Below are 124,718 nucleotides of genomic sequence, written 5' to 3' on the forward strand. Positions count from 1 at the left end.
AGGCAGGCAGAAAGAATGAACGAACTTGACACAATTAATTCCATATTTCCTTAAAACAGTGGGTAACATGCACTGGGTAACATTATTGTACCACCTATGTATGAAGATTAAGGGCCCTGAAAAACCAGAAACCGTCACCGTGGAGCAACAAAGGGAAACTCTTATTCTCTGCCAGCGGTCGTCCGAGTGCATTGAGACTGCCTTCTTCTGGCTTTTATGTGTGACAGACACTCAGGTTGTCCCAGGGAAAAAGGACGAAGGAGTCGATACCGTGATGTGCCAGCAACACCTAGACGACCCAAGACAAGCCAATCTGGGAAAGTACGTTGTGCGCGGTCCGCTTTAGCAAGGAAAACAGGTGGTTTAGGGACGTCTCAGAGAACAATTCAGACTCCAGAGAACTTGAAGCTGGGGGCTTGCACCTCTTGGTGTAGGGGCTGCAAAACTGATGTCAACCCTTCACAGGCCACAAAGAGGCCAAACCCGAGCACAGGCCTCCAGAGGTGGAGCTGGGGTCGGCACTCCCGGGCTCGCTCCCAAAGCGACACCCGTCTGAGCCCGCCCCTCCCGCTGGGCTTTGTCCTTGAAGCCCCAGGCTAGGGTCGCCTCCAGGGACGTCAGCGGTTTCCGCTTCTGCGAGCCCAGCGTTGAGCCTCGGGGCCGCCTGGGCGCAGGCCGGGGTCCCAGGGCCCCGAGCGCAGGACGCCCAGCCAGGCGACTCCCCACCTCAGGCGCACCGGCCCCCGAAAGCGCGGGCGCGCCCGCGGGACTCCGTTTCCCAGCGCGCTGCGCGGAGCCGCCTGGCCGTTGCCACGGATGTCGGAAAGGGCTCCGCCCGCTCGGCCGCAGAGCGGGCGGGAACTACGCTTCCCAGAAGGCGCCGCGCGTGCGTCCGCGGCGCGCACTGGGCCAATGAGGGCTCGCGGGGGCTGGACTTCCGGCGTCCGGGACTGTCACTTTGCTGCGGGGCGTGGGGCCACACCGGTGTTGGGGACTGGAGCGCGGCGGGTCCGGGTCGGCCTTCCAGGAGCCTTGGAGACCCGAGGCGAGGGCCGCGACGAGGGCACGAGCGGAGGGCCGCTAGGCGCACGCCGTGGTCGCGGGCGACGGTCGCGCCCCCCGAGCCTCGGTTTCTCCGGGTGTAGCCTGGGCCGCCCTGCGGGCTGTGGGGCGGTGCCCCGCGTCACGTGCTCTCCGACCCCCGGGCGGCAGGGGAGACGGCGTCCTGGGCGTCTGTGCCCTAGTCGGACGGAGAGACTGAGGCCCGGAGCCGGGACGTCCGCGTATCCGTCGCTTTCTGCGCGTCCCCAAGTACAGGTTCTGATGGCGACCGCGGCGCTGACGGACCCGGCGCAGGTGAGAGAGGAAGCGTAAGACCCCCTCCCCCGCCAGCCACCTAGATCCCTCCGGGAGGGACCCGAATCTCGGCTCAGGGAGCGGCTTGACCCGAACGTCTTGTCTCCCCTCTCGGTTCGTCCTAGGCCCCGGGGTTCACGCCAGTGGAGCGTGCACGTGTGAGATCCCCGCTTCGGGCAGCCAAGGGAGTGAGGTGTAGAAGGAAGTTCCAAGCGGAGGGTCCCGCACGTGCAAAAGCTGGGAGGGGAGACGGAGCCTAGGTGCTTCGGGAACCGAGCTTCCGCACGTGAGCACGGGAGAGGAGTTGTGTCGGGAGCCGTGGGAGGATTCGAACAGAGACTGGACGTGCTTTAAGTTAGGGTTTTTAAAAGTATCCCACGGTTTGCTTGGCGGAGAAATGACGCAGAGCGGGGGTGGCCGTGTGCAGGGGCCGGGCGCTGCCACAGCCCGGGTGGCCGAAGACGGCACCTGCGGCACACTGGGACTGGGCCAGTGGAGATGGGGAAAGTGGTTGGATTCTGGAGAGATCTGATGTCTCAGGTGCGGCGTGGGAGCGAGTGGCCCGAGTGGAGCACAGTCCCAAGGTGTTTGGCCTGAGCACCCAGAAGAACAGAACTGCTGAATTTGAAGGGAAAGCAGGCTTCAGAGTAAGATCAGGGAATCTGTGCTGTCCCGGAGTGGAGGTATCACGTGGACCTGGACTTGCAGATGTCCAAGGACACAGTCCTGATACTCTGAGCCAGCAGGGCCTGGGAATCACATTGAGGAGGAAGGAATCTTATGGACTCAGCCAGGGATGGGTAGCACTCCAGGGATGTGAAGACAGGCTGGTAGCCCCTGGGGCTCTGGGAGTAAGTCAGGTGGCCTAAGGGAAGGTTTTGGCCAGGGAAATGGGGGGAGGGGTGGGCGTGGTTATGGAGGGAGGAGGAAATTGGCTGCCTGTGTGCTCACCAGATCCTTGGGCCCCCTCCTGTAGTGATGGAGGGGATCAGCCAGCCAGTCCTTCATGCTGGAGGAGCAGCCTTGGGATGTCAGGCAAGTTCAGCAGAAGGGGGCGTCCCTCCAGGCCTGGGCAGGTCCTGGTGGGTCCACAGCTGGGACTTGTACAACTGCTCGTTACAGGAACAGTTAAGGGCGTGTCTGGGGAGGGTCAGTTTGTGCAGAACGTGTGGGCACCTGGGCCTGCCCTTGGGGTGGCGGCCATCTGAAGGCCATGAGCTTGCTCTGGCTGCCTTGTGTGAGTGGCCAGTGGGGAGCCCAAGGAGGCATCTGTGCCCTGGACAGGTAGGGTGTAGGGGAGAGGAGGGAAGTTTCGTCTGCAGAGTTGCAGAGCCTGGGGGAGGACGGGGTGAGGGGGAGGAAGGTAAGCCTCTGAGGGACATGGAGAAGGGTAGCCTTTGGGACAGGGAGGGGGGTCCTGGGTCGTAGAGCCATAGCTCAGATCGTGTCCATCTTCCCCTGCCCGCTGTTGTAGGGCCTGATGGCCTTCGAGGATGTGGCCGTGTACTTCTCCCACGAGGAGTGGGAGCTCCTGGACACAGCCCAGAGGGCCTTGTACTGCCACGTGATGCTGGAGAACTTCGCACTTGTGGCCTCGCTGGGTAAGGCCCTGGGTTTTCCACGGGAAGCTCAGCTGTTGCCAGCACTAACCCCGTATCTCCTGTTGGCCTATGAGCAGCCTCACACCAGCTGGCTGGTGTCCCTGTGCCGCTGTGGTGCCTCTGTGTTCAGCCTGGGCCCCTTTCATCTGCTGCTGCCAACACGGTTCTCCTCACAGGGATTCTCCTCACAGGGGCCATTGCACTTTTCCTGTGAGTCCTGCCCTGTGGTGTGGTCTTCTTGGGTGCACGGATGACACCATCTGTGTCCCATAAAGTCCTGACTCCTGCCCTCTGTTGTGCTGGGCCTGGGCCCTCACTTGCTTGTCTTTTCTCACAGGGCTCTCTGCCTCACGACCCCGGGTAGTCGTCCAGCTTGAGCGTGGAGAGGAGCCCTGGGTTCTCGGTGGGACAGTTGCAACACCAGCCAGGACTGCTCACAGGAAGCCCAGCCCTGGTGAGTGGGGACTCAGAGGGTGTGAGCTTGGGCCCACCAGTGGCCAGGCTTCTGTCCCCCGTTCCCTGCCTTCCTGGACACTGTCATCTCCTGCCTCCCACCTGACTCCTTCCCGTTCTCCTTCTATCATCAGCGCCTCCTGGAGGCTCTGGCCTTGGCTTGCCCACCAAGGGGGAGCTCCCGTGGGACCCCATTCCAGGCACCGGGCACAGCCTTTACCAGGACGCTCCTGGTCCTGCTTTCATGGAGGTGACCATGCTAGGGGAGAGGCAGCAGGGAAGCAGAGTTCGTGAGTAAAGCCTGTAGCGGCAGGTAGCCATCGTGTAAGGAGCAAAAGCAGGCTGGAGGAGTCCCCCGAGACAGAAGTGAATGACATACACTGGTCTGGCTGCTGCTTTTCTCCCCAGCTCGCACACCCAGTCCTTGGCATCCCCTTTGTCTGACCACTAGGCCTGCCCTGGCCATCCCCTCTTGGCCAGCATGACCCAGGGTCTACCATTTCTGTGCCTACAGGTTCCCGTCATCTGGCATACGACAGGGTTGTTCCAGGAGAAGCAGAACTGCCAGGGGCCTTCCATGATGGCTCCCCTCCAGCACCTCCGAGGGTCCTCCCCTTCGCTGGCATCTGTGAGCGTGGGAAAAGCCTGGATGGCTGGTGGGGCACCTCCCCCTCTCAGGAGAAAAAACCCACAGGGGTGTCTGTAATCTACTGGGAACGGCTCCTGCTAGGTCCTGGCAGTGGGGAGGCCAGTGCCAGTCTGCGGCTGACCTCCCCACCGAGGACTCACCAGGATGGCCAAGCCAGGGAGTTGGCCATAATAGAAGGTTGCAAGCCAGCTAAACACCGGAGGGCATCCCAGAGGCAGAAGCCATACTCGTGGGCAGCCCCCCACAGAGTCTTCCCAAGCATCTCAGTACTTGAGGTTAGTCACGTTAGTGGGGAGGGAAGAAAGGGTTTGGCTCCCGAGGTGCCTCAGAGACTCCCTGATACCCACAAGTCCCCAGCCTGGGATCAGCTGGGCAAGGCCCTCCGCACAGGCCCTGGCCTCCTTCCCGGGGAGAAGCCCTTCGAATGCAGGGCGTGCAACAAAGTGTTCGTGAAGAGCTCGGACCTGCTCAAGCACCTGCGCACGCACACCGGAGAGCGGCCGTATGAATGCCCGCAGTGCGGCAAGGCCTTCAGCCAGACGTCGCACCTGACGCAGCACCAGCGCATCCACAGCGGTGAGACGCCCTACGCGTGCCCGGCCTGTGGCAAGGCCTTCCGGCATAGCTCCTCGCTGGTGAGGCACCAGCGCATACACACAGCCGAGAAGTCCTTCCGCTGCAGTGAGTGTGGCAAGGCCTTCAGCCACGGCTCCAACCTCAGCCAGCACCGCAAGATCCACGCAGGCGGGCGGCCCTACGCGTGTGCCCAGTGTGGCCGCCGTTTCTGCCGCAACTCACACCTCATTCAGCATGAGCGCATGCACACGGGTGAGAAGCCTTATACTTGTGCCCTTTGTGGTGCCGCCTTCAGCCAGGGTTCCTCACTCTCCAATCACCAGCGTGTGCACACAGGCGAGAAGCCGTTCGCCTGCGCACAGTGTGGCCGCGCCTTCAGCCACAGCTCTAACCTCACGCAGCATCAGCTGCTGCACACGGGCGAGCGGCCCTTCCGCTGCGGGGACTGCGGGAAGGCTTTTGCCAAGGGCGCGGTGTTGCTCAGCCACCGACGCATCCACACCGGTGAGAAGCCCTTTGCGTGCGCACATTGTGGCCGTGCCTTCCGCGAGCGCCCGGCCCTCTTCCACCACCAGAGCATCCACACGGGAGAGAAACCTGTGCGCAGACCCCGGCGTGGGGCAGGCCTGACCCCCCAGGCCAGGCCTTCTTCGGTGGGGTCATCAGAGGGCTCACTGGGGAGGGAAGCGGGGTCCACTCCTGCCTCAGGTCCAGCCGCAGTTTCGAAGCCTGCTGAAGCCTGAGTTCACAGCTCCAGCCTTCCCCGGCTTGTCGTAAAACACCCGCGTTCCCTGCATATCCACGTTTTGGAGAAGACCCGTGTGTGCACTGTGGTTCCATCTGCACATGGTGACGATATTTGCCATTTCAGCCACGGCTCACTCCAACCCTAAGTGGTCAGGCTGCAGAAGTAGCAGGGGGATATTCTCCCCATTTGGATGCTGGGACTTTGGCAGGGCAGAGACTTGGCAATAGAGTGCCGTTTCATGCCTATGATGACTGTGGGTGCTCAGGTGAGGAGGGGAACTGCTGGAATGCTGGAGAGGCAGTCCTAGAAGTTTCCCCTGTCCATGCACAAACTGGCCGCCAGGCCGACCCTCAGGATATTCTTCCAAGACCTCACTTCCTCCAAGGCCTCCTGGGAGCGGACCCAGTGGGTAGGAGGTCATGTGGGGGTCTGGTGTTGACCTTGGGCTCTGTCTTAGCATCCACCTCTGGGGAAAAGAACAGACGAGAGAGGGAGAGAGATCCAGGCCTACAGAGGGATTCTGACAGGCAGGATCTTGCCAAGGGCCAACATGTGCCAGTTGCCAGCCCTGTGAGGCGGCCGCTGTGACTGCTATCCCCACTTCTCAGATGAGGAAACGGAGGCAGAGAGAGGCGATGTGAGTTGTACACAGCAGAGCCAGGACTCGAATCCAGGCCACAGGCCCAGCATCCAGACAGCTCACCAGTCTGCCCCCAGGCTCTGGCAGCTGTGCTCGGGTCTGCCAGTGTGAGAGCTGGGTGATGCCAGGCCTGGCCGCCCGCACATGGCAGTCCCACAGTGGGTGGGCCAAGTAGAGGTGGAGGTCCCTGGGGTGGGGAGAGGGAGACAGACATCAAGAATGATGGCTCTTGAGCCGTGCTCTTTCATTTGGTTTCTCACCCAAGCCTCAGCATTGGCCACGTCCCGTTGTTACCAAAGGTACCGCTGCAGGAGCCTTTATATCCCCCCTGCCCTGACGAGAGGTGATCATAACAACAGGTTTGGAGGAGACCACATGGGGCTCCTTGGTTCTCCCTGTGGCCCTCAGCAGACCAGGGCCCATCCTGACCTTAGTCCTCACACCCAGGGATGTTAGTGGTCTCTTTACTTGGGAACAAAAAAGAAAGAGCAAAAATTAGAAGTTGGAATGGATGCACATTGTGTAAATCCTTGCACAGCACTGGGAAGTCCACAGCCTCAGCCTCCCCTTCCAGCCTCCAGGTCATGGTTCAGAAGGGTTTAATGGCACAGTTCTAAGTGTCATCATCACAGAGCTTTGAAGCCTTGGCTTCAATGCAGGTCCTTCAAAGTAGGGTAGAGTTGCTGCTTGCCTGTTCCCCAATGAGGGGCCGGGACACCTATGTCTTCATGGCAGCCAGAGGTTTGTGGGAGTCTGCTAGGAGACTTCAGCACTGTAGACATCGTGAGGCCACCCCAAGTCTCAGCTCTACCGTGAGATGAATCTTGGTAGATCCAGGCTGGGGAGCCTGAGACAAGGGGTTGCTCCCGTCCCATCACCTCCAAGGTCTGGTAGCCATCTGTCATACAGAATGAGCAAAGACATGTCTCCCCCACTCTCCACCTGCTAGCAGGTTCAGACCTATCTTCTACGTCTGGAACCTCACAAGTCCTACAAAGAGGGGAGATGGGGCAGTGAGAGGTGTCTTGCTGGAGCTGGCTCCCCATGATCCTTGGAGTATAGGTCCACTGAACCGGAATTCCTGGTACCCTGCAGGCCCCTGAGCCACTGTCCACCCCTCCTGGACTCCCCTCTCTCTGCTCTGGTCCACACTCTGGCCTTATCCCCATCCCACCTTCCCCCAGATTCCCCTCCATGAGGGTGCCTTGAGTAGGTCACAGCCTTAGTCCCTACAGCTGTGAAATGCAGACAAACCCCCACTCTAAGTGATAGAGACCTGTTCTGGGAAATTCGGGGATTCAGGATCAAGGGCATCTGTCAAACACCAAGTGGGTACTCAACAAGTCATATTCAACCTTTTCTGCATCTTGTACTGAAGCTCCTGGAGCCCAGTTTCCAACCTGAGTCCTCCTGACCCCTTGAGCTGAGACTGATGCCCTCTCCCATTTCCCCACCAGTCTCCTTCCCACCTGTGTGGTTGGCTCCTGCTATCCTTCACTTCCTCCACCCTCCTTAAGTCCACCTCTCCCAGGACTGGTCAGTGGCTCTCAGCTTGATTCCATGGAAACAGCAACTATGATACCTGCCTTTCCCCATGTCTTGGCCTTGCACTGCCCTCCTCCAAACTTAGGTGGTCATGTTGGGCTCTTTCCTGCTAGGCTGACCGCTCTGCTCTTAACCCTGAGCAGGCTGTGAGTGTAAAAGTTTCCCTGGCTTTCTAGGTCAAGATGGACTAAACACACATCTCACTTAGTTCAGAAACCCACTGAAACAACAGGGAAGAGTATGTTTAGAACAGAAATCCATAAGTATGAGGATGGAGTAGGAGGTGTCAGGCAATGGCATTCTGAAGCTAGGATTGGATGGGAATGGGTGGACTTGAACTGATCTGGTGAGAGCCACATACAGAGTCGGCACTGGGGCAAGTGGAGGGTGGCCCCTGCAGGCTTATGCTGCAGAACTCCAGAGGGCTTGAAAACTAGCAGCCTTTCCCCTGAGCCGGCTTGGGCTACACACCAGAGAGTTTTTGTGATCACTGGCCTCTACCTAACAGCTCCCACAATTACCCAGGTGTCACTTCTGGTATCTGAGCTCTCAAGGCCTACATCTCAATCTTCACACCCACGTGTGCCCTAGCCTACAACACGCAGGCAGCGATTCCTGCCATGGAGAGAGCACAGACCACTTCACTGAGGATTAGCGTGCTATTCCCCTTTTCCAGGTTTCCAGCTCTTAAGATGCCTGGGCAGCACCTATAGCCCCTGACATGGGGTGGATTGCACTTCCCAGAGGTTCAGTGCCATCTGCGTTTATCCTAATTCCCGTGGAAGCACTTTTGATTCTTGACACATTGAGGACTATACTTACAAAGCCTTTGCCACTCACTTTCCCTTGGCCCACAGACTATAGTTCCACAACGATCAAGTAACATTTAAAGCCCCTGACACAGTACACAACACTTTCCTGAAACCAGCAAAAGCATCCTCCTGCCTACAGCTCTTTTGGCCCCTAGGACACTGGACTTTATCTTCCAGAGGGCTCTGATCTGCTCCACACCCCACCCCACAGGACTTGCATCAGGGCTTTTGCAGGTGCACTCTGCCAAGGACACTCTTTTCCCAGTTACTTGCTGCTCCTTCTCGGCTTAGCCCAATGTCCTTGTCATATCACCACGATAGCACTTCTCCTTACACTTTCCTGACCATATCAACATCTGCTGGCCTGGGGTCAGCCCATCAGGGGCCACAAAAAGACCTATAGATAAAATGAACCTCATCTCTCAATCCTGGAATGACTTTGAGGCTGCTGGCTCCTCCCGCACTGGTGGCCTTGCCTAGACAGAGCCATTCCCTGAGGCTGGTAGGGAGATGGGGGACCCTGAAGTAAGGTCTCTGGAGGCACTAGGCCCTGAGTTCCTTGCTTGTTCTCCATCCACTGTTGGAGAGGAAGAATTTCTTCTGCCCTTCAAGGTTTTTCTGGCTTGACTAAGAATCAAATTGACATGAGACATGTTAACAGGAGAAAATAAAATTTAATTTGGTACATATGGGGAATATATACAGCCATAAAATTCCAAAGACAGGCAAAATGAGGTGTACGTGTCATACTGAACTGAGAAAAGCATAGGGAAAATACTGAGAAAAGTCCGGGAATTCAATAGGAAATAATGTAATTTAAAGGAAAATAAAAGAGTAAATATTTGGTAAACAAACGGTCTTTGGGCCATTAAGAAACAAGAAGACACAGGAATTTGATAAAAGAGGTCTTGCTAAATTCCTCCCTGTCATTTTATAGTTATCTGTGGGGTAGATAAAGAGCTTCTGAATCTGCTGGGTTTTTATTGCTTTTAACACAAAATAATCTTTATGCCAAAGGGGCCCATCTTGGGGCTACCTGCCCTTGGTCCCTACACACATAGACATCTGTGTATACATCCAAGTTTATTCTCACTCCGTTACTGGGCCTAGCATCATCTCACTCTCTGCAACAGGGCTTATAGCCGGGCTAGGATTCATGATGATCCTCAGCAGGTTAGGGGTGGGGGGAGGTGACCTGCAAATGGTAGTGGCAGTCAGCATTGGGCACTACCACTTCAGATGTCCTGTGGACTGGCCAAATAGTCAGAGTCTCCAGGTTCCATTGCACACAGCCTGGTACACGTCCCCCGTGAGGGGCCGGAAGGCCTTGGCCTGGTTGTCCAACACGAACAAGGGGTCAGCAATGATGCCTACATTGAAGCCCTCACGCGCCAAACGTGACTTCACCAGTTTGAATGTGCTTGTGATTGCCAGGGTGTCCTGCAGGGGCAGTAAGCATAACCCGACTGTGAGGCCCTGGCCAAGACCTCCCATCCACCTACTTCTGCCACCCTGAGCTCACCTGGATACGGATGAAATGGGGTGCAGCATAGGCAGGGAGCCAAGTGCGGACATGCTGGTACATCCTCTGACCATCGAAGGTCTGGCCGGGGACCAGCTGCACGGCAGCCATGCCCACCTTGCCCTCACAACCTGGGGAACACGCCAGTCATTCTCAGATCACCCAACTAACAGTGCCCATGGCTGACCCTCTCACTTGGCCCATCTCTGCTCACTGGCTGTACCCCAACAGCTCTCCCACCTGTAAAATCTGGAAAACACCCCTCTGCCCACAAAGCTGTTGGAGGTTTAAAATGAGGCAGATCCTCCACACCTGGTACAGACACACCGTAGACGTTCACCTCCTGCAGGAAGTCCACGAGTGACAAAACGCTCTCCACCTCCCGCGTGGACACGTTCTCACCTTTCCATCTGTGGGGTTGAATCCGATGCCAGTGAACGCAACCGTGGCAAAGCGGAGGCCCCGCCTCTTGCCCACCAAGCCCCTCCTCCTGCAAGATCTGATAGGTGGTTCTGCCCAACTCCGGCCCCTTCAGGATCGAGAAGCCACGCCCCTCTGGGTCCGGAAGTCCCGCCTCCTCAGCCTGGCTCCCTCAAAGGACCAGGAAGCCCCTGCCACCCGTTCTCCCAGTCCCGTCCGGGACCCGACCGGAAGGTGTCCCCGAGGCGGTCGCGAAAGTAAAGGAAGCCTTCTTCGTCCACGGTCAGCACGTCGCCGGTGTTGAAGTAAACGTCACCCCTGCGCCGCACATTCCGCACCAACTTTCGTTCCGACAGCTCTCGCGCCCCGCGGTAGCCCACGAAAGGTTGGTGTCTCAAGACCTGGGTCAACAGAAGCCCCGCTTCCCCTGGGGGTAGGAGTTGGAATTAGGGCATTAACCATGACCAAGAACGGCACAACCCACCAGCCCCCGGCCGGAGGTTACCAACCATGGTGAACTCTTCATCACCGAGACCCTGCCAAAGAAGAGACAGAGAGAGACCTAGAGATAAAGATGGGGGAGGGGAGACAGAGACTGGGAGACAGGAGACATTGGGGGGCCCACTAGAAATAGAAAGAGGATAACAAAGGAAGGACACGGGACAGAGACAAATGGTGGTGGGAAGAAAGAGATATGGCCAAGACCGCGCATGGCCCCAGGAGAGAAGACCCTAGGAGAAGGTACTGGACAAGAGACTGATGCCTGGGAGGACATGGCTTCCACAAATGGACACCCAGAGACCCAGTAAAGCAAGAGATTGAGGCAGAGGAGCCAGGCAGAGCTGAGAAGCTGAGAGGCAGAGGGTCCCAGGCAGTGGTCAGACGAGGTGAGGGCAGCAGACACCACCACTGGGCACTGACCTCAAGGCTTTGGGCAGCTTGTTCCAGCCAAGGACCAGATGGCCCCCGCCCTTCCCACACCCAGGGAAGGTTTCCCAACCCTTGTACCTGGCCCCACAGGGACACACAATCCCTGATTGTCCCTGACAGGCTCTTCGGCCTCCGTGTCGAACTGTACAAGCTCAAAGGGGGACAGCATCTGAGTGGAGGGTGGGGAAGTGTCAGTAGAGGTCCTGTGGGCTCAGCCTCAATCAGGGCCACTGTCCCACCCAACCCACTCACTCGAAGCAAGCAGCTTATCTTGCCCAGGGCCCCACAGCGCCCTGGATAGTTGACGAAGCCAATGTTGCCTTCTGTAGAGCCATAGCTTTCCAAGATCCGAATGGGGCCAAAGCGCTGTTGGAAGGACTTCCACACATCTGCCCGGAGTCCATTGCCCATTGCTAAGCGGACTGTATGTGTCCGGTCCTCTGGTCGCTGCAGGGACATCCCAAGAAGGGTGAAGAGGAGTGTGCCCTAGAACCCTTACCTAGGAAGGCTATCTCTTGGTCTTTACCTGAGGAATTACCTGGGAGGTGACTGGGGGGGTGGGGCATCTATACCTAGGAAGTCTACCAAGGGTTCTTACTTGAGAGTAGTTACCTGGAGTCTGTACTTGGAGGGTTACCTGCAGAGGTTACCTGGGGGTAAGTTACCTAAAAGCCTTACCTGAAGGGATACCTAGGGGTGACTGGAGGCCTTATCCAGGGCTTACCTAGAGGAAATATCTAGGATCTTATATAGGGGTAGTACCTGGAACTTTTACCTGGGGGAGGTTACCTGGAGGGGTTACTTAGGGGCCTTTACCTGGAGGTAAACTGGGGAGTGACTTGAAGTTTCACCTTGGGGAGACACCTTGGGGCCTTACCTGGAGGTAGTTACCTGAAGCATTTTATTTGGGATCCATACCTCATTGCTGATAAGTTCACATCTGGCGAGTTTACCCCGAGTCACCCTTTGTTCTAGGCACTTTATATATGTTTTATTCTCACAAATACCCCCTTTGAGTTATTATCCTCATTTTCCAAATGAGGACATTGAGGCTGAGAGAGGTGAAGTCACCTGCCCAAGGTAGCACTGCTGATCATCATAGAAGCCATGATTGGAAACCTTGTGTGGGATGCGTTAACTGTGGCGGTTGCCTGGGGTGTTTTACCTAAGGGACCTTGCTTGAGTCCTGTACCTGAATCTCTCTGAAACCTTTACCTGAGATGACATCTAGGATCATACCTGAGGTGTTCACCATGGAGCCCTAATCTTAGCCCCTCACCTGTGGAGTGTTACACAGGTACCGCAGGACCTCACCCACATACAGGATCACAGTCACACCATGCAGCCGACAGTCATCCCAGAAGCGGGAAGCAGAGAACTTGGGGGCCAGGACACAGGTTGCTCCTGAGTGGGGAGAGGAAAGGGTTTCAGGTCATGCTTCCATGCCACTGTGTTAAGCTGCTTTGATCACCTAGCTGTGGCCCTTTGAAGCACAGGATTTGGAGCTCATCTGTGTGTCCCTGACCCAGCTGGGACCACCCCCATAAGAAGAGCATAGGTGCGCATGGGTTTGCATTCTATCTCCAGAATGTGTACCAAGCTCAATGCTTGGTACAAAGTGAGTACTGCTAAATAAGGGCTATGAATATTAATCACTCTTGATTATGATAAATGTTTTATGAATGTCTAGCTGGGCAGATGGATTGGTGGTGGCATAGATGGATGGGTGGGTGGGTGAGGAGGTAGGTTAGTAGGTGGATGCGTGAGTTGGTGGAAGGATGTCTTGAAGGATGGACACATGGATTAATAAATTTTACAGACCACTACTTATCACTCCAGGAAAGTGACCCTTTTTTAGCTGATCACCTCCTCTGCAGCTGGCTTTGTGGAAAGCACTCTCCCTACCTCAACCCTAATCCTCAAAAAACCCTGCAAGCTAAATATTATCATCCCTGCACCCAAAGGGACAATTGCTCGTGTGCCTGGTGAGGTAGCAAGTGTGTGTCTTCTTTGAGGCTGTATTTTTGGCAGGGAGGTAAAAAACAATGCCTTCTGTGTGAAAATGGATGCTGGTCTTGAAAGTGACAACTTTGTTTGCAACCCCTGATGAAATGCCTGATTCAGGAAAGGTCTTCAAGAGCTGGTAAAACCAGGGGGAAGGTTGACAGGGAGTTTTCCAATTAAAGCCCCCCAATGTGTAATTTGTCTGATTGCTACATTGTACACCTGAAACTAATGTAACGTGTCAACTATACATACATACACACATACATACAGCTCCCCAATTCATCTTAGCCTCTCTAAGGTAGGGTAACAGTTATGAGCTGCCTTCCATGTGATGTATTAGGAAGTATAATGCATCCCACCAAGGTTCTTGCCACCAATAATTGAACTGCATCTAACGTCTCTAGAGGAAATTTCCAGTCTAATAAGAAATGCAGGGGAAAGAGGAGCAGAGAACAAACAAGCAAGTACAGTGAGGGGACTTTAACTGTAAAAAGCAAAACAAAACAAAACAATTAGACATGTCATTGGGGGAATTCAAACATGACCTGTGCATCAGATGATATTAGAGTTACTGTTAATTTTGTCAGATGTGATTATCACTATGGTGACAGTTCTTAAGTCCTTGTATGTTAGAGATACATACTGAGTACTTACAAGCAAAAAGATACAGTGTCTAGGATTTGTTCTAAAATAATTGAGAAATAAAGAGGGGAATACATATGAAGAAAGATTGGCAACATGTTAACAATTGTCCAGGGTGGGTGAGGATATGTGAGACATCATCAAACTATTTTTTCTACTTTTGCTTTGCTGTGTATGTTTGAAAGCAAAATGCTGATGGTGGCCGAAGCTGGATGGTGGGTACATGAGAATTCATGTAGAAATATTTAGAAATTTGTATGTGTTTCAAAGTTTGTTTTTATAAAAACTCAAAAAGAAATACTGGAGAGTTCTCAGTCTGAATTGCTAGTCAGGTGTCCAGGAAGATAGCCCAGTGGAATGCTTGGTGAACACCTAACCCTCACTGACCATCCCAGCACTCCTATCAGCTTGTCACTTTCTGACAACAGCAAAGCCATTAGGGACTAAGTGACCAAGTCTCTGCCCAAGTAGCCTTGGGGCCTGCTGCTGTGTGTCCTTTGTCAGAGGTAAGAACTTCGGTGCTGGGTAACCTGTGGGGCCTTGTTACCCTGAAAGCTCCACCCTGACTTTGAGTCTGGAGGTCCCGTAGATTGGAGGGGTCTTCAGAAAAGGGCTTACCGAGCTCCAGGCAGCTGAGGACCCCAAGGATAAACCCCATCACATGGTACAGAGGCAAAACTGTGTAGACCACGTCATCAGCTGTGACCCCACCCAGGGACAGCATCTTGCACATCTGCAGCAGTCGCTCATGCGTGACAATGGCCGGCTTTGGGAGCCCTGGGGAATGGAGTGGGAAGGGTGGGTGGTGAAAGGACAGCACATAGGAGTGGGTCTCCGTGGTCAGGGGCTTGAGGCTCTTAGGAGGTGTTCAAGTATGGGGATTAGTGGGTGGGCTCAGGGAAGAAAAATTGGATTTGGGGTTCAGAGGGTAAATTCCAAAGCTCAGGTAGGGTTTCAGTGGCTGTTTACTGGGCAGAGGCAAGATTCTGGCACTGACCAGTCAAAACACATTGGGGGTCAGAGTTCAGGCCAGGTGTCACAATCAAAGGGTAGGATGGGTTTCAGAGGTCAAGTTTGAGGCACATGTCAAGCTTGGGGTTAGGGCAGCATTAGGGTTCAGAGGTCAGGGCTAGGGTTGCTGGGCACCCTCACCAGTGGTCCCTGAGGTGTAGATAAACAGGGCAGGACTCTGTGGTGTGATCCCAGCACGTAGGTCAGTGGGCACAGGGTCGGTGGGTGCAACATCAAGAGCAGGCCCCAGAGCCCCCACTCCTGGTGTTGGGGAAGAATGGCTGAGGTAGAAGCATCGGATGTTCTCTGCCTGTAGCTTGGGAAGTACCTCTTCCAGGTTCTCCCGGAGGTCTGCAGGGACAGGTCAGAAGAGAAATTGGGGAAAGGCCCACATTTGAGGTCAGGAGGGGAGACCCGAGACCCAAAGGTAGAGCCCCATAATTAGTATTTGTTGGCAAAAAGGATTAAAACAGGGGCGCCTGGGTGGCTCAGTCAGGCTGAGCCAACTCTTGGTTTCAGCTCAGGTCATGGTCTTGGGGTCCTGGGATCGAACCCTGAGAGCACTGCATGGGGCTCTGCGCTCAGCGGGGAGTCTGCTCAAGGGTTCTCTCTCCCTCTTCCTTGGCCCCTACCTCTGCTCACTCTCTAACATAAATAAATAAATAAATCTTTTTTTTTAAAGATTTTATTTATTTGACAGAGAGAGAGCACAAGCAGCGAGAGAAGCAGGTTCCCCACTGAGCAGAGAGCCTGACGCGGGACTCAGTCCCAGGACCCTGGGATCATGACCTGAGCTGAAGGCAGAGGCTTAACCCACTGAGCCACCCAGGTGTCCCTAAAGTAAATAAATCTTAAAAAAAAAAAAAAAAGGATTGAAACAAACATGAAAAAAAACCTCTGGTGCCCTAATAATTACTTTCCAGCAATTAAGCTTTGACTGTAATTGCCTATGAGGGTAGGTAGGAAGCAAGGATCTCCTTGCCTAGCCCCCCACCAGGACCCTCTGTCCTCTTCTAGCCTCTGGGTTCCTCACCTGGGTCCACCACCAGCAGCCGAGCCCCAGAGCTCAGCACTGAGTGCACCAGGGGTGCTCCCCGGCCATGCGGATTGATCCAGGCCACGGGGCAGCCCAGCTTGGCCAATCCCAGCCACAAACCCAAGGCCGGAATGGTCTGGGCGTCCAGCACCAGGAGGGCAGCTGACTCCCCACCAAGCAAGCCTGTGAGGCCGCCCAGCTCGGCCTTCAGGGCCCACACTGCCTGGCATGCCCTGTCGTCCAGCTCCCTGAAGGTGACTGAGCGGCTCCCTGGCCCCTTCCACACCAAGGGTGTGCAACCCGGCTGTGCTCGTGCTCGTCGCTCGAAGGTATCCACAAAGGTGTCGGGCGGGTGGCGTCTCATGCGCACTCTGACAACCAGGCCCAGGCGGAGGATCCTGGCAATATAGGCCATATCTGCAGGCAGCCAGCGCAGCCCTGGGGGCGGCCGTGCGGGCAGCAGAGCCAGCGTGAGCGCCGCGGCTGCCAGACTCAGCCAGTGGGGCATCCAGGGCCAGAGCCAGGGCCGCGCCAGCAGGGCCAGGCCGAGCAGCACACAGAAGATGGAGTCTCCCAGGAGCCAGCGCAGTGCCAGGGCCACAGCTGCAGGCCACGCGGGCTGCCCCAGAGCCCACAGCACCAACAGTAACAAGGCTAGTCGCAGCCAGATGCCCATGGCGCCCGCTCCCTCCTCAGAGAAGTGTCCACAGACTGCTAGTAACTTCTGCCAGGGGCTGCCTGGCCCAGATCTCTGACCCCTTAGTCCCGCCCCCACCCCCACCCCCTGACAGTGGCCCTGGAGGTGTTGACAGCAAGGCTTCTGGCCTCAGGACTCCACCCCCCAGCCCTTTTTAACCCGACTTGTTTCGCTGTGCCTACCTCTAGCCAGGTACGTGCCTGGCACTCCGCAAATAGTTGAAGGAACAAATTCAGTGCCTAAATTCAAACCCAGTTCTGATATCCCCACCCCCTCCCATATGCTGGGCTGAGTCTGCCCCACCCCCTGGCATCCATGGGGTTCAGGAGGCTAAACTCCCCCCGCCCGGAACGTGGGCAATGGTTGGACTGGAAAGCCTTAGCCCTTCACCTCTGGGAGGCAGTCACAGAGGGGGAGCTCAGAGAGGCGGTGCCATTGACCTGGGAGCCCGCAGGTCTTCAGTTCAAACCCCTCTCCACCTGCTCCAAATCCTTAAGACAGGGTGCCCAGGGTCAGGTGCCGCCAATGCTCTGGAAGCAGAAGAGTGGCTGTTTTCTGGGCTGGCAGCCGAACTGATGCGGGGTCTTGTGACACTGGTTTGCTACGAGGGATCAGTACCTTCAGCCCCCTGGTTAGCAGCCCAGGGGTCCTGGCTGCTTCTCCCCTTTTGCCCCACCCCCCGCCTTACACTTCAGAACTTACCAGCCAGGGTAGGCATCCTGGAGCTCAGATTCCCACATGGCAGCCTGGCCTCAAAGACTCCCTGGACACCTTCCCCCCCACCCCAAAGTAAGGTGCTCAACCATCATGCCCATCAGGTTGGGGGAGGGGAAGCCTAGAATCCAAAGGGCCTTGAGATTCCAGCAGGAAAGGCCTCGAAGTCTGCATCTTTCCCACATATGGCTTCTTTCTTCTAGATGCACCTCAGGGCTGGCCTGTACCTCTCCCCATAGGACCAAGGGCTCTAGAAGAGTCAAGTGCCAGTCATGTGTGCATCCCACTTCCTCCTGGAGAACAGAGGCATGAGCAGCCAAGTGGATCACCCTGTCTCTGCCCAGGGAGCCTGGGAGGTTAGGGTTAGCTGCCCAGGGACGGGGGCACTGAGCCCCGAGGCCCACAACCAGTCTGTGATGATGAGAAATGCACGGGTCTGGGAGCTCACAGCTTCCGAGTTTGGAACCCATGGCCCCAGTATTTTATTAGAGAGTGGGAGTCCCAAGGCCCTGTCCCAGTCCATGATGGGTCCACCTGAGCCCCCTAGACGCCAGACTGAGGAAGGGGTACGGTGGGGAGCCAGGGATCATGCCCAGCTCGACACTGGGGCAGAGGAGCAGCTCCAGAACCCACCCCACTCAAGCCACAAATCTTGGGCCTGGCCCAAGGGTCTCTGAGTTTAGACTGGAGATGATCCAGTTCTCAGGAGTGGTCGGGTCCCTGACCAAACCCAGCCCCAGCCTGCCACCGTCAGGAGGGTCCAAGTACGAGGGAGGAGAGGGGTAAGGCAGGCCGGACCCCTGGTCAGGTCTGGGGGAAAGGGTGGAAGCAGAGGGAAGGCCTGCGCTCTGGGGAAAGTGTGGTTTGGTGGTGGGAATGTGGTCCGGGCCTCTAGGCAGGGATGTTACCGGTCTCGCGGTGGTTGTGGCCTAGTTCCACGGGAGGTCCCTAACCCGGCAGAGGGTGGCCTACTGCGCGGGATCGTGGTCAATCCTGCGGTGGGCGTAGCCAGGCCCAGAACTGGATCAGGGCGCAGGGTGCGCGGCCAGGTGGCGCTCGAGCAGCGCGCGGTGTGAGAAGACCTTGCCGCAGGCGGGGCAGGGCGCGCGCTCGGGCCGGTGCGTGCGCATGTGCACGTTGAGCGAGCTCTTCTGCGTGAAGCGCTTGGCGCAGACAGCGCACTGGAAGGCGCGCACGCCTGTGTGTGTGACCATATGCTTCAGCAGGTAGTCGCGCAGTGAGAAAGATCGCCAGCACACGGCGCATTGGTGGGGCTTCTCCCCTGTGGGCGACAGGGCATGCCGCGCATGTATGTCAGCTGGGAAGGGGCCCCGCCCCGGGAATCTTTGTCTGGCAGGGACTCCCCTCTCCTCCCGGGCTGCCCATCAACCCGGAATCCCCCTGTCCATTAGGGACACTCCCTTCCCTCCCGGACCTTCCTGCCCAGCAGGGACACCGCCGCCCCCCTCCCCCCCCCCCCCCCCCCCCGGCCGCGACATGACCCAGTATTTCTCCCCACTCAGCGGGGACGCCCCTTTCCCAGACCCTTACCGTCCTACTGGGATACCACTGTCAGGCGCCCCCAATTCTAACAGGTACCCTCCCAACAGGGAATCCTGCTGGTCTGGGACATCGTTGCCCATCGGGACTGACCACTGGGGTCTCCCCCCACCTCCAGGGACTTGCCCTCCCTCCACTCCTGCTATGCCCCTGGAGCACTCTCTGATCGCTGGCCACCATTCTGGGGACAGTCTGGCAAGGCCCGCTAGGCTTACACTGGGAGAGACACAGGCACACATGCCCCTTCCTACTAGAAGCCCCTGTTGCCCAGAACCTTCGTCTGCTGGCAGCTATAATGTACCTGGGGGTGACAGCGCAGGCTGTGTGGCCCTTAAAGTCATCAGGTATTAATAAAAAACCTATCTCAGTGGCAGAGGACTGCAGGGCAGTGCCTGGGGAGGGAGTGCCTGGGCAGGGGTTCCTGCAGACCAACCAGGCCTGGCACCTGGCTACAGAGGCACAAAGCTGGCAAATCTTGGCTCGTACTACCTTGGGCCCCTGGCAGCTCTCCACAGGTTCTCTACCTATGCCTGTATCCTCTCCCCTTCATCTCCAAGACAGCCAGGTGGGGATTTTACACTGTAAATCCCATCTCAGTCACTCCTCACCTCAGAACACTGATGCCCTCCCCACCATTCACAGTGAAATCCCAAATTCCTGACCCTGCAGAACTCCCCATTCCACTCCCACAGGATTTCCAGCCAAATCTGTGCTTTTCCTAACAACATCCAGTTCAGCCCTGCTAGCAGTCTTTGACATTCCATACCCCTGTCCTCCACCTGAGCCCCTAGGGAGAACCCCACACACTCCGCAACACACCCAGGACCTGCCAGCTACCACCTCAAGCCCTAGCTCCACAATCTCCACTGGTCCACCCTAGCACTCTGTCTCTCCCTCAGCCACTGCAGAGCACCTCCCAGACCAGCTGAGGTTTTAGGGGACCTCTCCATGGTCTTCAAGGAGCTCCCCTTCCCTCCCTCTGCAGCTGCGGGGTCCCCACTATGCAGCCCCACCTCCGTCCTCCAGCGCTGATCAGGGCACCTCTCTGCCTACTCTGCATGCTTTCCCTAGGCCAGCGAACTCACCCTCCCTCACATCCAGATCCAGCCACCGGACCCACAGACAGCCAGAAGACCCAGGAGGCTCCCTGCAGCACTACTCCCCAACCTGGCTATATATCCCTGCCAAGGCTCTTTTCCTCCTGATCATCCCAAGCTCCATCGCGGTGAGTAAAGGCTTCACTGGCAGCTTCCCAAAAGGTCTGGGCAAGTTCCTGCTCCCTAACGCAGCGGTAGGATTCCCCCTGCACCACTAAATCGAAGTAGGGGATGCAGGAGTGCCTGCTTCTCCATGTGGAGGGGCTTCCCCTCCCCCCTATACGTCGCACTTGGGGCTCAATTTCCAGGCTCCCCTGGGGTCATGAAAGAGCATCAGAACCGCATGAGTGCCTCCACCCAACTTGCCTAGTGCCCAGTCCCCCCTCAGGCTTGAATCTCCAATGACCAAGGGGCTCAGAGACCCATCCCGGCTCACCCGAGTGGATGAACATGTGCTTGGTGTAGTTTTTCCGCGAGCTGAACGTCTTGCGGCAGTGACTGCACTCATAGGCAGGTGGCTCGGTGGCACCCGGGGCTCGGGCAGGGGTGGCCGAGGGGGCCACGGCGGGAGCGGCGGGCGGGGCCGGCGCCTCCCCTGGAGGCGCGCTGGGGGCCGCATCTGGCTGGAGCGCGGGGTAGAAGGCGGAGGAGAGTGCAGGAGCAGGGCCGGAGGGCACGGGAGAAGGTTGGGCAGGTGGCCCAGGAGCGCCCAGATGAAACGGGAAAAGCGAGACTGGAGGCCCCGGGGTCTTCACGCCGGGGACGCGGGATCCGGACAGGACGCAGTCAGGCGGAGCCGGGGTCTCGGTGGGACAGGCTTCCGCGGCGGTGCCATCCTCATCTTGCCAAGCGGACACGTAGCTCTCCGGGAACACGTCCTCGGCAGCCGACGCCCCCCTGAGGAAGTCCCTCCCGGCGCCGCCGTAGTCAGCGAGGCCAGCGGGTGCAGGCGGCTCCTCGCACGCGCTGTCAGGGGCGGCGGTGAGGAAGCCGGCGGCGCAGTCGGGGAAGGAAGGGGGCGCCTGGCCCTCTCCCGGGCCGCCGCCTTCGCCGTCCTCGCCATCGGTTTCATCATCGGTCTCCTCGTCGCCATCGCCGCCGTCGTCCGGGGGCGCCGGTAGGGCGGGGTCGACGTCCGACCCCTCGGCCTTGGTGGGCGCAGTGGGCGCGGGCAGCTGCAGGCGCGCTGGCTGGCGCTGCTTGCGGCTATGCGCGGCACCGGGGTGGCCCGGAGGGCGCGCGGCAAGCAGGTGGCGCAGGCGGTGGCGTAGCTGCGCGGGTGCAAGAGGAGGGGGCACGGGCGTGGGTAGGGGTGCGGGCGCGCCCGGGACCGGCGCGCGGGCGCGGGCAATGATCTGCGTGCATTCGTCTATGACCGTCTGGATGCGCAGCACGGACGCGGCCGTGAGCACCTGCAGGGCTTCGCCCTGTGCCACCACAAGCGAGCCGCTGTAGAGGAACTCGACGAGCTGGCGCACCGTCTGCGCGGGCACCACCGGCGGCACGCGGATCTCCGAGTGGCCGAGCAGCAGCTTGTCCTGGAAGAAGGGCGAGCCAGCAGCCAACACACAGCGGTGTGCACGCAGCGAAGCCTCGCGGATCCTCACCGTCACGTCGCAGAAGTGACCGCCCAGCCGCTGCCCGTTGAGGGTCTCGAGCAGCGAGCGGGAGAAGTTCTGCAGGTGTATGTGGTGCACCGCCTCTGCCGCCGCCATCTGCACTGGATGAGGGGGTGTGGGCGGGGAGAGGGGGGTCAGAAGGGCACCCACCCCCTCCCCACTGTCCCTGTCCCTTGAGCCCTTATTGCAGGACAGGGCCCATGGGCGCACCACAGCCCCAGGCTTTGCAAACCTCAGCCCTCTCGAAAAGGCCTCTGGCAGTCCTGTTCCCATACACAGGACACAGGACTCACCAAACACCACCCCGTCTCCAGGGCCTCTGCAGCTCTGCCTCTGGAGCCCCTGGCACACCCCTGGAAGAAGGTTGGGAATACCAAAGCTCTGCCTCCCTCCCAGTCTTGCTTACTCCCCAGGGGAGAGTCCAGAGCTCAGCTTCCCCTATAGTGGCCCACCCACCAACCCTTCCCCTAATTCCAAATCCATAAACCTTCCCCAAGTCCCCCTCCCAGGGGGCAGCTCTGTGGAGAAGACTGCAGGGGCCCCCATACAGAACTGGCTGCCACACCTTACCCACTCCCTTCCCTGGCTGGCTGTGATTCCTCCCCAAGCAGCTTCTTTTTGATCTTCCTTTGCCACATCCCCTAAGCCTGGAGCATCCAAGGTCCTGTGGAGACCCAGGTCTGTTGGCTTGGAATTGGATTAACTAGTGTATACAGAGGTCTTCTTGGGGTGGGGTGGCACGCCCTGCCTGCCTCCTGGACTAAGCGATTCAGGGTGTGCATAGTCACAAAGGGTTGAGAATAAGTTGGGCACTAGCCTGGCAAGTGCCCCATAAGAGAAAAATACGTGGTCTCTTGCCAACCCCAGCACCGCAGGTAGGGAGGTACCTCTTGCAGCCTGGTGTTCTTGGAATCTCGATATGGCTTGTAGGGCACGCGGTGTGGGTGTGGCATAGAGAGGGGGCTTGCGTGGATCGTGCAGCGTGTGTGATTTGGAGGGCAAAGGTGGTGCAGCAGCTGCCTCCGTATCAGCATGATTCTTGTCAAAATTCTGACCTCCTAATTCCACTTAATTTGCCCACCCTCAGACACTGGAAGGGGGAGGGGATACCATCCCCCAGGGGACTCCAGGAATCTGAGAAGCTCTGCTACTTCACCCGCCAAGCAGGCACCATGCTCACTAGGACTCAGTCTTCCGTCTTTCAAACAAAGATGGGATACCTGGCACATCCTGCACCCAGCCCACACGCACCTCCAGTCTAGGGGAGGACAGTCGGACACAGGACGCACCCTGACACTCACCCACTCTCCACCAGCCTGGCTCAGGCTGGATCACACAGCCCCGGAGTGCAGCCTCTCTTAACCTTTCGGGTCTAATGGGGGTCTCAGACTCACCCCCCTCCGGTTCCTCATGCCCAAATCACCTTTTCTCTTTTGGGGCCAGCCCCTCCGTTTCTTGCATGCTCCACATCTCACCCTGAGATCACTTCGCACTCCGCCACTGCCCCGGTACCTCCGGCCGAGGCTGATGGAGCCATCTCCTTGTGATCCCCGCCCCCCGGTCTATTCCCCACGCGACAGCCAGAGGGAGCCTGTTCAGACCTGACAGCTCGGGACCATCGTGGGCTCAGAGCCCTCCATGGCGACGAATTAATTCTTGGCAACTCTTCAAACAAGCCAAGTCTTTGCACGTGCTGTTTCCTATGCCACAGCCCGTTCCCCGTCTTTATTCACCCACCGACTAGAGAACTTCAAATCCGTGCCTGGGCGACTGGGGCGGAAACTTGCGCATCGACCGTACCCTTTAAAGCCTGCGTCTTCCGACCCGCCCCCGCCCTGCTCCCGGTCTCTTATCTCTCGGTCCAGATGCCGCAAGGCCTTTTCGGCGCCTCAGAACAAAGCCCCCCCCCCCCCCCGGGTATGGCGCCGCAGTCTGGCCGCCACGCCTTTGCCCTCGCCGCACACTTTGCTCCAAGCACCCTCTCCCATACTCTGCTCAATTGCTCGCGCCCTACCCTGAACCCCGAGGCCCTCTCTCAGACGCTCGGGCTGCACCCGCTCCAGACCCCGGCCAGCCTGTATTTCCCGCCTGCGCGCGATCGCCAGAGCCATGCCCCCACCCTGCAGCGCCCCCTCACGTCCACAGCGTGCGCTCCAAGCCTAGCGCCGGTGCCCCTCCCCTGGCACGCCCCGGCCTGCCCGTGGGCCCTGCAGCAGGGGGATGCCCGCCAGACCCCACCTCCGCCTCCTCCTCAGGCACGCGGCCGGGACGTGGCCTTCTGCCGCTCACCGCCGACCAGGCCGCACTTTCTGGGGACGACGCCGGCGGAACCGAAGTCTGCAGCCGCGGTGGGGTTGGGAAGCGCTAGGTCAGAGCACGTTTCCGGTGTTTCTATGGCGATCCGCCGCCGCGGCCAGCCCGCACTTCCTGTTCTAGTCAGAGTCGGAACTCAAGTCGCAGAGGCTCGGGCGGCGGGGCAGCGAGGAACGTCTGGGCCAGAGCACGCTTCCGGCGTTGCCCTAGGCACAGGGACGAGGCGGGGCCTGCGCGGTCCATCTGTGGGCCACGCCCCCGTGCGCTCGCCGCGGGGCTGCAACTAGAGCTGGAGCACCGCGACGGAGGCTGGGAAGGCGGTCCGAAGCCCCAGGTAGGTCTCGGCTGGCTCGGACTGCGCTGCGACCCCAGGTGACGGCCCTCTGCCCGCAGCATGAGTGGAACCAGCAGTAGGGCTTGTCCCTGGTCCGCCGGACTCCAGCCCTGCGTGCAGAGCAGAGACATCCCTGCAGCGTACCTCCACGCCCGCCCGTGGCTACGAGCGGAATGAGGGAGCAGACACCACCCCGCCTCTGGCTCCCGCCTTCCGCCCCTGAGCCTGGGTCCCAGGTAGAAGGTGGAGGCAGCCTGTCTCTATGCCCCCTGCCTCCCCGCACACACACCAGGCCCGCCTGCCCCAGGGCGAGTAGTGAACAAAAGTATGAGTGGATATTGAACTGAGTGCCTTTGCACGCAGCGCTCTGGGACACACCTCAGAACAGAAGAAGGGCAGGGGTGAGACGGGTAGTGCGTCTGCCAGGGCGGTGAAGATCAGAAGTCAGTTTAGGAGACAATATGTGGGAAGAGCTGTGCGGGCAGAGGAAACAGCCTCGGTTTTCAAGGACCTTGAGATGGGGCTGGTATCTAGGATCCTATGAACCAGGCTAGAGGCTGGAGTGGTGGGCTGGCCTAGCTTTACACTTTGCTCATGGGGGCTAGAGGCAGGCAGGAGGACAAAAAGGTCAGAAGATTCCCTGAGACCTGGGTGGGCCCTATGCCTTGTGCAGCAGGTGTGGAATCCAGCATGGGGGGAGGGGGGCTGGCTTAGCCTCCAGTACGAGGACAAGATCAGAGTACCAGCCTTCCACCTTGGGCAGCTGTGTTGTGGATGTGTTGAAGGTCAGGAGGGGAACCACTGTCCCCACTGGCAGCCTATCCTGTGGCCCGTGCCCTGAGGAACCTAGTTAAACCCCAAGTCTAATGGCCTCAGTGTCCTTCTTCAGAATCTGGACCTGTCAGAATGGCCTGCCCAGCCCCCTGGGTCTGCTCCATCCAACCTCAGTAGCCCCTCTGCAATCCTGTCATTCCTTATTCCTCAGGGCCTTGGTTCTGCCTGCCTCAAGGCTGGCACGTGCTGTTCCCTCTTTTTGTTTTTTTTAAGATTTTTTTTTTTTTTTAAGATTTTATTTATTTATTTGACAGAGAGAGACACAGCGAGAGAGGGAACACAAGCAGGGGGAGTGGGAGAGGGAGAAGCAGGCTTCCCGCTGAGCAGGGAGCCCGATGTGGGGCTGGATCCCAGGACCCTGGGACCATGACCTGAGCCGAAGGCAGATGCTTAACGACTGAGCCACCCAGGCGCCCCTGTTCCCTCTTTTTGTAGCATTCTCTTACATAGCTCAGCTGCCACTACTCCTCTGGGGACTCTCCCTGACTTCAAACCTCCCTGTCTTCTGTCACAGGACCTGTAGAGGTGGGGGTCATCTGTGTCCCTCACCTTGACAGACACCTGCTGCTATTACTACTACCTAAACAGGAAGAGAGGTGCTAACAGCAGCTTCACCCTGTCCTGGGCCTGATTGCACAGGATTCTGGGACATTGTAAGTCCTCTCCTATAGGGGGGGCAGAATTCTAAAAGCGCCCACTCCAAGATTCCAGGCCGGGACTTATATACAGGGACTTATATACAGTCCGTGGCAGATATAATTAAGGTTACTAACCAGCTGACCTTAAAATGAGATGATCCTTGATTGCTTGGGTAGGCCCAAGGTAATCATAGGGCCTTTAAAAGCCGAGAGACTTGGGCGCCTGAGTGGCTCAGTTGGTTAAGCGACTGCCTTCGGCTCAGGTCATGATCCTGGAGTCCCGGGATCGAGTCCCGCATCGGGCTCCCTGCTCAGCAGGGAGTCTGCTTCTCCCTCTGACCCTCCTCCCTCTCATGCTCTCTGTCTCTCATTCTCTCTGTCTCAAATAAATAAATAAAATCTTTAAAAAAAAAAAAAAAAGCTGAGAGACTTGAAGTAGAAGGACTCCAGGGGCTTTGAAGCTGGAGGGGGCCATGTGACAAGAAATACATGGGGGAGTCTAGAATCTGAGAAGAGGCCCACATGACACCCGGCAAGGAAATAAGGACTTCAGTCTACACCTGCATGGGACTGGAATCTGCTGACTACCTGAAGGAGCCGGGAAGCTGGTTTTCCCCCAAAGCTTCCCGTAAGAGCCCAGCCCTGCCCAAAACCTGATTGCAGCCTCTGTGAGACCTGGAACAGAGGATGCTGCCTGGGTTTCTGACCTGCAGAACAGTAAGCTAATAGGTGGGTGTTGTTTTAATCTGCTGAGTTTGTGGTAATTTGTTAAATAACAATAGAAAATGAATATAGCTGCCAGAGACTCAGGGCCTGCACACAGTAAGTTTCTGATAAATGCCACTGTTTTCCCATCTGATGAATACCTTCCCCTTGCCTCTCCCTTGCTGAATGCTTCATTTCTTTCTGCCTTACAAGCATTTATCAGCCGCGTTGGTGGTCTCATTACCCTATCGTACAAGCAGAGGGACTGGGGGGGGGGGTGGAGAAAGGGAATGAATCATCCGGACACATGGCTGGAACAACATCAGGCAGGTAGAAAGGCATGTATGAGGGCTCTGAGGAGGGACGGTGGCCCTCCGTAAGGTGAGGAAAGTGAGAGAATTGTGGGCTGAGCTGCTATGGGGATTGCAGAGTTGCGGGGGGAGAGGGGGAGGACCACATCCCATCTGCATGTTTAAAGGACCATGGGGAGGGCAGTGGATCTTGTGGGGCAGCAAACACAGGAGGCCACTCAGACCTCGGCAGGGAAAGCCAGAAGGGGACAGATTCAGGGTAGGAAGGAGAGGACATGGGTGGCTTCAGAGGAGGTCTTAGTGGATGAGGGTGAGATGGAGGACCTGGCTCAGTAGGAGGCAGGAGGGAGAAACACAAACTGACCAGTCTCAGGCAGCAAGGGAGGTGGGAGCTGCAGCCTCCAGTAACACAAGCCTGGAGGACATGTGTATTTTGCTTTCCTCTCCTCTCCAAAGACCTTATCACTGTGGTTGTGGGGGCGTTTCGAGGAATACATAGTGTATCCAAGGACACAGGTTTAATAAGCCAAGGAGGGGTCAACATGGCCTGCAAGTATGGGGGATTCTAGGCCACGTCCTAGAGTGTTAGAGGCAGTAGATGATGAGAAGGGGCAGATGGCACTGGCTGACGGACCATCAAGGGAAGAACCTGTGAGCTTGCAATGGTCACAGACACATGAAAGGAGAAGAAATTAAGCTACTCCTTGACTGGGCCTCCTCAGCTGCCAAGAGGCAGGAATCCCTGACCCACCCACCCATCCCTCACAACCACACACACAGCTTAGGTCAGAAGTCAGAAGGTTCAGTCCCTGCTCCTGGCTCAGTCAGGGTTCCTAACCTCCCTCCACCCTCCATTACTGGCCAGCTTCTCACACAGGGTCTCCTTCTGTGGCAGCCACTGCCCACAGGTAAAGCACTGCTCAGGTCCCACTGTCTACAAGCCTAGCCCTACCCTACTGGGGCTGGATAGTGCCAGATGTGGGATGCAGGTTTCAAGATTCATTTTTTTTTTTTGAAAGATTTTATTTATTTATTTGAGAGAGAGAATGAGAGAGAGCACATGAGAGGGGGGAGGGTCAGAGGGAGAAGCAGACTCCCTGCTGAGCAGGGAGCCCGATGCAGGACTCGATCCAGGGACTCCAGGATCATGATCTGAGCCGAAGGCAGTCGCTCAACCAACTGAGCCACCCAGGTGCCCAGCAGGTTTCAAGATTCAAGTACACACCTCAGTTTGGCAGGAGCTTCCCCTTGGTCCAGGGGTTAGACACAAAGCACGTCTCTGGAAAAATGCTTCCCAGTACAAGGCAGATCGGGTAGAGACTGAAGGAGGTCCCAGGCAAGCAGGTACCAGCTGCGGAGGGTTTAGCCCTCCTGACAAGCCTGAGGAAATGAGGAGCCCTTTGGGGTGGGGGAAGGGCAGTAACAGGATCCCATTTCTTTTTTTTTTTTTTTTTTAAGATTTTTATTTATTTATTTAACAGAGAGAGAGAGAGCACAAGCAGGCAGAGCGGCAGACAGAGGGAGAGGGAGAAGCAGGCTCTCCGCCGAGCAGGGAGCCCGATGCGGGGCTCGATCCCAGGCCCTGGGATCATGACCTGAGCCGAAGGCAGCCACTTAACCGACTGAGCCACCCAGGCGCCCCCAGGATCCCATTTCTATACCCATAAGGTTTTGGAAGCTTGGGAGAGGGCTGGAGGGGACCCAGACCCAGGCCCTGGTAGAGTGTGTGAAGGTGATAGGAGCAGTGGGTCAGATAAAGCAAGGTGCCTACAGGACTTACCAAAACAGAAACATCCAGACAAGGATCAAGGACTGTTGAGGACGGGGTGGGGGTGGAAATGGGGTGAGGAATATTTGCAACACAGAGAGAAAAGGTTTAATTTGCTTTCATATGTAAAAGACAAGAACATCCTGCTAGTCTGTGGACAGAGACCTGAGGAAATCACAGGGGAAGTAGGAGACCTAAACTGAAATAATAATCATAATAACACAGCTGCCATTGTCACTTCTCCTGGGTCCCTGCACCGGGTCCTGTACTGGGCTCTTGATTTAATTTTGAAAAGTGAAAAAAAAAACAACAAACACGAAGTATAATACAGCACACACTGGAGCACTCACATCCCCAAATCACCAAATGTTCTTGTTTTGTCCGTTTTTTTTTCTTAAAGATTTATTTATTTATTTGAGAGAGAGAGAGCACAAGCTGGGGTAGGAGTAGAGGGAGACAATGTCCAGCAGACTCCCCACTGAGTGTGGAGCCCAACGTGGGGCTCAGCCTCATGACCCTGAGATCATGACCTGAGTCAAAATCAAGTCAGACACTTAACCGGCTTATAGGCAAAGGAGAAAGCCCCTGGAGGTGGCACACCTGGGTACTAATGTTCCTTCAAGGCCTCTCATCCCCACCCTGGTTTAACCAATCTACTGAAGCCAGATTAATGTTTCTGGTTTTGTTTTTTTTTCCACATGTAATAATTTTTTTCATTTTTTATTATTTATTTTTTAAAAGATTTTTTTTTTTTTTAAGATTTTATGTATTTGACAGAGAGAGAGAGCAGGGGGAGAGGGAGAAACAGGCTCTCCGCAGAGCAGAGAGCCTGATGCGGAACTCGATCCCAGGACCCTGAGACCATGACCTAAGCCGAAGGCAGACGCTTAACCGACTGAGCCACCCAGGTGCCCCTAAAGATTTTATTTATTTGACAGAGAGGGACAGCGAGAGAGGGAACACAAGCAGGAGGAGTGGGAGAGGGAGAGGCAGGCTTCCCGCCAAGCAGGAGCCCGACGCGGGACTCGATCCCAGGACCCTGGGATCATGACCTGAGCTGAAGGCAGACACTTAACCAACTGAGCCACCCAGGTGCCCCTACATGTAATAACTTTTTTTAAAGTTAAAGTTTACTTAATTTTTTTTTTTAATAATCTCTACACCCATCCTGGGGCTCAAACTCAGCACCCTGAGAGCAAGAGTCCTATGCTCCTCCTGAGCCAGCCAGCTGCCCCAGGGGTTTTTATTTTTTTAATTTTATTTTTATTTTTTAAATTTTTTATTAGGGAGAGAGAAGATGGGGGGTGGGCAGAGGGAGAGGGAGAATCTTAAGCAGGCTCCCCACCGAGTGCAGAGCCTGACACGGAGCTCAGTCTCACAACCCTGAGATCATGACCTGAGCCGAAATCAAGAGTCAAGGGTCAGACGCTTAACCGACTGAGCCACCCAGATGCCCCTCTATTTTAATCAATGCTCCTCAAGCACTTCTCCTTGGAGCCCCCTGGGCCTAGAGGATTTGACATCTTCACACATCGACCATCCCAAGGTTGCCTCACCATTGAGGTGGCCCAACATAGCCTTACCTGCCTTTGGACACCAACTCTTTCATATAATTCTCCAATTTCCAGTGTACATAAAATCCAATCATTTTTAATAGAGTTACCACATGTGTAACCCTTAGCATTCTTCTGTTTTAGAACATTTCTATTGTACCCGATGAGATACTTCCACCCATTCTCTGTGAGTTCCTATTCTCATCCCTGTCCCAGGCAACCACTAATCTAATGTCACTACAGATTAGCCTGTTCTGGACGTTTCACAATAATGGAATCATACAATATGAGGTCTGGGTCACTTTGCCTTAGGCTTCTGTGCCACCCAGATGTTGTTAAATTTGTTTAGTTAGATTTGTTCATTGTTTTCTGTTCAGGTGCCTTGCCCATGGCTTCTCTAAAAAGTATTTCCTTGCCATGGTGGGCAACTGAGGCAGAAGCCTATCCAGTCCTGCTTTTACCAGCTGTCCTCCTGCTGGACCCTTGCCCTCCTTCATGACATGGTCTATTCTGCACCCTGCCCTCTTCGTGTTTGAGGCACTGTTCAACTCTCCTCTTTTAACATGAGGATGCATCTGGGATGCCTGGGTGGCGCAGTCGTTAAGTGTCTGCCTTCGGCTCAGGTCATGATCCCAGGGTCCTGGGATCAAGCCCCACATAGGGCTCCCTGCTCTGCGGGAAGCCTGCTTCTCCCTCTCCCACTCCCCCTGCTTGTGTTCCCTCTCTCGCTGTGTCTCTCTCTGTCAAATAAATAAATAAAATCTTAAAAAAAAACCAAACCATGAGGATTCATCTTTTAAAAGCAAGGATGAGGGGTGCCTGGGTGGCTCAGTCGTTAAGTGACTGCCTTCCGCTCAGGTCATGATCCCAGAGTCCTGGGATCGAGGCCCACATCGGGCTCCCTGCTCCATGGGGATCCTGCTTCTCCCTCTTCACTCCCCCTGCTTATGTTCCCTCTCTTGCTGTGTCTCTCTCTGTCAAATAAATGAGTAAAATCTTAAAAAACAAAAAACCTTCCCTTTAAAAAATAAATAAATAAAAGAAAGGATGAGGGGAGCCTGGGTGGCTCAGTCGGTTGAGGTCCGACTCTTGATTTCAGCTCGGGTCATGGTCTCAGGGTTGTGAGATGGAGCCCCATGTTGAGCTCTGTACTCAGTGGGGAGTCTGCTTGAGATTCTCTCCCTCTTCCTCTGCCCCTCTTCCTGCTTGTGTGCTCTCTCTCTCTAAAACAAATCTTTTTTTTATTATTATTTTTTTAAGATTTTGTTTATTTGTGAGAGAGAGAATGAGAGACAGAGAGCATGAGAGGGAGGAGGGTCAGAGGGAGAAGCAGACAGGGAGCCTGATGTGGGACTCGATCCTGGGACTCCAAGATCATGACCTGAGCCGAAGGCAGTCGCTTAACCAACTGAGCCACCCAGGCGCCCCTAAAACAAATAAATAAATCTTTAAAAACAACAGCAACAACAAGGATGGGGCACCTGGGTGGCTCAGACAGTTAAGCATCCAACTCTCAATCTCAGCTCAGGTCTTGATCTCAGCATTGTGAGTTTGAGCCCCATGCTGGGCTCCACACCCAAAATAAAAAACAAACCAAGGATGGTTTCCTAGTTGCCTGTCCTCTGAAGCTTCCTCACTCCTTAGCATGCCTGGTCCCCATCCCCAAGTCACCAGCTATCCACAAATGGGCCCTGACAGCTGATTTGTCTCTGCCAGGAACCCTTTCAGAACTGCTCAGTTTCCTTGCTCCCTGTTGATCCAGAAGTTCCAAGGCATTTTGCTCAATTCAAAATAAAAACTTGGGGCGCCTGGGAGGCTCAGTTGGCTAAGTGGCTGTCTTCAGCTTGGGTCATGATCCCAGGGTCCTGGGATTGAGCCCCACATCGGGCTATCTGCTTAGCAGGGAGCCTGCTTCTCCTCCTCCCTCTCCATCTTCCTGCCACTCCACCTGCTTGTGCTCTCTGTCAAATAAATAAATAAAATCTTAAAAAAAAAAAAAAAGAAAACAAACTTGTACCCATTGGCAGTAACTCCTCATTTCCCTCTTCCCCCAGTCCCTGACAACCAATAATCTACTTTCTGTCTCTATGAGTTTGCATATTTTGGATATTTCGTATAAATGGAATCATAATGTATGGTCTTTTGTGTCTGATTTCTTTCAATTGGTGTAATGTTTTCAGGTTCATCTATGTTGTAGTACGTATCAGTTCATTTCTTTTTATGGCTGAATAAGGCTCCATTGTATGGAAATGCCACATTTATTTATCTAGTCATCAATTGATGGACATTGGGTTGTTTCCACCTTTGGCTACTGTGAATAGTATTGCTATAAATTCCTGTACCAGGATTTGTTTGAACACTTGTTCTCAATTCAATACCTATACTTTTTTTAAAGATTTTATTTATTTTAGAGAATGGGGGGAAGGGGCAGAAGGAGGGGGAGAGAATCCCAAGCAGACTCCGTGCTAAGCACAGAGCCTGACACGGGCCTCAATCGCACAACCTGGAGATCGTGACCTGAGTCAAAAACCAAGAGTCAGACGCTCGGCCGACTGAGTTATCCAGGCACCCTGTATATACCTAGAAGTTAATTGCTGGACCATATGGTAAGTCTACGTTTAGCTGTTTGAGGAATAGCCAAACTTTTTTTTATCGGTGGCTGTACTATTCATTCCCACCAGCAATGAAGGAGGGTTCCAATTTCTCCACATTCCTGCCAACACTTGCTATTGTCCTTTTTTTTTTTTTAAAGATTATTTATTTTTGAGAGGGAGAGAATCTTCAGCAGACTCCCCTCTGAGCATGGAGCCCGACATGGGGCTTGAACTCACAACCCTGAGATCAAGAGTTGCACACTCTACTGACTGAGCCAGCCAGGTGACCCTAAAGTGGATGTGAAGTGGTACTTCCTAGTGGTTTGATTTGCATTTCCCTCATGACTAATGATGTGGAATGTCTCTTTATGTTCTTATTATCCAGGCCATTTGTATAAAAGTTGTATTAAGGGGCACCTGGATGGCTCAATCGGTTAAGAATTTGCCTTTGGCTCAGGTCATGACCCCAGGGTCCTGGGATTGGGCCCTGCATCAGGCTCCCTGCTCAGCAGGGAGTCTGCTTTTCCCCCTCCCTCTGTCCCTCCCTCCCTCCCTGCCCACCGCTCATGCTCTCTCTCTCTCAAATAAATAAAATCTAAAAAAACCCACCCCAAAATAAATAGAAGTTGTATTAAGATATAGTTTATATGCCATAAAATACACCCATTGCAGGTAGCCTTCAAATATTCTTAGCAAATTAATATTCATCATTGTGCAGCTATCACCACAATCCAGTTTAATTAATTAATTTTTATTAAAAGCTTATTTATTTACTTATTTTTATATATATATATATATTTAAAGATTTTATTTATTTATTTGAGACAGAGAGAATGAGAGAGACAGCACATGAGAGAGGGGAGGGTCAGAGGGAGAAGCAGGCTCCCTGCCGAGCAGGGAGCCCGATGCGGGACTCCATCCCGGGACTCCAGGATCATGACCTGAGCCGAAGGCAGTCGCTTAACCGACTGAGCCACCCAGGCGCCCACTTATTTATATATTTTTAAAGATTTTATTTATTTGACAGAGAGAGACAGCAAGAGAGGGAACACAAGCAAGGGGAGTGGGAGAGGGAGAAGCAGGCTTCCCGCCGAGCAGGGAGTCCGATGCGGGGCTGGATCCCAGGACCCTGGGACCATGACCTGAGCCGAAGGCAGACGCCCAACAACTGAGCCACCCAGGCGCCCCTATTAAAAGCTTTTTAATTTTTATTTTTAACTAATCTGTACACCCAACATGGGCTTGAACTCACAACCCCGAGATCAAGAGTTGCATGCTCTACCAAGTGAGCCAGCCAGGTGCCCCACCACAATCCAGTTTTAGAACATTATCCTTCACCTTCAAATTTCCTTTGTGCAGTCTGCATCCATTCCTGCTGCCCCCTAGGAGTCACTGATCTGGTGTCTGGCTACAGATATATAGTCCCCTCTGTGAAGACAGTTGAAGGACAGTAGACCTTAGTTTCTGGCAGGACATCCCCCGCCTCTGGACGGGCCCACTGGCTACTTCTTTCCCTCCCTCTAGCATTTCCTTTAGCTCCTGTGGATGAGAAGTTACCTCTAAAGACTTGTTGGGTTTCTGGCCAAACACTGGCTAGAACCTCTCACAGAGTGTTGGATGGGTCCTGTTGTATCTCCTGAAGGATCTCAGTGTTGCTGACCCTAATGTGGGTCAGACAGCCTGTCTGCTGCCCGCTCGTGGGCCCCTTCCCAGATGATCATATTCACACCACACCCGCTAGTCACCTCATAGTGTATACAATCGATAATCCTGACCTGCTCAGGAATCTCATTATGGGTTGGGAAATGATATTTTCTGAATTCTAGAATTTAATTATCTAAGCAAGAACTGGGGCCATGTGTTCCCCTGAAATACAGTTCCCCTTGGGAAGGCAGGATCAGTGCTGAATTCCCAGAATGAGGGGCCGGCTTTAAAGTGACATTATACGGTGACAGATGAGCTTATTTTCCTGGCTTTCTCCTTTTTTTTTTTTTTTTAAGATTTTATTTATTTATTTGACAGAGAGAGACACAGCGAGAGAGGGAACACAAGCAGGGGGAGTGGGAGAGGGAGAAGCAGGCTCCCCGCCGAGCAGGGAGCCCGATGCGGGGCTCAATCCCAGGACCCTGGGATCATGACCTGAGCCGAAGGCAGACGCTTAATGACTGAGCCACCCAGGCGCCCCTGGCTTTCTCCTTTTTGAGAACCCTTAAGGATTCATTGTATGTCAGCCAATGACAATCACTATTTTTTCTGATGCTTGAATTGTGTCATCAGGTTTAGTTTCTGTGTCCTTTTAACATGTTCCTGTCATTCTTTGAGCACATTTTTGTGGCATAACAAGATGTTCCAGGCTCACCTGGGACTCTCCCTATTTAGTCTTGGAATCAGTCATTTCTCCCAGGAGCCCTGGTTCCTCTCTGCAGGAAAAGGGATGAAATTCTGGGCTGTGGATGTCTCCTGTCCTTTCCGTCCCTGCCCTCCCTGGGAGCCACAGATTCCCTTGGGAAGGAAGCAGATGGAAATGGTGAGGGCCCCTCCTGAGCCCAGGACTGGGTTGGACTCCTACAGACTGTGGGGCTATGGACAACTGCTATTCTCTGAGGATTGGTTTCCCCATCTGTGAAATGTGGACTTCAGTAGGCTGAAAAATGGCTCCCAAAGATATATACATCCTAATCCCTGGACCCTCGAAGTGTTGTAATTGTAATGAAAGATCTTGAAATGGGGAAATTATCCTGAATTATTTGGGTGGGCTCCAGATGTAAAGTCACATGCACACTTATAAGGGTGGGGCAGAGGGAAATTTGACAACTAGTTTGCTCAAGTTGCCATTACAAAGTACTATGGTTGAGTGGCTTAAACAACCAAAATTCACTTCTCACAGTTCTGGAGGCTGAGAAGTTCAAGATAAAGGTGCTGGCAAAGTAGGTGTCATTCTTAGGCCTTTTCTCTTGGCTTGTAGAAGGCTGCTCTATCACTGTGTGCTCACAAAACCTCTTTGTCACCACAGTGAGTTCTCTGCTGTCTCGTTTTTAAAAAGTAGGCTCCATTCCCATTGTGGAGCTTGAAATCACAACCCTGAGATCAAGAGTTGCATGCACTACAGACTGAGCCAGCCAGCACCCCTAAATTTTTGTTTTAAGCTACCAATTTTATCGTAATATGTTACAGTAGCCACAGGAAACCAATGGAGAAAACATAGTGATTTTATTTTATTCATTTATTTATTTATTTTTAAAGATTTTATTTATTTATTTGACAGAGAGAGAGAGACGGCGAGAGAGGGAACACAAGCAGGGGGAGTGGGAGAGGGAGAAGCAGGCTCCCCACGGAGCAGGGAGCCCGATGCGGGACTCAATCCCAGGACCCTGGGATCATGACCTGAGCTGAAGGCAGACGCTTAACCGACTGGGCCACCCAGGCACTCCACATAGTGATTTTAAAGGGCAAATGAAGGGCGCCTAGGTGGCTTGGGTTGTGGTCTCCGAATCCTGGGATCGAGCCCCGCCTCGGGCTCCCTGCTCAGTGGGGAACCTGCTTCCCTCCCCCCTGCTAATGCTCTCTCTCGCTATCTCTCTTTCAAATAAATAAAATCTTAAAAAAAAAAAAAGGGCAATTGAGAGGATCTAGTGCCTTCTCTGCCTGGCCTGCATGGATGCTTATCTTCTGCTTTCCATCTCCCACCCATCCATTACCCACCTGTGACCCTAGAAATGGGAATTACATCATGTCATCTTCTACTAAAACCTTCTATTAGATCCTCATTACAATTAAAAAAAAAACCTAGCCAAAAGACATGTATGGGGCAATGTCTGTGTTTATAACAGCACAAGCAGGAGGGAGACCCAAGTGCAGTCGAAAAGAGAATGTGTAAACAAACTTAGGGTATTTGTGTGATAAGGCCCTATACAACAGGGCATAGAAGGAACCAAGGCCATACACAACCACACAAATGTGCACTCAGGAAAAGAAGCCAGACACTGACATGCAAACCTTGTGTTGTTCTACATACAGACCAGCAAAGCTTGTCTGTGGTGGAAGTCAGGATGGCAGTGGCTATGAGAGGCACAAAGGACTTCTGGGAGCCCGACACATTCCAGTTTTTGCTATGACACTCATGGTGCTCACTGTAGGTATGATGTGTATGTTTTTCTCTCTGTATTACAAACCTTCATCAAAAGGTTAAAAAAGGGGCGCCTGGGTGGCTCAGTTGGTTAAGCGACTGCCTTTGTCTCGGGTCATGATCCTGGAGTCCCTGGATCGAGTCCCGCATCGGGCTCCCTGCTTGGCAGGGAGTCTGCTTCTCTCTCTCCCACTCCGTTTGTGTTCCCTCTCTCGCTGTGTCTTTCTCTGTCAAATAAATAAATAAAATCTTAAAAAAAAAATAAAAATAAAAAAATAAAAAATAATCTTTAAAAGGTTAAAAAAATTCATAGAAACAGACAGTGGATTAGTGGTTGCCAGGGGCTGGTGGGAGAGTGAAAGGGGAGTGAGTGCTAATGGATCCTGGGTTTCCTTTTTTATTTTATTTTTTTAAGATTATTTATTTATTTGACAGAGAGAGAGCACAAGCAGGGGGAGCAGCAGAGGGACAGGGAGAAGCAGACTCCCCACCAAGCAGACGCCCAACCAACCGAACCACCCAGGCACCCCTATTTATTTATTTTAGAGAGAGAGAGAGAGAGGATGAGAGCATGAGTGGGACTGGTAGAGGGAGATGGAGAGAGAATCTTAAGTAGATTCCATGCTCAGCACAGAGCCCAACACCAGTCTCAATCTCAGGGCCATGAGATCACGACCTGAGCTGAAACCAAATCGAACGATTAACCAACTGTGACATCCAGATGCCCCCATTTTGTTTCTTTTTTGTCCTTTTACACATTTACTGAGTGCCTACTATGGGGCAGGCCCTGGGTTAGGCAAAGTAGATGCAGCACTGAGCACAATTTTGATTCTTTTTTTTTTTTAAGATTTTATTTATTTATTTATTTATTTACTTTATTTGAGAGAGAGAAACAGCATGAGAGGGGAGAGGGTCAGAGGGAAAAGTAGGCTCCCCGCTGAGCCAGGAGCCTGATGTGGGACTTGATCCCAGGATTCCGGGATCACTACCTGAGCCGAAGGCTGTTGCTTAGCCAACTGAGCCACCCAGGCGCCCAAACAATTTTGATTCTCTCTACTTGAAATATGAAGGAAGAGAAGGAACCAGCCAGAAAGCAGTGGGGAAGAACATTCTGGGTAGAAAGAACAGCAACTGCAAAGGCACTGAGGTAGGAACAACAAACAGGTTGGCTTGTGTGGCTGGAACCAAGTGGTGAGGTCAGAGATCAGCAGGGACAGACCAGGGTTCTCATCAAAATCTGGTTTTTAGGGGCGCCTGGGTGGCTCAGTCGTTGGGCATCTGCCCTTGGCTCAGGTCATGATCCCAGGGTCCTGGGTTTGAGCCCCGCATCGGGCTCTCTGCTCCGCGGGAAGCCTGCTTCTCCCTCTCCCACTCCCCCTGCTTGTGTTCCCTCTCTCGCTGTCTCTCTCTCTCTGTCAAATAAATAATAAATAAATTCTTTTAAAAAAATTTTGATTTTTATGTGTGTGTTAAAATACACAAAGCATAATCCATTTTGACTACAATTGGCTCTTGAACAACATGAGATTTAACTGTATGGTCTACTTACATGTGAATTTTTTTTTTTTAAAGATTTTATTTATTTATTTGACAGAGAGAGACACAGTGAGAGAGGGAACACAAGCAGGGGGAGTGGGAGAGAAGCAGGCTTCCCACAGAGCTGGGAGCCCGATGCGGGGCTCGATCCCAGGATCCCGGGATCATGACCTGAGCCGAAGGCAGACGCTTAACGACTGAGCCACCCAGGCACCCCATTAATTTTTTTTTTTATAAATATGGTGTAGTACTGTAACTGTATTTTTTTTCTTCCTTGTGATTTTTTTTTTAAAGATTTTATTTATTTATTTGCAAGAGAGAATGAGAGACAGAGAGCACGAGAGGGAGGAGGGTCAGAGGGAGAAGCAGACTCCCTGCTGAGCAGGGAGCCCGATGCGGGACTCGATCCCAGGACTCCAGGACCATGACCTGAGCCGAAGGCAGTCGCTTAACCGACTGAGCCACCCAGGCGCCCTCTTGTGATTTTTAAAAAAAAAAATACATTTTTTTATTAGAGAGCTTGCAAGAGAGAGTACGAACGGGGGGAGGGGCAGAGGGAGAGGGAGAAGCAGACTCCCTGCTGAGCAGGGAGGCCCACGACCAACACAGGGATCATGACCTGAGCCACCCAGGCACCCCTAGAGATTTTATTTTTAAGTAATCTCTATACCCGACTTGGGGCTCCAACTCACAACCATGAGATCAAGAGTAGCATGCTCTACCAACTGAGCCAGACGGGTGCCCCAAGGGTCAACTGTATTTTATTTTTTTAAATTTATTTTTTTTTTAAGATTTTATTTATTCATTTGAGACACAGAGATATATATATAGAGAGAGAGCATGAGCAGTGGGAGAGGCAGAGGGAGAGGAAGAAGCAGACTCCCCAGTGAGTCAGGAGCCCTATGTGGGACTCGATCCCAGGACCCTGGGATCATGACCTGAGCCGAAGGCAGACGCTTAACCATCTGAGCCACCCAGGCGCCTGGGTCAACTGTATTTTAAAATATACATGAGGCTCCTGGGTGGCTCAGTTGGTTGAGCATCTGACTCTTGATTTTGGCTTGGGTCATGGTCTCAGGGTGGTGCGATCAAGCCATGAGTCAGGCTCCGTGTTGAGCGTGAAGCCTGCTTAGGAGTCTCTCTTCTTTTCCCTCTGCCCCTCCCCGCTTGCATTCTCTCTCTCTCTCTCAAAACAACAAGAACAACAAATATACAATTCAGTGGCATTAAGTACATTCCTGATGTTGTACAACTATCACAACTGCCCAGTTCCCAAATGGAATCTGTGATGATGGAGAAAGGGATTGAAGTGAAGCAGCCACAAGACCTCCCCAGGAAGTGGCTTTGGCGGTGACACCTGAAGTTTCCAGGGAGAGCCAGGTGCAGGTGTTGAGTTTGGGGGAAAAGAGAGAGGGCTGCTGGCAGGTGGGTGCTCAAAAGAAGCAGTGGGTAGGCCATGGCTGGCCTGGGTGCAGTCTGAGTGACTCTTACACCTTGTTTTATCCCTTGAGTTCTGTCTGCAAGGTCATAATATAGACAGTTTCCAGTGGTCCAGGACTGGGAAGGGTGAGATGCTGAAAGGGTGAGCAAGGAGCACAGAGGATGAGAACAGAAGGTGCCACTGACTACTTGGTCTCGCCTACTGAGGGTACAGAGCCAAGATGTACCCATGTCCTGCCATACACATCTGAGCAAGATTTCTGCCTTGGTCTTGCCCACCTGGATGCCTACTCTCTCTCCACCTGTCTTGGGGTGCCCCCTTGTGCTTCTCTTAGTCTGCCTGAGCCTGGTTCCCAGTTGATTTCCTCCCCCCAGTGTTGTCCTGGCAGTAGTTCCGGAAGACTTGGTGCGGACATTTGGTGAATGGAACTGGCAGTGGCCTGGTACCTGGTAAGTAAGATGGTAGAGGGAATCTTCAAGGCCTACTGCTGGCACCTGGTTATACCCTGACTGTGTGGCTGCCATATACTGGGACAGAAAGTACTGGGCCCAGGGATAAGGAGGTACTGTTTAGAGAGAAAAGCATGAGCCGCTGAAACCACAGGGTCAGCTGCTAGTCTATTGAAGGGCCCATAACCAGGGGCAATCTGGAGGACCCATCCCAACCGAGCTGTTGAGCAACCTCTAGGCTCCCTCCAGCTATCTCTGACACCCCTCACTTCACTGCTCTCTCAGTGCCTGGTCAGGCTCTCTGCAGTTGTTTACCCTGACCCACAGGCGTTTGGAGGTAGTCCTCTGGGAGAGTCCATTCCTACAGTCTTTACCATCACCTTCTTATTTTGACCCTAGTGTCTGCCCCAGAGGTTTGGGTAGGTATGTTAGTTCCTTTGCCCCCTTACCTATGATCTGGGGCACAGGGAGGGGTGGGGTTGTGGAAAATGCTCAGCAACTATCACTAATGGATGCCACACCTCACCCCATGCACTAGTCAACTTTCCTGCCCACTTACCAGAGAAAGGAAGCAAGGGTCTGAGGCCAGGGCCTTGGGGGAGCAGCATGAGGGGGCGGGCCACTCACGGGGGGCGTGGCCCCGCGGACCCGATGGGTGGGTTGGGCGGGGAGGGGCCGGCCGCGACTCCGCGGGCGGGGCGGGCCCCCGGTTTTGGGGGCTGCGGCGGGGCTGGAACAAAGGCAGGCGCAGAGACAAAGCCCCACGGGCCCCCAGCCCCCTTCGGGAACAAAGGCCACACCCCGCCCAGTGGGGCCAGACGCGCCTCCACCGCCCCCACGCGTGGGCGCTCGGCTCAGCCCCCAGGTTTTATGTTTGGATGCAGAGACGCGGAGGAGTAGGGTCTTGGGGCCAGACTCGCCAGCCAGCATGCTCTAAGCATCCTCTCAAAAGCTGCCCCCCCCCACTGTCCCCTTTAGCCTTGTCCTGAACTAGAGATCTCAGCACCAAGGAGCCCTGCAAAAGGGGCCAAGGCCCCCCCAAGGACCAGCTGCGAGGCACGCTTCCCTCGGGCTTTCTTCCTCAGACGCGATCCCCTCCCAGACTCCGCTCCCACCTCAAACAGGATCAAACAGGAGCTGTCCGCCTCCGCCGTAGGCCCTGCTTCCCAGCCGGGACAGGCCTTCTCTCTCCGCCCCCCCCCCCCGACCCTGCCCAGCCCCCAGGATTCTCGCCAGACTCTGCTTCCCTCTTAGGGTTCCCACAGAAAGGCCGTTTCTCTCAGACAGGACGCCCCCACCGCTCACAGGCCTCGTTCTCCCCATCCGACAGAATTCTCCCCAGACATGCGGCTTCCTCCCTCAGACAGGACTCCCCCGCCCCCCGCCCAGATCCCGCCTCCAAGTGAGGCCGGATTCCTCTCTTCACGGATCTTGCTTCCTCCCTCAGATAGGATTCTCCCTACAGATTCTGCTTTCTTCTCCGACGGGATTCACGTCCCCCTCCCCACCCCGCGCCCCGACCCTGCCTCCTTCCCTAGAATTGACCCACTCTTGAGGTTCATTCAGTTCGCCCACCCGGAAAAGCATCCAAGTCAGCGCCGCGGCTGCCTAAAAGATGGGAAGGGGTCGTTTGCGGGGCAGCAGGATTTGCTGCTCTGGAGCCCCTTGGAATTTATTTGCTTTAGGCAGGTTTCAGTGTTTGTCTTGTCAAACAATAAAACGGTTAAAACCCCAAAGTCAGCCACTTGGCTCACAAGGGGACGTCCTCCTGGGACCGGGACCCTGCGCCTCTCTCTCCGGACCCAGCGTCTCTCCCCGGCGCTGGCAGACGCCGTGCCGGGAGGCGTCTCCGGCCTTGGCCTAAGGGGCGGGGATTGAGGTGGTGGCCCGGACTGCCAACCCGCCTGCGCAGGACGGCGGCCAGGGGCTGGGGCCTGAGGGCTAGCGCGAGCTAGGAAAGGTGCGCGCGCCCCGCCCGCGTACAATGTTGCGGCGGTGATGTCAATAGCCCCGCCCCTGCCGCACAGGCGGCGCCGAGGCGGTGTCGGCGGAGGTAGGAAGACCCGGTTCAGGCGCGTGCGTACTCGCGGCCTCGCCCGGGGCGCTCGGCCCGGGCCCCGCCCCCGGGCGCAAGACGCCCAGCGCGCTTGCGCGGCGGCGTCGGCGCCAGTTATTTCTGTCCCGCCCCCCGGCCGCGGCTCTTTCTGCGAGCGGGCGCGCGGGCGAGCGGTTGTTCGCGTGGCGCGTGGCGCGGTGTCTGGGCGGCTTTTGAAGAGGAAGCGCGGTCGTCGTCGGCGGGAGGCTAGCAGGCGGCGGCCGGCCGGGCTTCGACAGCGCCCCCCGCGCAGCGGGCGGTAGCCCAGGCGGCGCGTGGCGGCGCTCGGCCTCGCGGCGGCGGCGGCGGCCCAGCCGTTGGCGGCGAGTGCGTCTGCGTCTGCGCCTGCGCGGCGGGCCCCGCGCCCCTCCTCCCCCCTGGGCGCCCCCGGCGGCGTGTGAATGGCGGCCTCGGCGGCGGCGGCTTCCGCGGCGGCGGCGGCGGCGGCCGCCTCGGGCAGCCCGGGCCCGGGCGAGGGCTCTGCTGGCGGCGAAAAGCGCGCCGCCGCCTCGTCGGCCGCGGCCTCGGCCTCGGCCTCGTCGCCCGCGGGGGGCGGCGGCGAGGCGCTGGAGCTGCTGGAGCACTGCGGTGTGTGCCGGGAGCGCCTGCGCCCCGAGAGGGAGCCTCGCTTGTTACCTTGTCTGCATTCGGCTTGCAGTGCCTGCCTCGGGCCCCCGGCGCCCGCCGCCGCCAACAGCTCGGGGGATGGCGGCGCGGCGGGCGACGGCGCCGGTGAGTACGGTCGGGCCGGGGCGGCCCATCCCCCCACCCTTTGATCCCGACTCGGCGTGGGTATTGGGGGTCCGTTCCCAGCGTGGCGATGGTGGGGGATCGCCTGAGCTTGACGGATAGGCAGCCGGGTAGTGCGTGGCCGGATCGGGTATGGGCAGTGGGTTCTGGGCTGGGCGCTGAGATGGGGTCTCCGCTTCAAGTGCGATCAAAGCAGGGTTGGGGTTTCTGCTTCCTGATGAGAGGCTCTGGCCCTTTTTGGGATGAAGGTTGGGCTCAGTCGGGGGATGGGTTATAGCTTGGAGGTGAACTTGCAACAGTTTTATTTTTTTTGTTTGTTTCTGGCAGTGGTGGACTGTCCGGTGTGCAAGCAGCAGTGCTTCTCCAAAGACATTGTGGAGAATTACTTTATGCGTGACAGTGGCAGCAAGGCTGCCACAGACTCGCAGGATGCAAATCAGGTACGTCCTGCCCCAGCAACCCCTGAGAGGCCTCGGGACAGGGTACTAGTTCCAGCCTTTATTCTTCTCACACTGCAAGGCTCTGGGCAGACTGTAGACACTAGGTGAAGGCTACACTTTGCTTCAGGTTATTTGGGGTGCAGATGTGGACCTGTCCGGCGGTTTTGTCTCTTCTTACTCTGCCTTTGCCCATCAGTGCTGCACTAGCTGTGAGGATAATGCCCCTGCCACCAGCTACTGTGTGGAGTGCTCTGAGCCGCTGTGTGAGACGTGTGTGGAGGCACACCAGCGGGTGAAGTACACCAAGGACCACACCGTGCGCTCCACTGGTATGCAAGGCAGAGGGGAGAGCCTTGGCTATCTGCCGTTTGTTCTCAGTTGTTCATGGTGCTAGTTACAAATGATGGATGGGTCCAGGGAAGCTTTTTTGGAGGGTACTACCTGAAGGGTCTGAGGGCAGAACTTAGAAATGGGGAGTCTGGGGCTCAGGTGTGTAGTCTCTGTGGGTCCAAGTGGGAGGGAAAAGGCCACAGGGTGGGGGTGCACTGAGGGTTCAGGCAAGACCCCCCCCCCCAAGACATACACACAGATGATAAGCCCCAGTAGTGGAGGGGTGGGCCTGGCCTGGCAACTTGGTTAAGACTCTGTAGGAGAAAATGAGGCCTCTGGACCACTGTGTTGATAACTTGCAAGGGCCCTCAAGGCCATCACGGAGAGTGAGTCTTAGAAGTGTTTTAACTTCGGGTCATACGTGTTTTAAAGTTCAGCTCAGGTAGGTATTTGCAGACTTTTCTGTAAGTGCTGGTGGTGGCACAGAAAAGGGCTTGGGAGTTTTCGGAGTTTATCCTGGTTTTAGTTCCAGAACACTCTATGAGTGTCCTTTTGGTAGTTAAACTGTTGCTTTTCAGTCCTAGAGGATAGTATTGGCAGGAAGATAAGGATGGAAGTGGTAGCTATGGGGGCATGAGGAATCAGGAACAAAGGGCAGGGATTTGTAGGAGGTCCTGGGTTCAGGCACAGGGCAGAGTGCAGGAGGGAGGGGGGCGGTATTCGAGGACCCATGGTTTGGCTGATTTGCGCCTCAGTCATAGGTCTTGGGCTGGGACGGTGTAGCCAGGATGTACTTGGGATTGGGTAGGAAAGAGGGATAGATGGTCTCAAGCAGCTTTGTAACGGTGACAGGTTGGGGGCGGGGTGGTGGTATTGGTTTTTGGGCGGTATTACTGTAAGTACCAGAACTCTCCCTTCAGAGAGAGGGGACCTGACACCTTTATGAGGATTTTGGTCTGACATTTCACGTCTTCTATCCTCAGAAGGCTTTGCAAAGCCTGGATCCCTTGTAGGCCTTTGCGTGGTAAGAGGTCTGTGAACTTGTCTTATTCAAGAGAGGGGAGGTCACCAAGGTGTGGCTGCTGAGGAAGCTGTGCTTGAACAGTATTTCTAGTCCCTGATTTGCTTTCTCTCTGTGCCAGCGAGCAAACGTTCTTTGTGCTTGGATGCCGCAATAGCCAGAGTTCCCTTCTCTGCTGGACAGAACCTGCTGCGAGTGGAGGAGGAATCGAGCGCAGTGGGGGTTTTCAAGGTGGAGGAGCTCTTCTGAGTGTCCACCTGGGGAAGGTTCTAGTAGACAGAACAGCAAGTGGGAGGTCTCTGCCAAAGTCTTGAGACTTTGTTACTTTGTTATCCAGGTCACAAGCTGATAGGAGGGAGTGGTTGTCTGGGTCAGGCTTGGGGCAGAGTATTTTGAAAGGAAGGATTTGGTCTTAAAGGCCTGTGCTTTTCCCTGGATATTGCTGCAGGGCCCTTGAGTTTTCCTAGCAGACAGCCCAGGCTTGCAGGACAGGCAGGAAGTGAGGCCTCAGGTTCTGTTTACTACTTGAGGTGGAGATAGCTGAGGATGAGCTTCAGACTCACGGTTTCTACTCCCCAGGGCCAGCCAAGTCAAGGGATGGTGAGCGTACAGTGTACTGCAACGTGCACAAGCACGAGCCTCTCGTGCTGTTCTGCGAGAGCTGTGACACCCTCACCTGCCGGGACTGCCAGCTCAATGCCCATAAGGACCACCAGTGAGTACTGAGGATGCTGGTGGGTGCTGCCTGTTCGTTCTCATGTTCAGCACCGAGGCCCACTTTTGTCTGCTCTCAGATATCAGTTCCTGGAAGATGCAGTGAGGAACCAGCGCAAGCTCCTGGCCTCGCTGGTGAAGCGCCTCGGGGACAAGCATGCAACACTGCAGAAGAACACCAAGGAGGTTCGCAGCTCGTAAGTGTGGAAGCCAGGGCCATAGTTGGGGGCAGTCCTGGGGGAGCATGTTCCTGACCTGATTCACCCTGCGCCCCCCCTCCAGGATCCGCCAGGTGTCTGATGTACAGAAGCGTGTGCAGGTGGATGTTAAGATGGCCATCTTGCAGATCATGAAGGAACTGAACAAGCGGGGCCGTGTACTGGTCAACGATGCCCAGGTACACCGTTTGGGTGGGGAAGGGATTCTGGGTCCCATCTGCTGGCTGCAGACCCCATCTATGGTGGGAGGGTCTTGGGGACTGGCATCCTTTGCTGGCTATTGATGCCATCCTTGGTGTCTGCTTTCCTTCATTGCTTTCTCCGCTCTACCTGCAGAAGGTGACTGAAGGGCAGCAGGAGCGCCTGGAGCGACAACACTGGACCATGACCAAGATCCAGAAGCACCAGGAACATATCCTGCGCTTTGCCTCATGGGCTCTGGAGAGTGACAACAACACGGCCCTGCTGCTCTCCAAGAAGCTGGTGTGTGCTGGTGGGCACCCAGGTGGTGGGTTCCAGGCAGGTGCTGCTCAGCACCCTGCAGCCTTGTTTGTTTTCTGTGTGTTCATGTACTATTCCATCTCCAGATCTACTTCCAGCTGCATCGGGCCCTCAAGATGATTGTGGACCCTGTGGAGCCACACGGCGAGATGAAGTTCCAGTGGGACCTCAATGCCTGGACCAAGAGTGCAGAGGCTTTTGGTGTGTCCTTTTTTTTATCCTGCTGCATATTGCTATTATTCCAGACCCTGGGTCATCTCCTGCTGATTTTACTTCGTTTTTGCAGGCAAGATCGTGGCAGAGCGTCCTGGCACCAACTCAACAGGCCCTACGTCCATGGCCCCTCCTCGGGCTCCAGGGCCCTTGAGCAAGCAGGGCTCTGGCAGCAGCCAGGTGAGCGGGGGGCGGGGGAACCCTGGTAGGGAGCGGGGGCGGGGCACGGGGTCCTATGGGACACCTGCCCACTGAGGACCACCTACTTTGCCCACAGCCCATGGAGGTGCAGGAAGGCTATGGCTTTGGCTCAGGTGAGTGCCTTGTAGGTGGGAGAGCTTCAGTGCTCTAGGTTTATCCCTAACTTGCTGTCTCTTTTTATGTTTTTTCCGAGCAGACGATCCTTATTCGAGTGCAGAGCCCCATGTGTCAGGCGTGAAGCGGTGAGTTTGGCTATCCTTTGGTGGAGCCAGGTGGGATTAGGGATGGGTGTGCTGACCCTGTGCTGCACCTGCACCCACAGGTCCCGCTCAGGTGAGGGCGAGGTGAGTGGCCTCATGCGCAAGGTGCCACGGGTGAGCCTCGAGCGCTTGGACCTGGATCTCACGGCTGATAGTCAGCCACCAGTTTTCAAGGTCTTCCCAGGCAGCACCACTGAGGATTATAATCTCATCGTCATTGAGCGTGGTGCTGCAGCTGCTGCAGCTGGACAGCCTGGGACTGCTCCGCCCGGGGCCCCTGGGGCCCCGCCTCTGCCTGGTATGGCCATAGTCAAGGTGAGCCTGCCTCAGGTGATTGTGAGTGGGAGACGGAACACCCAGATCTGCATGCACCCTGCTGAGCGCCATATTACCTTGTTACGTCCTTGCAGGAAGAAGAGACAGAGGCTGCCATCGGAGCCCCGCCTGCTGCCACTGAGGGCCCTGAGACCAAGCCTGTGCTGATGGCCCTGGCGGAGGGTCCTGGTGCTGAGGGCCCACGCCTGGCCTCACCCAGTGGCAGCACCAGTTCAGGTCTGGAGGTGGTGGCTCCAGAGGGCAGTTCAGCCCCAGCAGGTGGCCCGGGTGCCCTGGATGACAGTGCCACCATCTGCCGTGTCTGCCAGAAGCCAGGCGATCTGGTCATGTGCAACCAGTGCGAGTTCTGCTTCCACCTGGACTGCCACCTGCCTGCCCTGCAGGATGTGCCAGGGTGCGAGGCTTGTGTGGGGTCTGTGCAGGGTGGAGGGCTGGGCCAGGTCCTTTGCAGCTCCTCATTCTCCTTCCATCCAGGGAGGAGTGGAGTTGCTCTCTTTGCCATGTGCTACCCGATCTGAAAGAGGAGGATGGCAGCCTGAGCCTGGATGGTGGTGATAGCACCGGTGTGGTGGCCAAGCTCTCGCCAGCCAACCAGCAGGTGAGGGGGGGGCCATCCCTGAGGAGTTTGCTCAGCAGCCCTCCCCCTCCCTCTGTGGCTCTGATGTCCCCTGTCCTGTCCGTAGAAGTGTGAGCGTGTTTTGCTGGCCCTGTTCTGTCATGAGCCCTGCCGGCCCCTGCACCAGCTGGCTACTGACTCCACTTTCTCCGTGGTGAGTCTTGGGACTTAAAAGGGAGGGTATGGGGAGAGAGTGCCCGGCCTCATCTTTAGCTTGTGGCTTTTGTCTGCAGGATCAGCCAGGCGGCACCCTGGACCTAACCCTGATCCGTGCCCGTCTCCAGGAGAAGTTGTCACCCCCCTATAGTTCCCCCCAGGAGTTTGCCCAGGATGTGGGCCGCATGTTTAAGCAGTTCAACAAGCTGACAGAGGTGAGCTTGGGGAGAATGGGGTTGGGGGCAGGGCGAGGGGAGGTGGGAGGAGGGAGAGCTAGGACCCAGCCACTGCTATCTGCCCGGCTTAGGACAAGGCAGACGTGCAGTCCATCATCGGTCTGCAGCGCTTCTTTGAGACTCGCATGAACGAGGCCTTTGGTGACACCAAGTTCTCAGCTGTGCTGGTGGAGCCCCCGCCGCTGAGCCTGCCTGGTGCTGGCCTGAGTGCCCAGGAGCTATCCAGTGGTCCTGGTGATGGCCCTTGAGTCTGTGGCCTCTCAGGCCAATCCGGCCTGACTTTGTTCTCTGTCCTGTCAAATCCCCCCCACCCCCCCAACCTCCCCTTCTGGTGGCCTGGCTCCTACTTCTTGGTGGCCCCATCCCCCAGTCCTTCACGATATGGTTTTTACTTATGTGGATTTAATAAAAACTTCACCAGTTCCTCAGGCCTTTTTTGGGGCTGCGGCGGGGGCGGGAGGGGGGCAGTGGTCCTGGGCCCTGGTCTCTGCAATTCCCTCACCGTGCCCTGGTGGATGGAGTAGGTGTGGGGCACTTGTCTTCAGCCATTTTCGTGTCCAGGGAGTAGGGAAGAGGAGAGCATCCCTCCTGGCCCTTCCAATGTAGAGAGTGCCTCAGATGGATGGGAGGGTCACATGGTGCACATGCTGGCTGGAGGGTTTTGGGTGCCCCTGTAGGTGGTAATGCCTGGGCTGCTCTGGGCAGGCAGGGTGTAGCCCCAGATACATATGCTGCATGGTAGCCATTCTTCCTGAGTACTTCCTGGACTTGGGTGTAACCATTTCTCATAATCAGATGGCACCACAGTGCGCTGGGTGGGCTGAGGATCCCTGGCAGATGAGCCCAGACTTCAGGGTATCTGGGAAGCCCGTGGTCTTGGAGGTGATAGGCACTAGAGGCCAAGGCACTGAGCCAAGGCACTGGAGGCTTTGGGAAGGGTGTTGAAGCAGAGCACACAGATGACCTTAAGCTCCCAAACCCTGAACGTCCTGGAGAGACAACCTGTCAACTCCTGCCACAAACTGGGAAGCAATCCAGCCTTCCTTATCCTACATCCCAGTGGATCTGGCATTCCGTCTTCTGCCATGCATGTCAGTTGCCCTTTTACCAAGCCCTGTATGTGACCTGTGCCAAGGGACCCCAACCTGGCCCACATCAGGCCAGTCAACACAGGCCTAGGAACCATTGTCCAATCGTTTATTACAGAAGAAGTACAGTGAAATTGCTGGGCATCCACTGCCCACCTCCCACCCAGGGTGGTATAGGGCAATCAGTCCCTCCGCAGATTCTTGAGCCGCTCCTCCAGGTCTGCGTCTGCATCTACTAGGGCTGAAGCTGCTGCCTCTGCTTTCTTCCCACTGGCAGCCACACTGAGTGAGCCTCCGGTGGAGGGGAGGTCTACAGAGAGGGGGGGTTAGGAGAGTTCCTGTAGAAAGGAATAATGCTGGGAGCAGGGGGGTCAGGGGTTGTTTCTGGACTGTTCGGTGGGACAGGGCCCAAAGTTTGGTGCACTCACTTGACAGCTCGTCTGTCAGGCTCAATCCCAGCTCATCCAGGACCTGGGACACAACAGCGTCACTTGGGAAGAGAGAAGACCTTTGTGAGGGCCAGGCATGTGCATCCATCCCCATCCTCCCCAAACCTGGTGTCCCCTAACCTTTCTTCTTCATCTTCCTCATCACCCATGGCATCATCAATGGCATCGTTCATCATCTCCTCCTTCATGTCCATGATCTCGGCCTGCCGCTCAAATTCCATCATGATCTTCTGGATCTGAGGCAACTTCAGCTGCAAGTGGGGTGTGGGGAGGGTTAGTTGGGGGTTAGTTGGGGGGGAGGGTGGGGGAATAGGAGAGGCGCACCTGTCTGTTCATGGTGCCCATGGCTTTGGTGACCCCTTTCATAGCCTGCGCCATCGAGTTGTTAGACTTCAGTGTCTGGATCTTCAGGGACACAGCCTGGATGTTGGCCCGCATCAACACAAATTTGCGCACATAACGCCGAGTGCGCACCAGGTCTTTTGCCATGATACGCACAGCATCCTGAGAAGTGGACAAACGTGACAGGGAGTGGGCCAAAGGAACATGCTTGCTCCCATTGCACCATTCCAGCTGATGCTTTCAGAGATTTACATGTGGTCACTGCCCCCTCCCTCCTCCCAACCTCATCCTCATGCGTCTTGGGTCACCACTCCACCGGTTCCTTTGTATACTTACCTCTCTCACCCATAGACTCTGGAAGGAAGGCTGGGCTCACTCTATATAGGCACCCTTTTCCCTCGGTATCTAAAGTCACACTCCCTTGACTTACAGTACCTATTCCTGAATTTCTATTCCTGGCTGAAAAGTTTCTTTCCTTCCATCTCACAAAGGCTCATACCTCAAGCACTTTATCCCAAATATAAATCTATCCATAGCTCAGCTTTCGACTTCCCTTAACGTCTTCCTTGCCTTGCCTATCCTGGGAAACGGAACCTCTTCAACTCAGCTGCTCAGGTTCAAACTGTCACCTGTCACAGGCTCTGCTCCCTACTGGTTCAGACTGTCTCCATTTCTTTTACTGATCTTCCTGCATTAAATCCTTTGACTCAGCTCCCACTGTAGCCCATGATTTCAACTGGTGTGGCCTACTGTCTACCCTGAGCTCACCTATCACTCCCTCCTGGAACATTTGCTGCCTCATCTGTTTGATATGTTGTGGTTGCTTGGATCGTCACAGGCTCATCCTCTTCATTACTCAAGGTTTGTGGCTCTGATATCACCTGGGAGACAGCCTTTCTGGATACCCAAAATAGGGAAGCCCCGCTCACCCTTAATTTCTCTCCGAGCACCTGTTGGTGTCCTGTCACGCTCCACCGTTCTAGCAGTGCCTGACCAAACCACAGCACCTAACCCTGTGTCCCAGCCTGCGCCCAACTGAGCTCACCATCTGGCCCTGCTTGGCCATCTTCTTGATGTCTGCGATGACTTTCTTCTCCTGGGTCTCTAGCTTCTGTCGCTCACGGTCCAACTCTCGCATGGCACGGTTCAGGGCTCGCTGGTTCTGCCTCAGCAACTCCTCTGGTGTCTTCCGGCGCCCAAACAACAAATCCATGGTAGCAGGAGCCCACCAGTGGGCCTGTGACAAGTGTGAAGCCTAGGTGCAAAGTGGTGTGGGCCCCAGAGAAAGGGCAAGAAGCAGAGCCAGAGTCACAATGTGTATGGGAGTGGGTAGTTGCGGGGGCTTGCAAAATGCAGAGGGGTAAGCAGGGAGAGGAAGCATTAATGGAAGGCCAAAACCTAGCCTGGAACACTGAAGGAGCCCCATGGGTACAAGTGGGGTCAGCAAGATCTGAAAGTCATCCACAACATACCCACCCCAGCCCTTCATCATAGTGCCCCAAAGGAGGTTCAAGGCTTCAGCCTCTCTCCAGACCACAGTGAGGCCCCGGAGTCTGATGGACTGAGAAGGGAAGTGGTTGTGTGAAGATGCACTGGGGCATGTGGACCCTGAGCGCCGAGGACAGGGCAACTGTGGGGGCCTGCGTGCCAAGAACAAAGTGGATATAGGGAGGGGTTCTGAAGCTGACAACCTACGAATTAGCATTCGGACTGGCGGGGGGCGGGGGGGGCCTGAACGGGGAGGGAACCTGGGTGCGAACAATATGGTTGTGAGGAGTTGGGGCACCCGGCACACTAAGGACATGATGGATGCTGGGGAGCTCTGAGGATCTGGAAAAAACGGGTCCGTGGGGACCCCTGTACACCCGGAACGGGATGATGGGCGATGGGGCGCCTTGTTCAGGACGACCTGGGGGGCGTTGGGAGGCCCGCACACCGAGAACAAGGTGGTTCGATGATGGGGCTACGGTCCCGTGGACGGGCGAGGCAGTCGACACCCCGGCGAAGAGACCCTCGTAGGCCGTCGCCCACGCACCCACCCGGGACCCGCGGCCCAGCAGGGACCACTCACCGAAGCTGGGACGGGAATCCGCTTCCGCTTCCGGGTTACGCTCCTCTCACTCGGCTCTCAGGCGCACCCACTAACGATAGCTCCTCGGTTCTTTCTGCCGTCGCCGCCGTTTCCGGAAGAAATGGTCTGACGTCACACGCCCCACCGGCACCCGGAACGATGGGCGGGGACAAGAGGGCGCGTGCGCGAGCAGGCCGGCATCCAGGCGCATGCGCACAAGCTTTCGTCTCTCTGGGGGCCTGTCTGAGGGTGTTCCATAGGTTCCAGCCCAGCCAGGCCTGGATTCCCAGTCCCCGTTGGGTTGGTGCATCTTCGGGCGCCTTGCGCCCGGCCACCCCAGAGGTCCCGGATCCCACCACCGCACCCACTAGAGGGTCCAGCTCATCCGACAGACCCCGACGTTTCCCTAATGTTTCTGGATCTCAGGCACCTGGTAGCACCAGGGAGGGTTCTTGGTGGATCCAGTCATGGCAGGAGGGGGCAGAGCTGGAGATGGCACGGACTTTCCTCTTTACTGGCTTATCAAGCAGGAAGTGAGTGGTTACTGGTCCTGCCCCTCGATGGTCGCATATTGGGATTCATCCCACCCAGCCTGAGGCTTGGGGTGTTGTCCCCCCTATTGCCCCCCAGGGCTGTTTCAGGCACTGGGTAGCCTCCTGAGGGGTGCCCCAGTGCCACCTCTAACCAGTTACACATCCCCCGCCACTCCTGCTGCAAGAGCTCTGGTGGACATCACCTGCCCCTCCCACCCCCACAGAAGGAAGAGGCGGAGGCCATGCAGTAACATTCCCCTTTAATAGCCTGGTGGGACCTCCAGTGGTGGAGGGGTGGGGTGCCCGAGCCCCAGCCACCCAGTCCCCTTGGCCACCCACCCCAGAGCCCAGAGTGGGGGGCTGGACAGCACCCAGCTGGGGGCTAGACAAGCCAATTCATTTCCCATTGCTGAGCGGGTCGGGGGAGGCAGCGCCGACCTTAATCACATGGTGGTTAAAAAAAAAAAAAATAACTAGGAGCGGGTGGCAGGGAGGGGAGGCAAGGCCAGGGCATGGGGTTCCCCCACCGGCCACCCCATGCCCCCCACCTGTGGCCCCCAATAAATATTTGCAGGGGACGCCGGGGCTGGTGGCCCTGGCAGGGGTGGGTGTGCGCCAACCCTATTTCAGGCAGCGCTCGAAGTAGGTGGAGCCGATATAGCCACCCCGCATGGAGCGCTGCACATTCTGCTCAAACAGCCGCCGGTTGTTCTGCAGGACCTCGGCGGCCTCCTTGTTCAGTGGGTCTTCGGGGTTGGGCTCCTGTGGCCGGTATGGGTAGGGGTCAACAGGCCCTAAGAGCAGAGAGGGCCAACCTTCCCCAGCCTCTCCCACCCACCCCTACTCACCAAGAAGAGATACTGCAGGCCATAAATTATGGAGTTTATCGTAAGGACTGGCTTCCAGTCCTCTCTGTGGACAGAGAATCAGGGTCAGGGGCTGGTGAGTGGACGGCCAACACAGAGCCTGCTGGGACTAAACAGGTCAGGCCCAGGGCACAGGACAGTGCAGATGTGAGAAGCTAGGGGGAGGGCACACAGCGGGACAGGCCAAGGAGAAAGCTAAGGTCAAGACTTGAGGAAGAAAATGTGGAGATGAAGAGATAGAAAACCGCAGACCACAAGAGGGAGGGAAGGGACAGAGGCCTGTGCAATCTAAAGTCAGGGCCCTCACCTGAGGATGTTGAGGCAGACGTTGCCCTCGAGGTCAATGTTGGGGTGATAGACCATCGTCTCACACTTCACCTTGGGGGGGTCATGTGGGTAACCCTGGCCCACCTGGCTCCAAGAAGAGAGAGAAGATAGATAGGTGCCTTAGCAGTGCCTGGCTGGGGTGGGCCTCAGCTGTTGCCTCTATCCCTGCCCACCCTGGACTCACCTTAAAACTGAACACAAACTTCCCACTCTTGTAGAAGCCCTGCGAGGGGAAAGAGGAAAAGTCTTAGGACACCATCCTGCAGGGCCTGGCAGGTAAACCAGGTCTCCCAACTCAAGGTATTCCCCCCACTGCCCCATACCTGGGAGTCCAACTGAGCCCTTACCTCATCAGGACAGATAACCAGCTTGAAGTTGAGGAGATCGTCTGGATCTGAAAAGCTGATGTCACACGTCTTGGGCAGGTTCAGCTCGTTTATGTCTGGGTTTGCAAAGCAGAGAAGGGGAACAAAGAGAGGGCGAGGGAGAGAGGAGGGCACTCAGAGCAGGTGCAAGTGCCAGCAGAGCACCCATGGCCTCCTCCAGGACCCTCAGGGCTCTGTCCTGGCTGTGCCCCACAGCCCCAACCCTCTCCCTGCTCTTTCTGCTTCCAGGCAGGCTCTTCTAGATCCACAGCACGCTTCAAACATGCATTTTCAACTGTGGCTATGCTCTATCTCCTGGCCCAGGGTAAGTTCCAACTCCTGCGAATCCAGAGCCTCAAGTCTCAGCACCCAACAGCTGGGTGCCCCCAACCCAGCTCCCCAATTCCCCCACCCCTGTGTGGCCCCCAAGAGCCTCCAACTACCCCAAACACCAGGATCTCCAGCCAAGAACTCCATTTTCTAGTGGACACTGCTGCTACCCCCCGTCCACCGAAACTCAAGCTCACCCTGCCCCCCATCATCCCCTCACCAATCCCATCCCCACCGTCCCTCCTCTTCTCTGCTTGTCATCCTAAATTCAGGGACCCATCCGATCCTCAGACATGTGAGTTCCCATTTCTGTACCCCTCTAAGCAGCCTCTAAGATTCCCAGCACCTCCAGGATGATAACCTAAATTCAACCCTACTCCCATCTCCAATCCCTGGCACACACTGTTCTTCCTTCCTCCACGTGTCACCCCAAACCCCAAATTGCCATGTGACCCCCCGACCCACAAATTGCAGTGCCCCAAACTTACTTCACTGCATCTCACTTTCAGATTCCCAATGACCCCAAGATACTTCACTAAATCCTCTCCGACTTCTATCCCCAATCCTTGGCCCACCACCTACCTAATCTCCTCTGCCTATCACCCATGTTCCAATCTGACCCCCATGCTCTGTGGAGTCTCCAGCTTCCTACTCGCCCTTCATTGCCTGACTCTCTGATTCTCGGTCCCTAATGCAAGACGCCTGGCTTTCCGTATCCTAAGTGCCCCATACTCGGCCCCCTATCTTTGACCCCCCGGTGACTGCATTACTCCTGATCCCCCATCACCAACACCCAGGCCCTAACCTCCGACCCCACATCTGCGGCCACATCTCTGACATCTCTGACCCCCGGTGACTACATTATCCCACTCCTGACTCTTACATCACCCCACCCCAAGCGCTGACCTCCGACCCCCACCCCCATCCTCCGACCCCCTACCCTTCTGGATCCGCAGCTGCGCAGCCGACGCCTTCTTGCTGCTGCCCTTGGTGCCGCCCGCCGACTCCTCCTCCTTCTTCTGCTGCTTCAGCGAGAACAGCTTGATCATCCTGCCGCCGCCGCCGCTGCCGCCGCTGCGGGGCCCGGGACCCCGGCCACCCGGCCCCCTGCCGCCACCCGCGCCGCCTCCGCCACTCGAACCCGCCTTCGCGGCCTCCTCCGCTGCCGCTGCCTCCCGCCCGGCCTGCCGCGCCGCTCCGCGCCCACCGCGCGGCCCGCGTCGGCTCCCGTAGTCCGGCTCCGGCCTGGCCCGGCGCCTCGGGCTCGCTCGGCGGTGCTCGGGCCGACTCGGCTCTTCTCGGGTCCGCTCGGCCCCGCCCCCACCCGGCCGCTCCCTCCTCCCCCTCGCCCGCTTAGGTCCCCTCAGGCTCAGCTGCGGCCGCGCCGCTTGTCTGTTCACTCGCTCCCACCGCGAGGGGGTGCGGCTCGAGGGGAAGGAGGAGGCGGCGGCCGCGGTGGCGGCTGCCCTGTACTAGAAGAGGCTCGGCTTCCGCGGCAGCAGCGGCTTCGGCGCGGAGGTCCGCAACGGCCTCGGGCGCCCCACCGCTTCGGATATTTCCGCCGCTTGCCCACTTCGGCTCTTCTCGCCCGGTCTGCGCTGTGCGCTTGCGCAGCCGCCGCTGCTGCCGCCACCGCCCCGCGTTGCTCAGCGATAGGTCTTGATTATTCAGACTTTTTCGGCTGCGCTCGGGTATTTCCGTTCGTGCAGGCCGTCCCGCGGTCATTTCCGGGGACGCTCGCGGGTCCAGGCGTGGGCGGTGCCGCCGCCATCTTTAAGTAGGGCAGACGCAGGTCACTTCGCTCGCGGTTCACTTGTGCGGACCGCGGCGGGGGTGGGTCTCACGAGGTCCTTGCCCCTGGAGGTCACAGAGGCAGGGTGACCACGGCGGGCCAGAGTCCGGGCGAGGCCATAGGCTTTGCCCAAAGAGTGCGGGGTCGAGCGCCCTTGGTGTCCCATCGCAAAGGCAACCCGCTCGCGGAGATTCTGGCTGAGGTAAACTAGCAAATAAAAGGTGTACTGTGCTAGAGAGTGGTAAGCACTTTGGGAGTTTACATGGGTGGACCCTGGATGATAGGACGTGGGGCGGGGGCCCTCTCGGAGCGGGTCCTGAGTCCCGGCGGAGACGCTCTGCGGTCTTCCGCCGTCTGTGCGGCCAGCCTGCACTCCAGTCACACACAGCTCAGCGGGCCTCGGAGGGCGGGAGGAAGCGGCGCGGGGCGGTTCGGGGACTTCCGGCTGTCGCCACGGAAACCGTCAGGCGGGTGAGCGCGCGGCCCGGGGCCGGGTGGGAGGGTGCGGCTGGCGCTTTGCCGCTCGGCCCTTCTGCGCCCGAGAGCGGCTCCCGCTGCACGTCGCCTTCCGTGTCCGAGGCGACCTGCCGCCATCGCCTGGAGCACTGTGGAAGGAGTAGTTTGGCGGTCCGGTTGGGCAGGGATGCTCACGGGCTCCTCTCGGCCGTCGACCCCGACCCAGGCTCGCAGTCCTCGCAGTCCTCGCCTCGGGGGAGTCGCCCTGACGCCCTCCCAGACCCGACCTGGGGTCCGTCTCGGCCCCTCTCGTCGCCTCCAGCTTTTCGGATCTTGGCCCCAGCCTCCTCAGAGCCCCTGCGCTCTGGGTTTTCGGGTACCATTGACGTCCCTGGGCTCCACGGACTGATCCCAGCTGTGTCTGTCCAACTGCTCCCGCTTTAGGCCCTGCCGTTCTCAATACCACCGTCCCAGGCACCCCTTTCGTGCCTCTGGTTGTGCCGTCATCCCAGCATCCTTTCTCGATTCGAGAGCTGAGTGCTGGAGAGGTGCCAGGATGAGGATGAGGACTCAGAAACCTCAAACAGCTCACGTTTGGGGCTGACGCTGCAACCGTCCCCGCGTTCTTAGGCTTCAGACGTGGCTGGTCACGGGACTCAGATGGCCCCTCCAGACTCAGCCTTCCTCTATCCCTTCCTCTCTGTTCTTCTCAGCCACTCTGCTCTTCCTGTCTATTGTTGTACACGCCATCGCCAGGTGAGGGGGGATGGCCATTCTGTTTCCAGCCAGAGTCTCAGGGGTGTTGCCTTATTGGTCAGCCTAAACCATGTGTCCGTCCTCAGGCCAGTTTCTGAGGCTCATCAGTTGAAGGTCCATCTGAGGATAGGGTATTGGTTCCCTGGACAAGTGATGCTACACTAGTCAAAGCTAGATTCTTGTGGTCTCTGATCTCATGGCTTTCCCACAGTCAGTGGGGAAGACTTAACCATGTAACAAAATGCTGGGAAAAGGGGTCACGGGGCCTGGACCAGGGAGGAGGGGATGGCTGAGCTGAGGCAGGGTTTTGGATTAGAAGTGGTGCACCTGCGTTTTCTTTGTTACTCTCATGGCAGAGGGGCACAGGTGGTTGAGTGGTGAGGGTGCTTGTACCCTTTGGGCCTGCATCCTCTTGGCAGGCAGCATAGGGCTCAGCATATCAAAGGTCCTGAGGGAAGCTGGGGCTGGCACCTGGATGGATCGGGCAGCATATGACAGGTGAAGAGTGAGGGTGGAAGTGCACCTGGGGTATTAGCATAGCCTCTGGGACCTGTCACTGAGAAGCTAGGGTCTGTTTTGGAAAGGAGTGGCAAAAGCAGGCAGGGAAGGGAGGCGGAGTGCTGTGGGCCTCCAGGCTATAGAGATTTGTGGCTGGGATCAGAGCAGTGCTGGGGGATGGAGAAAATTGGACAGACTTGGGTAGCTTGGGGTTGGGGGTAAGAATAACTGGATGGATGTGGCATGGGGAGGCCGTGCTTGGGAGCAAACAGTATGGGCTCAGGTACAGATGATCCAGGGACAGGCTGGTTGGACACCGTTGTAGCTTCCCCAGATGACCAGTGCCTTAGGGGTTCCTCTCCTGGCTTCCTCCAGTGGTTCTGGCTGAGTGAGGCTGAGTGGTCATTCTCTGCAAGTCCTCAGCCCTGCTGATAGTATGGTAGCATTTGGGTTCACGAACCCCAGCCTGGCTTGCAGGGGTGTCCCCGCCAACTGCAGAAATGGCCCTTCGTGGGGGGCTCTCACATCACTTCAAGTTTTTTTCTTAGAGGACTGATTCAGCAGGTGGGTCCGTGGACTTACGACTTTGGGCATGGGGCCCTGGCCTGATGGCTCACGCCTTTCATGTGTGTTATAATTTTTCCTGTGTGTAATTTCAAATTCTTTAGTCATATGTGTGCAGATTTCTCTTCCTGTTCCTCAGACACCAAGATGATCAAAACATGAGTGAGCTTTCTTGTTCTCTTTGTTTCTGATTGTAAAATTCACACAGGATTTGAAAAAAATCCGTTACAGGATTTATGAAGTTCTGGCAGTACTTAACCTCACAGCACTAGCTACCTCAGTGTTTGTGTGCCTTCCTTAATCGGACTCCTTGCCTCCACCTAGGGACCCAGTGACTGCCTTCCTCCCCTCTGATTAGTATATCCCAGGTCAGGGTCCTCAGAGTTCCGTTTGTGGTTGGAGAGGACAGTAAGTGTTGGCATAGGGCCCAGGGGACCTCTCCCCTCCTCCTGACTGTGCCACATGGCAGTGCCTCTACACATGGGGAGCTGTTGACCAGAGTGGCCCTGGTTCTGGCTAGGGGTAGGCCAGGGGGGAGGTGGAGAGAGGGGTGGAGTAGCGGAGGGAAAGAGGCAGGGAACACACCTTCTCTGGGGTGACCATTGGAAGCTTCTGGCCGAGGCTGGCTTACCTTCTTTCCCTGATTTCAGGACCCCAGTCTTGTAGCAAAGTCCAGCTGTATCCCTGGAAAAAGCTTGGACACATTAGCCTCAAAAGATTGTGTTTAGAACCCCTCAGGCCAAGGGCAGGCTGACCCCTGCCCAGAGTGGGGTTTAGGTCCCAAGCCAGATCCTGATGCATGAAGATCTTTTCTTTGGCACTGCTTTTCATCCTGCTTTTGGCACCCCCAAGGTACCCACCGGTTGGAGGTGGGGGGAGGTGCTAGGTCAAGGGCCTGGACAACGGGATGGAAGGGTAAGGTAACTAGACCAAGAGGCAGTGGCATGGGAAAAGTCTAGAGGGTTCCAGAGATGCCAGCCCAGTGTGTAAGACGCCGAACCTGCACTGGCAGCATGTGTACTTTCCTGGAAGCTGCTAACAGCTGTGTTTCCTGTGACTTGCCACTGAACACATTCCTCGTAGAGACCACCACCCAGTGTGGGGGAGCCCTTGGGGGTCGCACACCTGGCCAGGGTTGGCGGCAGCTGCAGCCCTCGGAATGGGAGTGATCACTAGAGGGCTAGGGAACTGGCCTGGGGCCTCTAGTGGACTTTGATTCCTGGACTGGTTGGGGTACTATCCTAAGGGGAACCTAACCTCAGCGTCCACTGGTAGTTAACATGCGTGAAAGAATCTAGATTTCCAGATAAAACCTAGCTTTTATGCCTAAGAAATGGCTTCCTAGGTTTAAAGTTTTACAAACATCCCCAGCTCTGGCCTGCTGGGCACCAGTCTGCTACTTCTACTGCACTTGATGATCTTGGCTGGCAGGGGAAAACCGGGCCAGTTCTCACCTGGCAGTTGGCTTGGCCCATGGCTGTGAGGGTGGAAGGCACCATGGGCAAACAGGCAGCACCCACAGACCTCGGGGGGCTGCTAGGAGTCCTTGGCTCTCACAGAGACTGCACGGTTGCCGAAGTGGGGGAAGGCGGGGGTGGGCAGAGGGACCCGCGCAGGTGGGGAGGCGCTGAGTGGGCACATTTCCAGACCCGTGTTCTGCCTACTGTTTATTGAGCACCTACTGGGAGCCACGTCCTGGGGGGGGGGGGGGGGGCCCGCCTGTACCCAAACTTGATGAGAGGCCTCACAACCACCCTGTGAGGTAAGTGTTCTGAGCGAACACGCTCCCCTCCCCCGACAAAAGGCCCAAAGCCGAGGCGCAGTGAAGGGGGTTACTCCGCGCTGTGGATGCGCTGGTGCTGGATGAGCTTAGTGCTCTGGTGGAAGCGGCGGCCACAATCCTGACAGGCGAAGGGCTTCTCGCGCCGGTGGGTGCGCAGGTGCTGCGTGAGCGTGGGCCTCTGGCGGAAGGCCTTGCCGCACTCCGGGCACGCGTAGGGCCGCTCGCCTGTGTGGATGCGCCGGTGCTGTGTGAGGTTGGCGTGCTGCCGGAAGCTCTGGCCGCAGTCAGGGCAGGCAAAGGGCCGCTCACCCGTGTGGATACGCTGGTGCTCGGTGAGCCGCGAGACTTGGGTGAAGCCCAGGCCACACTCGCTGCAGTGGTAGGGTTTCTCCCCGGTGTGCGTCCGCTGGTGGCGCGTGAGCTTCAGACGCTGGCTGAAGCGCTGGCCACACTCCGGGCAGGCGAAGGGCTTCTCGCCTGTGTGCACGCGCAGGTGCTGCGTGAGCGTGGGCCTCTGGCGGAAGGCCTTGCCGCACTCGGCGCAGGCGAAGGGCCGCTCGCCTGTGTGGATGCGCCGGTGCTGTGTGAGGTTGGAGCGCTGCCGGAAGCTCTGGCCGCACTCGGCGCAGGCGAAGGGCCGCTCGCCACTGTGCACTCGCCGGTGCTGCAGCAGCACGGAGCGGCGGCCGAAACGCTCGCCACACTCCACGCAGCCAAAGGACTTGTCACCCGTGTGCACTGCCTGGTGTTCCAGGAGCACGGCTCGCCGCGGGAAGCTCGCGCGGCACTCGCTGCAGGGGAAGGGGCCGGGGGGCTCCGGTGCGCCGGGAGGCGTGGGGGGCGCGCTGGGCGCGGTGCCGGGGCCCGGGCGGTCGCCGTGGATGCGCTGGTGCTGCAGCAGATTGGAGCGCTGCCGGAAGCTCTGGCCGCACTCAGCGCAGTGGAAGGGCTGCTCGCCTGTGTGCACTCGCCGGTGCTCCTCCAGGCGCGCGCTGCGCACGAAGCCCTGGCCACAGTCGCCGCACACAAACGGCCGCTCCTCGGTGTGCGTGAGTTGATGGCGCAGAAGGTGCGAGCTTCGGCTGAAGCTTCGGCCACACTCGCCGCACACGAATGGCCGCTCTCCCGTGTGTATTTTCTGGTGCCTCAGTAGGTTGCTGCGTTGGCTGAACACCTTCCCACACACGTCGCAGCGGCCGCCCCGCCCCACCGCGGGGCCTGTGCTGGGGCGGCCCCGGCCCCGGCCTTGGGTCCTGGGCGCGCGCCAGCGGGCAGTGGGCAGTATGGGGCCCAGGAGCTGGCGGGGACCCTCGTTCGTGGGGTTCTGCTCACCTCCAGGGCCACTGGGGAGCACGAGTGCATGTGAGAAGCCACTTTCACGGGAGGGTGATTGGAGTCGGCCGGTGAGGCCGGCCATGCCGAGGTCCCAGGGGATGTGGAGGTGGGGGCTCACAGTGCCTGGGCCAGCAGAGATGCTGTCCATGTGGAGCGCAAACCCTGCATTGCACAAGGGGATCCCTCATTCATACCAAGAGAACTGCGCCTGGCCCCACTCCAGCCCATGGTAAACAGGGTGAACTAGAAGGACCTGAAACTAGCCAGTGAGGCTGACAGAGGTGGCAGGGATTCTTTCTGTGCAGGCCTCCCTACAGAGGCATCAGTGGGACAGAACCTAGCATGAGGAAGATTCAGAAGATGGCGACAAGCTTTCCAGGCCTGGCTTCAGTTTGCAAGCATTGCCTTTCTGGAAGGGCTGTAGGGCAGATATGGGGCAGGTGGCCCTGCACTAGTGATGATGGTTTCTACAAATACACAGAAGTGCGTGGGTCTGAGGGGGGTTGGAAGTGGACCCAACAGGAAAGAAAGGGGGATGGGAGGGGGGTAGGCGGCAGGACTTTGGTCTGATGTGCCTTGCTTGGGATGTCCATGGGGCATCTGAGGGAGAGAGACTGCATGCAGGCTGTGGGGTGCAGGAGTTGGGGCTCGGGCTTCAGGGAAATGTGAACGTGGGTGCTGTGGCATATGCATGGCACACAGAGCCCTGGCCCGTGTGTGATCAAATAAGAGTGGGTCTCTATGGAAAGAAGGAGCAGGTCCTAGCCACGCTGTGGCACTCCAGCATTAGATGCTGTGTGAGAAGGGAGGTGTGAGCAAATGCAGCTGAGAAGCAGGGGCTAGAGAAAGAGAAAAGCTGAAGGAAGTTAAATCAGGGAGACTAAGAGACTAGCAAGGGCTTCAGTGGGTGACAGAAAATCCGTAAGTTGCCACAGTAAAGTAATAAATTATACTGTATCAAAGGAGATCATTTGTGCACAGCAAAGACAACCTTGGATCCAAAAAAGGAATGACAAACACATTTTCCAGAAGCAAAGGGCTAATTAAGCTTCTAAGTAAAGAGCTCCAATTAATCAACAAGACCGATGACCTGACAAACACAGGCAAAGGATGTAACTAATGCTGTATCCCATAAAATATGCTGAGTTCACACCTAATAAGAAACTGCAAATTAGAGCTGTACTCGACTACCATTTTCATACTCTCCCCAGAGGGACTCAGGTGTTTGCATGCCTTGCTGGTGAGCATTTAATGGGAAGTCAGTGGGGCAAAATACATTAAAATGAAAGTTTCACTTTCATGCACTTCAACAGTTGTGTTCCCCACTGTCCAAAATGACCTATATATACGAGATTTCTCAGTCCGTCACTGAAACTCCACCCAAAGGAATGTCAGCAGGAGCCTGCCTGGATGGATAAGTGTCTCCACAGTGAGCCACAGTGGGGCTCCATGCAGCTGTCCAGAGACAAGAGTATTTGTTGCTGTGTGAAGTGGGAAGATGCACAAAAAATGTCAGGTGTGAAACATGGTGATTAGACTTTCACGTGTGTTTTAAAGGGGGAAAAAGGTATGTATTTGAATGTGTGTTTGCTCTTTTATGCACAAAATCTTTTTGGAAGGATGCACAAGAAGATGGTAATGTTGGCTGTTGGGGAACAAGACTGCGTAACACAGGCAAGAGAAGGGCATTATACTGTATACTTACTTGTGCCTTTTGAATTTTCTAACATGTGAATGCATTAGCCTTTCACAATATTATGATGAAGACAGTGGCTGCAGAGATGGTTGGTTGAGGGGTGAGGAGAGCAGCCAGGCATCCTTAATGGAGAGACCAAGGTAACTGAAGGGAATGAGTGTTTGAAGCTGGGAGCCGCGGTTGTCAACGGAGAGAACAGGGCTGCAAAGAAGGAACCCGCCAAGGAGTCTGAGGTGGTGCCACCAGTGTGGATGGAGAAAGCTGAAAGACTGTGGGGTTGTGAACTGAGAGAGAAGCAGGTCCAAACTGGAGGCAGTGGTCGGCCACAAAGCCGACAAGGCCGAGCCTGGCCAGCCAGCTGAAGACTAAAATAGCAGATGGGGGATGTGCCAGATCCTACTCCCTCAACTCCAACATGCAGAAACGACAACAGAACCTGAGAAAAAATTTAAAAATATTTTGGGCAACTCCAAAGGAAGAAAGGACAGTTGGTGAGGTTCAGGAATCCAGAGCCTGTGCAGTGAGCTCTAAAGCCCCTGGGGCTTTAGACCTGGGGATTAAAGCCAGGCTCTGTCATGAAGCTCGGGGTTGAGGACATGGGCTAGGTTAGTGCAGTCCTCCCACAGACCTGGCCAGGAATAAGCTGCTTGCTTTTGGCTGGGTTCCAGAAGTACCTTCACTGAACATCCTGGGGCCCAGATGATCCTTCCACTTCAGGGTTATGATGGATCCTGTGGCAGCCTCTCACCCACCAGGATGCTTGTCTCATGTGGGGACAAACAGGAAGGTCCTACAGCTATGAAGGGCAGACTGTCAACAGTGCAAGCAGTTGGGAGAATTCACACCTGAAGAAACCAAACTAGCTAACCAGTTTGCAAAGGACACTAAAGTATGTCCAAATCCTCAAAGGACGGATCGGCATCCATGAAACAAGGACATTATGAAAAAAGAAAGACTTAGAATCCTTACTGACAAAAAACATAGCGAATAGGGACTTCTGGCTAATAATGGTATCTATTTAAGTTAGTCCCATCCTGAAACAACAGTAAAAACAACAACAAAGTTTTTGTTTCTTGGGGCATAAAATCCACAAAGGTTAAAGAAGAGGAAAGGAAACAAACAAACCTCTGACATTTTCTATTCTGGAAAGCTGAGGGGCAAAGAGTAACTGTGTAGCAGATTGTAGAAAGTGAATACTAAGCCAGCAGTGAGGAAAATGGAAGAAAAAAAAAAATCACTCTGTTTGACCCCAAAGAAGACTCGAAGAAAAGTTTGGGAGTTAGAGGTACCAGGTAGCTCTGGCCATGGAGGTGAAGGGGCAGGGCCACGAAGCACGCTGGGGAGGCTGTTCAGAACTACTGCATGGACTAGCCCTGGGCTCTGTCTGCACAGAATTCTGAGCAAATAGTGGGCACTGCTGTAGCTCTGATTCCTGGATCTCTTCTCCCCATCCTGGCAAAAGGCTGGGTTGAGGTTAAGAGACCATACTGAGGAAGCAATATAGCCAACAGCCAAGTAATACGCATTCCAGAAAGAAGGGAACAAAACAATGGAGGGAAAGGAAATCAGAGAAACAATTCAAGCCAGTTTCCCAAAAATGAGAGGTATGAATTTCAAACTGAAAAGGCTTACCGACGATGATGAAAAAGCTTTGAAACTGAATTAGTAACAAGAATTCTTCATGCAGCCCAAGTAGCCTAATACAGAATGTTAGGTAAGTGTATTTTAGAGATGTAGCACCTCAGAACTTTTTATCTCCCATACCAGAGTTCCCAGGAAGGTCCACTAGAGCAAGGGAGTAAACCAAGAAAGAGGAGGGGTCCAGGGAACAAGGAAGAAGAGGCAGAGACACTGGATGATGGCAGACTGAGAGCAGTATAGCTGAGGTGGACAGCAGGGGGCCATTGGCTTCCTCTTCTGTCCTGCTTGATCCAGGTCCCTCCTGCCCACCCACTGTCTGCTAACTGGAGGTCCTTGCCAGATCCAGACCCTCCCTCCCCTGCTACCCAATCAGTAGGGCAAACCCAGAATCTATGGACCTTCCAGGAATGCTAGGGCTGGGAGAGAATGGGGGTCTGGGGAATACAGGCCCTGTTCTCAGGTTTTACTGTGGTGGGGAGCAGCACCTGGAGGGAGCCTGAAGTCAGCAGAGGGCTTGAGGAAAACCCCAACAGCCTACTCCATGCCAGGGGAGAGCACAGAAGGTTATATGTTGCAAGAAACAGTCCACAGAATGGAGGAGCTTGGAGATGCTGGAGTGAGAGGGCAGGGCCAGGAGTGGGTTAGGTGAATGTGGTGCTGCCCATGCAGAGGGCCCAGCCCCACCATGCCCGGTCTCACTCACCTGGAGGGAAGATGCCCCCAGCTTCCTCCTGCCACAGGGCCCCAGGATGCTCCCTCCATGAAGGCCCCTCAAGCCCAGTCTCGCTGTGGGGAGAGGCCTGGTCCAGCACTATCTCACAGCCCTGAAACCACAGTGGTCGCTGCTCGTCTATGCCCAGCTAGGCTCAGAGAGGGACCTACCCGACCCCCACCCACTGAGGCTCCCCACACAGGGAGGATGGCTTGTACGGGGCTCACCTGGGCCTCTTCAGGCAGGAGAGTGGAAGTGGCTTCTTGGGGGTTGGCTGCAGGCCCAGAATCCAGAAGCTCTGTAGAGGAAGGTTGGGGTCAGGTGGCCCAAGGGTGTCCCCACCCCACTGCCCTCCTCAGTGATATGCCAGATGCTGGAATCCACGCTTGGGGCTGGAGTAAGGCAGAACCCCCTGGAACGCCATAGGAGGAGCTGTAGCAGGATGAGACAGACTCAGGTCTGTGCCCTGCACCCCTGCATGAGCCCTGGGCAGGAAGGCCAGTGAGGGTGGAGAGGAGCACTGCACCAGGGTCCACACAGGAATGATGCAGAGTGTGGGTGGCCAGCGCTGGCATCTGCCTGGAAGGAGTAAAATAGGGAGGGGCATGCCTCCCAGCACCCTGGGGTCCTCCCTCAGCCACACCTACCCATATTCAAGCCTGCTGCCTGCTCCCCAGAGACCAGCTATCGTCTCTCAATGGATCTCCTTGGGGAGCGAACCCCACATGCCTCCCCACCTCGAAACCCCAACAGCCTGCGCCATGCCGGGGGAGAGCACAGAAACACAGCTGTGACAGACTTGGCATGTGAGGAACAGTGATGGCCACTGGCTAGGCAGGATGGAGTGCCGGGAGGGGGGGGGGGAGGGGGGCACACCAGTGCACATGAATAGTTCCATCCAGCAGGTGACCTTCCGGCTGTTGAGGCCAGACTCCTCTGGTCTACCCAATCAGGCTTTGGGCCATGCATGCCTTGGCCGCCCTCACCTGGGTCCTCTGTAACCGTGGGCTCCTCTTTCACCCGAAGGCCCAGTGGTGACTCTTGTGTGGCTTCAGATGGTGTCCTAGGCCCACATTCTGGAGTCTGAGGCTTGGTTTGAAGGAGGGGCTGGAAGTTGGAGGGCTCCATCTTCTCTGATAGCACCTCCTGACCCTGCACTTGGACTGTGACCTGGGGAGGCGCCCCCCCTCCATCAGGGACCCATGCAGAGAGTTCGGCTGGGCACAAGCAGGGGGTTCATGGGCATCTTCCCCATCACAGGACCCCAGGTCCTGACCCATGAGGTTCTCCATGGACCCACATCCCCCCAGCACTGAGTCAGGAGTGAAGGGACCACCTGCATTTGCTCTCCTGCTGCTTACACCCACGAATGCCCAGTGGTCTCCCTCTCTCTCCACCCTGCATCCCCTCCCGCGTCCATGACTCCACGTGATGCAGGGATGGGCCAGTGAAGCTGGCCCTGGAAGCTTGGCTACTCTCACACAAGGTCTGCTGCAAGTGACCACTTCCAAACCACAAGGAACAGGTGTCTGGTCAAGCATGGCACTCTCCAGGGTGAGGCAGAGCTGGATACTGTTCCAGCCTGGACCCTGGCTCAGGGCCACTGACTCACCCATCTGCGAGGGCCTCCTGGCTCCTGGCGCAGCCCCTCGACCAGGGCAGCGGCCTCCTCAGGGCTGCCTGGCCGCTGTCCCTCCACACGGGCCTGGATCTCAGGGGGCAGTGCGCACAGGAACTGCTCCAGCACCAGGAGCTCCAGCATCTGCTCCTTGGAGTGCGCCTCGGGCCGCAGCCACTGGCGGCACAGCTCCCGGAGCCGGGCCAGGGCCTCACGGGGACCCTCTTCCTCCTCATAGTGGAAGTGTCGAAAACGCTGGCGTGCAGTCTCTGGGCCGGGATCCCACGGGGCGGCCTCACCCTCCTCCTCAGAGTCCTCCAGCTTCACCATGACAGGTCCCTCATCTTCCAGGGACATGTGACCTGGGGAGCCTAGTGCTGCAGGCCTCATTGGAAAGACTGGGCGGGGGCTCCGAGGATAATGTCTTCCCCTAGGAGAGGAATAGGATGAGGCTACTGCGAGGACAAACAGTGGCAGCAAATGCTTATTTGAGCGTCTACTGTATGCTTCGTTGTTCCATCTTCAGACCTCCACTGAGTAGAAGGCAGATAAGAAAACTGAGGCACAGAGTGGTGGTCACATGCCAGGCACCTGTGTCTCTGGTCTCTAGCTGGGACCTACACACAGTCTCTGACATTCCCCTGTTCCAAACACAGGGTGCTTCTTAGGCATAGAAGGCACTCCTCCCTTAAATCCTGCTCTTCTACATGCACCACCCCATCCCTGCCCTGCGGCTCTCCCACTGCCAGGTAAATGACATTTGCAATATTTACCACGTAGGCATAAGCACCACTACAGGCCCCCCTCCCCCCTCGGAACACCAGCCCATCATTGCACCACCCACTCTCCCATCGAGTCTCTCAGCTTCGTTCCACCGGGCAGCCTCCCTCCACCTGCTCCCCACCCCCACAGATGGGCAAGGTCAACTCTGTGGCCACGCCTCCAGGCAGCATCCCCCTCTCCCCCCCCATTCAGCCCCATCCTCTGAATAGGCCCAACTTATCACACCATGTAAGGCCCCACCATCTCTTCAGCTTCCTGATTTAGGCAGGGTTAGGAGGTGATGGGAGCTTCCAGGGGGCCCACAAAGGCACCAAGACAACTGGACCAGGCGCCTGCAAGCAAGGTCGAAGATTCTGATCTTGCCTATTTGCTACGTAACCCTGGCGAGTTTCTGTGAACCTCAGTTTCCCCATCTTTACCGTCCCCCGTAAGAGGGGATGCCCCCCTTCCCCCGCCATTGCTGCTCCCTTTGCAGCTGGGAATAATGTGCGGGCTTTGTGAAGAAATCTGAGTTTATTAAGTGAGTAGATTCGATTTCCAGGGCCGCCGGATCCCGTGGGTCAAATTTCCGTTCCTCAAGGTTCCAGGCCAACCTGCAACCCTGGGAGAAAGTTGGACCATTTTTAAGCCAGCCAGCCACTGCGAAGCTTCCTGAACTACATTTACCAGAAATCTTGAAGAGCAACTTCCACTTTCGAGAGACGCCCCCCCCCCCCCGCCCCCGCTTCCCCCGGCGGGTTTAGTGCCGCCATGGCAACCGGGGGGCGGGGCTCCTAGACCTTGTCGCTGTGGCAATGCACAGTGATTGAAGAGCATCGTGCGACAGCGCCCGGCTCGCCGAGAAGGAGTGCTAGGTCCCTGCTCTGCGCTCCGGGTCCCGCCGGGTAGCGGGAATCCAAGAGTTCGCGGCCGCCGCCCCGGTCCCCCCCAAGCCTTCCTCGTTGAGAGGTCCCCGCCCTCACCTCCACGCTCAGCCGGCCGCTCCGCGCTCCTAAGCATGCGCACTCGCCGACTTCCCCCTCCCCGGCCGGACTATGTCTCCCAGAATGCTCATCAGCCCGAGTGCCTCCTTGCCCTTCCCCCACCCTCGCCTCCTTTTCCCCCCTCCTCCCGTTCCCCGGGGTAGCGTTGTTCGCAACGATCAGATCACACGCCCGGCCGCCTCTTCCCGCGCTCCCCGCCTCGGATCCAGGCGTCCGTGCCCCGTCGACGTGCGCAAGCTTCTCAGGGGGCCACAGACAGCAGCACCGCCTTCCCAACCGCGCATGCCCCCCACCACGTTTGCCTCAATTTTTGACGGGCCTTCCAGGGATTAGCAGGGTTCTGCACCAATCACCGCTCTCGCTAGGACGCCGTCAGCCCATGTCTCCATGGCAACCTTTTGCAGAAAAAAGGGGCACTCCTCCACTGCCCGCCCGGACTGCAAATTGCAAAGAGGCCCGGCCCAGTGCTTTCTGGGAAATGTAGTCGGCTGGGCCCTCCGTGTGCGCTAGCGCCGCGCGACGTTCCTTTGTGTTCGTGAGCGGTAGGCGGGCCTGGGAGTCTCCATGGTAACCGTGGGGCCGACCCGACGGTCTCCAGCGCAACCCCGGGGACCTGGTGGGCATCTGAGAGGCGATGGGGAAGGTGGGGTAGGGCTTGGGAAGCCGACAGGGGCAGGGAAGTCGAGCGAGACAGTGAGGAGAGACAGACACAAAGACGGGCAGGGAGAGGCCCAGAGCCTGTGGGGGCCTACTCAGGGGCAGAGAGGTTTGAGGAGAGACGGTGAACGTAATAGAACAGATACAGAGACCGAGACACCGATAGGAAAGAAAGTCATCAGGGAGGGATTTCCACTCTCAGAGACTTAGAGAATGTGATAAGAAGCCAGAGGATCAGAGAGTCAGGCCCGGGTAGGCAGGAGTGTCAGAAAAGTTAGCAAGGGGGAGGGAGATCAGGAAGGGATGGGTATGAAAGGAGAGACAGAGGGAGAGGAAGAAGAGGTTCACAAAGACAAGATACAGACAAGGAATACAGGCATACAGAGGCAAAGGGAGAGAAAGGGACAGGACTTTGAGATACACCAAAGATGGATGGAGGGAGAGTTTTCAAAGACCTGGAGAAGGGTGACAGCAAGAAGAGAGACAGTTGGAGGTAGATTTGTTAGGAAAACGTATCCAAAATTTGACAATAGGACGAAAAAAGATGGTTGGGAGCCCTCTCTGCATTTCCTAGCATTGTATACCAAGTAGTCTCGGAACTACCTTTCGATCAGAATCCAGGCTGCAAATGCTTGGGGTTAGAGTTGTATCACCCCTAGGACACTGAGCAGGAACTGAGACACCCGGGGCCGCTGCCCTGTAGGGCACTCATTCGACTTTGGGCTTTTATTTCAGTGTTCCTCATTTCTTTCACCCTTTCTGTTCCTTCTTCCTCATCTTCCTGGAACTACCTATGTCATCCTGCTGCTAGTTTCCTCCATGAGGTAAATAGCTCTTTGACACGCACTCATTGAGTTTATTTATTTATTTATTTTTAAAAGATTTTATTTATTTGACAGAGACACAGCGAAAAAGGGAACACAAGCAGGGGGAGTGGGAGAGGGGGAAGCAGGCTGGGATCATGACCAGAGCCGAAGGCAGACGCTTAACTACTGAGCCACCCAGGTGCCCCTCATTGAGTTTATTTTTAACCTTTAAAAAAACACTTGACAGTCTCAGCGGAATTAATTCTCCAGGATGGGGGACAAACCGAGAGAAAGAGAAAACAGAGCCAGAATTGGAAGGAGATAGGGAGGATGAAGTAAGGACACAGAAAGTCAGCGGCGGGGAAAATTCGAGAGAAAGGAAGCAGAAAGCCCGCTTCGGGCAGAGGCAGCCTCCAGCGCCTCCGGCTAGCCTCTATGCCCTGCGTCCTCGACGCCGAACTACATTTCCCGGCGGGCTTGGGAGCGCCCGGCGCAGGGTTTAGAGCGCCGTCGGGGGCGGGCCCCACGCGGACTCCGCCAATCTCGGCAGTCGCCGGCAATCTTCCGCCTCCGCCGGGAACATGGCGGCTGAGCTCGGCCGCCTCCGGAAAAGGGCGGTGTAAGGCAGGAGGTGGGGAAGAGCTGAAGCAGCCGGCCCGCGTCGCGGTCCGGAGGTGAGGGCGGGCGGCCGCGCGGGGGCCCCGGCTCCGGTGGCTGGGGCTGGGGCGCCGTTTCTCGGGAAGGGAACGGACAGAGGCCGCTGCGCGCTCAGTCCGGGACGAGCGCGGGTGGGCCAATCGAAGCTTCCGGCGGCCCCGCGGCTGCCTGGGAATTGTAGTCTCACGGGGACGAACCCTGTCTTCCACCCAGACACTGGGCGGCGAGCCTCCCCGGCGGCGCGCTTGGAGACTTTCTCACGAGAGTGGGAGGGAGGGAGGGAGGGAATGAGTGAATGAACACATGGGTGAATTCATTTAAAATTGTGGGTGAGCAGAGGGAGGCGTGAATGTTGGAGAAAGAACAATGGCGCGTGAGGGGTTCAGAATTCGGGGACGGCTTCCAGGCAAGAGGAACCTTTCCCATGCCCTCCCACCTTTCACTGCCTCCAGGCTCGAGGGTCCTGTGCCACCTTGTTTCAAGCATGTGCAGCCCATGAATCCTTGAAGGTATTGATGCGATACCGATAGGTGCCATAGCCGCTGTAAAAACGGACCTTCTTCACTCATTTGTCCATGCTTTGACAGGCACTCCTTCAATTTTTTTTTTTTTTTTACTGTTTGATCAGGTGCTACTTTCACATGGTTCGTAATGCGATAGGGACAAGGTGAGAAACCTGCCTCCCACCGCTGTACTTCATTTAATAATTTCATCAGCAAGTTGGATGCACTATTCCCAGGGCTGGGGACACAAGAGAGAGCTCTGCAGACACAGCTCCTGCCCTCAGGCAGCATGTGACAGATGCATAATAAAATGTAGGTGGGGCGGGCCTTTTTGATTAGGTTACATTTGAGCAGAGATCTGTAGGAGAAGGAGCGAGCCATGCAGATAACAGGGAAGAGCCTGGGCCCCGGGCTGAAGGAAACAGGAGCACCCTTAGTCTGCCCCAAGGATGTGGGCAGGAGTGGGCAAAGTAAAGGAGGAGGCTTTGAAGTGCTTGACGAATCTGGTGAGGATGGTGGCTTTTACTCAGAGCTGGGAAAACTCTGAGCAGAGAGGGGGGAACAGGATCTTAGTGCTTACTGAATCTTTGTGGCTGTGGTACGGAGAACCACCTTCCTCCTCTATTCCCAGGTGCTCTATGGGGTGGCACGAATTAGGTTGGTTTCCTCCTGCGTTAGTTTCCTATGACTGCTGTAAGGTATTACTGAAAAATGAGTGGTTTAAAATAACACAAATGTATTGTTTTGGAGGTCAGAAATCTGAGATGGGTCTCAGTGGGCTAAAATCAAGGTATCAGCCGGGCTGGTTCCTTCTGGAGGCTCTAGGCTCTAGTGGTCACATTGCCGCCTTCTGAGTGAAATCTTTTGCCTCCTCTTGCAAGGACCCCTCAGATTACATGTAGGGCCCATTTGAATAAGCCAGGATAATTTCCCTATCTCAAGATTATTAACTTAATCACATCTACAGTGTCCCTTTTGCCATATAAGGTAATTTATTAATAGGGATTAGGATGTGGATGTCTTTAGGAGCAACAAACACTGATGTTTGATGTCTTTGGGTGGGAAGCATGGAAATGGGTAGCTCATTTGCTCATCAGTGTGTGGGAGGTGGTTTCTAGACTGTCTCGTGGTTACAAGAGGTTTGCTGGGGGAAGAGAGCAAAGTCTCCTAGCAGACTTGTCTTGATCTCATAAGCTAAAACTAAGTGACATGCTCCTCTAGATGCAAAGAATGCTTGGAAGTGTGTGTGCAGTGTTTTTAGCAGTAGGGAAAGAAGGGGCTGGGCATGCCTCTGAGGCAGTGGTCAGCAGGGCTGGGTGCTCTGTGTCAGAGCATGGGAAGGCCACCTGGTGGTCGGGACCTCCATGTACTTACACATTAATGCCCATGTGTCCTTGTCTTACAGGCAGAGGCAGGTATGGCAGGAGAGGCCAAGAGGCTGCCATTGGGGGCACATTGGTAGCTACTGTGGATAGGCCCTGGGGAGAGACCTCATCAAGGTGCGTGGCTCAGGGAGGTGGAATGAAGACAACTCCCCGGCTGCCAATGTCGGGGAAGGCACCCCTTGGTGGGATTGGCCTCCGCCACAGTGCCAAGCGGGACCGAAAGTCCATCACCTTGCATGTGAAGTTAGAGGTGCTCCGGAGGTTTGAGGAAGGTGAGAAGCTGACTCAGATTGCCCGGGCCCTGGGGCTGGCCACCTCTACCGTCGCTTCCATCCGTGTCAACAAGGACAAGATCCGGGCCAATTCTCAGGCAGCCACCCCTGTCAGCGCCACGCAGCTGACCCGCTGCCGGGGTGTGGTGATGGGCCATATGGAACGCTTGCTGAGCCTATGGATTGAGGAGCAAAAGCGGCAGAACCTGCCCATCAGCACACTGCTCATCCAGGAGAAGGCACGACGGCTCTTTGTGCAGCTGCAGCATGAGCAGGGTAATGGCACTCAGGCTGAGACCTTTGGGGCCAGTAATGGCTGGTTTGCCCGATTCAAGGCTCGCCACAATGTGCTTTTGACAGATGAGCCATCTGTGGCTGACACCCAGGCTGCTGCCCACTATCCCCCAGTGCTGCGCACCATTCTGGAGGAGGGCTGCTACTCACCATGCCAGGTCTTCAATGTGGACGAGACGGGCCTGTTCTGGAAGCGGCTCCCGGAGCGCATGCTGCTGGCCCTGGAAGGGGCAGCCGGGCCTGGCCTCAAGGCCTCCAAGGACCACCTGACTCTGCTGCTTGGTGGCAATGCAGCCGGTGATTTCAAACTGAAGCCGCTGCTGGTGTACCCCTCAGAGAACCCACGTGCCCTCAAGGGCTGCTCCAAGGCCAGCCTTCCTGTGGTCTGGCGCTCTAACCGCAATGACTGGCTGACACCCAGCATCTTCCAGGAGTGGTTTACTGGCTGCTTCTGCCCTGCCGTGGAGAGCTACTGTGCCAGCCACGGCCTCCCACACCGAGCCCTGTTGCTCTTGGATGGCGCGCCCTGCCACCCTGCTCATCTGGGTGGCCTCTCAGCCCACGTGCGAGTTGAGTTCCTGCCCAAGAACACATCGGCCCTGATCCAGCCTATGAACCAGGGTGTCATTGCCACATTCAAGGCCCATTACCTGCGCCGCACGCTCAGCCAGCTGGTCCAGGAGACAGCTGGGGAAGACCGGCCCTCTGTGCGGGAATTCTGGCGCAGCTACACTGTTGTGACTGCTGTGGACAATATAGCCGAAGCCTGGGCAGAGCTGCAGCCTGCCACCATGAATAGTGCCTGGAGGAAGCTCTGGCCCGAGTGTGTCCCCTCTGGCACCCCCGAGCCTGACACCGTGCCTCAGCTCCGTCGCAGCATTGTCGCACTAGCCAGCCATGTGGGCCTTGGAGATGCAGCTGAGGCCGATGTCGCCAGCCTCCTGCAGGCCCATGGGGAGCCCCCACCCCACGGCAGCCCCCAGGATGCAGAAGATGGGGACATCAGCGGCTCTGGGTTGACCTGGAAGGCAGGGAAAGTCTCGGTCTCCAGAAAACCAGAGCCAGATTTCACAGAGGCTATGGTGGGTGCGGGGACCGAGGAAGCTGATGTGGGTGCTCTGAGCACCGAGCACCTGGCCCAGGCCCTGTCTCACTTTGCTGCTGGTTTACGGGTCCTCATGGAGAATGATCCAAACCGGGAGCGCAGCCTACGGGTGTCCCGGGGTGTCCACTGTGCCCTTGCCCGCCTCCGGGAGCTGTACCGGGAAAGGAGGCGACAGGCCCGGGCAGCTGCATCCTTAGGGGGCCCCGTGGCAGTGGCAACAAGGGCTTTGGCAGGAAACCTGCCCTTGCCCCAAGTGGGGCCCATAGAGGGTGGGGATGTGGCTAAGGGCACAGGTCATGAAGGTCAGACCTCTGGCTGTCCTGTATGATTTGGGGCTTGGGCTTGACCTCACATGATCTCTCTCTAATGATGTTTTGTTTCTGGAGGTCAGATACTGCTACTTCTCCCCTAGAGTTCTCCTATCTCATGCTCTATGGTCTTTGTATAGTGACACACAGCTCGGGCTTGGGGAACAGAAGGGTAGTGTTCTCTGACTGGCAGATGAACTGCAGGGCCCAGGAGTGCCCACCCATGACAGGGACACATCCTGTAGTATGGTAGTTGCCCAGCACAGCCTGCCAGGGCAGCTTTTCTTGTGGTGAGGGGCCAGCACTGAGACCCACCTCTCCCATTTTCCAAACCTGACCTCTTACTCCCTGCACCATTGTGACCCTTCCTTGACAACTTTAGATGAGGGTTTCCTGCTCTCGGCATGTCCTTTGTCCCTCTCCATGCCATCCTCACCTCTTCCTGCTTCCATGGCCTCTGTTGATCCGGGTCTCTGTTACCTTTCCTGTGCCTGAGCACTTTGATTCACTGTGGATTTTGATACCAGGGTTCACTTCCTTCATTTGGAGATGTTTTCTTCCCTGAGTTTCTGTGCTATCGTTGTCTTGGCTTCCCTCTAGCCTTTGAGGTTGAGCCTTTTGTGGCTGTGATGGTCTCCCAGTTCTGGTGCTCTTTGGAAAATACCATCCACTCCTAAGAGCTGTGATCACCTCAGGGTTAACTCCCAGTGCATTGGCTACAGCCCAGCCTCTCCCTGAGTTAGACCCAAAGCTCTGATTCTGGTGGACACCCCACCCCCCAGTCTTATTATCTCCCCTAATTCCAGTTTGTTTTCCTGTCCCCCAAACTGTAACAACAGGCATCATGGGGTGTCCACCTGACTGCAGAAACACCTCTTGGGTCACCAAAACACAGATAGTCAGCAAGGGAAGGTGTTCTTGTGCTCCAGCTGGATGAGCCACAGGTGGTGGGACAGGGATGTCTGGGCTTGTGGACTCCTTTCGACACAGGTGTGTGCACACACACACAGACACGCATGCCAAGAAATAAAGGTGGGAGGAAGGATGCGTGCTACTTCCGTCTGCATTGATGGGCTTGCTGTCAACATATCACAGGGGCCGGGGGCCAGGGAGGGGCTTGAAGGGCCAGCCTTACTGGGAGAAAGGTCAGACGAGGCCCCGTGCTTGCTTTCCTGGGGAGAATGGTAAGAGGGATGACAGAAAAGGGAAGCTTTTCTTAGGATTCTGGTGACGGACTGGATTAATCGCCCATTTTATGAGCCAGCTGTTGAGGAGACCAGGGTGAGTGAGACTGACTTCAGGAGCTGCCAGTCCAGAGGTTGTTCCGTTCTCTGTGACAAGGCTATGACAGGTGACTCAGGAGGAACCCCCACCTAGCCAGGCACAGAGGACCAGGCCTGATAGGCTTTCTGGGGAAGTGGTGTCTCAGGCTTCAGGGACCTTGCTGACAGGAAACGCCCATTTCAAAATGCCACACGGTACCGAGGGGTTTGACAGGCAGCCCAGTGTGGTGGGGTGGTTGGTGAAAGCCTAAGGCCCAGGAGGAAGGGGTATCCTCGGGGGAGGCTGAGTGCCGTACAGCCGCTGAAGCAGGCCCAGCGGCCGGTGACCGGGTGGAAGGAGTAGTTAGGTCATGCAGGCATTGTGACCGGACCGTCTGGCTCCAGGGCTTGTTTCTTCAGGCGCCCGGCCATCAGTAAGCGCGCAGCGGGGAGCCCTGGGTTCGTTCAACCAGCCAGCTTTCCCAGGCCCCTGAGCATTTTAGGGTGGCCCTGGTGGTGGGTCAGGGAAGCCCGGTGTCTCCTGCAGCTCCACAGGCTGATTCTCGGACGCGCTGGGGACTGCATTTGCCAGAGAACCTCACCAACAGCCTGTCTTCGACGCCGAAGCAACCGACTCCTGCCTCCCTCCCCTCCCGCGGTGTTTGCGTGGGATGTCGAGCGGGGGCGGGGGTCACGCGCGAGGGCAAGGGCACGGGCGCCGGCAGCAGTCAGTGGAGGGGCCGGGAGCTCCCCGTTCTCCTCGCCAGGGTGGTTGGTCGCGGTCCCTGCGCGGTGGAGCTGGGCTGTGTGGCTGCGGGGGGTGGTGAGTCGGGCGCAGTGCAGCCAGAAGCGTCGGAAAGGCCTGGGGTAGGGTGTGCAGCCCGGCGGAGGACGGCAGGGGACTTGGCGCAGAGAAGCACCGCCCGTTTCCCTGGGAGCCCCGTTCGTCCTGGAGGAAGGGCGGCGCGGGGGCCTCTGGGATACCCAGTCTTGCGCGGGCGCGTCCTGACCCGGAAGTGGTTCTGGGCTGAGCTGGGCTCTCACCGCTGCTGCGGGTTCTTCCTGCGGATGGGCCCTGTTACCCTCCTGAGCCCAGTTTCCTGGGCTTCCCTCCACTGGTTCCCTTTCAGATGCAGACCCACCGGGCTCCTTCCGAACTGTTCTCACTTCCTCTGGGGCGTCTCTGGATTTCCGCAGCCTAGGCTTGCGTTCCCCCTTTGCTCCCACTCCACCTGCGTCCGTCCTTAGAGTGCTCCGGGAGGGCGCTCTCCGCCCTCGGGGGTTAAAATCCAGACCCTTACGTGGCCAGAGGCTCTGCAGCATTGCCCTGGCCACGTGGCTCTGGCCTGAGCTGATCCCGCGGCCCAGAATGTTCTCTCCCGTAGCCATCACCTCCTCAGGGCACCTGGCAGTCAGGAGCCCGGTGGTTGGGTGTGTGTGGGGCATGGAACTGCCCCGGTCTGGGGAACCCTGACCAACCCTTTTAAAAACATGCGCTGCCAGTGAAAACAGCCTTTATTCTCTTTTAAAGTTGCAATGGTAACAAATAGCCGTTGCCCCCCCCCCCCCCCCCAAAGCAGACAGTATGTAGAGATTTAGAAAAGAAAAAGCGGATGTCCTCCTCCAGTTATTTTTCCCAGATTTCGCCCACTGGGAGTTTGTTTTTCAGGACCCATTTCTGAACATTTATAACGGTAGCTCCTGCGTGCACTCACACACACATAACACCGCAGAGGTTTGTTTTCAAATGTTAACATCAGTGGGATCATGTTGCGTGAGGAGGGCCACAGATTACTTTCTTGTTTAACATTGTAGAGTGGACATCTTTCCTTGTCATTTTTTGAGCTTGGCTAACTGGTGTGAGCTGAGCCTCTCAGGCTCCATAGGAGTCTGCCATGGGGGAAGGAAGGCCTTCCAGTGTGAGTCAGCTATTGCTCTCCCTGCACCTGGCCCATGCTGTCCCTAGCTTCCATCTTGCCCTTCCAGTCTGTCCCCCACATCACTCTTCCTGGTGCCTGGCTGATTGCACCCTTCACTTGCTCAGACCCTCCCTGGGCACTGACCCTCTGCTAGTTCCCGCCTGCACTTCTGCTTGACTGCTGGTGGGATTCTCTCAGTTCACTGAAACATGGCATGTCTGTGCCCCCTGCCCTCAGGAAAACTCTCCCACCTTTATCCAGTCTGGCATGAGCTATTGTAAAGTTCCGCAGGGGTGGGTTCACTCTTCTCTTAACCAGATTCCCAGTGCCAGCTGTTCTCTTGAGGGCACAGATGGGGAGGTTGAGGCTGGAGGTATCCCCTACCAGGTTGCCAGCCGGCCAGACTTGGGGACAGTTTCCCCAGCAGCAAGTGGCCTTGAGGGTGTGGGTGACTGGAGGGGCGTGCATGATCAGTGGCCCTGACTGGATGGGCATTTGTCCCAGGAAGACGGTGTGTGGCCTGAGTGAGTGCAGGGGAGGCCAACTTCCCAAGGTCTTGCCATGGCAGCCGACCCAGCACCCCTCAGTCAGGAAGAGCTCGTGATCATCAAGATGGAGGAAGATGAGGCTGCCCCATGGGATCCTGAACCCTTCTCCAATTCTCAGCCCTCAACCCTGCTGCCCAGACTCTGTAGGGACCCTGGCAGCGCTTCTGCAGCTTCCACTATGAAGAGGCAGCAGGGCCCCAAGAGGCCCTAGCCAGGCTACAGGAGCTGTGCAGCCAGTGGCTGAGGCCCGAAGCACACCCCAAGGAGCAGATGATGGACCTGTTAGTGCTGGAGCAGTTCCTGGGTGTGTTGCCACCTGACACCCTGGTCTGGGTGGAGTCCCAGTGCCCTGAGAGTGGTGAGGAGGCTGTGGCGCTGGTGGAGGACCTTGCTCAGATGATGCAGGAGACTGGTGAGCCACAGGGGCCCAGGGGCTGGTTGGGATTCCTGGGGGCTGGGGAATGCAGAAGGGGACACAACCCATGACCCTGGCCCAGTGTTCTCGTTGCTGGGAATAAGACTCAGAAGCTGGACCATGTTCGGAGCATTTTCTAGCCTGTGAGCTCCCCAGAGATGTGAGCTCGACATCGGCATGACATTTCACCCTCTCAGGGTGTGCTGGGCCTCCTTTCTCTTCCTTTTTTACTTTCTCACAAGATCACTGAATGCATGCCGTGTTCCAGGCCATATAAGTCAAGCAGGGAAAGGAATAAGCAAGGTTTCTGCCCTATTGGAGCTTAGTCTGTTTGGAGAGTTGGATAGTGAGACCACCAGTCACGATTAGGGTGTCCTCCTTTCTCTGGAGGGAGTGGGGGCACAAGGAGGTGAGCACAGAGGTTGGCCTGGCCAGGGATGGCTTGCATTTCCTGCCATGTGACATCTTCACCTTAGGCCACATGTGTGCCTATGTGCCCGTGAGGAGGGGATAACCATGAAATGGGAAGGAGAGGTGGTTGGTTAGGATGCCATCATTCATCCTGGCATTTGTTCATGTGTTTGCTCACACATACCTATGCAGTGCCTTCTGCTTTCTTGGTTCTCTGTATCAAGAAGTAGAAACCATAGCGATTAAAAACAAAACCAGCTTTACTAAGTTATAGTTTACATACCAAAAAAGTATACAGTCCCTGGGTTTAGTATATTTACAGGATTGTACAACCGTCACTGTTGCCTAATACCATAACTTAAACATCTCCAAAGAAACTCTGTGCCCATTCGGAGTCACTCTCCGTTCTTCTCCTCCTAATGCCCTGGCAGCCATAAAAAAGAGGTAATTACATACCACAACATAGGTGAACACTGACAACATGACACTCGTGAAAGAAGCAAGTCATAAAAAGCCACATACTGCATGATTCTCTTTAATGAAATGTCCAGAATAAGCAAACCCATAGAGACACAAAGATTTTAATTTATTTACCTAGGAGTGGAATTGCTGGGTCATATGGTGAGACTGTTTGACCTTTTCAGGAATGGTAACATACCACTTGTTTTAACGGAGGGAATTTTTTTTTTTTTAAAAGATTTTATTTATTTATTTGACAGAGAGAGCGACAGCGAGAGAGGGAACACAAGCAGGGGGAACGGGAGAGGGAGAAGCAGGCTTCCCGCGGAGCAGGGAGCCCGATGCGGGGCTCGATCCCAGGACCCTGGGATCATGACCTGAGCCAAAGGCAGATGCTTAACGACTGAGCCATCCAGGTGCCCCTTAACACACCATTTGTTTTAACAGAGGGAGTTTTTTTATTTTATTATTTTTTAAAGATTTTATTTATTTCTTTATTTGACAGAGAGAGAGAGAGAGAGCAGGAACACAAGCAGGGGGAGTAGGAGAGGGAGAAGCAGGCTTCCTGCTGAGCAGGGAGCCCGATGCGGGGCTCGATCCCAGAACCCTGGGATCATGACCCGAGCCGAAGGCAGATGCTTAATGACTGAGCCACCCAGGTGCCCCTAACAGGGAATTTTAATGTAAATCATTTAACCAGTTATTGAAGGAGGAGAAAAGTATAGAAAGAATTGTAAGGTGTCATGGCAGTAAGGACTGCAGGGAATAGTATCTACTCCTAGAGCTATGGGAACAAAGGGAAGAGATTGGAATTAAGACAGTTAGAAACTGAGGAGGGCATGAGACCCAGACCCCTGAGGAGAGGCCACTGCTGGATGGTGCTGGGGTGTCTGAGGGGGACATGATGAATCTGGTTCTGCACATGTTGGAAAAGCTGCAAACTGGATTCAGTTACTGCTAAGGAAGACCTTGATAATGCATGACTGTTTTCGCCTAGGCATGAACGTGAGGTGCAGGTGAGGCATTTTGGAGGCATGTGTCTGTAGTCTTTGTGGGGTGTTTGGTGGTACTACTGTGCTCTTTTCTAAGCTTGCTGCCAGTGTTTTGAGGCAGGCTGTCTCTTGACCAACATCCAATGTTTGCCTCCTCCTTTGAGGTCTGTCTTTTAGTTCTAGTTCTCAGCTTCCTGCTGAATGGATGCTTAGGTGATGCACACTCTAAAGAGAGTGTGCAGGGCACCTGGCTGGCTCAGTCGGAAGAGCATGTGACTTTTGATCTCGGGGTCATGAGTTCGAGCTCCATGTTGGCTGTAGAGATTACTAAAAAAAGAAATAAACTTAAAAAAAAAAAAGCGATTTTGCAATGACATTGTGGATGTTGGAACAGCGGCCTACGGGTTACCGAATGGATCAGGCCTGGTACTCATGTGATTCTTGTGGGATGTGTCTGGTTCTGTCCGTTCATCCTTGAAATCACATGGTTTCAAGTTTGCCACAGTTCACATGTACGTGAACACTCCTCCCTTTGCTCCGTGCCCTTACCTGACCTTGTCCTGTTGCTGGTCCCTCCAGTGGCCCCACGTGAGAGAGGGTAGAGGGTCTGGCCCTTACTTTCTCTGTGTGGCCTCGGAGATGATCGCTGTGATTCTGTCCTGAAGTTCAGAAGCCAGATGTCTCAAACTTTTTCCTTGGCTGTCAATGTCAAGGTGTGTGTGGCAGTCCCCAAGACCACCCTTAGTCTTAATGATTTGCTGAAAGGAGTCACAGAATTCAACAAGGCTGTTATACTCATGATTATAGTTGATTACAGTGAAAAGATACATATTAAAATCAGCAATGGAAAAAGGTGCATAGTCTGGGAGATAGTGGCCATGAGCTTCCACATGTCCTTTCCCAGGGTAGTCATGTGGACACTGCTTAATTCTCATAGCAGTGATACATGACAGTGCAGCAATCAGGGATGCTTTCCTGAGCTTTGGTGGGCAGGGTTTCTTCTAGTGAGGGTCAGTCACATAAGCATGGAGCATACTGACTTTAGTTACTCAATCTCAACTCCTCCCAGAGGTCAGATTGGTACAGTGTGGCCCAGGGTCACCACTATAACTCACATTGTTAGCATGAAGTATCTGGTTTGGCCCAAGTCCTTAGGTAAACAAAGACAGCTTTAACAGGCAGAATATTCCAAGGGCTTAGAGGTTACCTCTTAGGAGCACGTCAAGGGCCAAACTTTTGGAACCTGCAGGGTTTGGACAACCCAGGGCTGCTGAGTCAGCCCTTTACTGAATATCTGGCTGCAGCCAAAGGAAGGTTCTCACCACCTTTCCTTGGAGGGTCACTTCAGCAGCTGTGCCCAGCCTCTTCCCACCTCCCTTCACCCTCAGATTTGGCCCAGGAGCCTGCCCTGCAGCTTCCTTCAGCTCCTGGTTTTGAGGGTGGGGTATCCCCAGGCTTGCACTGTGTGAATAGTAGACTAGGTGCTTGTCCTGAGGTCTCGGGACCCCAGTGCCCAAATCCAAAGGCACAGGGGTGAGACTGGGGCACAGATGGGGTTGCCTGGTCTCGGCTTCTTTTGGGTGTGGCTAAACATTGCTGTCAGGAAAGCCCAAAACTAGGTTTTTATTCTTGGTACCAGTTCACAATTTAAAACAGCATTTGGTAGGCCCAGAGGACACAACTGTGGGCAGGACTGACCACACTGGCCTGTAATGGGGACTGGGATACCTCTCCTCTGTCCGGGGTGCCTTGAGGCTGTGCCCCCTGGGCTGGCTTTGATCTTGGCTTTGCTTCTTTCAGGCCCCCACGCCAGCAGGCTCCTCTTCCCCATCTTACTGGCCACTTCTCCAAAGTGAGTTTTCTGTTATCAATTTAGTCATAGTTTCTGTTGCACAGAGATAGAAAGTAATATGCTGATCAGTATCAGTTTATCCTCCCATTATGTTTTAAATCTAAGAATGTAATGTATGTGTATTATAAAGTCATTCAAATTTTAACAAAAGTATGTAAATTTCAAGCCTCACAGCTAGTCTGCCTCTTTGGAGATGGCCATTGTTAGCCTTTGTGTGTCCTTTCTCTCTTGTTTTATATGTGCGTATGCAGCACACACACGTGTGTCTGTCTGTCTGTGTGTGGGTATATAGACACTTCCAAAGAAAGCCCATTTATGCTCTGCACCTGCTGTTTCACTTCATCTCTTATGGGCCCTTCCAGTGTCACAAGCCGCTCAACCCTTTCCTTTTAGTGCCTCTTTAGGAGTCATTTGTCTTGCCCATCTCAGAACACACACCCCTGTCCTAGCTGTCACCCCTCTTCACCTCCTCTTGCCCTCTTGGCCTGCCGATCCTCTAGATCAGCCCAGCCTTCAGCACATGGATGTCCCTGGAGCCCCTGCTTTGGTGCTGAGCACTGTGGAGGGCTGTCTCACCTTCAGTCCTCATGGCAGCCTAGTGTGGCTGTCTCTTTGGGCAGGGAAGGGAACTGAGGTGTTTTGTGGCAAACAGTTGGCCTCCCATTCCTTGGTCAGGCTTACCTTGATGTGGGGAGGGCTTTTGGTCCTCGGGCATTATATAGCCTCCCCAGGGATGGCTCTCCCCCATGAGATAGGGGCCAAAGCTTGCCTCTGTGTCACAGGATGCTTCACTGTGAAACTCCAGTCACAAATCAACAGTACAGAGTTGAGCTCTGAGAGATGCTGTTCCTGAAAGAAACGGTGCATGGTCTTCCATTGCTGTGGAAGGATACAGGGGAAGTGGGTTTCCCTGGCTGCCTCTAGGCCCCCTGCCTGGTTCTGCAGTAGCCTGTCTGCATGTTTTTACCATGTCCATGTACAGTTGACCCTTAAATAGCATGGGCTTGAACTGCATGAGTCCACTTGTACGTGGATTTGTTTTTTAAAGATTTTATTTATTTGAGAGAGAGAGTGACAGAGAGAGCACACAAGCAGGGTCAGAGGGAGAGGGAGAAGCAGACTCCTCACTTAGCAGGGAGCCTGATGTGGGGCTCCACCCTGGGATCCCGGGATCATGACCTGAGGGGAAGGCAGACACTTAACTGACTGAGCCATCCAGGCACCCTAGATTTTTTTTTTTTTTTTAAGATTTCATTTATTTATTTGACAGAGAGAGACACAGCGAGAGAGGGAACACAAGCAGGGGGAGTGGGAGAGGGAGAAGCAGGCTTCCCGCGGAGCAGGGCGCCCGATGCGGGGCTCGATCCCAGGACCCTGGGATCATGACCTGAGCCGAAGGCAGACGCTTAACGACTGAGCCACCCAGGCGCGCCCCCCCCCCTTTTTTTTATAAATATAATACAGTAATGTATTTTCTTTTCTCTCTTTTTTCTTTTTTTAAGATTTTATTTATATATTTGAGAGAGAGAGAGCGAGAGAGAGAATGAGCGGGCTGAGGGTCAGAGGGAGAAGCAGACTCCCTGCTGAGCAGGGAGCCTGACATGGGACTCGATCCCAGGACTCCAGGATCATGACCTGAGCTGAAGGCAGACGCTTAACTGACTGAGCCACCCAGGCTCCCCTGTAATGTATTTTCTTTGTGCTTTTAATAACATTTTCTTTTTTTCCTAGCTTTATTATAAAAATACAGTGTATAATACATATAACATACAAAGTATGTGTTAATTGACTGCTTATTTTATCGGTAAAGCTTCCAGTCAACAGTAAGTTATTAGTAGTCAGAAGTTATAAGTGGATCTTCAGTTGCTTGGGGGGGGGTCCCCTAACTCTGTGTTGTTCAAAGGTCAGTTCTTACCTCTAGCAAAACAAGCAAACAAAACAACACAAAGCAAAAACTGTGAGTTTTGATATCCTTAATTATATTGTTTAGGGTCTCTGCAAGCTCAGAGCCATGAAAATGCATTTCTTGTAACTGGACAGCTTCTTGTTTTCCTCCTTGGCGGCCTGAAAGCTCAGAGTTCAGTTTTATGAACAGTTGTTATAAATTCCTGTACCCAGCCACAATGTTTTGAGGCCCCCCCCCCCCGCCCCCCGCAACCTGTTAATTTCTGATTTCTGCCTTTGGTCTGACATCAGCTTGTTGTGTCTTGTGTTACCCTGGATCCTTCAGGAGGCGGGCTGAAGTAGTTGACTTAGAACAGTATGGCCATTGGGAGGCATTGTTATAAAGTGGTAGTGGGTTTTCAGAGGCTTGCCGCATTACTGAGGCTGAAGTTAATTTAGTCCATGGGGCCAGAATTCATCCAGTGGGAAGTGAGCTCTGTGGCCAAATGAGGGAGATTTATTAATGGTCTTTGACAGGATTATCCAAGCCTGTCTACATTCCCACCAGTAAACGTTTTCTCCCCATTTTACAGCAGGTCAGGGCCAGGGCAGCAGCGGCACTGGAATCAGCCGGCACAGGGCGGGAAAACACATATTCTTTAGCTATGTCTGGAGAGAGGGATGCAGATAGAGCCTCCTCCGTTTCTGGCCAGAAGATCCCTCTGCAGAGGCCGCCCAGTGCAAGCCAGCGCCACAGCACCGAGGGGGACCGCGAGGCTATCAACCTGCAGGTGAAGCTTGAGATGTTGTGGTGCTTCGAAGCTGGAGAGAAGCGTAGCAGAATCGGGAAGGTGTTGGGGCTGTCCGCCTCCACTGTGGCCACCATTTGTGACAACAAGGAGAAGATCCAAGCGAGTTCCCAGCGGCCACCAGATTGACGCGCAGCCGCAGCCTGGCGGTGGAGAAGATGGAGCGGCTGCTAAGCGTGTGGACCGAGGACCAGAACCAGCGCAACGCGCCCATCAGTGTCATCCTCGTCCCGGAGAAGCCTCGCAGCCTGTCTGAGGACCTCAGGTGGGAGCAGGGTGAGGGTGCCCCATCGGAGGCCTTCGGGGCTAGTTGAGGGTGCCTGGCCTTGGGGTGGGTGTCGAGGCTGTGGGCCCAACTGCGGCAGCCGTGCGCAAGTACCCCGCGTTGTGCGGAGAGTGATCCAGGAGGGCGGGTACCACCCCGGCTGGTGTTCAGCGTGGATGAGACTGGGCTTTCTGGAAGCGACTGCCTGCCAGGATGCTCCTCTCCCTGGAGGAGAAGTCAGCCCGAGATCTCCTGACGCCGCGGCTTGCTGGCAGTGCGGCCGGCAGCTTCAAGGTGAAGCTGCTGCTGCTGTATCCCTCGGAGAACCTGCATGCCCTCAGGGGCTGCTCCAGGCCCAACCTGCCCGTGGTGTGGCGTTCACACACGGAGGCCTGGTGACCACGAGCATCCTCCAGGAGTGGTTTGTGCCCTTCTGCCCAGCTGTGGAGAGGGACTGTGCCCGGTACGGCCTCCCGTACGAAGCCCTGCTCATCCTGGACCGTGCCCCTGGCCACCCTGGGAGCCTGGATGACCTCTCAGACCACGTGCGTGTGCTGTACCTGCCCAAGAAAACCGTGGCCCTCGTCTAGCCCATGAACCAGGGCATTGTTGCCACCTTCAAGGCCTTCTACCCACGGACGGTCTTCCGCCTGTTGGCGTTGCGGGTGGGAGGCAGGGACCAGCAGTCGGTGGTCCTTGACTTCTGGTGAGACTACAGCATTCTTTTTGTTTGTTTGTTTGTTTATTTATTTGACAGAGAGAGACACAGCGAGAGAGGGAACACAAGCAGGGGGAGTGGGAGAGGGAGAAGGAGGCTTCCCGCTGAGCAGGGAGCCCGATGCGGGGCTCGATCCCAGGACCCTGGGACCATGACCTGAGCCGAAGGCAGACGCTTAACGACTGAGCCACCCAGGCACCCCTGCTACATCTTTCTCAATGAGCCACATCCCTACCCCTTTAAATATGCATAATATAATATAAGACAATTGTACTTAAAGCTATTTTTAAAAAAAATTTTTTTAAAGACTTTATTTATTTTTCAACAGAGAGAGACAGTGAGAGAGGGAACACAAGCAGGGGGAGTGGGAGAGGGAGAAGCAGGGAGCCCAATGCGGGGCTCGATCCCAGGACCCTGGGATCCTGACCTGAGCCGAAGGCAGATGCTTAACGACTGAGCCACCCAGGCGCCCCGAGACTGCAGCATTCTTGACACTGCCTACAACATCTCTGAGTCCTGGGAGGAGGTCCCGCCAGCTACCCTGAATGGGGGGTGGAGGAAGCTGTGGCGCGAGGGCATCCAGCAGGATGCCAACAGGCTGCATGTAGCAACTCTGCCGCAGATCCTGCAGGACATCCTGGCACTGGCCCATGGTGTGGGTTTTAGAGAGGTGACCGAGGCAGATGAGGTGGAGCTGCTGCAGAGCCCCGGGCGGGCTCTCCAATGAGGAGCTGATGGGACCAGAGAGGGGCATGTGACTGCAGAGGAGGGTGAGGATGGCGCGCCCAGCTCACCGCCAGACACCGGGCCATGGCTTTGGCACACTGTGATGCTGGCCTGCAGATCATCAGTGGCGATGACCCCAACCTGGAGTGCAGCCTCAGAGTCTGCCGGGCCATAAACAACATCGTCAGCTGCTATCGGGAGGCTTTCAAGGAGAAGAGAGGCCCCAAGTAGTGGTGGTGGTGCTGGTGGCAGGGGCTTGGGAGCTCCGGGCACACAGGACTCTGTCAGGGAGAGGGCTTCCTCATGACTCCCTTTGTTCATGTTGAAGTTGCAATGGCCTGAATTTTTCCATTTCATTGTGTTAATTCCCCAAATGATTTTTATCAGCAAATAATTTCTTATCCCAAGTGAACTTCTCAAATACATGGTTTTAAAAGCCGTGATGAATTCTCAAGTGTGATTTGTGTGTGTGTGTGTGTGTGTGTGTCCTGGGCCCTTTGGAGGAAAGCGTACCAAGTTTCTTAATGGAAGTCTTTGACAAAGCCCAGCTCACTGTGCAGCATGCCCAGCAGTGTTCCTGTGCTTGTGAGCTCTCCCTCTGTTTAGTGTGGGACTCTTGGAGCTGTGTGGACATTCAGTCAGGAGAGGGGTTTTGCTTGGTTTCTGGTCATCTCATCTCTCAGCTGGGCTTTAGGCCCTGCAGACAGAAAAGGCTGACCCCAGATGAGCCTCCAAAGGGACCCAGTGATACGGAGAGTAGGTTTGGGTGGGAGGAGTGCCTGGCCACACACCCCCGTGCTCTGTTCCTCTGGGGCCTTGGGTGCTAATTGTCAACCTGTCCTGTTCTCTGGAATGGTGTTGTGTCCCCACTGACTGGCTAGGGAGAGAGGAGAGACTTCAACCCCTGGTGGGTGAGCTTGGGAGGCAGCATACTCACCAGGCCTCCCAGCCCCTAGCAAGGGGCATCCTCATGGCTGCAGGTTTCTCTTGGCCAAAACTGGATGCTAATTCCTTTCTTCTCGTTTCCTTTCTTCTCGTCTCCTCCCCTGCTCTCTCTGCCTTGCACTCCCTTTGTTTACTGGTTTCCATTTGACTTCTGCCATGCCCCTTTGACTTCTCCCTGTGGACACGGCTTATTCCAGACAGGGGTGGCATTTGGAGAAAGGCCCCGGATCCCACGAGGGAAGACTGGGGGCCACCCAGTGCCCTGCAGAAGGCAGCCTTCGGGGATGTGAGCTGTTTGGGTAAGGATGTGGATTTTGGGGAGCAGGTTGGCCTTATTGCCGGACACATAGGCCTTCAGGTGAGTGGTCTGTTTCCAGCCATGGATTCCTGCTGAAGAAAGCCTTCACCTGAGCCTACCCTCTTTCCACAGGAGTGGGGAGAGGGAGGGCTAGCTTAGGGGATTGGTTATTGTTTAAATTTGACCTGAAGGTTTTGCTTTGGGGCCAAGATGCCCACACATCTCCCATCTGCCTTCTGTACACACCTGCGCACACCTGGCTGAGATATGCCCAGACTTGACCTCAAATTACATGCAGGAAATGAGTACTACCTGCTGGCTGGACCTGTTGCACCCAAGCAGACTCTTCTGCCCTAGTGGTGGGGCCAGCTCTGGCATCTCCTGGGAGTGGCCACCGTGGGTGTATCTTGGGATCCCAGGGTTGCTGGTCAGCTTCTCCCATTTGGGTGCCTGCACCACTTAATGTAGAATCAGAGTCGGATCAGAGCCTGACTTTAAACACCCTTGGGGACATTAATCAGGTAAGGGAAGAGTCACTTGTTATTAGTTGGCCATGGGGCATGTGGCCCATCTCCATTTGGGAGTCCAAGCCTGCTGGTCAGTGAGTGCCCAGCTGCCCTGGCAGGGGGACCTGGGCGAGTGTTTTCAGTAAACTGTACCTGCTCTAGTTTCCAGCCAGTACAGCTCCTCACCTTTGTCTCAGTTCCCAGCTGCATCCAGGGAGGATCTTGGGTGTGATGCCAAACAACAGTTTTATCACTGTTTTAACCTTTTACTGTCTAAAAAGAGAGAAGACAATTCCATGTATTTCAAGTGACAAATATAGCGAGCTAGTCGAACAAGTGAAGCATACCAAACCAGAAAAGAGGAATCTACCCTCTCTCTCTGCCAACTGAAGCGATTTCTCATTTGCCTTGGGAATGAGGAAATGCTAATTGTCCCCCTGTCAGAAGGCAACTCGAGCTTTTGCTACTATGTCAAAAATGATCACATGTAGGATGTGCTGCATGAGCCCATGTTAGCATTGTGCATGGAGCCTAGGATGCTGGCAGAGCTGAAGAGATACAAGAATGTGACGCAGGAAGCCATACTCCTGTGCTTGAAGCTATGCAAACCCTGCCAGCGTTAAGTTGCATCCTGTAGAGAAAGGTATGTTGTTGAAGACTGATGTTTGTGGAGACGAGGAGCTGGTGCCAGGTGGACCTTATTGACATGCAGTCTCAGGCTGGTGGACCGTTCAAATTCATCATGGTCTACCGGGGTCACACCCCCAAATTTGTCTAGTAGAGGCCTCTGGCCAGCAAAAGTGCTATGGACATGGCCAGATGTCTGCTAGGTATATTCTGTATCTTTTTTTTTTTTTTAAGATTTTATTTACTTAGAGCATGTGAGCCAGGGGAGGGGCAGAGGGGGAGAGAGAGAGAGAAGCAGACTTCCCACTGAGCGCAGAGCCCTATGCAGGGCTCAATCTCACAGCCCTGAGATCATGACCTGAACTGAAACCAAGAGCAGATGCTTAACCGATGAGCCACCCAGGCACCCCAAATCTTCTGCATCTTTGGGGCCCTTTCTAGTCTCTAGTCTGAAATGGAAGATACTTTGCAAATGAGGTAAATGGTGTGTGGAAAGGCACGTGGAGTGGCTTAAAGATTGTGACCAGGAAGCAACATCTGAGCCAGAGCCCAGGCAGCGTGGAGCAGGGCCACCAAGACATCCAGAACTTTGTGACTTGGTAGAGGGGACCAGCGCATGGCCCTTGGTGCTGCACTTTGTCCAAGTGATGAAGAACAGAATTTTGTTATTTTAGTTATTTTTTTGTTTTTAAAGATTTTATTATTTTTATTTTTTAAGGATTTTATTTATTTGACAGAGCACGGGAGAAGCAGAGGGAGAGGGAGAAGCAGACTCCCTGCTGAGCAGGGAGCCTGACGCGGGGCTCGATCCCAGGACCCTTGGATAATGACCTGAGCTGAAGGCAGATGCTTAACCAAATGAGGCACCCAGGTATCCCTGGTGTTTGGCTTCTACCTTCTTGCTTTTCAAAAATATCTGTTGGTATTCCAAGAAATGATTGGAAAATGCTAACTCAGGCAAAGGTTTTCTTTTTTTTGGTTGTTTAAATTTTTATTTAAATTCCAGTTAGTTAGGAGTGCCTGGGTGTCTCAGTCAGTTGAGTGTCCAACTCTTGATTTCTGCTCAGGTCATGATCTCAGGGTCGTGAGACCGAGCCCGCTCTGCGCTGAGTGTGGAGCCTGCTTAAGATTCTCTCTCTCCTTCTCCCTCTGACCCTTGCCTCCCATCCTCCTGAATCACTGAATTCTACTCCAGAAACCAATAATGCTCTGTATGTTAACTACCTAAAATTTAAATAATAAGCCATAACTTAAAAATACATTGGAAGCCAATAAACATCTTTACTAAACATGACACTTTGACCTAAATCTAAATCTAAACTTCAAAAAAATAATAAATTCCAGTTAGTTAACATACAGTGTAATATTAGTTATTAATTTCAGGTGTACAATATAGTGATTCAGTACTTCTATACAACGCCCGGGGCTCATCACAGGTGCACTTCTTAATCCCCAATCATCAGGTTGTTCTGTATGGTTAAGAGTCTGGTTTTTGGATTACCTCTCTCTCTTCTTTCCCCCCTTGCTCATTTGTTTTGTTTCTTAAATTGCACATATGAGTGAAATCATATGGTATTTGTCTTTCTCTGACTGACTTAATTCACTTAGCATAATACTCTCTAGCTCCATCCATGTCCTTGAAAATGGCAAGATTTCATTCTTTTTTTTTTTTTTTTAAAGATTTTATTTATTTGACAGAGAGAGAGACAGTGAGAGAGGGAACACAAGCAGGGGGAGTGAGAGAGGGAGAAGCAGGCTCCTGGCTGAGCAGGGAGCCCGATGCGGGGCTCGATCCCAGGACCCTGGGATCATGACCTGAGCCGAAGGCAGACACTTAATGACGGAGCCACCCAGGTGCCCTGAGATTTCATTCTTTTTAATGGCTGAGTAATATTACATTGTATCTAGATACCATATCTTCTTTATCCATTCATCTGTTGATGGACATCTGGGCTGTTTCCATAATTTGGCTATTGCAGATAATGCTAAAATAAACATCAGGGTGCATGTATCCCTTTGGATTGGTATTTTTGTATTCTTTGGGTAAATACCTAGTAGTGCAATTGCTGAATCTTAGGGTAGCTCTATTTTTAACTTTCTGAGGAACCGCCATATGTTATCAGGGAGTGGGTTCCTGTTGGAGCACAATGCTCTATCGGCCCAAACAAATATTAGACAAACCTGGAAACCTTTTCTTCCCCTGGAATATTAGACAAACCTGGAAACCTTTTCTTCCCCTGGAGGAAGCATGCAAGATGGAGGTTTGAGGATGGATCCATTAAAATGTAGAATTCAGGGCGCCTAGGTAGCTCAGTTGGTTGAGCAACTGACTTTTTTTTAAAGATTTATTTGAGAGAGAGAGCACGATCGGGAGGGGCAGAGGGAGAGGGAGGGAGAGAGAAAGAGAGAGAGAGAGAGAGAAGCCAGGCAGACTCCCTGATGAGCACGGAGCCCAACACAAGGCTCCATCTCATGAGCCTGAGATCAAGACCTGAGCCGAAATCAAGAGTCAGATGCTTATCTAACTGTGCCACCCAGGCACCCTGAGCAAATGACATTAAATCATTAAGCAGACAGTGGGGAGACTGGGCTGCTGCCCCCAAAGCCATTGGATATTCCTTTTCCAAAAGCAAAAGGTCTAGGTTACAGGGAGGGGGATATTGGCTCCTGTGAATCAGGCTCTAGTTGGGGCTTGGGCCCTGGGATTGGGAAAAGGGAATGGGGCAGACTTTATAAGCATATGCTAGGTATCCGATAGTCCTGTAGAATGTAGTGAAGAAACCTCATACAGTTTTTAATTTTTATATAAACTAACTCAGACCCAAGCTACAAGGTTGGAATTTTGGTTGTTGGGTTTTTTTTTTTTTTTTTTTTTAAGTACCCCGCCTGTATAATTGCACCTGAATTCCCTCCTCTCCCCGCACCCCCCACCTCCCTCCCCCCATGTTTTTATTTTGGGTTGGTTTACACTTGTACATTTCCAATTTCCAGTTTTTCCTTTTTATAGTCTTCTCCCTTCACCTCCAGGACCCTCCCCCTTTTTAAAAAATAAATTGCTGACAAGTGTGAATGCCGTGAAGACTTTATTTTGTGTTGTGTGTATCCTGTACAGCAAGGTTGGTCCTTCGTAACAACGGATGAAATTATTTCCTTTTTTAAAGCGCCCCCTCTCTCTCCACCCCCAACGCCCTGTCCTTGGCATGTTTTGTATCAGCGATCATTCTGAACTATACATAATTTATGTTGCAAGAGGCAAAGGGCAAGTTTTGGATTTTGCTTCTTTCAAGTTGGTTTTTAAACGACAAATTAAAAAAGAACATTTTAAATACAAAAAAACCCCCACCTCTCTGCTCTTTTTCTTTCTCAAATGGATAGATAAAATCTTTTTAAAAAACGGAAGTGCAGGGATGGGAAAGCATTTATTTTTTTATTTTACTTTTTAAAAAAATATTTTATTTATGTATTTGACAGAGACAGAGAGCAAGAGCAGGAGCACAAGTAGGGGGAGTGGGAGAGGGAGAAGCAGGTTTCCCGCCAAGCAGGGAGCCCGATGTGGGGGCTCGATGTGGGGCTCCATCCCAGGATACTGGGATCATGACCTGAGCCAAAGGCAGATGCTTAATGACTGAGCCACCCAGGTGCCCTGATGGGAAAGCATTTAACATGCAAATGGAAGTAAAAAGAAAGCTGGGGTAGCAATACTTCTATCAGACAAAAAAAGACTATTCTATCAGACAAAAAAGACATTTATTTATTTATTTATTTATTTATTTATTTATTTATTTATTTATTTATTTTTGGTAAAGTAGGTCCCAATGTGGGCCTTGAACTCATGACCCTGAGATCAAGACCTGAGCTAAAATCAAGAGTCAGCACTTAACCCACTGAGCCACCCAGGCACCCCCAAACAAAATAGACTTTAAAAAAAGACTGTAGTCTCTTCAATAAGTGGTGCTGGGAAAATTGGACAGCCACATGCAGAAAAATGATACTCGACCATTCTCTAACACCATACACAAAGATAAACTCAGAATGGATGAAAGACCTCAATGTGAGACAGGAATCTATCAAAATCCTAGAGGAGAACACAGGTAGTAACCTCTTTGACATCAGCCAAAGCAACTTCTTTCACGATACATCTCCAAAGGCTAGTGAAGCAAAAGCAAAAATGAACTTTTGGGACTTCATCAAGATAAAAAGCTTCTACACAGCAAAGGAAACAGTCCACAAAACAAAGAGGCGACCCACAGAATGGGAGAAGATATTTGTAAATGACACTATGGATAAAGGGCTGGTATCCAAGATCTATAAAGAACTTCTCAAACTCAACTCCCAAAAGACAAATAATCAACTCAAAAAATGGGCAGAAGACAGGAACAGACACTTCTCCGAAGAAGACATACAAATGACTAACAGACACATGAAAAAATGTTCATCATCATTAACCCATCAGGGAAATTCAAATCAAAACCATATTGAGGGGGCGCCTGGGTGGCTCAGTCGTTAAGCATCTGCCTTCGGCTCAGGTCATGATCCCAGGGTCCTGGGATCGAGCCCTGCATCGGGCTCCCTGCTCTGTGGGAAGCCTGCTTCTCCCTCTCCCACTCCCCCTGCTTGTGTTCCCTCTCTCGCTGTGTCTCTCTCTGTCAAATAAATTAAAAAAATCTTAAAAAAAAAACAAACAACAAACCATATTGAGATACCACCTTACACCAGTTAGAATGGCAAAAATTGACAAGGCAAGAAACAACAAATGTTGGAGAGGTTGTGGAGAAAGGGGAACCCTCTTACACTGTTGGTGGGAATGCAAGTTGGTACAGCCACTTTGGAAAACAGTGTGGAGGTGCCTCAAAAAATTAAAAATAGAGGGGCACCTGGGTGGCTCAGTCATTAAGCGTCTGCCTTTGGCTCAGGTCATGATCCCAGGGTCCTGAGATCGAGCCCCGCATCGGGCTCCCTGCTCAGCGGGAAGCCTGCTTCTCCCTCTCCCACTCTCCCTGCTTGTGTTCCCTCTCTCACTGTGTCTCTCTCTGTCGAATAAATAAATAAAATCTTGGGGTACCTGGGTGGCTCAGTTGGTTAAGCGACTGCCTTCGGCTCAGGTCATGATCCTGGAGTCCCTGGATCGAGTCCCGCATCGGGTCGGCAGGGAGCCTGCTTCTCCCTCTGACCCTCCCCCCTCTCATGTGCTCTCTCTCTCATTTTGTCTCAAAAAAAAAAAAAAAAACTTAAAAAAAAAATCTTAAAAAAAAAAAAATAGAGCTACCCTATGACCCAGCAATTGCACTAGTGGGTATTTACCCCAAAGACACAGATGTAGTGAAAAGAAGGGCCATATGCACTCCAGTGTTCATAGCAGCAGTGTCCGCAATAGCCAAACTGTGGAAAGAGCCAAGATGTCCTTCAACAGACGAATGGATAAAGAAGATGTGGTCCCTATATACAATGGAATATTACTCAGCCTTCAGAAAGGATGAATACCCAACTTTTGCATCAACATGGATGGGACTGGAGGAGATTATGCTAAGTGAAATAAGTCAAGCAGAGAAAGTCAATTATCATATGATTTAATTATTCATGGAACATAAGAAATAGCATGGAGGACATTAGGAGAAGGAAGGGAAAAATGAAGGGGGGAAATTGGAGGGAGAGATGAACCATGAGAGACTATGGACTCTGAGAAACAATCTGAGGCTTTTAGAGGGGAGGGGGTGGGGGAATGGGTTAGCCTGGTGATGGGTATTAAGGAGGGCACATACAGCACGGAGCACTGGGTGTTATATGAAAACAATGAATCGTGGATCACTACATAAAAAACTAATGATGTGTTGTGTGGTGACTAACATAACATAAAAAAAAAAAAAAAGAATAGGCACTTCCTTAACTTACTTAATACCAGGTTAGTGACTGAAGGGGCCAATGATATTATAAATAAAGTGGCACAGCTGGGATTACTTCTTAAGATAGAACTGCATGATTCCTTCTAATTCTCTTTTTCTTTATGAAGTGGAGATAATTCTGGAAGTTCTCAAAAAATAAACACACCTGTAAGTTCCTTAAAAAAAAAAAAAGACTAACATGAGACAAAGAAGGGCACTATATAATCATAAAGGGAACAGTCCAACAAGAATATATAATTGCAGGGGTGCCTGGATGGCTCAGTTGTTAAGCGTCTGCCTTTGGCTCAGGTCATGATCCCAGGTTCCTGGGATCGAGCCCCGCATTGGGCTCCTTGCTCAGTGGGAAGCCTGCTTCTCCCACTCCCACTCCCACTCCCCTTTCTTGTGTTCCCTCTCCACTGTGTCTCTCTCTCTCAAATAAATAAATAAAATCTTTTTTCTAAAGATTTTATTTATTTATTTGAGAGAGAGAGAATGAGAGACAGAGAGCATGAGAGGGAGGAGAGTCAGAGGGAGAAGCAGACTCCCCGCTAAGCAGGGAGCCTGATGTGGGACTCGATCCCGGGACTCTAGGATCATGACCTGAGCCGAAGGCAGTCGCTTAACCAACTGAGCCACCCAGGCGCCCAAATAAAATCTTTTTAAAAAAAGAATATGTAACAATTGCAAATATTTATGCACCCAACATGGGAGCACCCAGATACATAAAGCAGATAATAACAAACATAAAGGAAGTAAGCAATAGTAATATGGTAATAGTAGGTGACTTTAACACCCCAGTTACAGCAATGGATAGATCATACAAATAAAATCAACAAGGAAACAGTGGCTTTGACACATAGGTACAGATGGATCTAACATATATTCAGAACATTGCATCCTGAAACAGTGGAATACACAATTGTTTCAACTGCACATGGAACACTCTCCAGAATAGATCACGTTAGGCCTCAAAACAAGTCTCAAGAAATTAAAAAAGACTGAAGTCATACCATGCATCTTTTCTGATCACAACACTATGAAAGTAGAAAACAACCACAAGAAAAAATCCAGGAAGAACACAAATACATGGAGGTTAAGGAACATGCTACTGAACAATGAATGGGTCAACCAAGAAATCAAAGAGGAAATAAAAATATATGAGGACAAATGAAAATGAAAACACAACAGTCCCAAATCTTTGGGATGCAGTAGAGCTGTCCTAAGAGGGAATTTTACAGCAAATACAGGCCTACCTCAAGAAGCAAGAAAAAATCTCAAATAAACGACCTAACTTTACACCTAAAGGAGCAAGAAAAAGAAAAACAAACAAAACCCCAATCTGGTAGAAGGAAGGAAATAATAAAGATTAGAGCAGAAATAAATAGAAACTAAAAAAGAATAGAACAGATCAATTAAACCAGGAGCTGGTTCTTCGAAAAGATAAAAAAAATTGATAAACCTCTAGTCAGACTCATCCAAAGAAAGGGGGGGGGGTCTCAAATAAACAAAATCAGAAGGAGGAGAAATAGCAACCAACACCAGAGAAATACAAAGGATTATAAAAGAATATTATGAAAAATTATATGCCAACAAATTGGACAACCTAGAAGAAATGGGTAAGTTTCTAGAAACATACAACCTCCCAAAACTGAATCAGGAAGAAGTAGAAAATTCAAAGACTTATTACCAGCAAGAAATTGAATCAGTAACAGCAATAATAATAATAAAAAAACTCCCAACAAACAAAATTCCAGGACCAGATGGCTTCACAGGTGAATTCTACCAAAAATTTAAAGAAGAGTTAATACCTATTATTCTCAAAGCACTTCAAAAAATAGGAGAGGAAGGAAAGCTTCCAAATTCATTCTACAAGGCCAGAATTACTCTGGTTCTAAAGCCAGTTAAAGACACTACAGAGAGAGAGAACAACAGGCCAATATCTCTGATGAACATAGATGCAAAAATCCTCAACAAAATATTAGCAAACCAAATCCAACAACACCTTAAATCATTCACCATTATCAAGAGGGATTTATTCTTGGGATGCAAGAGTAGTTCAATATTTGCAAATCAATTAACATGATACATCACATCAAGAGAAAGGATAAAAACCATTTGATCATATCAGTAGATGCAGAAAAAGCATTTGACTAAGCACAACATCCATTCATGATTAAAAAAACAAAAAAACCCTCAACAAAGTAGGTTTAGAAGGAATATACCTCAACATAATAAAGGCCATATATGAAAAACCCCACAGCTAATATACTCAATGGTGAAAAACTGAGAGCCTTTCCCCTAACATCAGGAACAAGTCAAGGATGTCCATCATCACTTTTAGCCAATATAGTACTGGAAGTCCTAGCAATCAGACAAGAAAAAGAAATAAAAGGTATCCTAACTGATAAGGAAGAAGTAAAACTTCCACTATTTGCAAATGACATGATACTATATATAGAAAACCCTAAAGACTCCACCAAAAAACGACTAGAACTGATAAATGAATTCCATAAAGGTTGCAGGATACCAAATCAATATACAGAATCTTGTTGCATTTCTATACACTAATAATGAAAATGCAAAAAGAGAAATTAAGAAAACAGTCCCACTTACAATTACATTACAAATAATAACATACCTAGGAATAAACTTAAAGAAGTGAAAGACCTGTAGTCTGAAAACTATAAAGCACTGATGAAAGAAATTGAAGATGACACAAACAAATGGAAAGATATTCCGTGCTCATGGATCGGGAGAACAAATACTGTTAAAATGTCCATACTACCCAAATAAAAGGTTTAATTCAATCCCTATCAAAATACCAACAACATTTTTCACAGAACTAGAACAAATAATCCTGAATGTTGTATGGAGCCACAAAAGATCCCAAATAGCTAAAGCAATCTAGAAAAAGAACAAGCCACATGCAGAAGAATGACACTGGACCATTTCCTTACACCATACACAAATAGACTCAAAATGGATGAAAGACCTAAATGTGAGACAGGAATCCATCAAAATCTTTGAAGAGAACACAGGCAGCACCTCTGTGACCTCGGCCACAGCAACTTCTTGCTAGGCACATCTCCAGAGGCAAGGGAAACAAAGGCAAAAATGAACTATTGGGACTTCATCAAGATAAAAAGCTTTTGCACAGCAAAGGAAACAGTCCACAAAACCAAAAGACAACTGATAGAATGGGAGAAGATATTTGCAGATGTCTTATCACATAAAGTGCTAGTATTCAAATTCTGTAAAGAACTTACCAGACTCAACACCCAAAGAACAAATAATCCAATCAAGAAATGGGCAGAAGGCATGAACAGAAATTTCTCCAAGGAAGACATCCAAATGGCCAACAGACACATGAAAAAGTGCTCAACATCGCTCGGCATCAGGGAAATCCAAATCAAAACCTCAATGAGATACGACCTCACACCAGTCAGAATGGCTAAAATTAACAAGTCAGGAAATGACAGATGTTGGCGAGGATGTGGAGAAAGGGGAACCCTCTTACACTATTGGTGGGAATGCAAGCTGGTGCAGCCACTCTGGAAAACAGTATGGAGGTTCCTCAAAAAGTTGAAAATAGAGCTACCCTATGACCCAACAATTGCGCTACTGGGTATTCACCCCAATGATAAAAAGGTAGTGATCTGAAGGGGCACCTGCACTCCAATGTTTATAAGCAGCAATGTCCACAATAGCCAAACTATGGAAAGAGCCCAGATGTCCTTCGACAGATGAATGGATAGAGAAGATGTATATGAAATCTTGCCATTTGCAATGACATGGATGGAACTAGAGGGTGTAATGCTAAGTGAAATAAGTCAATCAGAGAAAGACAATTGTCATATGATCTCACTCATATGTGGAATTTGAGAAACAAGGCAGAGGATCATAGGGGAAGAGAGGAAAAATAAAACAAGATGAAATCAGAGAGGGAGACAAACCATAAGATACTCTTTTTTTTTTTTAAAGATTTTATTTTTGAGTAATCTCTACAGCCAATGCGGGGCTCGAACTCATAGGACACAAACTGAGGGTTGCTGGAGGGGACAAGGGTCGGGGGATGGGGTAACTGGGTGATGGCCATTAAGGAGGGCATGTGATGTAATGAGCACTGGGTATTATATGGGACTGATGAATCACTGACCTCTACCTCTGAAACTAATAATAATTAAAAAAAAGAATAAAACTGGAGGTATCACAATTCTAGAATTCAAGAAATACTACAAAGCTGTACTAATCAAAAGAGTATGGTATTGGTACAGAAATAGACACATAGATCAATGGAACAGAATAGAGAGCCTAGAAATAAACCCACAATTATATGGTCAATTAATCTTCAACAAAGGAGGCAAGAATATGCAACGGGGAGAAGAGAGTCTCTTCAACAAATGATGGGGAAACTGGACAGCTACATGCAAAGGGGTGAAACTGGACTTTCTTACACCATACACAAAAATAAACTTAAAATGGACTAAAGACCTAAACATGAGACCTGAAACCATAAATATCCTAGAAGAGAGCACAGGCAGTGATTTCTCTGATATCAGCCATAACAACATTTTTCTAGCTATGTCTCCTGAGGCAAGGGGAACAAAAGCAAAAATAAACTATTGGGACTATAGCAAAATAAAAAGCTTCTGCACAGCGAAGGAAACAATCAACAAAACTAAAAGACACCCTACTGAATGGGAAATGATATTTGCAAATGACATATCTGATAATATCCAAAATACATAAAGAACTTATACAACTCAACACCAAAAAAACCCTCTAATCATCCAATTGAAAATGGGCAGAAGACATGAAAAGACATTTCTCTAAAGAAGACATACAGATGGCCAACAGACACATGAAAAGATGCTCAACATCACTGATCATCAGGGAAATGCAAATAGAAACCCCAATGAGATACCACCTCACACCTGTCAAAATAGCTAAAATAATAAAACATGAGAAACAAGTGTTTGTGAGGATGTGGAGAGAGGGGAACCCTCTTGCACTGTTGGTGGGAATGCAAACAGGGAGAGGGAAAAGCAGACTCCCCGCTGGGCAGGGAGCCTAACATGGGGCTTGATCCCAGGACCCCAAGATCATGACCTGAGCCAAAGGCAGACGCTTAACCATCTGAGCCACCCAGGCGCCCCATCACTTTGTTTTCAATCTGCATGTGTCTCTAGGTCTGAAATGAGTCTCTTTAGGTAGCATATAGATGGGCCTTGCTTTTTTTATTCATTCCATCACCCTATGTATTGAGTCACTACATTATACACCTGAGATTAATATTACACTGTATGTTAACTAAATGGAATTTAAATAAAAACTTAAAAAATAAAGTATTTGCTATAATTCGATTGTGTGTGGGAACCAGAGAAAGCATATGTAATACAAAATAAATATGCCCCCACCATTTGGAGTTCAGCCACAGGAAAATAAATCCAACTCAAGAAGTTAGTATAAGATGAGAAAATTAAACGAAATTAAAGCAGAAAGGGCACCTGGGTGGCTCAGTCATTAAGCGTCTGCCTTTGGCTCAGGTCATGGTCCCAGGGTCCTGGGATCGAGCCCCGCGTCGGGCTCCCTGCCAAGCGGGAAGCCTGCTTCTCCCTCTCCCACTCCCCCTGCTTGTGTTCCCTCTCTCACTGTCTCTCTCTGTCAAATAAATAAAGAAAGAAAATCTTTTAAAAAAAAAGTAGAAAGAAAAGAGTAATAAGCATGAAGAATTAATAAAACACGAAAAAATTTATAATAGAGGATTAACAAAGGCAAAACTTGGCTCTTTGAAGAAACAAAATTTACAAACCTCTGTTGAGACTGCTGTAGACATAGAAAAGATGAGAGTATAATTTTGTGCATAATGATTTTAGTGCTATGAGCTCCTATGAGAGAGAAAGTTATAGTTAGGGTCAGAGGATACTTCCTCGGGAAGTGATGTTTGTGATGACATGGAAGGAGGATTGTGTGAGCAAGTGAGTGTTATTTTGTGTGTGTGTGTGTGAAAGTACATGTGTGTGTATGTGGTGGTATGTGGGGGTCAGGCCTCAGGAGCACTGGCTTGTGCCCGCACTGCTCACCTGGATCCTGTGGATAGCTCCAGACAAAGTTCTTGGGGTGGAGAAGATCCTGAGTCCACTGGAAGAAGGGCAAGAAGGGCAGTGTAGCCGAGAATACAGGGTGTGAGGGATCCAGGTGAGCCTGGTAGGACGTGGCTGGTGTAGGGGAGGGCCCTGGGCTGCCAGAGTTGTGAGAAGGCCCAGCAGAGGCTGTGGCTGCTGACATGTGGGAGGGAGGGAGGTTAGCATCTGGGTCTCCAGAGCGCCCACCAAGTCTTCATACTCTGGCCCCACCAGCTGCAGGACTCACTCTGCAGGCTGCGCATGTAGTCCTATGATGACCCCAAGGTCTCCTTCAGACCTGGGCTATAGCCTCTCCCCTAGCAATTTGTCTAGAGGAAGGTTCTGCCCAGAGGTATTCTAATGCTGATTTGTTTGGCCCTGTCAATGGCTAGTGTTTTCTACATGCCATAAGTGGTGGATAAAACAGATGGTCTCTCTCTCTCTCTTTTTTTTAAAAGAGATTTTATTTATTTATTTGTCAGAGAGAGAGAGGGGGAGAGCGAGCACAAGCAGGGGCAGCGGCAGGTAGAGTGAGAAACAGGCTCCCCGCTGAGCAGGGAGCCCGACATGGGGCTCAATCCTAGGACTCCGGGATCATGACCTGAGCTGAAAGCAGACACTTCACCGACTAAGCCACCCAGGCGCCCCAACTGATGACCTCTTCATCCTCGGATATTCCAGTGAGTGAAACCGACAGTAAACTAACCTAATCTGACCTGGAAGGAGCCAGCTCTGTGTCATCACAAAACGGAAAGAGAGCCCAGCCTGGCTGGAGGGGTCAGGCCTCAGGAGCACTGGCTTGTGCCCGCACTGCTCACCTGGATCCTGTGGATAGCTGCCTCCTCCGGCCACAGCCCCTCCCTGGGCTCCAGTCAGGAGATCGACTCCAGCGAGGGCATGAAGAACCTTGTATATGGGGAAGCCATGGCTGCTGCGTGGTGGGTGGCATCCCTGGTGTCAGCCGCGTCACCAATCACATGGACAGTTTGAGTGTTACTCACCACTTACACCCTAAAGATGCCTCTGTGGTGTCCGTCCCGGCCAGACTTACCTCACGCCCTCCCCGACCTTCCCAGGGCTGGACCCGGGTTCATTCTGCTGGGAGTGTGAGTACCCATATCTGTGGCCAGATGTCACCTGAGTGGCCCAGCACACAACACCCCTGGGTTGCCTCCTGGGCCTTTCCGCCACCTTCCCCTCCCCTGATGCCCTGGCTCCCTCCTGCTTCTTGGTATCATGTGTCAACCATTCGAGAGCAGGGGCCAATTCTCTGTGGCCCAAGGGCACTGTCCACTTGTATGGCCTGGTTCTGGGCTCTTCCTCGCTCCATATATCATGCTCACATGAGTGAACCTGCGGAGAGGTGTCTCCAAGTGTCCTGCTGAGCTTGCCTGTAAAAACGAGACTGACACTGGCAACTTGGAGGTGACTACTGATGAGCAGAAGGGAGGACTGCAGGCAGGGGAGGAGTGTCTCCGAGCAACTGCCATGAAACTGCTGTGCAGGCTCAGCTCTGGGTGGAGTGGCCGAGTAGTCAGCTGGGCTCTACTGCAATGACCATGTGGCTCTGGATCCAACTTGGTCTCCTTCTGTGTCCTATTTCTTCACTCATTCTGTACCTGGCCACAGGGCCACCTTGCTGCTGTGTGCACAGACCTTTCCTGTTGGCTCAAGTCACCTCCTCCAGGAAGCCTTCCCTCAAGGTTCATCTTTGATATGTGACATTCCCCCCCATCCCCCCACCAACCTGCCCGCCACCCCTGCAGGCTCTGGGAAGACAGGGCTCTTCTCAGTCCTTCATTTATTACTGAATCCCAGGACCTGGAGCCTGGAAAGACTCCAGAAACACTGACTCACTGAAAGAAGGAAGGCAGAACAGACTTTCTCCCTCCCTTTCTTTTTGGGATTCCAAGGGGTCTGAGACCTAACACCTATTTTCTGGGTGGAGCCCCTGAAGTTTCTCCTGGTTGCTGAAACCCTGAGAGGAGCACAGAGCCTCTGAAGCAGGGCTCAGAATGCCCAGGAATGACACAGACTCTCCTCCAGGTCTGTGCTCATCTGAACAGAGTACCTGTTCCCTTGCCTGCCTTACCCCAGCTTCACCCAGTGGGCACAGACTCCAGAGGGTCTTCAGTATCACCTCACAGTACAGGGTCCTCTGGGCTAGCTCCAATGCCCCACTCCTCCTGGGTGACTGTCACGGCCATGTCCTTGAAGGTCACAGACATGCCTGGCTCATGGTGAGGATCCCAGTGGTCCATGTAAGTATGATGCAGCCTCATATGAAGGGTTCCTGAGGGAGCCCGGGGTACGGTCTCTGCTCCTTATGCAAGGACTCTCCCACAGGGCTGGGCGCTGAGGACTCAAAGCCCCACTCTTTGGACATTTGTGACCCTTCTGTTTCCTGGGTGGGACATGGAAGGCAGTGACTCACTTGCCAAGGCCATCGGTCCTCAGTGGGATAAAAGGGGCAGAGCTAGGGAGGGGTCAGAGTTTTACCTCTGCTAGGAATTGGGAACAAAAGCCTAGTGTGCATTATGTCTGTCTTTGCTTCCCCTTCTTTCAGACCTGGCCCATCTCCTGCTTTGACAATGGCCAGGGTAGGCACAGGATGCTCTTCAGGTCCAGAGCCTTGGGCCAGTGTAATTTTGGAAGAAAAGGGGGAATCCTGGAGCTTTGCTGCAGATGGGGGAGTTCCAGGTCTGGGTAAAGCTGACAGGGGTCTCAGAGGAGAGCTGAGAGCATTCAGCAGGAGGGCGTGGGCAGGGCCGGCTCCAGGGGTGGCTGTGGGTCTCCCATGTGAGAGTTGTGATGGGTGAGGGCCGTAAGCAGGTTCCTGGCTGAGGACAGGTGAGGCACAGGTGGAGAGCTGGCCGAGCACATTTTTCTCTGCCACCAGCCTCACCCAACACACACGACCTCATCGTCTGTCCCTGTCACTCCAATTCAGACTCCTCAGAGTTGCCAGGCCGAGACGTTTCTTCGTGCTTCTTTCTTTGCCTGTGTGTGAAGTTTCAAAACTTAGATGATGGAAATGACAGATCATCAGAACATCTGTTACTCTTTTATTTTTTGCTCTTCTTTGAATCAGTGAAGTGAATCAGACCTGCTAGTGGAAGGGGCTATCTGTGCGTTTTTATTTCCTATTTTAATTAAACAATGGGAAAATAATCTTCTGAAGTATTTAAGAATCCTTTGTGGGTGTTCATGGTTTTCTCTTCCATGAACCACATTCTGATATTAGAAATTATTTTTTAAAGTGAAACACAGCCTCAGAGCTGTAATGGTGTGCTGGCCTTTGTGAGGGGGAGAAATGGAGATGGAGTGTAGGTTGTTTAGGAGAGTGGTGTATCGTGCTCCCAAAGGAAATCGAGTCCCCTGTTGGCCTTCGCCGAGGGGACTGCTTACCTGGTGGCCCATCCTGGGCTCTGGAAGCTTGACCCCGTGAGTCACTTGTGACTTGAGCTGGGGAATTTATGAAGAAAACAGAAGGAATCCTGGAGGGTGCCTGCATCCTTTGTACTCGGACAATTCCCTGTAGCAAAGGAACTCATCACCCGTGAGGCGTGTCGGGATCCCTGAGGGTGTGGGCTTCGCTTCCTGGGCTGAGGTTGTGTCTTCATCCTTATCTGGACCAGAGCCATGGTGTGTGGCTATGGAGATCCAGACCCTTATGTGACCACATTATTATTATTATTATTTTAAGAAAGCAATATAGACCTTGACTTTCAGATACAAATATCAAAAGGAAAAACACAAGGTCAAATATATATATAATGATTGAACTCGTGGCCTCTCTCATTAGTATGGGTAATGTAGGGCTGCCCGTATGAGAAAGACCAAGGAGTTATATTTTGATTAGAAGTATGCTGTGCACACATAGTGTTTTATTCTATCATTTGCCTTATTTCTCTGAAGGGAAACTAGAGCGGTGACTGGAGCTTGGTTTCCGACTTTAAGGAATGGGAGACAAGTGAATTGAAAGAGCAGGGTTGATGCTGACATGGTGCTCAGTGCCCAGTGAGTGAAGGTTTGAAGCTCGGACTTGGAAGCGTTGGTGTTCAGCGAGGATGTTGTCCGAGTTTCCAGCACATCGAGTCACTGGCTGGTGTGCCTAATCGGGCAGTTCCTGCCTTTCTGGGCAGCTTGGAAGTGGCTTGAAACCCTAGGGCATTTGTGGAGTGGTCTGGATGGGACACCTGTGTGGGCCAGTGTAGACACCACCCAGGGAATTCCAGAGCTAACGATGAGCACATCTGTGAGGCTGGAGTTTGCTTCTCCGTGAGAAGCATTGAGCTGGAGTGGAAAGAAGTCGCTGGGTCTTATGACTCTCTGTGTGAGCAGGTCTGAGCCTGGCAGGGTAGTCGGATCAGATAGCTGGGAGGTTGTGACGCCGTGGTGGTGGACCGTCGCTCATGATGGGCAGGCCAACTTGCTCCAGGGACAGGGACTGGGCTCTCCTCCCTGGCCAGCCCTCCTGCTGCAGATGTGATCAGAGAGTTGCTTCCTGTTTGGTTCTCGAGCCCTCGGCTCAGCAGGGTGGTTGGTGGGAAGCGGCCCACACGCGGCATTATCGATTCTTGCGCAGTGTGCCCCCTGCTTCCTCAGAGGAGGCACAGCAGATGTCCTGTGCCTGGCGTCTGTGAATGCAGCTGGCAGAAGCACTTCTTCCAGAGCCACACCCCTGAGAAATCCTCTCTCCACGTTCCTGTGCTGTGTGCAAGAGGTCACTTTTCATTTGGAACTGAAATCTCAGCTCCTGCCATTAGGTTCCGAGGCCACATAGGACACAAGTCTCCATGCAGGTCTAGTTCTGCATGGGGCGTGATGTGTGAGACTGAGGCTGAACCTGGGTGGCCTGCTGACCCAGGTGCAGGTTCCTTCCTGAAAACTGTGCAGCAAAGCCTGGTTTGTGATGATGTCACAGGAAAGAGGGACAGGTGCAGCACTCTGCTTGACCACAGGAGGATTCTGGACGTCAATCACAGCTGGTTGGTGCAGGGAGGAGAGATGTCTGTTTCCCAGGACCTTGGGCAAAGGGAGATTTGGGTCCTGGGATGGGTCTCTGCTCAGCTTTCTCAGATGAGCACCTCAGGCAAGGAGAGGAAGTGTGTGTGCTCACCTGTAATCGAGGAAGGTGTCTGGTTTCAGGTCTCATGGGAAGGTGGATTCCTCGTATGGCTCATTTTCCTGATGGTGTTCAGGGTGCAGTAGGTGGACCCCCTTGTCCCGGGCATCCTGGCTGTGCAAGAGCTCTGGGGCACCTTTTCCCTGGGGCTTTGGACCAGGAAATTGGAGGTAGTCCGTGGTGAAACCATCCGTGTAGGCCTCCGTTTCTGCCCTGCCGAGATGGACTGGTGACTGTGATAAGTTCTGTGGAAATATAGAGCAGGAGACAGGGCTGGCGTGCTGAAGGGGAGGTGGGGGTGGTGCTTGCCATTCACGTAGGGGCCAGGTGGGACTTCACTAAGAAGGTGATCCTTGAGTCAAGATCTAAAGAAGGTGAGTGATACCAAGTCAAGCACACTATAAACGGAAGGGAAAGTATGTGCAAAGGCCCTGGGGCAGGAGCATACCAGGTATGTCCAGGAGCAGCAAGAAGGCCCTGTGGCCACAGGAGACAGCTTAGGATATGACCTCAGGGAGGGGACAGAGGGAGACAGAAAGCCACTGCAGGGCTGTGACCCCATGGAACCCTGTTTCACTGGGCCTTCCTGGCTACAGTGCTGAGAACAGATGACAGAGGGTTGAGGATGGGCAAGGGAGGTCCATGATGAAGCTTTTCCAGGAACTCAGGCAAGAGATGGGCTCCAGTGTGGGCCAGACAGGTGGCCTTGGAAGAAGTGGTTAGTCCTATTCTGAGTACGTTTTGAAGATGGAGCTCACAGGATTTGCCGATGGATTAGATATTGGGAGTGGCAGAAAGGAGGAATTGGGGTAACTCCCAGCTGTGGTTTGTTGTCCTGAGGAAGGGGAAGGAGGAGGTTTCTGGGGGTAGGAGGTAGTCCGTGTTCCACATGCTGAGGAAGGTGCCTGTCACGGTGGATCTGCTGATGTGTGTGTCCGGGAGAACATTTAACATCTCCTCCCTCAGCAACTTACAAGTATCCCCCACTTTTTAAAAGTTCATGGTAAGACATTTGGCTTTTTTGAAAGATCTACGTCATTACTTGGCTTCAGTAACAGGAAGAAACCTGAAGAGGATTTCCCTCTTATGAAAGAAGTCGAAAAGTGAGCATCGCGTTCAGCATCTGTTTTGCTGGGGGCCACTGCAGAGGCGGCCTGCACCCCAACCAGCTCCTTAACCGCTCTCTGTGTCCAGCCCCCAGCGCTTTGAATTGTTTCTGTGAGCATATGCTGTGCTTTATCTCCATTTATTTTGGGCATCCCTTAGGAAGTTATGTCCTGAAGCCTAAGAAAAGCCAAAGAGAAGTCATTTTTAGAGTGTGAGCACACTCACTATTTTTCTGTATAAATGAATGGTAATTCCTCCTTTTGTTAAGCGACTGCCTTCGGCTCAGGTCATGATCCTGGAGTCCCGGGATCGAGTCCCACATCGGGCTCCCTGCTCAGCGGGGCATCTGCTTCTCCCTCTGACCCTCCCCCCTCTTGTGCTCATTCTCTCTCTAATAAATAAATAAAATCTTAAAAAAAATAAATAAAAATAAAGTCCACACTGCATATATTCCAACAGGAAAAATACTTTCCCAAAAAATAAACTGTAAAACAAAAAAATGAAGGAGGAGAAGGAGGAGAATGGGAAGAGGAAGGGGAAGGAGGAAGGGGAAGAGAAGAGGAGGAGGAGAAGAAGAAGAAAAAGAAACCTGAGAAACTAACCCCCATATATATGGTCTTAACTTACGACACAGCAGCGGAAAATATACAATGGGGAAAGGACTATCTCTTCAGTGAACGGTACTGGAAAACTGGACACTAAATGCAGAAGAATGTAACTGGATCACTTTCTTACAGCACACACAAAAATTTTAAATGGATGAATGACTTGAATATAAGACCTGAACCCATAAACCTCCGAGAAGAAAACACAGGTAGTAAGTTTCTCCACACTGGTTTTGGCAAAGAGTCTTTTAGACCGGACATCAAAACCAAAGGCAACAAATGCAAAAATAAACAAGTGGAACGACATCAAACAGAAATTTCTACATGGCAAAAGAAACCATCAAAACTTAAAAGGCGACCTACCCAATGAGAAAAAACAATCTGCAAATCATATGTGTGAGAAGAGGCTAATATCCAAAATACACAAAACAGTCCTACAAATCAAAAGAAACAAACAGAAAAGACCTGTGCTATGATTATCATTTTCTGAGGTTTCTCTTCTGTTCCATTGACCTGTGTGTCTGTTTCTAGGTCAGTACCATACGGTTTTGATGACTACAGCTTTGTAATATAGCTTGAAATCTGGGAGTGTGGTGACTCCTGCTCTCTTTTTCTTTCTCCTGATTGCTCTGGGTATTTGGTGTCTTTTGTGATTCCATACGAATTTTAGGACTGTCTTCTATTTCTTTGAATAATGCCACTGGAATTCAGATAGGGATCTTTTTCTTTTTTTTTTTTTTTGGATCAGACAGGGATTTCATCACATCTGTAGATTGCTTTGGTTGCGATGGACATGCTAACATGATTACTCTTTGGTTAATGAGCATGGCGTATGCTTCCATTTATTTGTATCGTCCTCCGTTTCTTTGACTCATACATCCCCCGTCAACATACCCGTGTTTTTCCTTCCTTTTCCACCATGTGTTCAGTGTACCAGCTCTTTCTCATTCTTGGTTACTTTTAATCCTAGATTTTTTTTTTCTTGATGCAATTGTAAATGGCATTGCCTTCTTATTTTCTGTTTGTGAAGGTTTGTCATCAGTACACAGAAATGCAACAGGTTGGAGCGCCTGGGTGGGTCAGTAGTTAAGCGTCTGCCTTTGGCTCAGGTCATGATCCCGGGGTCCTGGGATCGAGACCCACACTGGGCTCCCTGCTCAGTGGGGAGTGTGCTTCTCCCTCTCCCTGTTCTATGCACCCTGCTTGTGCTGTCTCTCTCTCTGTGTCAAATAAATAAATAAATAAAATCTTGAAAAAAAAGAAATGCAACAGGTCTCTGTATATTGACTTTGTATTCTGCAGCTTTACTGAATTTGTTTATTCTAACAGTTTTTTGGTGGAATCTTTAGGGACTTCTATATATAGTATTATGTCATTTGCAAATACTGACAGTTTTCCTATTTGGATTTCATCTTTTCTTTTTCTTTCTTTCTTTCTTTTTGTCTAATTGCTTTGGCTAGGGCTTTCAATACTGTGTTGAATGAAAGTGATGAGAGTGGGCATCTTTGCCTTGTTTTAGATCTTAGTGGAAATGTTTTCAGCTTTTCAGCCTTGAATATGATGTCAGCTGTGAGCTTTTCATATATGGACTTCGTTGTCTTGAGGTGTTCCCTCTCTACCCAGATGGTTTAGAGTTTTTATCACAAATGCATATTGAACTTGTCAAGTATTTTTGTTGAGGTACAGCTGAATGTGGGGGCTCGCTGGGATAGGCATGCAGATGTCTCCAGGTCATAGACCTTTCCGTAGTTCCAAATGGCGTGGGATCCTTCTGGGTGGAGGCCTGAGTCCTCTCCTATTCCTCAGGTGTCCCCAGTGCCTGGGGCTTTGTATCCAGGACTCTGGGGACAAAGCCATCAGAACCCAAGCCAGGGTTAGGGTTCGGGACTAGGGGCATAACAGGTCCGATCTGCAAGCACTGTGGCAGGCTTTCCAGGGGACTGAGTTGAGGGCATCGATCAGGATGAATGTCATGCCAGGGATTTTGGCCAGGGTGCCGCTGAAAGCGGGGGTTCGCTAGGATGGGCATACGGAGTTCCCAATGGCGAGGTTTCCTTCTGTGTGGCAGTCTGAGTCCTCCGGTATTGCTCAGTTGTCCCCAATCCCTGGAGTTTAGAGGAAGGCCTCTGGGGACAGACCCTTCAGAAGCCAAAATAGGGTTAAGGTTAGGGCTTAAGTGCATGGTAGGCCCGATCTACCAGGACTGTGGCGAGCTTCCCGGGGGGCTGTGTTGTGGGCGTGGGTCAGGGTGAGTGCCAGGCTGAGGATTTTAGGCCCGACCGCTGAATGTGGGAGATTGATGGGGTGGGCATGCAGGTTTCTCTTGCCCTGAATGCTTTCTGGAGTCCAAATGGCAAGGTTTCCTTCTGGGTGTCAGGCTGAGTCTTCTGGTACTCCTCAGGTGGTCTCAATTCCTGGGGCTTTGGAAACAGGCCTCTGAGGATCGACTCCTGAGACTCAAAGCTAGGTTGCAGTTAGGGCCTAGGGCCTTGGCAGGTTGAATCTACGGGCGCTATGGCTAGCTTCCTGGGGGTCTGAGTTGAGGGCATGGGTCAGGGTGAGTGTGAAGCTCATGGTTTGCGGCCAGGGGGCCAATGAAAGTGCATGTATGCTTTAATGTGCATGCAGTGTACTCCTGCTATGAAGCCTTTCCAGAGTTCCACATGGCGCGTTTTCCGTTTCAGGGGCAGTCTGAGTCCTCTGGTACTGGTCAGGTGTCCTCAATACTGGGGATTGGAGGCAGGCCTCTGGGGACAGACCCCTCGCAGCCTCCACAGGATGACGGTTAGGGCCTGGGGGCATGGCAGGCCCCAAGTGCCGGCGCTGTGGTGAGATACGGGTGGTTTGACTTAAGGGCGTTCATCAGGATGAGCGTCAAGCTCATGGATTTCGGGCAAGGGGCCGATGATACTGGGGGTTCGCTGGGCTGGGCATGCAGTATCCTTGTGCTCTGAATGCGTTCTGGAGTTCCCAAAGGTGTGTTTTCCTTCTGGGTGACAGGCTGAGTCTTCTGGTCTTGCTCAGGGGTCCCCATCTCAGTGGCTTTGGAACCAGACTTCTGCGCACAGACCCCTGAGAACTCAAATTAGGGTCAGGGTTAGGGCCTCCGGTCATTTTGGCCCAGATCTGCCCATGCTGTGCGAGCTTCCCGGGGCTCTGAGTTGAGGGTGTGGGTCAGGAGGAGTGTTAGGCTCAGGGTTGGCCTCCAGGGGGCCCCTAAAAGTGCAGTTTCGCTTGGATGGGTATGCAGATTTCTCCTGCTATGAATGCTTTCCGGGGTTCCAAATGGCGGGGTGTCCTTCTGGGTGGCGGCCTGAGTCACTCGATACTGCTCGGGTGTCCCGAATCCTTGGGGATTTGTCGCCAGGCTCTGGGGACAGACACCTCAGAAGCCCTCATAGGGTGACGGTTAGGTCCTGGGGGCACGACAGGGCCAACCTGCCAGCACTGTGGCCTGCTTACCGGGGGTCCATCTTGAGGGCGGGTCAGGTTGAGTGTCAGGCTCAGGGTTGGCCGCCAGAGGGCGCCAAATTCGTGCGTGTGCTGGGATGGGCATTCAGAGTTCTCTTCTGAACAGTTTCTGGAGTTCCAAGTAGTGTGTTTGAATTCTTTTTGGCAAGCTGAGTCCTCTGGTGTCGCTCGGTTATTGCCATCCCCGGGGCTTTGGAGTCAGGCCTCTGGGGACAGAAACTCAGAAGCCAAGCGAGCGATTGGTTTAGGGCCTAGGGGCATGGCAGGCCCGACGTGCGAGCACTGTGGCCTGCTTACCGGGGGTTTGTTTTGAGGGCGGGGGACAGGTTGAGTGTCAGGCTCAGGGTTTGTCATCAGAGGGCACAAAATTTGTGAGTTCCCTGGGATGGGCATTCAGAATTCTCCTGCTCTGAAAGCTTTCCAGAGTTCCCAGTGGTGCGGTTTCCTTCTGGGTGGCAGCCTGAGTCCCTTGATATTGCTCGGGTGTCCCGAATCCTTGGGGATTTGTCGCCAGGCTCTGGGGACAGACCGCTCAGAAACCAACCTAGGGTTAGGATTAGGGCTTAGGGGCATGACAGGCCTGATGTGCCGGCGCTGTGATGAGCTCCCCGGGGTCTGAGTTGAGGCCGTGGGTCGGGGGCAGTGTCAGGATCAGGGATTGCGGCCTGGGTACGTTGAACTTGGGGCTCGTTGGGATGGACCGGCACAGTTTTCCTGCTCTGAATGCTTACCAGAGTTCCGAATGGCACGTTTTCCTGTTTAGTGGCAGGCTGAGTCCTCTGGTACTGGTCAGGTGTTCCAGATCCCTGGGGCTTTGGATCCAGGCCCCTGGGGACATACCCTCCAGAAGCCTCCGTAGGGTTACGGTTAGGGCCTAGGGGCACGGCAGGCCTGCCCTGCAAGCACTGTAGCATGCTGTTGGGGGTTTGTTTTGTGGGCGTGGGTTAAGTTGAGTGTCAGGCTCAGGGTTGGCCGCCAGAGGGCGCCAAATTTGTGCGTTCCTTGGGATGGGCATTCAGACTTCTGTTCTGAATGCTTTCCGGAGTTCCAAGTAGTGTGTTTGAATTCTTTTTGGCAAGCTGAGTCCTCTGGTGTCGCTCGGTTATTGCCATCCCTGGGGCTTTGGAGTCAGGCTTCTGGGGACAGAAACTCAGTAGCCAACCTAGGGATACACTTACGGCCTAGGGTCATTTCAGCCCTGATGTGCCCACGCTGGGGCAAGCTTCGGGGGGCTCGGGGGTCTGAGTTGGGGGTGTGGGTCAGGGTGAGTGTCAGACTCAGGGTTTGTGGGCAGGGGACCGTTGAAAGTGGCATTTCGTTGGGACGGGCACGCAGAGTTCTACTCTGAAACGTTTGGGCCGAGTTCCAAATGGTGCGGTTTCCTTCTGGGAGACTGAATCGTCTGGTATTGCTCAGGTGCCCCCAATCCCTGTGGCTTTCGAGCCAGGCCTCTGGGACCAGAGCCCTCAGATGCCAATGAGGGATAGGGTTAGGGCCTAGGGGCATGGCAGGCCCGACGTGCCAGCACTGTGGCCTGCTTACGGGGGATTGTCTTGAGGGCTTGGGTCAGGTTGAGTGTCAGGCTCAGGTTTTGCCGCCAGAGGGCGCCAAATTTGTGCGTTCCTCGGATGGGCATTCAGAGTTCTCCTGGTCTGAATGCTTTCCCGAGTTCCAAATGGTGCGTTTTCCTTCTGGGTGGCAGCCTGAGTCCCTTGATATTGCTCGGGCGTCCCGCATCTTTGGGGCTTTGGAGCGAGGTTCTGGGGACTGACTCCTCAGAAGCCAACGTAGGGTGAGGGTTAGGACATAGGGGCACGGGAGGCCTGATCTGCCAGTGCTGCGTCGAGGTTCCCGGGGGTGAGGGTTGAAGGCGTGGGTCAGCGGGAGTGTCATCTCTTTTCTTAGGGTACGGGTTAGGGTATGGGTGAGGTTACGGGTGAGGGTACGGGTTAGGGTATGGGTTAGGGTTAGGGTACGGGTTAGGGTTAGGGTACGGGTTAGGGTACGGGTTAGGTTTAGGGTTAGGGGTTAGGGTTAGGGTACGGGTTAGGGTTAGGGTTAGGGTCTCCCTGTCCTCTGCTGTATAGAGACCATTCTCCTCCGGTAACCAGATTGATCATTTCAGAACATAACCTTTGAGCCTCTCTGCGATCCGCTCCCCACCTGTCTGTACTCTCCAGCCTCACCTCTCCCACTGCAGCCCCCCTCTGTGGGCCACCAAGGTGTGTGGTTGTCCCACATGTGCCTTGGGCCTGACTCCAATCCTTTACATTTTCTGTGCCCTCTGCCAGGAGCACTCTTCTCTCCCCTTGAATCATGTCTGGCTTGTTCCCCCATTGGCTGGGCCTCTACTTGCCCCCTGGTGACCTGACTCATGTCTGCTGGGTGTATGTGCTCATCCCATATTTAAATGTAGTATCCACCTTCCCTGTGTGAGCGATTTACTAACCTGCGAGGTATGGGGTAGGCACAGGGAAGTAGTCTTAGTGCCTGTGTAAAAATGTCAGTCTCAGGGCGCCTGGGTGGCTCAGTCATTAAGCGTCTGCCTCGTGCAAGGTCTCGTGCTCGAGGTGCTCTAGCTCTGTATCGCCCACTTGCTGACCGTGGGTGAGATGCTGACCCACCGGTTAGGCTGGGAGCTCCGAGGGCAGGGAGGGTGTCTGGGGGTCCCCTCTGTGTTCCAGCGAACAGACACAGGTGTGGGTGATGCACGCGTGGAAGAAAGCGTGAACACAAGAGTCTGTGGCCCAGACCTCTCATCTGTAACAACATCCGCCGCATCACGGTGCTGCTGGGGGAATCCCACCGATTCACTAAACTTTGAAGTGCTACCACCTCCCAGGCACTGTTCTGGGGGTTGAGGACCCAGCGGTGAGGAAGCACGGTCCCTGCTCACGTGGGGCTGGCCGGAGCAGAGGTCAAACGAGGACTTCAGGTCCCCGGCAAGTGTCTCTGCTCAGCTGGGGGCAGCTGCCGGGAGCAGCGGGTCAGGCCCTTGTCCCCATCTGGCAGCTCAGGACCGACCCGCGTGGGGCGCGTGGTGAAGGGGATGCAGGATCCTTGGTCTGAATCCCCCCGTAGCCATTACCCCCATGTAGCCGGTCCCGTCACTGTCCCGAGTTTTGTCATCCATGAAGTGGGCAGGGGAGGAAAGCCGTTCGTGGGTTCAAGAGCCCTATCCAAGTGCGGAACCGGGTCTGGATCATCTCTGGAGGGGGATTCAGCTCCAGCACCTGCCCCAGAGCTCGAGCCAGGTCCTCCACCGATGCGTGCCGCAGCTCCCGAGACTGGGGCAGCTGCACCTTCGGCTCTCGCGCCAGCTCTGGGATCAGAGCCCGGTTTGGAGCTTGAGCAGCTCCAGCACCAGCTAGGGAACTCACCAGCCAAGGGCCAGCACCTTCACCGTCACACCCTCGCCATCGTGCACGAGGTCAGGAGAGGGGCTGGGGGCGGGAGGGTCCCTGCTGGGCAGGTCACCCCAGGTACCTTGGTCACTCCACTCAGAACTCCCCCTCCCCACCCCTCCCAGAGGTCACAGCCCCAGGGATCCCCACCCCTGCTTCCCAAACAAGGCTCAAGGTGGACAAGCAGACCTGGGATGTTGGAAGTTGAGGCTTGTACCTTCAACACGGTATACGTGTTGACCCAGAAACTCCACTTTATGGATTCTGTTGCAAATAGAGGTTGATGGACACGGTGTTCCCTTCGACATGGTGGGAGTGAGCTGCCCACGCTAGGTGATGGGTGCACCTGTGGCCTGGGATGGGTGCTGCTCACTGTTCTCCCAGACAGGGGTGCCCGTCACCCTTCTCTCCTGGGGACCTCCGTTTCCTCACGTTCTCGCCAGGGCTGCTGGTCCCCAGACCAGACACCTGCCAGTCTGAGGGTGACCAGTGCTGCCTCCATAGGGTTTCCTTTGCCAGAGTCCTTCCCCGGGAGCTCCTGCATCTCTGACTCCCCCCATGCCTGTCCCCCTTCCCTTGGACTTGCATGCATTTTGTCTCTGTCCCTGTGGAACCCAGTGACTTGGAGCATGGTTTGGACCAGAGGCATGGGAAACCTTTCTGTGGCCTTGGGTTGTGAGCAATGCTTTGGCCCTTTGGGGTGTGTCTTCCAGCTTTCTGCATTTCCCTGGTTTCTCTGTGGGTCACAGGAGGAACCAGCCCTTTCCTGTCTGGGGTCAGGCTGAGGTGTCCCAGCAGGAACAGGGGTCTCCGCCCCGAGATTGTGTCCATATTTACCCAAGGGGGCTCTATGGTTACATCTCATCTGTAATCCATTGGGGATTTCAACATCCAATAAGGGAAATTCTATGTCAAGTCAACACAGAAAAGAATGAGTCCCCTTTGAAAATAGGGGGGCAGACACAAAGGCCCATACTGTGTGATTCCACGTACAGGAAACATCCAGAACAGGTAAAGGAACAGAGAGAGGAAGCAGCTTAGGGGTTTCCAGGGAGGCCTTCTGGTTCGGGGACTCCTTTGGGGAAGCAGATATTCCACAGCCATGTTCTGTGGTGTGGTGGCCCGGCGTTGGGAATGTACTTGATGCTCAGGACTTGTTCAACTGAAAACAATTCATTTTATTTAAAATGAATAATAAACAGCATATAGGACATGGAAAGAGAATAGAACAGTTAATACGAACCAGAGAGAAAGAACATAGGGGAAGGGGATGAAACAATCTGGCGGGGCATCGGGGTCGGGTGATGGAGCTAAGGGTAATGGTACAAGGAGCTCTCCCCGTGAGGATGTGGGCTCTGGATGTGGTTCTGGGAGCCCTGCAGGAGCAGGAGGAGGGGCAGGGCCAGATGCAAGAGCAGGGCCAGATGCAAGGGCAGGGCCAGGGGCAGGATCCACGGTAAGAGCTGGGTCAGGGGCAAGGACAGGAGCACAGGCAGGGCCAGGGGAAGGGGCAGCGGCCCTGGAAAGCAGGGGAAGGGGCAGCGGCTCTGGCAGGGGCAGGGGCAGGAACAGGGACATCGGCAGGGGAAGGGGCATTGGCTCTGGCAGGGGCAGGAACAGGGACACAGGCAGGGGAAGGGGCATCAGCTCTGGCAGGGGCAGGGGCAGGAACAGGGACACAGGCAGGGGAAGGGGCATCAGCTCTGGCAGGGGCAGGGGCAGGAACAGGGACACTGGCAGGGGAAGGGGCATCGGCTCTGGCAGGGGCAGGGGCAGGAACTGGGACGCAGGCAGGGGAAGGGGCTTCGGATCTGGCAGGGGCAGGAACAGGGACACTGGCAGGGGAAGGGGCATCGGCTCTGGCAGGGGCAGGGGCAGGAACAGGGATGCAGGCAGGGGAACGGGCATCAGCTCTGGCAGGGGCAGGGGCAGGAACAGGGACGCAGGCAGGGGAAGGGGCATCGGCAGGAACAGGGACGCACGCAGGGGAAGGGGCATCGGCTCTGGCAGGGGCAGGGGCAGGGGCAGGAACAGGGACGCAGGCAGGGGAACGGGCATCAGCTGTGGCAGGGGCCGGAACAGGGACACAGGCAGAGGAAGGGACAGGTGCAGGGGCAGGGGGAGGGTCAGGGGCAGGAATGGGCGCACACGCAGGGGCAGGGAAACGGGTAGGGAAAGGGGAAGGAGCTGGGTCAGAGGCAAGGATAGGAGCACAGGGAGGGGCTGGGGAAGGGACAGTTGCAGGGGCAGAAGCCGAGTCAAGGGCAAGAACAGGAATACAGGCAGGGGCAGGAGAAGGGGCAGGATCCAGGGCAGGAGCTGGGTCCGGGGCAAGAACAGGAACACAGGTAGGGGAAGGGGCAGGTGCAGGGGCAGGAGGTGGGTCAGGGACAGGAACAGGACCACAGGCAGGGGCAGGGGCAGAACCCGGGTCAGGGGCAAGAATAGGAGCACAGGCAGGGGCAAGGGAAGGGGCAGGATCCAGGGCAGGAGCTGGGTCAGGGTCAGGATCCGGATCAGGGGCAAGAACAGGTGCACAGGTAAGGGAAGGGGCTGGTGCAGGGTCAGGACCTGGGTCAGGGGCAAGAACAGGTGCACAGGCAGGTGCTGGGGAAGGGGCAGGTGCAGGGGCAGGAGGTGGGTCAGGAGAAGGGACATTGGCTCTAGCAGGGGCAGGGGCAGGGGCAGGGGCAGGAGTTGGGGCAGGGGCCGGAACAGGAGCACAAGCCGGGGAAGGGGAGGGTGCAGGTGCAAGGGGAGGGACAGGGTCTGCCGCACTGGCACGTACAGGAACCGGGGCAGTATCTGGGTCAGGGGCAAGAACCGGGGCACTGGCAGGGGTAGGGATGGGTCAGGATCCAGGGCAGGAGCTGGGTCGGGGGCAGGAGCAGGGCCACAGTTCAGGGCAGGCGCAGGGGCGGCGGCTCTGGCAGGCACAGGGGCAGGCTCTCCGGAGGCAGGTTCTCCAGCAGGCCCTTCCTGGCCCCCGTCAGGCTCTCCATGGGTGGGTGCTGGGTCACCTGCCGGCTCCTGGTCTCCTGCTGAAGTCGCAGCCACCACCCCTCCGTCCAGAGCTGCCGATGGAGTTGGAACCGGCTCTAGCTCCTCAGGTGGTGGAGCAGCTGTGAGAGGAGAAAAGCTCACCCCGAGCCTGCTCTCCGTGGGCCTTTGCGGAGACAGAACCCAGCCCAGGGCCTCCCAGAGAAGCCGCAGCCAGGAAGGAGCCCTCCCCGGGGCGTCTCCCCGACCGCAGTCCACCCGCTGGGCGCTCTGAGCCCAGTCGTTGCTCCAGGCCCCACACCAGGCTCTGGGGGCTCCTCCCTGTGGGGCCAGCCCCCACCCTTCCGCACACACCCACGGGCACCCAGCCCCGGGCTTCTCAGCCTCAGGCTCGGCCTCCGTGGGCTCCGGCTCCTGGAGCGCAATGCAGTCAATGACCAGCAGGGACAGTGGTCTGGGTGGTGTCAGAGGCCTCTCCCCGCAATCCCCAGCACCTGCTCCAGGGGAGTCCTGTGGGGTCACGCTCCGGATCCCGGACATGGAGTGGGTGTCCGCCAGCCTCGTGCCGATCTCATCGGAGGTCTGCAAAGACAGGGATGGGTAGCCGGCCCGGAGGCATCCCAGTCCTGCCCGGCCAACCTCCCTGTCCCCTGCCCAGTCGCCCTGCTGCTCCCAGATCAGACACACACCTGTGGGTGCACAGCCCTGCACGCGGGACAATGACCCACCCCTGCAGGGCGATCGAGAGAAACCCTGGGCAGAAGCTCACAGCCCCCACACCCCGTCCCACCCAGCCAGCCTTGACCTTGAACATGACCTGCCCACGGGTTATCTGACCCCTCCTCAGCCTGCTCTTGAATGGCGTTGGCCCACCCCACATGACCCCTCTTCTCACACACACACACACACACACACACACACACACACACACACAAGGAGGGGAGGGGACCTGGGGCTGCACAGGTGGATTAGACCCTGTGGGGCTGGGTGGCCGGCTCTGGGCCTCCTGGTGTCACCTTTCGGGCCTTCCGGCCAAACGGCCAGAGGCGGTGGGGGGCCCTGATCGGACATCCCCAGCGGGGGCCAGCGTTTGCAGGGCGGGCTTTCTTCAGCCTGCAGCATCCAGACTTAGGGAGGCAACAAGCCCACATGTTCATGGTTGGATGATCTCCAACGAAATGAGCTGGGCAGGGGCTGTCTCTGGAATGTGGGTGCCTGGTTACCTGGGTTCCAAATTCTGTTGGACTCTGTTGTCAGGGAAGTGAGGTCACCACTGCCTGGGGTCCCCTTACCCAACTTCCTCCTCACACAAGACCCCCATCCCCGAGGGCCCCCTACCCCAGCTGCTCAATGCTCCCCCTCCCCCCATGCCCCATCCATACAGTGACTCCCTCACAGCCCACCCACAGCCTTCCCAAGGCCTGGGTGCAGCCGGTGTCCCCGCTGTGAGGACACAGAGCTGGCTTCAGACTGGGCTCCTGTGCGTGCCCAGGGCTGTGGCCCTGGACAGACCCTGTGCCTCTCAGGGCCTCCCCAGGCTCCCCATCTGCACAGTGGGGTGTTCTGGCTTCTACTCTTAGGGACGCCATCAGGGGTAGGACCTCTACATACATTCCGTACCTGCTATCACAGGAGGCTGGGGCACACTTGGCAATGCAAGGATGAGCCAGGGGCTGGGCGGGACATGGAACACAGCTCAGAGGGGCCTGGGTCTGCTCTGGGGTCTGGGCAAAGCCACCCCCTTCTTGCCTGTTCCCAGCCCCTGTGGGAAGGTTGCAGTGAACGGATTCCGACCTTGTCCCCTGGTGACGCACACTTCCAGGGGCTCCCATTAGGTTTAGGCTCAGGCCCCGGGGCCTCGTCTGCGCCCATGTGCTGGGCAGTCCCCACAGTGGTTCCCGGGCATTCCCACATCCTGCTCACACATCCCTGTGGAATCCCCTCCCCTCCGGGGTGGATGGCCTGTGTGACCGCGCTCTCAGGAAGAGAATGGGGCAAAATGCTGGGATGTCATTTCCAAGCTGATGGAGGAAAGTGTGTGACTTCTTCTGGTTCCCTCTGTCGTGTGTTCATTCTCTGTCTCCTTATCTGTTTCTGTCTCTGTCTCTGTGTCTCTCACAGGAGCAGGATCTGTAGACTCCAGGGGTGATGTGAGAAACGTCAGAAGCCTCCCTTGTCCGTGTTTCCCTCTCCTGTCCTGGTGCTCCGTTCCTTCCTAAGGCCTCCTCAGCCGGACCAGAGCAGTGATTCTGGAACCTCTTCCAAATGGGGACCCTGAGGCTGCAACAAGGAGGGTCTTGACCTTGGTCCCCAGACCAGTGGTCCAGTGCTCTGCCATGTTCTGCATACCCAGGTCCTCAGCCCCCCAAGCCCCCAGTCTGTCCCCTGCTCAGAAGGACCTCGAGGGAGTACAAAGCATTTTCCCAGGACTGGGAGCACAGTGGGTCGGGGATGGAGATCCAAGGCCAAAGGCTCTTCCACAAGCCTGTGGGACCCTAGGGACACTGCATCTCTACAGCCCAAGTGACAGAAGAGTAAGCTGAGTCCTTTGTGCTGTAGCCCCTCTGGACTTGGGGGTGGGTATCTCTTCCTGCTTTCAAGTGCCCAGGCTGGTGATGGACACCGGAACCCAGACCCTGTCCTCTCCCAGTGCCCTGGCAACCCTTCGGGGCCCCTTGGGGACCCCTGACCCTCAGCCTGGCCTTTCTCCCCTCCCCATGCTATGTGGATCTGGGTCCTTGCCAGGAGTCCTGATGCCCTGCCCCATGGCCCAGCTGTCTGCAACCTGTTTCTTCTTTCCCCCTTGTCACCCACCTCGCTCCCAGGGTGTCCTCCCCTTCTGACCCCCAGTTAGAGTGGTGTGTGTGTGTGTGTGTGTGTGTGCGTGCAGGTGCGCATGCCTCTATGTGCCTGGGGATGACCAAGGTCATGTCCCCACATGGGACAGGGTGGGTAGCTCTTCCCGATGATCTGAGGGGCTCTCACCCCCAAAGCGAACCTCATGGGAGGCTTGCCTAGGACTGGAGAGCGGCCCTGCTCCTTGAACTCTGCACCCCTCAGTTGTCCTGGGCCAGTCCCTGCCTCTCTTGACCCAGGTTCCCAACTGTCCCTGAGGGTTGGACATGGAAATGCTTGAATGTGGCTGCTCCTCCAGGGTTAGGTGGGGGACAGGTGCACCAGGCACACAGGTCTCCCCACCGAGCGGGCCAGCCAGGTGTGTCATGGCCAGGTGTGCACAGATGACCTGCCCACAGCTCCTGTACCATGACCCAGCCCTGCGGCAGATGTGCATGAGACCCATGGCTCCGCACCTGACCGGTCCCCCACGTTCTCTCACCACCGCCAACTGCTCTGTGGCCCCGAAGTCCACTGATCCCCGCAACCATGCCCACCCTGGGCAGCAGGCCTCAGGTGCAAGGCCAGGTGGGGTGGACATGTGGGAATGCAAAAGTCACTGAATACCCCCCACCCAGCTGGCCTGGAATGCAGATACCCTCTCAGGGTCCAGCTAAGTGCAGGGCTGGGCCAGAGGACATGGAGGCATCCGTGGAGGCCAACTCAGGGCAGGGGGAAGATCAGTCCATCCCTTCCCCTTCTCCTCTCCTCCTTCTGCCTTGTCTTCCTGGCAGGACCCGGGACAGAGGTCCAGCCTGTCCCTGACTGCAGCCCTGGCTTTAGTCAGAGGGGTAGGCAGGAGGCCGGGTGGAGGGGCCCCCCAGCAGGATGCCTGAGTGTGAAGGTGGTCGTTACTGTAATGAGGGACCCCGTGGGCATTCAGGGATTTCAGCCCCAGGACCCGGCCCCTGCCCCATCCTTCACCCTCCACAAGGCCCTGCATCCTCCCCAGCCCAGTCCCTGTCTGTAGCCAGTCCTCCCTCCAGTCCCAGGAAATCCAGCTGCTCTGGGGGTGCAACATCATTACAAGCTGGGGCCGAGCCAGCCCAGTGGGGCTTGATTCCGGGTCCTGCAGCCCCACAGTGAGGAGAGGTGAGGCCAGGCATGAGTGGGGAGATGGCAGAGTTGACTCTCCCTGGGGGCCATGGCTCCCTGGTCAGCACAGACCCTGTTGTGTGCTGGCCCCTAGGGCACGCAGACTCCTGCTCCCGGGCAGGCTCCAGGAGGGAGACCAGAGTTTTGCTCTTGCTAGCTCAGACGTGTCACTCTGTCCTGTATCTACAGCCTGTCCTACGAGCTGGACTCCCCCTCCTAGTCGGTCAGCAACACCTTCAGGGCCAAGAACAGGCCATCATGAAGCTCAGGGGCCAGTGCGTGGCTGGGCATCCAGGGGAGGGCTCGCTCTGGGCTCAGGGAGTCTGGCTGGGCTAGCAGGGGTTCTGGAGTCCTTGCCTTCCAGCTCCTCTGCTGACCAGCCCTGGGACTGGAACCATTTACATCCCTCTCTGGGTCTTGCTCTCCTCCTCTGTGCAATGGGGTGATGCTGAATGATCCCTCCCATGGCAGGAACATGTGGAGTGCTGGTGATTGACCTAAGCTGGGCACAGAGCCTGGATTGTAGCGTGCAGTGGGGGATGGCGAGCTGTGTCGGCATTGAGCACCCCTCCCCCCCAGAAGCAATCTAGCCCTTCCATGCAGCCCCCAGGCCCCTGGCTGGGAGCCCAGGAGCAGTGGTCGACCACACTCCTGACACCAGGCCCCCGTGTATGGCTCTTCCTCAGCAGTGGGAGACGGTGGGGACGCTGTGACATGGGGCCAGCTTCTCTCTCTGAGGGAAGGAGAACAAAGAAGAGTTTCCTTGGGGTCCCCAAAGGCCATGTAAGAGTGGAGGAGGCTGCCCCCAAACAGTACATTGAAATTCTGCTTATGTTAGAACCTGAGCATTGGGGTTTGGTTCTTTCACTTGCTGGGCTGATGAGACACACATGCTCTCCATGACTTCTCCTCAAATGAAGAGCTCTTGCAGGTCCCGAGAATGCTGGACCTGGGGAGGGGAGAGGGGCCAGTCCCCTCCGTGGCATTTGAAGGAGGCTTGTCCTCCCAAAGACAGGATGGTTTTGGGTCACGATCCTGGGTCAGGGCTGGAGACAGTCCCTCACTGCTCCTGACTCTGGGGCTGAGGGGGCCTGAGGCGTAGCAATGCCCACTGAAGGCAGGGGCTTCAGAAAGAACACACTCCTGGGCTCAGTCCTGCCCCAGGACGGTGGCTGCCTTCCCCAGCTCCGGAGGAAGAGGGACATCGTCTGTTTCTTTGGGCAGTGGTCCTCTGACCTACTAGCAAGCACTGGAAATTTTCTTGTCTGCCTCTGGAAGTGCACCAGGAATGAGTGGGCCAGTCACTGTCCACACACGAACATGGACAATGTGCTAAGGTAGCATGGGAGGTGAATCTGTGCAAATGGTCTGCGGGTTGGTGGGGTGGCTGCTTCAGTGCCCTGCAGCGGGCCTCCTTTCTCTGGATGGGAATCCTCCTGGAGTCTCGTCTGCGCCCTCGGAGCTCCCTTCCTGCTGGTTTCAGGAGCATATCTTGAGAACATTTCATTTGCAAATCTGAAAATCTGTAGTCATTTTAGGGTTGGGGTTGGGGTTGGGGAGGGGTTCGGGTTTGGGTTAGGGGTTAGGATTCGGGTTAGGGGTTCGGGTTCAGGGGTTAGGGGTTCGGGTTCGGGTTTGGGTTAGGGGTTAGGATTCGGGTTCGGATTCGGGTTAGGGTTAGGGTTCGGGTTCGGGTTAGTGTTAGAGTTAGGGTTCGGGTTCGGGTTCGGGTTCGGGTTCGGGTTCGGGTTAGGGGTTAGGGTTAGGGTTCGGGTTCGGGTTCGGGTTCGGGTTCGGGTTCGGGTTCGGGTTCGGGTTCGGGTTAGGGTTAGGGTTCGGGTTCGGGTTAGGGTTAGGGTTAGGGTTAGGGTTCGGGTTCGGGTTCGGGTTAGGGTTCGGGTTAGGGTTCGGGTTCGGGTTAGGGTTCGGGTTAGGGTTCGGGTTCGGGTTAGGGTTAGGGTTCGGGTTCGGGTTAGGGTTAGGGTTAGGGTTCGGGTTAGGGTTCGGGTTAGGGTTAGGGTTAGGGTTAGGGTTCGGGTTCGGGTTAGGGTTAGGGTTCGGGTTAGGGTTC

The 124,718-nt window shown here is 54.2% G+C and overlaps 8 protein-coding genes across 29 annotated transcripts; 3 read left to right on the forward strand and 5 right to left on the reverse strand.

Annotated features, from left to right (window-relative positions):
* The first annotated feature begins 916 nt into the window (after positions 1–916).
* LOC123842021 (zinc finger protein 324A) lies at positions 917–8,761 on the forward strand. Of its 10 annotated transcripts, XM_064580253.1 has the most exons (7): positions 917–1,356; positions 1,482–1,642; positions 1,897–2,003; positions 2,831–3,167; positions 3,295–3,411; positions 3,545–3,700; positions 3,925–8,761. In XM_064580253.1, the coding sequence occupies exons 4-7, from the start codon at positions 2,837–2,839 to the stop codon at positions 5,376–5,378; spliced, it is 2,058 nt and encodes a 685-aa protein (XP_064436323.1). In that variant the 5' UTR covers positions 917–1,356; positions 1,482–1,642; positions 1,897–2,003; positions 2,831–2,836; the 3' UTR covers positions 5,379–8,761. The 10 variants fall into 10 exon arrangements, with proteins under 10 accessions (XP_064436323.1, XP_064436321.1, XP_064436322.1 ...); XM_064580251.1 differs by having other exon boundaries at positions 1,482–2,003; XM_064580252.1 differs by lacking the exon at positions 1,897–2,003.
* Positions 8,762–8,802: 41 nt separating this feature from the next.
* SLC27A5 (solute carrier family 27 member 5) lies at positions 8,803–17,335 on the reverse strand. Its single transcript, XM_045892391.3, has 10 exons — positions 15,946–17,335; positions 15,054–15,263; positions 14,520–14,678; positions 12,532–12,656; positions 11,505–11,699; positions 11,331–11,421; positions 10,551–10,749; positions 10,215–10,312; positions 9,903–10,033; positions 8,803–9,820 (listed from the first exon to the last, which is right to left on the reverse strand). The coding sequence occupies exons 1-10, from the start codon at positions 16,622–16,624 to the stop codon at positions 9,644–9,646; spliced, it is 2,064 nt and encodes a 687-aa protein (XP_045748347.1). The 5' UTR covers positions 16,625–17,335; the 3' UTR covers positions 8,803–9,643.
* A 25-nt stretch (positions 17,336–17,360) lies between these two features.
* On the reverse strand, positions 17,361–23,784 carry ZBTB45 (zinc finger and BTB domain containing 45). The gene is made up of 3 exons (XM_064580275.1): positions 23,650–23,784; positions 20,453–21,736; positions 17,361–18,641 (listed from the first exon to the last, which is right to left on the reverse strand). Exons 1-3 carry the CDS (start codon positions 23,744–23,746, stop codon positions 18,385–18,387), a joined length of 1,638 nt encoding a protein of 545 aa, XP_064436345.1. The 5' UTR covers positions 23,747–23,784; the 3' UTR covers positions 17,361–18,384.
* An 18,647-nt stretch (positions 23,785–42,431) lies between these two features.
* Positions 42,432–48,747, forward strand: TRIM28 (tripartite motif containing 28). The gene is made up of 17 exons (XM_045892337.3): positions 42,432–43,064; positions 43,410–43,522; positions 43,719–43,851; positions 45,453–45,588; positions 45,668–45,784; positions 45,870–45,984; positions 46,142–46,288; positions 46,393–46,507; positions 46,593–46,699; positions 46,797–46,833; positions 46,917–46,962; positions 47,043–47,295; positions 47,391–47,710; positions 47,791–47,914; positions 48,000–48,086; positions 48,166–48,303; positions 48,396–48,747. Exons 1-17 carry the CDS (start codon positions 42,734–42,736, stop codon positions 48,570–48,572), a joined length of 2,496 nt encoding a protein of 831 aa, XP_045748293.2. The 5' UTR covers positions 42,432–42,733; the 3' UTR covers positions 48,573–48,747.
* A 757-nt stretch (positions 48,748–49,504) lies between these two features.
* On the reverse strand, positions 49,505–52,413 carry CHMP2A (charged multivesicular body protein 2A). The gene is made up of 6 exons (XM_045892501.3): positions 52,275–52,413; positions 51,249–51,458; positions 50,186–50,365; positions 49,982–50,112; positions 49,841–49,902; positions 49,505–49,722 (listed from the first exon to the last, which is right to left on the reverse strand). Exons 2-6 carry the CDS (start codon positions 51,414–51,416, stop codon positions 49,595–49,597), a joined length of 669 nt encoding a protein of 222 aa, XP_045748457.1. The 5' UTR covers positions 51,417–51,458; positions 52,275–52,413; the 3' UTR covers positions 49,505–49,594.
* On the reverse strand, positions 52,380–56,283 carry UBE2M (ubiquitin conjugating enzyme E2 M). Of its 2 annotated transcripts, none has more exons than XM_064580810.1 (6): positions 55,636–56,283; positions 54,348–54,442; positions 54,185–54,223; positions 53,981–54,084; positions 53,656–53,719; positions 52,380–52,517 (listed from the first exon to the last, which is right to left on the reverse strand). In XM_064580810.1, exons 1-6 carry the CDS (start codon positions 55,742–55,744, stop codon positions 52,407–52,409), a joined length of 522 nt encoding a protein of 173 aa, XP_064436880.1. In that variant the 5' UTR covers positions 55,745–56,283; the 3' UTR covers positions 52,380–52,406. The 2 variants fall into 2 exon arrangements, with proteins under 2 accessions (XP_064436880.1, XP_045748464.1); XM_045892508.3 differs by lacking the exon at positions 52,380–52,517 and adding an exon at positions 53,051–53,569 and having other exon boundaries at positions 55,636–56,003.
* A 260-nt stretch (positions 56,284–56,543) lies between these two features.
* LOC123856175 (tigger transposable element-derived protein 1-like) lies at positions 56,544–92,316 on the forward strand. 9 transcript variants are annotated; one of them, XR_010408097.1, is made up of 4 exons: positions 69,452–69,928; positions 73,341–74,968; positions 78,985–79,440; positions 85,635–85,774. XR_010408097.1 is itself a non-coding variant. In XM_064580809.1 (3 exons), the coding sequence occupies exons 1-3, from the start codon at positions 69,877–69,879 to the stop codon at positions 85,977–85,979; spliced, it is 2,025 nt and encodes a 674-aa protein (XP_064436879.1). In that variant the 5' UTR covers positions 69,456–69,876; the 3' UTR covers positions 85,980–92,316. The 9 variants fall into 9 exon arrangements, 1 of the variants encoding a protein (XP_064436879.1); XR_010408093.1 differs by adding an exon at positions 84,660–84,840 and having other exon boundaries at positions 69,455–69,928; positions 73,341–79,440; positions 85,638–85,775; XR_010408092.1 differs by adding an exon at positions 84,660–84,840 and having other exon boundaries at positions 69,455–69,928; positions 73,341–79,440; positions 85,635–85,773.
* MZF1 (myeloid zinc finger 1) lies at positions 60,391–69,424 on the reverse strand. 4 transcript variants are annotated; one of them, XM_054511676.2, is made up of 6 exons: positions 69,292–69,424; positions 67,541–68,930; positions 66,915–67,098; positions 66,156–66,226; positions 65,920–66,040; positions 60,391–62,041 (listed from the first exon to the last, which is right to left on the reverse strand). In XM_054511676.2, the coding sequence occupies exons 2-6, from the start codon at positions 67,934–67,936 to the stop codon at positions 60,594–60,596; spliced, it is 2,220 nt and encodes a 739-aa protein (XP_054367651.1). In that variant the 5' UTR covers positions 67,937–68,930; positions 69,292–69,424; the 3' UTR covers positions 60,391–60,593. The 4 variants fall into 4 exon arrangements, with proteins under 4 accessions (XP_054367651.1, XP_045748323.1, XP_054367652.1 ...); XM_045892367.3 differs by having other exon boundaries at positions 67,541–67,976; positions 69,292–69,421; XM_054511677.2 differs by lacking the exon at positions 69,292–69,424 and having other exon boundaries at positions 66,915–67,017; positions 67,541–68,353.
* Positions 92,317–124,718: the final 32,402 nt, after the last annotated feature.

The sequence above is a fragment of the Mirounga angustirostris genome, unplaced genomic scaffold (assembly GCF_029215605.1).
Source record: "Mirounga angustirostris isolate CCGP_5_RB_7025 unplaced genomic scaffold, mMirAng1.0.hap1 SCAF_16, whole genome shotgun sequence".
NCBI classification, from domain to species: Eukaryota; Metazoa; Chordata; class Mammalia; order Carnivora; family Phocidae; genus Mirounga; species Mirounga angustirostris.

Bases quoted from the DNA above. Each gene is read 5' to 3' on its own strand.
- TRIM28 (XM_045892337.3), top strand. From the start codon at position 42,734: ATGGCGGCCTCGGCGGCGGCGGCTTCCGCGGCGGCGGCGGCGGCGGCC. The intron at 45,589-45,667 runs GTGAGTACTGAG...GTCTGCTCTCAG, and splicing joins AATGCCCATAAGGACCACCA to ATATCAGTTCCTGGAAGATG. The intron at 46,700-46,796 runs GTGAGCGGGGGG...CTTTGCCCACAG, and splicing joins AGGGCTCTGGCAGCAGCCAG to CCCATGGAGGTGCAGGAAGG.
- SLC27A5 (XM_045892391.3), bottom strand. From the start codon at position 16,624: ATGGGCATCTGGCTGCGACTAGCCTTGTTACTGTTGGTGCTGTGGGCT. The intron at 10,750-11,330 runs GTACAAGGGTTG...TCCTACCCCCAG, and splicing joins GTGTGTCCCTGTGGGGCCAG to GGGAAGCGGGGCTTCTGTTG. The intron at 10,034-10,214 runs GTGTGGAGGATC...CGTGTTCCCCAG, and splicing joins CTACGGTGTGTCTGTACCAG to GTTGTGAGGGCAAGGTGGGC.
- MZF1 (XM_054511676.2), bottom strand. From the start codon at position 67,936: ATGAGGCCTGCAGCACTAGGCTCCCCAGGTCACATGTCCCTGGAAGAT. The intron at 67,099-67,540 runs GTGAGTCAGTGG...GCGCCTCCCCAG, and splicing joins CAGGAGGCCCTCGCAGATGG to GTCACAGTCCAAGTGCAGGG. The intron at 62,042-65,919 runs GTGAGTGAGACC...TGTGCAATGCAG, and splicing joins TGGGGGCATCTTCCCTCCAG to GGTTTGCGCTCCACATGGAC.
- UBE2M (XM_045892508.3), bottom strand. From the start codon at position 55,744: ATGATCAAGCTGTTCTCGCTGAAGCAGCAGAAGAAGGAGGAGGAGTCG. The intron at 54,443-55,635 runs GTAGGGGGTCGG...TTGCAAACCCAG, and splicing joins GCAGCTGCGGATCCAGAAGG to ACATAAACGAGCTGAACCTG. The intron at 53,570-53,655 runs GTGAGTAGGGGT...TACCGGCCACAG, and splicing joins GCCTGCAGTATCTCTTCTTG to GAGCCCAACCCCGAAGACCC.
- CHMP2A (XM_045892501.3), bottom strand. From the start codon at position 51,416: ATGGATTTGTTGTTTGGGCGCCGGAAGACACCAGAGGAGTTGCTGAGG. The intron at 50,366-51,248 runs GTGAGCTCAGTT...TCCACTTCTCAG, and splicing joins TGGCCAAGCAGGGCCAGATG to GATGCTGTGCGTATCATGGC. The intron at 49,723-49,840 runs GTGAGTGCACCA...CCCTCTCTGTAG, and splicing joins CCTGACAGACGAGCTGTCAA to ACCTCCCCTCCACCGGAGGC.
- LOC123842021 (XM_064580250.1), top strand. From the start codon at position 1,324: ATGGCGACCGCGGCGCTGACGGACCCGGCGCAG. The intron at 1,357-2,830 runs GTGAGAGAGGAA...CCGCTGTTGTAG, and splicing joins CGCTGACGGACCCGGCGCAG to GGCCTGATGGCCTTCGAGGA. The intron at 3,168-3,294 runs GTGAGTCCTGCC...CTTTTCTCACAG, and splicing joins GGGGCCATTGCACTTTTCCT to GGCTCTCTGCCTCACGACCC.
- LOC123856175 (XM_064580809.1), top strand. From the start codon at position 69,877: ATGGTAACCGTGGGGCCGACCCGACGGTCTCCAGCGCAACCCCGGGGA. The intron at 69,929-73,340 runs GTGGGCATCTGA...CTTGTCTTACAG, and splicing joins AGCGCAACCCCGGGGACCTG to GCAGAGGCAGGTATGGCAGG. The intron at 74,969-85,634 runs GTGGGTGCGGGG...CCCATTTTACAG, and splicing joins CAGATTTCACAGAGGCTATG to CAGGTCAGGGCCAGGGCAGC.
- ZBTB45 (XM_064580275.1), bottom strand. From the start codon at position 23,746: ATGGCTCTGGCGATCGCGCGCAGGCGGGAAATACAGGCTGGCCGGGGT. The intron at 21,737-23,649 runs GTAGGGCGCGAG...CCCCTCATCCAG, and splicing joins AGAGGGCCTCGGGGTTCAGG to TGCAGATGGCGGCGGCAGAG. The intron at 18,642-20,452 runs GTGAGCCGGGAT...TGTCGCCCACAG, and splicing joins GCACATGTTCATCCACTCGG to GGGAGAAGCCCCACCAATGC.